Raw genomic sequence first — 119767 nt, forward strand, 5'->3', positions numbered from 1 at the left:
ACGAGAAAAGGCCCAGGAACCAAGGCCAATAAAACAGTCTCCCTATTGATACTCTTTCTCTCTCATGGATGGTTTATTCTTACTACAGCAGACAAAGTGATCCTTTCAAAACCTAAGTTGGATCATGTCACTCTTTTTATTTTGACCCCACCAGTGGCTACAGATATCACCCAAAGTTAAAGCAAAGCTCTTGTTATGCTCTAGAAGAATCTGTGATCTGCTGCTTTTATCAGCATTCTCTTTTCCCCAACCTGCTTTATTTTTTTTCCATAGCACTTAGCACCATACGGAATCCTATACACTTGTTTATTTCTGTCTCCCTGCACTGGAATTTAAGTTCCTTGAGAGCAAAGACTGTGTTTTCCACTGCTCTCTCAGTGCTTAGAACAGTGGCATGAAATCGATGCTCAATAAATATTTATTGAAATATGATTTCCTTTAGAGAGGGGTAGAATATAAGCAGTTTGAGGCTCGAAAAGAAGGTATGAAATAATTATTCTGGAAAAAATAAACTTACGAAAAAATAAATGTATTAGGTATATGTAATACCATTGCCAGGCAATATTGAATGCCTATTTGAGATCCGTGGGCACAATTTTAAGGTCTAATCAATAGACCTAATTGAATGTTCTCGTCAGCAATGTTTAGTTGTTCAGGTGACAGTGTAGAGCAGCATAATGGTTGGGCTTATAATTGTTGGGACATTGCCTAGGCCAGTATGATGAAAGGAGAGTGCACCATATCACCTTACACATCCCACCTGACCCAGTTTCCAACGCCTTCCCACCTTCCCAAACCATTCCACTGGGTCCTTTGGAACCATGATCTATCATCTGTAATCTCTATGTTCTTCAATGTCTTCTCTAAACAGTCCCTTTACCCTCTTTGATGGAACAAAAGCTGACTATCTGTTGATGACCTCACTTTTGCTATGCTTCATGGCCTCTATAGATTTCATGGAGCTTCCTCAGGAGCAGCCCCTAGTTTGAGGGTAAGAGGAGCTCAGTGAGCATTCCAGTCCTCAAGCAGAGCAGCCCACCTTGCCCTCCTTTCATGATTAGAATTCCACAGAAGATTATTTTCAGGTTTCCCCTAGGGGAAAAAATAGTTTGGAAACCACTGTTTTGTTACATTTTACAGTGGGCTAATGTGTGCTGTGTGTCTCCAGTCCCCATTTCCTAGGTTATCCTGACCGTGTTCCATCACTGTGCATTGGTATACGAGGAGAGAGAGCTTAGCCTTTCAGCTCATAGGTCTCTGGATCTGAAGGAGCCACATTTGAACCTGTTGTAGAAACTATCCCACACACTACCCAAAAATTCTAGACTTTGAACTTTATACTGTGACATGATCAGAGTTTTGGGTTGTCTCCCTTGGAAGAGGGTTATTACCGCAGTAAAACCTAGTCACCCAAATACATCTTTGCTGGTTTCTGAGGTTATCCTGATTCCAGACTTTGAGATTCTAGACTGAGTTTTATACTATGACATGGTCAGACTTTTGGGTTGTCTCCCTTGGAAGTGGTTTATTATCACCACAGCAAAACCTAGTCACCCAAATATATAGTTCTTTGTTGATTTCCTCTCTGCTATTTTCTCTGGTTCACTCTTTTGGACCTTTTTTTTATTTGGATGTTAAATCTTTTTTCTTTTTTTTTGGAGATAGGGTCTCATTCTGTTGCCCAGGCTGGAGTGCAGTGGCAAAATCATAGCTCACAGTAGCCATGAACTCCTGAGCTCAAGGGATCCTCGGCCTTCTAAGTAGCTGGAACTACAGACACATGCCACCATGCCCAGCTAAAATTTTTGTGTTTATTTTTTGTAGAGATGGGGTCTGACTATGTTGCCCAGGCCAGTCTCGAATTCCTGGCCTCAAGCAATCCTCCTACCTCTGCCTTCCAAAGTGCTGGAATTATAGGTGTGAGCCACCAGGCCCAGCCAGATGTTAAACCTTATAGTGGAGATTGCTCAACTTCCTCCAACATCCATTCTCTTCTTCCTTTTAATGATAGAACTCCTGAGATTTAGCTGAACATGGCAAGACTACATGCTCCAACCTCCCTTGCAGCTAAGTGTGAACTGAAGTGCATATATCTTACTAGTCATATCTTTAAGTCATGAATTGTATCCGCCCTCTTCCTGTTAGTTAGGAAATGTTTTTGTTTTGTTTTGTTTTGTTTTGTTTTGTTTTGTTTTGTTTTTTGAGATACAGTCTTGCTCTGTCACCCAGGCTGGAGTGTAGTGGTGCAATCTCAGCTCACTACAACCTCTGACCCCTGGGTTCAAGCAATTCTCCTGCCTCAGCCTCCCGAGTAGCTGGGATTACAGGCGCGTGCCACTGTGCCTGGCTAATTTTTGTATTTTTAGTAGAGACAGGGTTTTGCCATGTTTGCCAAACTGGTCTCAAGCTGCTGACCTCAGGTGATCCACCCGCCTCAGCCTCCCAAAGTCCTGGGATTACAGGTGTGAGCCACTGTGCCTGGACAGGAAATGTTAATAACTGAAACATCAGGCCTGGATACAGAGATGGATATGGATGCGACATGTTTAGCATGACGGAGCCAGCTGGTCATAAAGCAGAGTCATCTACCTACTCTAGGCCACAGAGAAAAGAACTTCTGTGCTATTAATACCACTCTATTTTGGTGTCTCTATTACAGCAACTTAAGCTGATCCTAATGCAGTCCTCCTAGATGGTTACTTAAGTTTTCTCAACTTCTATGTCCTATTTTTTCATCTCTTTGTATATTTTTATTGTACTTCCTAGAAATTTCGTTAACTTTGTTCTTCAATGCTTCTACTGAGTTTCTTCATTTCTGCTATATTTGTAATTCCCAAAATTTCTTGTTTTGTAGATGCTATATCTTTTTTTTTTTTTTTGGGGGACAGTGTCTCACTCTGTCGCCCAGGCTAGAGTGCAGTGACACGATCTTGGCTCACTGTAAACTCTGCTTCCCAGGTTCAAGTGATTCTCCTGCCTCAGCTTCCTGAATAGCTGGGATTACAGGTGCACACCACCACGCCCAGCTAATTTTTGTATTTTTAATAGAGACAGGGTTTTGCCATGTTGGTCAGGCTGGCCTCAAACTCCTGACCTCAGGTGATCCGCCCTCCTCGGCCTCCCAAAATGCTGGGATTATGTAGATGTTACATCATTTTAAAGTTTTTTTCTTCCTCCTAGCCTGTTTCCTCCAAGTTACTTTTATTTATTTATTTTATTTTATTTTTTGAAATGGAGTCTTGATCTGTCACCCAGGCTGGCATGCAGAGGCACGATCTTGGCTCACTGCAACCTCCGCCTCCCGGGTTCAAGCAATTCTCCTGTCTCAGCCTCCCAAATAGCTGAGACTACAGGCGCCCGCCGCCACACCCAGCTAATTTTTGTATTTTTAGTAGAGACAGGGTTTCATCATATTGGTCAGTCTGGTCTGGAACTCCTGACCTCAGGTGATCTGCCCACCTCGGCCTCCCAAAGTGCTGGGATTACAGACATGAGCCACCACACCCGGCCAAGTTACTTTTATTCCTGTTTGTTTTTATCTATACTTTTAAATGTCTAGTGAACCTTGGCTTTCTGCTTACATTTAAGAGAGAGGCACTACAAAACTGAATGGAAACTCTGTGTTCATGGATAGTTCTTTTTGACTGTGAGTTTCAGTATAGGCCGATGGTTCTCAGTGGGGACAGTTTTGCTCCCCACCCTTGTGGTATATTTAGCAATGTGTGGAAACATTTTTGGTTGTCAAAACTGGGAGAAGGGTATGCTACTAGCATCTAATGAATAGAGACCAAGAACACTGCAAAACATCTTAAAATGCACAGGCTGGTCACCCAAAACAAAGCATTGAAAACATCAGTATTTTAAATCGTTTCTCTTGGGCAGATTATCCTCTTCAGAGAAGACTCTGCCAGCATGCTACCTTGCTGCCAGTAATCTCTGATCCTGGCAGTGGAAAAAGGCTGGCAACTCAACTTCAGTGAATGAACATTTCCTTAATCTCCCTGCTTTAGCAAAATGTCCCTGCCCTCAAATATGCTTATGTCTCTTGGTCCAGACTCCCTTTGCTTCGCTTTCTCCAGATATCAGGATTTTAGTGGTATTCTGTTGGAGTTGGGATGGGACATAGAATAGTAGGGAGAGTATTGTAAACAGCCTTTCAATCATCTTGTTTTGGTTCTTCTTTTATCTACATTTCCAGAGGTACCTGATGTCTTTCCACTTCTTGGGCTCTTTGAGGGTTCTATAATATAATTCAGTTGCCTTTTTTTCCTACTACGGGCATACAAATTAGCTTTTCTGCTTAGGTTCTGTTAAGTCAGTTTTTATTAGTCCACCTGCTTTCCAGCTTCCAATATATTTTTTAAGAGATGTGGTCTTGCTATGATGTCCAGGCTGAACTTAAACTCCTGTGCTCGGCCGGGCGCGATGGCTCATGCCTGTAATCCCAGCACTTTGGGAGGCCGAGGCAGGCGGATCACAAAGTCAGGAGATCGAGACCATCCTGGCTAACATGATGAAACCCCATCTCTATTAAAAAATACAAAAAATTTGCCAGGCATGGTGGCGAGTGCCTGTAGTCCCAGTTAATTGGGAGGTTGAGGCAGAAGAATGGCGTGAACCCAGGAGGCGGAGCTTGCAGTGAGCCGAGATTGCGCCACTGCACTCCAGCCTGGGCGACAAAGCAAGACTCCGTCTCAAAAAAAAAAAAAAAAAAAAACTGCTCAAGTTATCCTCCTGCCTCAGCCTCCCAAGTAGCTGGGATTACAGGCATGCACCACCATCCCAAGCACCAATATTTTTACTTTTTCTTTTCTCCTGTTCTCTGTGTTCTTATGTGTCTTTTTAAAAGTCCTTTTGCAAATGTTGTGGGATTTCAGGAAGGAACAGATCTAATCATGTGTTCAACTTCCTGTCTTAAATGGCAATCTTTTCTGTGTTTTACCTCACTCTTTATTAAAGTCAGCATGTGTATCTTATGTCACCTCCAGCCATGAGATGATCTTATGGAGAATGTGGACTGTGTCCTATTTATATTTGTATACTTAGAAGCACCTAGCCTGATGTCTTGTACAGAGAAGGCACTCAATGCATTTGTTACATTGAATTTATGTAATACAAATGCACATCTGCTTTAAGTGCTTTTCAGATTGATGCATCAATGGAAACATATTTTTATTTTTGTAATTCTTTAGTGGGCAAAACAATGCTGTAAGTAAATGCCCATAAGCTTTGCATGCCTGAGTGGAATGACCTGAACACATGGGACATGTAAATCATGTTGTTCATTCATGATACTTTGCAAATAGTCTAATCTACTCCCTCCAGTGGCCAATCTCATTTCCAGATCTCTCACCTGAAGATAGATTTTTTTTTTCACCTGAAGATAGATTATCTTATAGCTTCGGCATTAGGCGATATTTTTGAAATCACATTTACTTGACAGACTCTCTGGTTGTAAATGTATATTTCTAATAGATGAATGGTATTAGAACTTTGAGTTTGTATCAACATAATTTTAATAAATATTTGTTCAATTTACAAATGAAAATATACATAAAAAATATGTGTGCTTCAGTAGATATATATTATCAGTGACCAAATTCTGATCACTGAACCCATTTCCTAATATAACAGAAACTCTCTTGTTAATTAGATACCTAATATGTGGTACTATTTCTTGGAGAGCCAGCATTCATAAGTAGAAATGAGAATCGCGCCACTCACTATTACTCCTAGTGACCCACTAGCAAAATTTTTGCTTCTTTTTCTAATGACTTTATGCCCTGCTGGGCTAGAGGTCTTAGTCCCACAAGGAGTGCATCCACTAGGAGATATGAGAGTGAGTGAATTGGAATTTAAGATTGCCACCTGGCCACTTTGGGCTCCCTCTAAATCAATGGTTAAAGAAGAGAGTTACTGTGCTGGCTAGGTTGATTGATCCTAACTACCAAGGGGAAATTGGACTACTACTCCACAATGGAAGTAAGGAAGAGTATGTCTGAAATACAGGAGATCTCTTAGGGTATTTCTTAGTATTATTATGCCCTATTATTAAGATTGATGGAAAACTACAACAAGTTAATCTAGGCAGGATTGTGAATGGCCCAGGCCTTTCAGGAATGGAGGTTTGGATTACCCTACAGGTAAAGGATCATCACCAGCTGAGGTGCTTGCTGAGATCAAAGATAATACAGAATGAGCGGTAGAAGGTAGTTATAAATATGAGCTATGACCATGTGACCAGTTGTAGAAATTAGGAATATAATTATTATGAATATTTCTCCATATTTTGTTATGAATATGTGTGTGTGTGTATATATATATACATACACATATATATACACATACACACACACACACACACATATATATACACACACACACACACACACCCCAAATATCTTTACTTTCTTCTCTTTTATTCTCTTATAAGATATATTGACTTTAGGCTGGATGCAGTGGCTCATGCCTGTAATCCCAGCACTTTGTGAGGCTTAGGTGGGTGGATCACCTGAGGTCAGAAGGTCAAGACCAGCCTGACCAACATGGCGAAACCCCATCTCTACTAAAAATACAAAAAAATTAGCCAGGCGTGGTGGTGTGTGCCTGTAATCCCAGCTACTCCAGAGGCTGAGGCATGAGAATCGCTTGAACCCAGGAGGCAGAGGTTGCAGTGAGTGAGCCGAGATCGCGCTATTGCACTCCAGCCTGGGCAACAAGAGCGAAACTCCATCTCAAAAAAAAAAAAAAAAGATATATTGACTTCATATTATCATACTATAATATAATATGTAAGTATTGTTAATTTTATGTCATAATATTTAAGTTATAAAATATCAATGAGAAGAGTTAAACATCACTCAAGGACTTTATCTCCTCTTCTGGAATAGGGGGTTAGTGCGTGTTCAGTTGTATGAAGATAGTTGTATCATACTAGGTATAATTATGATCTTGTTATTGTCTTTATTTGGAGATACATATAGATGCCAGGTTAACAAGGAATGGATTTATGATGGTTAATTTATTTGATCAAATGTCATTCTGGGTGCATCTGTGAGAGCATTTGTGGATGAAATTAACATTTGAATTGGTAGACTGAGTAAAGCAGATTGCTTTTCCTAGTGTGGGTGGGCTTCATTCATTCAGTCCATTGAAGACCTGAAGAGAATAAAAATGCTGAATAAGAGGGAACTCCTCCTTCCTGACTGTTGAGCTGGTACATTAATTTTTTCTGCCTTAGGACTCAAACTGAAACATTGACTCTTTTTGAATCTCCAGCCTGCTGGCTTTCAGACTGGAACTACACATTAACTCTCCTGGGTCTCCAGCTTGCAGAATGCAGATATTGGGACTTCTCAGCGTCCATAGTCATGCGGGCCATTTGTTGTAATTAATCTCATTGTCTACCCATATCTAGATACATATGTTTCCTATTGGTTCCGCTGTGACTCATAAAGATACATTAATTATATGTAGAAAAGTGATTGCACTATTAAAAAATCTTGTTGTTCAGGCTGGGCACAGTGGCTCAACGCCTGTAATCTCAGCACTTTGGGAGGCCAAGGCAGGTGTATCACCTGAGCTCAGGAGTTCAAGACCAGCCTGGCCAACATGGTGAAACCCCACCTCTACTAAAAATACCAAAAAATACACAAATTGGCTGGGCGTGGTGATGCATGCCTGTAGTCCCAGCTGCTTGGGAGGCTGAGGCAGGAGAATCACTTGAACCCCAAGTAGGCAGAGATTGCAGTGAGCCAGGATCACGCCACTGCACTTCAGCCTGGGCAACAAAGCAAGAGTCTGTCTCAAAAAAAAAAATTGTTGTCCAATGCTTATTAATAACCACATATGGATTTTATGTGTCTCTTGACAGTTTTAAAGTATGTTTTATTACTTGTTGCTTATTATCCATTTAATTTCCTAAGATATATAGATTACTAGAGAAATTAACAAGATGTTATTTCTGTGCAGCATGTCTTTAAAAATATATCAACATTTAAATATTCTTTGTAACTAAGTTATATTTCATATTCACTGTGTACATAACAACAGAAGCATAGGAAGCAAATGTTACAGTCAAGATGAAGTGTACGAATGTTCATGTCTCACAGAAGTGGATGTTCCTGAATTTACCTATGGCAACATTTGGAACAAGTACCACTTGTTACCATCCTTATGCCATGCTTACTTGAAGACAGGGCCAGTGTTAAAATGTTTGCTTCTTTTATAAGCTATTTTATTTTCCTTTCAATTCTAATTTTGCCCAATTGCTCTATTCAAATAAAGTCATTTAATCTCTGCTCTTCTGATTGATATTTTAATTATTCAGTCCTTTCCAGCTGTGTCCACCCCAGCTCCTTTGAAGAATGGAGAACTATGCTTTCTGTATTTGAATGATAAAACTATTGAGAGCGTCATTTTTTTCTTCCAAAAAAAAAAAAAAGAAATTACCCACCCAAAAAAAAAAAAAACCATTCTGCTGCTCAGAATACCACAGGGAAGATGGTTGCATATCAGTTCCCTTTTATTGGTCTATTAACATTTTAAAGACTATGACAACTATTTAAACTAATTATTTGGTTTTACAACAAAGAAATATGTATGCATTTATGTATACGTATAAATCTTGGATTAGTCAGATGTAAGCCAAAATCTCATTTTGATTCTCCTGGGGTACCTTGTTAGTATCCCTAGGTCTTCAGAGACTAGATTCTCTGTGCATCTGAGGGTAACTACTGGCTGATCTGGTAGAGGCAATAATGTGACTCCGGGACTGACCAATAGACTTCCATCAAGACAGCCTATCTGTTGGATCTTTATTGGTTTTAAGAAACAGAAACCAACGCAAGTTAACTTCAGCAAAAAGTGAGAAATTCAAAGATGAAACCAAGACCAATGTCTCAGGATGGGACTGGAACTATGCACCAAACACTCTGGAACTATGCACCAAACACTCTGAAACTATGGACCAAACACTCTGGAACTATGCACCAAACACTCTGTCTGTCCTTGTTCTACTCTACATGTCTCTAATTTTCCCCAGGCTTTGTGGTGCAAAATATAGCTACACAAACTCCATTATTATTATATATATATTTTTTGAGGCAGAATTGCACTCTTGTCACCCAGGCTGGAGTGCAATGGTGTGATCTCAGCTCACTGCAACCACTGCCTCCCAGGTTCAAGCAATTCTCCTGCCTCAGCCTTCCGAGTAGCTGGGATTACAGGCGCACACCACCACACCCAGCAAAGTTTTGTGTTTTTAGTAGAGACAGGGTTTCACCATGTTGGCCAGGCTGGTCTTGAACTCCTGACCTCAGGTGATCCACCCACCTCAGCCTCCCAAAGTGCTGGGATTACAGGTGCGAGCCACCTTGCCCAGCCCAAACTCCAGTTTTTATATGTCTTGCATTAAAGATTTCAACCCAGACAAAGACCAGACCTCTTATTCCCAATCCCAAATTTTCCAAGGAATCTCTATTCAGCCCAGATTGTAGCCAACACGATGGTTACGGGCCATAATATATGTCTCAGGTGAGCAGCAACTATCTGGGCTGGTGGTGAGGAGTGGGATTTGCGGGGGATAAGAATTTACCAAGACAGTTGTAGGTAAAGAAAGGCAGATTTATTAAAGAAAATATGAGAATATGTTGTCAGGGAGCAGTGGACAGAACCAGAAAAAGAGGAGCTGACTACAAGGAAACAAAGGCTTGCTGGAGGTTTTACTGGATGGTTCTTGGGCTGATTGACAATGCAAAGGTAGTAGAAAGCCAACTTATATTCTTCTGTCAGCCAACGTGTTTGATGATGAATTGAAGCATTTGGTGATAAGCAGAAAGTTTGTGAGTTGTGTATGTTATTTGCTCAGGGGGACTATATGTCCTGGGCCATAAAGAAAGACAGACTTATAGCTTATCTGCTTCCTCTTTTTATTTATATGTCCTGGACCATGAAGAAAGGCAGACCTATAGCTTATTTGCTTTATCTCTTTGCTTTCCCTTCATCCTGCCAGTCTGACTCCTTTTCCCTAATTAGAACTCCACAATATATAACCATGGCTGCTTGGAAGCCAACCTGTGACCATGTGGATGAGCAGAGAAGAGAGAAGTTTGTAGAAGAGGGGAACTGGGTGCCAAACCTAATAGGTGTCCAGTGCAAGGCCCTCTCTTCCCTCTTAATGGAAAATGGATCTTAAACAGTGCCCTTCTGGAGACCACACTGGGGAAAAGGAGGTAGATGGCATTAAGTAGGTTTGGTAAAGGGAGGAATTTTGAGGCAACTGGACCTTTCTGGGCCCCTTTGATTCATACCATATGTATGGTTCATTAAAAAAATATAAAGCTCATTATTTGGGCCATTCTTTTTTTTTTTTTTGAGACGGAGTCTTGCTCTGTCGCCCAGGCTGGAGTGCAGTGGCGCAATCTCGACTCACTGCAAGCTCCGCCTCCCGGGTTCACGCCATTCTCCTGCCTCAGCCTCTCCGAGTAGCTGGGACTACAGGCGCCCGCCACCACGCCTGGCTAAATTTTTGTATGTTTTAGTAGAGACGGGGTTTCACTGTGGTCTCGATCTCCTGACCTCGTGATCCGCCTGCCTCGGCCTCCCAAAGTGCTGGGATTACAAGCGTGAGCCACCGTGCCCGGCCACGGGCCATTCTTTTTTAAACTTATATTTTGTGTTTTTTTTTTAAATTTTTATCATTTACCTATTTTGAGACCAGGTTATGAGACTGGCTAATTTTTGTATTTTTGGTAGAGACAGGGTTTCACCATTTTGCCCAGCTTGGCTCAAATTCCTGGGCTCAAGCGATCCACCTGCCTTGGCCTCCCAAAGTGCTAAGATTACAGGGATGAGCCACCACGTCCAGCCGCATATTTGGGACATTTTTATACGAAAGATTTAATTGATTGTGGCAAAGTTATTCTTGGATTATGATCCATCTTCAAATGCAAATATATATTGATTATCTGGATAATCTTTGCAGAGATTCAACTCAGTTACCATAGTGCCTGAAATGACCATAATGTACCAGCAGTGACTCCGTTGTTTCCATTCTATAAACCAATGGGTTTCAGTCTCAAATCCCAGGACATCTAAGTATCTACAAGGAAAAAACTGAAGACTCATAAGGTATTTCCAGTATTTCATAAATTCTAAAGCAAATAATACACTTACCTGGCACAAAGCTATGATGGACTAACTAAAACATCAAAACCATCAAATTTCTCTTCTTTAGAATGAAATGATATCAACTCAGGACAGCAAGTCTGTTATTCCATGCTGGTCTTAAGTTCTGTTTTAGTGTGTGCGTGTGTGTGTGTGTATGTGTATCCTTGGTTATACATTCTGAGCAAATGAATGCCATCATGGGAGAAATGTGATTTAATGTCATCCTGGGAAGCATTATATGTGGCCACTACTATTCAGGTTATATTCTAAAAATTGTAGAAAAAGAAATTTAAGGCTCAAGGTTAATAAAGTCATCTTTCCTGGAGATCTTTAAACATGAGATAATTAGCCACCTCTCTAAAATAATTACCTCTAGAAGATCCTTCTACTTCCTCTCAAAATATATTAAAATATCATCTACCCCATTATTAGAAGTTGTAGTGATTAGGATAGTACATTGTCTTAATGATGGAGACCTGTGGATAATAAATTGTCTCCAGAGATGCTCTGCATTTAGAGCATAAATTCTGGGCCACCCTCTGAATGTCAAGACTTTGAATGTTCTGGATTTCCTGTAATTTCTGGTCTCCATAATGTTTGCAAGCACTTGGTTATTTCTCTGCTTCATCCCATGATTGGGCCCTCTGGACTTGGATGTAAAGAACAAGATGGATAGAAAAGGTTTCTATGATACTAATCTACTTATAGTCCAGGTTATCAGAAACCTTTCAGGCCTTAGGCACTTATAATTTCCAGAAATCCACTTTGGAGCAAAGTCACTCCTCTTTCTTATAGTCAATTGATATCAATAGGCCATTTTCGGCAGCCTCACCAAGGCTCACAGGTCTCCGTTAAATTGATATTCCAACTCACCATTCAGAATAGCAATTAATCTCAATTCAAATGAGAAGCATGTTTAGAGTGGTATGGCTGTAGATGCAAATCACCTTTAAATATACCCTCTGTTTCAGTCTTTGAAATGGTATTTCTAACTTTGAAAAAAAGTTAATGGTATTTCTAAATTTGAAAAAATGTTAGAAGACCCAAATTCTAATAAGTATTAGTTTTTTAAAGCATTGTTTAAAGTTAAATATTTATTAAAAATCAATTCATATGTGATGGACAAATCACTTCCTAAATGTGCATCTTTGTGAGGCTATAAAAAAGTGGGAGAGGACCAGGCGTGGTGACTTATGCCTGTAATCCCAGCACTTTGGGAGGCCAAGGCAGGCGGATCACGAGGTCAGGAGTTCAAGACCAGCCTGACCAACATGGTGAAACCCCGTCTCTACTAAAAATACAAAAATCAGTCAGGCATGGTGGCATGTGCCTGTAATTCCACCTACTCAGGAGGCTGAGACAGAAGAATTGCTTGAATCTGGGAGGCAGAGGTTGCAGTGAGCCAAGATAGCGCCACTGCATTCCAGCCTGGGAGACAGAGAGAGACTCCATCTCAAAAAAAAAAAAAAAAAAAAAAGTGGGAGAAGTAGGTAGGACATGTATTAAGGAGAGTAAAGTCTTCTCCTCACCCTTGAATGCTTGTACCAGATGTTCTTTGTAAAGCACATGTGCTGAAAATTCCCCTTTTCTTCCTTGAAGCATCTGTGAGCCTTTCTTTTTTAGATAAAATGAGTTTTTTTGGTGGACACATGGCAAAGAAGAGGTTCAATGTAACAAGTAATCATGTTATTTTAAAAAGCTCCATCTCAAATTAAGTTTACATATGGTAGCCTTTTAAGGCTGTGGGTTGCAACATGTGAACAATTTTAAAGTGTAACATTTCATTTACAGGTTCAGAGTAGCTTTCAGTTCCCTTACTAGTGTGCTTCTAATTAAATCTTAATTGTACCATTCATTGTGAAATGAAAGAAATGCTGTTATACTGGGTTTTTCCTAAGGGGAAATCAAGATGGCCCTCATAAAAAACTAAATCATCCATGGAAAAGGAATAAAACTATGTGGAAACGAGCCATAAAATTAAAGCCTAACATTTGGATTTGCATAATTAAAAAATTATCACAAGTAGTACCTTTTTCGATAGACCCAAGTGATTTAAATATAGGTGATTAGTTATAAATCATTTGAATGCATGAAGACACTGAGTAAGTGGCAGGCAACATGTAATGAAAATGACATATTCAATAATTTAAGTTGCTACTTTACCATATACTAATTTTAAAATATATCCTTGTGAAATTTTTTTTTTTTTTTTTGAGACAGAGTTTCACTCTTGTTGCTCAGGCTGGAGTGCAGTGGTACGATCTCAGCTCACTGCAACCTCCACCTCCCCGGTTCAAGCGATTCTCCTGCCTCAGCCTCCCGAGTAGCTGGGATTACAGGCATGCGCCACCACGCCCGGCTAATTTTGTATTTTTAGTAGAGACGGGGTTTCTCTGTGTTGGTCAGGCTGGTCTCAAACTCCTGACCTCAGGTGATCCACCCGCCTTGGCCTCCCAAAGTGCTGGGATTACAGGTGTGAGCCACGGCGCCTGGCCAATCATTTTTTTTTTTTGAGACAGGGTCTCACTCTGTTGCCCAGGCTGGAGTTCAGTATATGATCACAGCTCACTGCAACCTCGATCTCCTGGGCTCGTGATCTTCCTGCTTCAGCCTCGTGAGTAGCTGGGACTACAGGCATGTACCAACATGCCTCGCTAATATTTGTGATTTTTAGTTAAGATGAGGTCTCTCTATGTTGCCCAGGCTAGTCTCCAAGCAATCCTCCTATCTCAGCCTCCCAAAGTGGTATGAACCAGCACATGTGACCTTTATTTTATATAATTTTCTATATCTGACCTATTCCAATTTTGTGTAGGCTCTTGTGCCACTCTATCACTGTTTTAATCAACGTCATTAGTGTTATTCACAACTCTCAAACTGAAGCAACCAAGATGTCCTTCAATAGGCACATAAACTGTGGTATATCCACATGATGGCGTATTTTTTGGCAATTAAAAAAAATCAAGCCATAAAAGATATGGATAAACTTTAAATGCATATTGCTAAGTGAAAGAAGCCAGTTTAAAAATACTACATGCTGGCCGGGCGGGGGGCTCAAGCCTGTAAATCCGAGCACTGTGGGCACTTTGGGAGGCCGAGGCGGGCGGATCATGGGGTCAGGAGATTGAGACCATTCTGGCTAACACAGTGAAACCCCGTCTCTAGTAAAAAATAAATTTAAAAAAAAAATTAGCGGGCCATGGAGGTGGGAGCCTGTAGTCCCAGCCACTTGGGAGGCTGAGGCAGGAGAATGGCGTTAACCCGCGAGGCAGAGCCTGCAGTGAGCCGAGATTGCACCACTGCACTCCAGCCTGGGAGACAGAGCGAGATTCCGCCTCAAAAAAAAAAAAAAGAAAAAAAAGAAAAAAAGACTACATGCTATATGATTCTAATTATATGGCATTTCTGAAAAGGTAAAACTACAGAGACAATAAAAAGATTCGTGGTTGTTAGGGGTTTGTGAGGAGCGAGGAGGGCTGAACAAGTGAAGTACAGGGGATTCCGAGGAGTGATGAAACTATTCTGTCTGATAATCTAATGGTGGCTACATGATTACTATGCATTTGTGAAAACTGTAGAAGTTTCTAGCAGAAAGGGTGAACTTTAATATTAGGCAAATGTAAAAAAATAGTCATTTGGGATGTTGGAGGATAACAGGACAGAATGCATACAGTGACAAGAAAATGAAACTCTATTATAAATGTACAAAACAACCTCACTGAGGAGGGTGGGCAGTAGTGGGGGTTCTGATCTAAGTAACTTTGGAAATGAGTAGAATCTGTAAGACTAAATACATCCTAGTCAACATACTACTGGAAGTCCTAGCCAGAGCAATTAGGGAAAAGAAAGAAATAAAAGGCATCCAAATTGGAAAAGAGAAAGTCAAATGATCTCTGTTTATTGATGACATGAAAACCTCAAGACTTCTCCAAAATACTCCTAGACTTGATAAATGATTTCAGTAAAGTTTCAGGATACACAATTAACGTACAAAAGTGAGTAGCATTTCTATACACCAATAATGATCAACTTGAGAACAAAATAAAGAAGTCATTCCAACTTACAATAGCCGCACATAAAAATAAAATACCTAGGGGCCGGGCGCGGTGGCTCACGCCTGTAATCCCAGCACTTTGGGAGACCGAGGCGGGCGGATCACGAGGTCAGGAGATCGAGACCACGGTGAAACCCCCGTCTCTACTAAAAATACAAAAAATTAGCCGGGCGTGGTGGCGGGCACCTGTAGTCAAAGCTACTCTGAGAGGCTGAGGCAGGAGAATGGCGTGAACCCAGGAGGCGGAGATTACAGTGAGCCGAGATCCCGCCACTGCACTCCAGCCTGGGTGACACAGCAAGACTCCGTCTCAAAAATAATAAAATAAAATAACTAGGAATACACTTAACCAAGAAGATGAAATGTCTCTTCAAGAACCATAAAACACTAATGAAAGAAATCACATGACACAAACAAATGGATAAACATGCTCATGGATTGGAAGAATTAGTATCACTAAAATGACCATACTGCCCAAAGCAATCTACAGATTCAATGCATTTCCTATCAAATTACCAATATAACTTTTCACAGAATTAGAAAAACCAGTCCTAAAATTCATATGGAACCACACAAAAGCCTGAATAGCCAAAGCAATCCTAAGCAAAAAAAAAAAACAAAGCTAGTCCAGGTGTGGTGGGCCACACCTGTAATCTCAGCAGTTTGGGAGGCTGAGGCAGGATGATCACTTGAGCTCAGGAGTTTGAGACCAGTCTGGACAACATGGTGAGAACCCATATCTACAAAAATCATAAAAAAACAGCTGGGCTTGGTGGCACTCACCTGTAGTACAAGCTACTTGGGAGTCTGAGATGGGAGGATCACTTGAGCCTGTGAGGTTGAGGCTGCAGTGAGCCAAGATCATGCCACTGCACTCCAGCCTGGATGGCAGAGCAAGACCGTATCTAAAAAAAAAAAAAAAAAAAGAAGAAAGAAGGAAGGAAGGAAGGAAGGAAAGAAAGAAAGAGAAAGAAAGAAAGAAAGAAAGAAAGAAAGAAAGAAAGAAAAAAAAAGAAAAGGAAAAATTAACAAATAACAAAGCTGGAGGCATGACATTACTTGACTTCAAATTATTCTACAGGGATATAGTAACCAAAACAGCATGGTACTGGTACAAAAATAGACACATAGATCAATGGAACAGAAAGAATCCAGAAATAAAGCCACATACTACAACCAACTGATCTTTGACAAAATCAACAAAAATATACAATAGGGAATAGACACCCTATTCAATAAATGGTGCTGGGAAAATTGGAGCACCATATGCAGAAGAATGTAGCTGGACCCCTATCTCTCACCATAAACAAAATTTTTAACTCAAGATGGATTAAAGACTTAAATGTATGACCTGAAATGGTAAAAATCATAGAAGAAAACCTAGGGAAAACTCTTCTAGACAATGGCCTAGGCAAATAATTTATGACTATGACCTCAAAAGCAAATGCAACAAAATCGAAAAGAGACAAATGGGACTTAATTAAATTAAAAACCTTCTGCCCTGCAAAAGAAATAGTCAACAGAGTAAACAAACAACCTACAGAATGAGAGAAAATATTTGCAAACTATGTGTCCAACAAAGGATGGATATCCAGAATCTATAAGAAACTCAAACAGCTCAACAAGAAAAAAAAATTAAAAAGTGGGCAAAAGACACAAACAGATATTTTTCTAAAGAAGATATACAAGCAGCCAATAAACACAAAAAAAATGCTCAACATTACTAATCATCAGAGAAATGCAAACTAAAACCACAATGACTATGATCTCAACACCAATCAGAATGGCTATTGTTAAGATGTCAAAAAATAACAGATGTTGGTGAGCATGTGGAGAAAAGGGAAAGCTTATACACTGTTGGTAGGAATATAAATTAGTACATCCTCCATGGGAAACTGTATGACAATTTCTCAGAGAACGAAGAATAAAACTAACATTCAACCCAGCAATCTCACTACTGAGTACTTATCCAAAGAAAAAAAAAATGTTATATCAAAAAGATACCTGCAAAAAAAAAAATTGTACAGGATCTGGATTTTATACAAAAAAAAAGACACCTGCATTCATATGTTTATCACAGCACTATTCACAATAGCAAAGTCATGGAATCAACCTAAATATCCATCAACAGATGATTGGATTAAAAATATGTAGTATAGGCTGGGAGCAGTGGCTCATGCCTGTAATCCTAGCACTTTGGGAGGCTGAGGCAGGCGAATCACGAGGTTGGGAGTTTGAGACCAGCCTGGCCAATACAGTGAAACCCCATCTCTACTAAAAATACAAAAATTAGCTGGGTGTGGTGGCAGGTGCCTGTAATCCCAGCTACTCAGGAGGCTGAGGATGGAGAATGGCTTGAACCCAGGAGGTGGAGGCGGAGGTTGCAGTGAGCCGAGATCATGCAGGTGCACTGCAGACTCCAGCTGGGGCAACAGTGCAAGGCTCTGTCTAAAAAAAAAAAAAAAAAAAAAAAAGGGGTGTATACACACCATGGAATACTATGCACCCATAAAAAAGAATGAAATTATGTCTTTTGCAGCAATGTGGATGAAGCCAGCGGCCATTATCCTAAGTGAAATAACTCAGAAACAGAAAATCAGATACCACATGTTTTCACTTTTAAGTGGGAGCTAAACAATGGGTATACATGGACCTGCAGAGAAAAATAATAGACACCGGGGACAGCAAAACGGGGGAGGATAGGAGAGGGGGAGGGTCGAACAATTACCTATTGGGTACAATGCTCACTGTTTAGGTGATGGGTACACTAGAAGCCCAAACCTCATCATTACATAATATATCCATGTAACAAACTTGCACATGTACCCCTTGAATATATAAAAATTAAAAATAAATAAAAATAAATAAATTGCAAAGAAAAAAGACTAAAGACAAAAGGGACTCTACATGAGCGGTATAGTCTGGTTGATGTCGTTTCTCACAGGGGTACAGGTTAGCAATTCTGATACTATTGTACATGTATGCTGCAATTGAACAATTAAGTAAACAAACCCTACATTGGTGGGAATATGTCAAAAGGACACAGGAGCCAACTGAAAGAGCTCCCAATGGTGAGAGGTGGAACAATTTGAGCAATTAATAAAATAGTTCAAGTTGAATATCCCTAATTTGAAATGCTCCAAGTCTGAAACTTTATGAGTGCTGACATGATGCCACAAGTAGAAACTTCCACACCTAAGTACTTAACACAACTTTTTTTCTTGCACAAAATTATTTTTAAATATTGTATAAAATTGCCTTCCGGCTATGTGTATAAGGTGTATATGAAACACCAATGAATTTTGTGTTAGACTTGAGCCCCATCTCCAAGATATCTCATTATGTATATGCAAATATTCCAAAATCCAAAATCTGAAATACTTCTTGTCCCAGGCAGAATACTCAACCCACACTGAATTATCCCATAAATTATAAACATTCAGGAGTTCATACTGATATAAATGATTGAATATATAAATGGGGGAGGAGACAAATCTCCCTTGCAGAAGAATTCCAAATAATTTCTGTAGATGCTCTGTCCTCAAGAAGGTGGAATACAGCTCCCCATTCCTTAAGCGTGGAATATTTATAGTGGCCTCCTTCGAAAGAGTACAGTATGGAAAGGAGGGGGAAAAGAAGAGTAGCTTTATGGTGGAGAAATCTGACAAATACCACCTCAGCCAGGTGATCAAGGCCAACGTCAACAATGGTAGAGCATGTTAATAGTAGGTACCCTTGAAATATTGTGATGAAAATAGCACTTTACCTTTGTGATATCCCTCGTAAAAACCCGTAACTCCAGTCTAATGATGCACAAAACATCAAATAAATCCCAAGAGAGGAACAGCCCACAGAATATTTGAGTCATATTCATCAAAACTGTCAAGGTCATCAAAAATAGGAAAAATCTGAGAAACTCACAGTTAAGAGGAACCTAAGGAGACAAGAAAACCAGATGTAATGTGGCATCTTGGACGGGATCCTGTAACAGAAAAAAAAATTTCATAGAACAAAGGAAACCTGAGTAAACAGTGGGCTTTAATTAATAAGAATATATAAACAGTGGTATATTAATAGTAATAAATTTATTATACTAATGTAAGATGTTAATAACGGGGAAATGGTATGGGGTATATGGGAACTCTGCACTATCTTCTTGGTTTTGTAAAATCTTAAAAAAAAAATAACTGCTCAGAATATTTCCCTCTTTCACTCTTTTATTTGAAAATAACCTTTTGGCCAGGCGCGGTGGCTCACGCTTGTCATCCCAGCACTTTGGGAGGCCGAGGCGGGCGGATCACGAGGTCAGGAGATCGAGACCACGGTGAAACCCCGTCTCTACTAAAAATACAAAAAAATTAGCCGGGCGTGGTGGCGGGCGCCTGTAGTCCCAGCTACTCGGAGAGGCTGAGGCAGGAGAATGGCGTGAACCCGGGAGGCGGAGCTTGCAGTGAGCCGAGATCGCGCCACTGCACTCCAGCCTGGGCGACAGAGCGAGACTCCGTCTCAAAAAAAAAAAAAAAAAAAAAAAGAAAAGAAAATAACCTTTAATATTTTCTCTGAGTTTTTCTTCTGTTAAAATTTTGTTTTGTCAGGTCCCAATCTGGTAAAATTGGGAGTTATTTGGGGCATATAATAAACCTACACAGTAACTTTAGGGAGGGGCGCAATCAGGCATTCTGTATTACCGATTAATAGGAGACCCAGCTGTTCTAGCAACCAGGCATAGGAGAAACCATATGAAAGAGGAAGGCTTTGCAGGCTTAGCCAAAACTTTTCCCAAACACATCTACACCACAAGACAACCATTGAATTATGAGGTCAGGAGTTTCTATATAAACTGCTTCCACTATTCAAAAAAGTTCATATGGTTCATGTAGAATGCTTAAGTTTGAGTACTACAGTTACCCTAAGGATCTTAATAAAGTTCCTCTCTTTAATCGAAATGTTAATCTGATGAGTGGAGTTGTTTAAAATTATTCAACTGAGAATTGTGGTTTTCGAACTGTGATCTGAAAGTCTTCAAATACTATTATGAGTTGAACTGTGTCCCCTCCCAAATTCATATATTGAAGTCCTAACCCCCAGTACCTCAGAATGTGACCTTATTTGGAGATAGCCTTTAAAAATGTAATCAAGTTAAAACGATCTCAGTTAGAGTGGGCTCTAATCCAACATGACTGATGTCTTTATAAAATGGTGATAGTTGGATTCGGGGATACATAGAGGAAAGACAAGGTAAGGAGACACAGGGGAGAAGGTGGCCATGCACAAGCCAAGGAGACAAGCCTGGAACAGACACTTCCCTCACAGCCTGCAGAAGGAACCAGCCCTGCTGACACCTTGATCTCAGGCTTCTACCCCCAGAACTGTAAGACAACACATTTGCTGTGTAAGCCCCCTGCAGTCTGTGCTACTTTGTTATGGCACCCTAGCAGGCTAACACAAATACATTTTAGGCACTTTCTGGAAGAAGGATACAAGTGGAAGCCCAGTTCTCTTTGTTTGTACATTGGATTTCTGAATAAGATTTCTTTATATAAAGAGCTCCAAACTAATGTTTGAAAAACATTGTTGTTCAAAAATGATTTTGATGTAACTAATTTTGAATTCTTTCTAATCAACAGGTCCAATTGCTTCTTGAGGCCAGGGCATTCCCCACACCGCCCCCCCGCCCCACCCCGCCTTTTTTGTTTAAAGAGACAGGGTCTTACTTTGTTGCCCAGGCTGGAGTGCAGTAGCACTATCTAGCTCATTGCAGCCTTGAACTCCTGGCTTCAAGTGATCCTCCTACCTCAGCTTCCTGAGTAGCTGAGAAACTAGGACTACAGGCACGTGTCACCATGCCAGGCTAATTTTTTTTTCTAATTTTGTTTCTTTGTAGAGATAGGGTTTGCTATGTTGCCCAGACTGATCTCAAACTCATAGCCTAAGTGATCCTCCCACCTTGGCCTCCCAAAGTGCTGAGATTAGTGGCGTGAGACATTGCACACAGCCTGAAGCCATTCCTTGATAGTAAATTTCTGTCATTGTCTCAACCTAGATGCTTCCAAAAAACAGAGCTTGAACTAAAAGCTTGTGCTCAGGCAGTTTATTTAGGAGGTGATTCCAGGGAGTTTCAGGTGCTTCTCCAGTGCTATGCATTCATTATTCTCCTTTTGAATAAACCATTGCCACCTGTGATGTATGTTTTTGCTCAATGTTTTTCTTCTTAGATATTAAACAGTTAGATTTCAAAACAGCATGTATCTAAAGAGTTAAAATTCCACACTAATAAAATTCTGAGAGGAAGCCAAACTAATTTGCAATATATACCATACATATGCTCAAAATTATTCTGGTCTATAAAGCAGATTGTATCAGTTACGGTTCTCTGGAGAAACAGAACCAATCGGATACATACTGTATATATTAGATGATCTTTTTATGGAATAAATAAAGGCATTGCCTCACACAATTGTGGCAGCTGGCTAGTCTGAAATTTGTGGGGCAGGCCAGCAGGCCGGAAACTCAGGCAGGAGTTGATGTTACAGTCTTGAGGCAGAATTTCTTCTCAAGAAACCTGTTTTTGCTCTTAAGTCCTTCACTGATTAGATGAGGCCCCCCTACCTATTGAGAGTCATCTCTCTTATGTAAAGTCACCTGATTGTACATGTGAACCACATCTACAAAATACCTTCCTGGCAATATCTAGAGTACTGTTTGATTAAATACCTGGGTACTGCTATATCTCAGCCATGTTAATACTTAAAGCTGGCCATCACGCTGGTCAAGAACTAAAAACCTAGAGGCATGCATCTCCTTCCCTATGTCACTCTGGGAAAGTCCGAAAATCTTCTGGTTCAGTTTCTTTTAAGGGGCAACCACAGTGACACCATCATTTTAACCCACCTAAGTAGCATCATACAAGAAAAGAATAAGGAGATAGTGAAACAAGTGTATTCTTGTAGGGAAAAAATCCTACCTTAGATAGAAATAATGTTTGTGACTATGATAGAACAATTTCTTTCTGCAACATCCCTGAGCTATTCCGATAATGTATGAAAATACAGCCAAATAATCTTTAGGCCTACGGGTTATCAGCTCTTCAAATACTGGTCCATCCTCTTTGTTTACAAGCAAGAGAAAAGGGTCAACACCTCAGGACTGCCACAGGACTAGTTCTAGGAACAACGTGCAACTCTCCCTGGGGCTCTCAGCAGCATAGGGCCTGGAGCTCTCATAAAGTAATGCTAACTGTGACTGTTACTGTGATGAACTTCTTACTACCTGTTTCGAAAAGATGAGTTATGTTTTTCTGACCCTAGACTTAGCCTTCTGCTCATTTCCACATTTTGTAGTTCTGCCTTACTTCTTTTCTTCAGACAATCCTTCCCCACTCAGAGGAGCTAATATTGGTTCTTGTATGGACATTACTTTCCTATTGCACTGGACCTCTTGCCAGCCCCCAGCTGCGATTCTCTTTCCCTGTTGTGTATGAATGTTGAGGCTGTGGGGATGGTGTCTTTTAGTCTGATATGAATATCCTGCAAAGGTCATAGTCAGGCCCCAATCTTGTGAATACACCTCTCAGCTGAAGAGGGAAGTCATTTGGGGAGTCAGTCATGTGAGTAAGTTGTGGGAGATCGGACAGGGAACTGGACTCTAGCCAGAATCTAAAGGGGCATTCCTTCAAAAGATCTCTTTCCCTGGGTTCCCTGAATAATGACATGGGTCTTTAATCATGGAGGATAAGCTGTGTCTGAAAAACTGGATCATTAAATCAAGAAAGAAAAAATTTTTTTAAAGAAAAAAACCAGAAACTGGATTATCTATGAGCTATTTATTTCACTTTTATTATGCCTTTTGCTATTTAGCCTCCAGCAAAGTCTTTGGTTTTTTGTTGTTTGTTTGTTTGTTTTTGGAGATGGAGTCTCACTCTGTCGCCCAGGCTGGAGTGCAGTGGCGTGATTGCAGCTCACTGCAACCTCTGCCACCTGGGTTCAACAGATTCTCCTGACTCAGCCTCCCAAGTAGCTGGGATTACAGGCAGCCACCACCACACCTGGCTAATTTTTGTATTTTTAGTAGAGGTGGGATTTCACCATGTTGTCCAGGCTAGTCTTGAACTCCTGGCCTCAAGTGACCCACCGACCTCAGCCTCCCAAAGTGCTAGGATTACAGGTGTGAGCCATGGTGCTCAGCCCCATTTGTTTAATATTCTAACTAGAACTCTGCTGTGCTACAGGACACAAAAGGACTGATTTCTTACTCTTGGCCCCTGGAAGTGAAGAATCTGAACTTTATTTTTTAATATAAAAAAATTTTTTTTGTAGGGACAAGGTCTCCCTGTGTTGCCCAGGCAGATCTTGAACTCCTAGGATCAAGCGATCGTCACACTTCGGCCTCCCAAAGTGCTGGGACTACAGGCGTGAGCCACCGCATCTGGCCTGAACTTTATTTAAATTAAATAAGAATGACATTATTTTTCCTATCAGCCCTTTATATTTTGAAAAAAAAAAAAAAGTAAGTTAAGGTTAATTTTCCAGAACTATTTAAATTTTAACATTATTGCTAACTATGATGCAGATTTTTTCCACTGTAAGGGGGAGTTTCAGACATTCAAAAATCATATGTGGGAGATACTGAACAGAGGTAGCTAGAAATCCTGCTAAAGTGAAAATCTCTTGATGTCAAGGCTACTTTCTGACTCATGATACCCTGGCTTCTATTTTGTTTTCTGCAAATCTGCCCTGGCCTCTCACTCTCACCGCAACTCCATTCTCATATCATTAATGTCCTCTAATATCCTTAAACCAACATAGAATTGCCAGATGAGTCAAAACCCAACTTTAGGCCAGGTGCAGTGACTCATGCCTATAATCCCAACACTTTGGGAGGCCAAGGTGGGAGGATCACTTGAGCCCAGGAATTCAATACTAGCTTGAGCAACATAGGGAGACCCCCATCGCTACTAAAAAATAAAAATTTTAAAAGTTAGCCAGGTGTGGTGGCACATGCCTGTAGTCCTAGCTACTTGAGAGGCTGAGGTGGGAGGACTGCTTGAACTGGTAGGTCAAGGCTGCAGTGAGCTGAGATTGTGCCACTGCAGTCCAGCATGGGTGACAGAGGGAGACCCTGTCTAAAAACACACACACACACACACACACACACACACACACACACACCTTTATCTACCTTAGTGTCTCAGTTTGTTTGTGCTTCTATAAGAAAATACCTGAGATGGGGTAATTTATAAACAATAGAAATTTATTTTCACATAGTTCTAGAGGCTGGGAAGTCCAAGATCAAGGCACTGGCAGGTTTGGAGGCTGGTGAAGGCATATTCCTCATAGATGATGCCATCTAGGTATCCTTACATGGCAGAAGGAACAGAAGAGCAAAGAGGGGACAAATGCTGTGTACTCACATGGTGGAAGAGCAGTAGAGAGCAAACCCATTTCCTCAAGCCCCTTTATAAGGGCCCTCATCCCATCCATGAGGGCTCTGTCCTCATGACATAGTAAGCTCCTAAAGGCCCCCACCTCTTAATGCTATCACATTGGCAATTAAGCTTCAACATATGAATTTTGAGGAACACAGAACACAGTACTTAGCATGCAAGGTACTCATTTGCTCCTAGAGGTTGGAGCCAATCTTTGTCTGATTGCCATCTGTTTGGTCATTCAAAGTGGTTTATGGACACCCTTATTCCTGTCCATTTGTCCTACAGAATGTATGGCTAGAAATTTATGAAAGTGTAGGAGACAGGATATGTCAGAGGGCAAAGACAGATAACATTGGTGTAGGGGGATACACATTTCACTTAAGTCCAACCCCCTTTTTGGCTCCAATATAGAGGTTTAAAAGCCAAATACTGTTTTCCCAGCCTCTCCAGCAGCTCGGGATGCCACATGAGCCGGTTCTAACCCAAGAGAATTCTGCTAGGGGGACTTCTGATAAAGCACATGTTTTCCTATTAAAAGGGACAGAGGGGGCTGGCACAGCCCTTTCCTGACTTGAAAGCAGACATGGTGGTTGGAGAGGCAGTGGCCATCTTGAGACAAAGTGGACAAAGCTAAGAAATAACATGTGCCCTGTCATCACCAAGCTGCTAAAGCAAAGCCAGCAACTACTAATTTCTGGCCTTCTTGTGTGAGAAAAATAAAATTCACCTTTAAATGATATTGATGTGTGGAATTCACCTTAAAATGCCCTAGCCAAACCAGAAGGGAGGTATGAAACAAGAAAGCAAAATATGGCAGGGTGCGGTGGCTCACGCCTGTAATCCCAACAATTTGGGAGGCCGAGGTGGGTGGATCAGTTGAGTGCAGGAGTTCGAGACCAGCCTGACCAACATGGTAAAACCTCGTCTCTACTAAAAATACAAAATTAGCTGGGCGTGGCAGCGCATGCCTGTAACCCCAGCTACTCAGGAGGCTGAGACAGGAGACTTGCTTGAACCAGGGAGGTGGAGGTTGCAGTGAGTCGAGATCATGCCGTTGTACTCCAGCCTGGGCAAGAAGAGCAAAACTCCATCTTGAAAAAAAAAAAGGCAAAATATGATGGTTATTAAAGCTAGGAGATGGATTTACAGGCAGTTATTATACTCTATTTTTGTGTATAGTGGAAATTTTTCTTTATAAAAGTTATGAAAAAGAAAGATTTCATGTGCTATATAATGCAGCATATTAAGTTTTGATACTTTGCATTGAATACTAATTTGTGTTCATTTTTCTTTTTATCTCAATATAACATGAGTGGATTTTCAGAGTTTGTTACCAAAGGGATGATGGAGTCCCAACAAACCATTCAAAGTACTAAGCTTTTCCTCACGTACTCTGAGAATACCCAAAAAGTTTATCCTAAAGAGCAAGCTTGTATCTGTAGTGAATAAAGCAAAGAAAAATGAGACCATCATTGGGTGACAGAGAGTGTGGGGTACACAATTCAGGTGATTAAGTGTATATTCAGAGCTGAATCATGCACTTTGGCTGTCTCAAAACAAAAAGTGCTTTGGGGCTGGGTGTGGTGGCTCATGCCTGTAATCCCAGCATTTTGGGAGGCTGAGGCAAGAGGATTGCTTGAGCCCAGGAGTTCAAGACCAGCCTGGGCAACATAATGAAACCCTGTGTCTACAAAAATTAGTTGGCTTGGTGACACACACCTGAAGTCCCAGCTACTTGGGAGGCTGAGGTGGGAGGATCTCTTGAGCCTGAGAGGCAGGGGTTGCAGTGAGCCGAGCAGAGATTGAGCCACTGCACTCCAGCCCGGGTGACAGACTGAGACTGTATCCAAAAAAAAAAAAAGAAAAAGAAAAAGAAAAATGCTTTGATAATTGTACACTCTTCTCTCTGCTTTGTACTGTTTAGACTCAGTCCAAAATGGAAAAAAAGAAATCAGGAAATCACCTTTTAAATTAGCCGGAGCCACCATGGGTGTTTTCAGGACAGTGGTTAAAATACTAGGATGAGCTGATGTGTCATGATGCTCTGATGAACAGGAAAGATTGAAAAGGATGCCAGCTAATGAGGGTTCAGGAAAGCCTTAAAGATGAGATAGAGTGGGCTGGGGAGAGTGCCCTGGGCCAAAGTCGGGTCGCCATAGCTCTGCCTCTGGCTCTGATTCATTTGCCAGGGTTCTCTTTGTTGACCTGGTATTTCTCATCTCAAGCCTAAGTCATGTACTCTGCCTGTCTTGCCCTCTTTCCAGCCCCACTCATGTTTGGCACTTACATGAGAGAGACACAAGCACAGCATACAGTTGTCCTTCCTATAATACTCAGACACAACCTCCAACAGCATCCTTGAATCACACCCATCAGCAAGGGCTGTTCTCAGTTGCCAAGGAGTGGCTGTGGTTCACACCAGAGATTACAGAAAAACCAGCCCAAAACCTCCCTGCTTCTAGCCTGGGTTATAAACTCAAACTCTGAATCTTAGAAAATAGTCAACAAGGCTGGGCATGGTGGCCAGGATTACACCTGTGATCCCAGCACTTTGGGAGGCTGACGCAGGTGGAACACTTGAGGCCAGGAGTTCGAGACCAGCCTGGTCAACATGGTGAAACCCCGTCTCTACTTAAAAATACTAAAATTAGCAGGGTGTAGTGGTGCATACCTGTAGTCCCAGTTACTCTGGAGGCTGAGGCAGGGGAATCGTTTGAACCTGGGAGGCAGAGGTTGCAGTGAGCCGAGATCGCGCCACTGCACCCCAGCCTGGGCAACAGAGTGAGACTCTGTCTCAAAAATAAATAAATAAAAAGAAAATGGTCAGTAATTCAACAAACATTTGCTGAGAACTGATGCAGGGCAAGGGCAAAGTCCTAGATTCAGTGCCATGGGCTATACTAGCTGCAAGTACTTACAAACTAGTAGAAAAAATAAAAGATGTATACAATTAACTGCCTTATGAGGTAGTTATGATATAAGAAGAAAATTGAAGGAAAAGTTAGTTATGATATGAGGAGAGTTTAAAGGTGGAAGAAATGGCAAGTAAGTCGTTTTTGGAAGAGTGGCATTTGAGCTTTACCTTAAAGATGGGTAAGCCTCCAATAAATGAATAGATTAGGGTGGTTTCCAAGAAAAGAAAATGCTTGTGGCTTGACATGGATGCAGGAGAAATAGGATGTTTTTGTTTTGTTTTGTTTTGTTTTGTTTTTGTTTTTTTGAGATGGAGTGTCACTCTGTCATGCAGGTTGGAATGCCGTGGCGCACCTCAGCTCACCGCAGCCTCCACTTCCTGGGTTCAAGAGATTCTCCCGCCTCAGCCTCCCAAGTAGCTGAGACGACAGGTGCTTGCAACCACGCCCAGCTAATTTAGCTAATTTTGTGTGTGTGTGTATTTTTAGCAGAGACAGGGTTTCACCATGTTGGCCAGTCTGATCTCAAACTCTTGACCTCAGGTGACCCACCCGCCTTGGCTTCCCAAAGTGTTGGGATTACAGGTGTGAGCCACTGCACCCAGCCCTTCCTTCACTGTTTTGCTTCACTGTCTGAAATTCCTCTATCCCTTGGGCTCCAACCTGTGCCCCAGATGTTCCCTACTAAAATTGAATAACAAATAAATACTAGAGAGGAATGGGGCTTTTATTCTAGCCATTATAGATTGGAGTTTTGTCTTAGTTGCCATCACCTGTAGAAGACTGAGAGGTCAAGATGGGAGGCAGAGGTTTGTTTGGAAAAAAGAGAAGGAAGATTCTGGATGCTCTCTAGGGCAGGCAGACAGTAGCTGCAATGTCCAACAGAAACCTCGATCTGCCCTCTGTAATCACAGAACTTCCAGACTTACACTGGAGAGAAATTGAAAATTAGGTGTCCTTGCCTGACCCCTGACACTGGCCAGGCCACAAGGATTAAGGAAACAAGCTTGATCAAGGCATAAAAGGTCAGTCTCTCTGAGCCTCATTCCTCCCAGCTTTCTCCACCTGAATTCCATCTGCTATATAGCCTCTCCTGTTCTCTGTCTCTTCCAATTTTCCTTTTCATTATTTATCCTTTCCTTCCCCTCTACTCCCTCTTTCTTCCCCACTCTCTCTTTCTTGTACAGACGTTTGAAGCATGTGATTCCCCCAAACCTTATATTCTTAAACTTTCGTTTTCTTCCACCAGGGGTCGGCTTTGTTTCTTTTTTCCGAGACTGATGCGGCTCCCCTACTGCCAGAGATCTTAGTCCAGAAACAGCCTTTTTTGGGAGGTGTGGGAGATGCCGTGGTCAGGCCAAGGGCGAGATGGGCATCGGAGTCGGAGTCGCCCGAGTGGAGACTGGACACTCCACGGGGAAGGCTGGAACCCCCTGTGCCACAAATAAATGCTCGTTCTCCACCACATGTGAGGCATTTGAATAGGAGCAAGTCTCCCGGGTTGGGAATACCAGGAAGTGCTGGGGGACGGGCGAGGTCACGGCCTCCAGGCTGCAATGCAAATGCCTAGGTAGTGCGCACGGCGGCGGTGATCCAGAATCCTCCCAGAGAGGGTCCCGCAATCACCACCGGCTTCCAGGCGGGCTCGGGGAGCCGAGGGACTTCGCCTGCTTGGCGTGGTGGTGGTGGAAGGGCCTGAGGGTCTCAGCCCTGACGGTCTAGGCCAGGTTTGTGCGCTGGGGCCAAGACTCAAAGGCCGAGATCTGTGCCTCCAGCCGTCCCACCAGCCAGCCAGTGTACTAGGCGCAAACAACTAAAGCCCACTCTCCTGCGAACCCAGGATGGGACATTCATCTCCAAAAGCCTTTTCTTCCTCTTCTTCTGTTTCTTCCCATTTGTATCCCTCTGGCTGCAAACCAAGAGAGGCGCCCAAATATAAAAGTCAAGTCGAATTGAAAGCGTATGGCTTGTGCGCTCCCAACGCCCTCCCTTCTTTTTAAAATTGTGTTTCAAAACAACATGGTGACTTTTGGACAAGATTTTCCTATTTCGCCCACACCACAATAGAGATGCAATGAATGCTGCTGGTGAAATGTTTGGCTGTGTCAAATTCAGTCCCGCAGGCTGGCTTGGGCCAGCACTGGGGCTCCGCTTTGTGTTATGTTCACGGAGAAGATATTAATTAAAAGAAATACATGATTAAAAAGTAATGAGTTGAATAAAAATTATCTCAGCTCATTTTCTGATTATGTTAATTGTTAAAAACCCTTCAATCACGCCGTTGCAGTCAATGGGCTTTAATGTGAAATTAGTGGGCTCTTGATAACTTACAGTCCAGAATAATCCTGGCGGTTTAGTCATCATTCCTAATAACAAGGATGTCGCTAAGAACAGAAATTTTACATGATTTTGATACATTCAGCCCTTCCCCCCACATGTCATTTAAAAAAAAAAAAAAAAGGCTTAGCCTGCCTGCGATTTCCAACTTCTCTTTCCACGGATCGACCGCGGCCTTGGCAAGGACTTGAGTCTGCGTTCCAGCCCCTTCCGCTCCCAGCGCGCACGCAGCCTCTCGCCTTTGCGTCGGCGGGTTGCCGGTTGCTGGTACCCGCTCAGCAGCTAGGATCCTTGGGGAACCCTAGCGCGTAGCTTCCCCGCCTGGCGAGGCCAGAGCGCCAAGTTGCTCACTGGGCTGTGCTGAGGGATGAGGGGAGAAAAGAACGGAGTTCGCAGCTACGAGGGCTAGAGGGACGGCGCGGCTGCTTGAGGACGGGTCGCCTAGCGGTGGGCGAGTAGGGCTGTGCGTAAAAGGATCTAGACAGACAGTCGCGCGCCCGCAGGATTGCAGGACAGGGGCAGGCCGAGTTGTGGCGCGTGTGTGTTTGTGTGTGCTCGCCTCCGGGTTGCGCGCTTTTGGGGCTTTGGATGCCAGGGATTTTGAGTACCCATTCAAAGCCCCGAGGGGGCGGAGGCTCAAGCAAGCCAGGGAAAAGGTCCCCTAAGCCTCAGAGCCTGGGCTGCGCCCCCGACAAAGTGCCTAATGCAGAGTAGGCTCTTAATAGGTTTGCATTGGATCTAAACGAAAGCTAGTGAGATTCGTACATGATTCTAATGAGAGATGACGGCCAGGTGTTCTCAGCAGCCCCTGGCCCTCACGGGGCGACCTGAAAGTTCCCACTCTACCCGAGGCGAAACTCAGAGCCGAGGTGGGGGCGAAGGCCGGGTAATGCACTGATCGAGGGTGAGGAGGGATGTTTCATATCCTTTTCCGACATACCTCACGACAAAACACCTTTCACTCTCTATAAGCAAATGAAAGAAGAAATCTCCCACACCCTCTATTTTGACTTCTTGGGAAACACAATGCCTCTCAAATTGGGCCTGCGAGAAAGGTGTGACCCGGGAGGGTTGTGGGGTCCCGGGACCTTGGCCGGGTGTGGGTGACGGGACTGCCCGAGGCCAGAAGATAGGTTCTAGGTCTCAGTTCACCTGGTGCTGGACGTCGAGGAACCCAAAACTGTCCACTGGAGGCGCCCTGACCCTTTGATCAACGAGGGCTGCTTCTGCACACGCGAAGGGACTCAAGCACCATTTTTCTCCCAAGAGAACTATGTGAGGGAAATTGCATTTCCCGAGGTCGGTCTGAAATTACACATACACACAGGAAAGCCCGTAGATACTGGTATGCAGAAAGGGGTGGGGCGGAAGGGGTGTGTGTGTGTGTGAGAGAGAGAGAGAGAGAGAGAGAGAAAGAGAGAGAGAGTTATTCCCAGAACATGAGGCTCTGTGTCTCAAAGTGCCTTTTTCGAGGCTTCCACCTTTAAGACTACCTGGATGGGGTGGGGGCCTGGTGTTTTAAAAATTGTCTTTCTATTTCTCTGGCCCCTTTACAAAAGCAAATTTCTTTTAAATACTTTAAAATATCTTTATTTTTCACCTTTTCAAGCCCCAACAGTAAGGAGTCTTCCCTTGGGATTGGGGGGCAATGGAGTCAGGGGCTGGCTGGGACGAGTCCCAAGGCTAATTCTCCTTGTTCGCCTATTTGCATCCGCTGTTAGGCTGAGGATCATTTTAATAAATAACAATGAACAGGAATGGCATCTAGAGGGCTTGTCGGCAACATTTAAAAGCCAATAGAGTTTATAATTCTACTCTATCATTTCTTATTGATTAGAGTAATCAAGATAAAAAGCTAGCCGGGCTGGGAGAACCTCAGCAGCATATCATTAAAGATAAGAGTCAGTTAATTCTGGAGCTGGGGTAATGTGGCTGAAATGAAGAGTTCATTTGCATGAGATGCTGAGCCCAGTAACAAGGGGACAAAAATCACTAATTAGGATTGCAGAGTGTCGGCCTCTCGGCAAGCACCCTTTCCAGACTGCGGACCAAGCGGAGATTCGCATTAATGTAAATCTGGGGAGGACTAAAAGCTCTCACTGGCTTTGTAGAAGGCGACAATCACTCCCGCCCTTTACGACGTCCTCCCCGGCCCGGGCAGCCCAACTGGGGCGGGGACGGGGGTTACTCGGGTCGGATCCCCTTTTCTTCCCTGTCTATCCTACCTCCACTCCCGCGGCCACGCGAAGGCGTCCCACCCACCCCCTTAGGGGGCACGTGGGCGAGTGTCTGGTGGCCGGGTGAGTGGAACCCGCCGCCCAGTCCTCGCTGCAGGCTCTGGTCTAGTGGGTGAGGATCCCTGGGGGAGGTCCCAACTCCGGTGCAGCGTCCGCGGGGTGAAGGGCGCAAGTGCAGTCAGGCCCCAAGGGAAACTCGGGGACCCAAGGGAAACTCGGGGACATCTGCACAGACAAGAATCCCCAAGGAGGCCCAGGTCCCATGGCCAAAGTCCTCGACCCCCACCAGGCTGTCTCCCTCTAGTCCTCCCCACGCCTGACCTGCCATTCGGGACGGAGCCAGTCCGCGGGCACCCAAGGGCGCAAGCTGGTACAAAAAGCACGCGCAGGGGTGCGCCTGGGTGCGTAGGAGTGTGTGTGTGGTGTGTGTGTATGCGTGTGCAGGTGAGTCCAGCTGTCGTGTAAATGTGACTCTACATAAGCTTGTTGCTGCGTAAATGTGTTTTTTCTTGGTATAGGCACAAACGTGTGAACGTTGGTCTAAATGGTATGTAGTGTGTGTAATAGTACACATGTGATGTGTGTGCGGTGTGTGATGTGCGTATGGTGCGAAGGGGGGAGGTGACAGGCCAGACAGGTTTCCCCAAAGGGAGAGGCACGGAGGGCTTCCGGGATGAGGGTGCCTGGGGGTGAGGGGGGAGCTGGGCACTGCCCCCACCCAGCCCAGTGCCTCGAGAGGCTGAGGCGCGAGGCGGAAGCCGGGCCGCGGAGGGCAGCGGCGTCTCCTGGGCCGGGTGAGGTCGGACAAGGGGAAGAAAGAACCGCCTCCGCGCCTCCCGCGGCCCTGCCCCACCGCCCCGCGGCCGGCCGTTGGAGGCTCTCTCGACCCATCCCCTGGAAAATGAAAGTACCCCAGAAGCACAAGTTGGCCTGCGGAGCGCGACAGCGCGGAAAGGCCGCTGACAGCAGGGACGGCGCGTGCACCTTGCGGCCCCGGACCCTTCTCAGCCCGAGGAGTTTGGGCTTCAGGCCCTCCGCGGCCCTCCCAGACACGGTGCAAGGAGAGGCTCGGGCTGCCGCCCCCGAGTCCATGAGCGCCGGAGCAGTTCCCGCCCTCGAAGTTCCTCTCCGGGAGAGAGGGAGAGAGAGAGGGAGAGAATGAGACAGGGAGGGAGGGAGAGAGGGGCGCGCGGCTTCTGGGGCAACCCCTCCCGGAGATGCCGCGGCCGCGCCCGGAATCCGCCCCGCGACCTTCTCTGCCCGGCCTTCTTAGAGCTAACTTTGGCCCTCACTTGGCTGTAGCAGAAAAAATCGAGGCCCCCGTCCATAATCGCAGGTGTCGGCGTGGAAAGGAGCCACGCGTGCACACTCATGGGTCTCACCGCGCGGGCTTCCGCGGCCCGGCAAGCCGCTGCGCCTGCCTCGCCCGCGGCCCACGGAGCCCGTCCGCGCGTGCCCCGCACACCTGCTCCCGCGCGAGGACCCAGCCGCCGAGGCCGTGCGCCCGCGGGGCTGCGGGGGCCGTGGGCAGGGGGCGAAGGGGGCGGCGGGCGCGGCGGCTGAACCCAGGCGGGCGAGGCCCAGCCGCCTGCGGGGCCCGGAGCGGGAGGTACCGGCTAGGGGCGCGTTTCTTTCGCATCCACACCCCGCCCCCACCCCTCTCTCCAGGGATTTCTTTTTTTTTTTTAATCCAGGCACAGCTGGGGGCTCCCTCACCACCCACCCCTGGCCTCCCCATACAGAATAAAGTCAGTCTGTATTTAATGGTTATGGCGGATGTGAGGGGGATTTGGCAGAGGCAGAAGAGAGGCCTTTCGCTCTCAAATATCGCCCCTTACGTCGTGTGAGTCTACCAACCCACCACGACCTCATATTCTTGTGCGGGTGTCTGACTCGAATGACAAGCGAGCTGATTTTTTCAGTACATAGCTGGGAAATGTAGTGAGTGATAATAGAGATTTCTCTTTCATTTTTTACGCTTGACTTGGTTATTGTTGCTTTTCTTTTCCCGTGATTCCTTCTGAGGATTAGCTCTGACTTCCCCACTATTGGCGGTCAAAGTGGCCCCGACTCGGGATGACAATTGACGGGGATCAAGGGATTGCCCATTCTGTGCCTGTAAGAACCGATTCGTGCCAGAGAAACTCATCAAGTGGAGGCGGAGAATAAAGACCGTTCGGGGGTAAATGTATTCATTGAGAAGGGTTCTCCCAAATTGCTTCTAAGTTTTTTTAATGAAAAGTAACGATTGCGGCAATCAGCGGCTTTTTGGCGGATTACAAATCTGGAGGGAGCTGCGGCGCTGCATTGAAAAGTGCCCCCGCCTTCGCACCGGGCAGCCGGTTCACAGGAGCAGCGCGAGGGGCGGGGGTCCGATCGCGGGACAAAGGCGGGGAGGGGGCGAGCGGAGGAGGGCGGCTCGGGGCGCCCGGGCGCGCATCGGGCAGGAGACGCGGAGGTGCCCACCCCAGCGCAGGCGTGGCAGGGCGCCCCCCACCGAGGAAGGCGAGGGGCAGGGTGCAGGAAGGGGACTGAGGGAGGTCTACCCCAGCACCACCAGCACTGGGGAGATTCTGGGCATCTGGAGCGAGGAAGGTGTGCTATAGGGGTTGAGTCCATCATCGTGGAAGTCTGGGGAATGGGAGGTGCGACTCGGTCTCCCACCTCTACCCCGGGCACGCTGGTGTCTTCTTTTAAAGACGCCTCATTTTGCAATTGGAACCGAAGCGTGGGCCGGTGTCGGGTCTTCCTGGTGTTACAGGCAGGAGGAGGGAAAACCGAGTCCTTCCTGGGATGGGGCAGGACCCTCAAACGCAAGACCCCACTGAGCTGGACTGGCGCGGGGGCGGATCCCTTCTCCCAAATGCTTCCGAATGGCGCGACCTGGTCCCCTCTGCCACACGGACCCTGCGCGCACGCCCTGGCCCTGGCGGCCTCTGGGGACACGGTCTCCAGGCCCGCACGGCGCCCCGGCCTAGGCCGCAACGCCCCCCGCCCAGAGGAGTTGCCTCAGAAGATGGGTAGGGGACACATAGAGGGCAGGGACAAATCGCTGTTCCCACAGAGGCCGAAACCAGCAGCAGCAGCCTCAGGCAGCCGCATTCAGCCTGACTTTTTATACATTTATTTTTAAAATAGTGTATCTTAGCAGGGGGTGGGAGGTATGTTTCTTTGCTCCGACTTCTTTAAGGCTCTCTGAAGTAAATAGGGGGTTGGGGGGGCGCAGAGAGACAAGGGTGGAGAAGAGGAGAAGAAAAAGAAAGACTCTCCCTCTCCTTCCCTCCTCTTCAAGTTTAAGAATAAATCCAGCAGCCAAGTCCGCAGCCCTGAAGGTTTAACTTTTTTTCTTTGCAGCTTGTCAATGCGACCATTGCTTTGATGGGAGGCTCCTCAAGGTGACACATTTCTGAACTTCACCCTCTTTTCAAACTAACTCCCTACCTCCTTGTTAGTGGCCAGCTCTGAACTTCTGCAGAGTGTTTTTGTGTGAGTCAAGGCTCATTCACGGGCGCCTTTGTGGGCCTCTCCTCCTTTCAGGCCTCAGCGTGTTACACCAATTAAAGGGCGACGTGCTGTAAATGTAATGGGCCGCGCAGCGATTGTTTCTGACAAGCAACAAAACACATAGATCCACCCCTTAGATTAGGCCGTTGAAGGGGAGGTTGAGGCCGGTCAGTTTACTGAATAGTTTGTGAACTGTAATTCTGAGGGCTCATGTGAAAAAAAAAAAAAAAGATCTCTTCCCACCTCCCTCGCCTTGCTCCTCCTTCCCAAAAGCTAAAAAAAAAAAAAAAAAAAAGAAGAAGAAAAAGAAAAAAACAAAAACAAGTGACATCCATGGGGCAGAATGGGGTCACTAGAGAAAAAAAACCTATGTGAGGGGCTTGGTCTGTTACTTGGACAGTCCTGAGAGCCCCTTCAGCTCTTTGCCCCCCCACCCCTTACTCTTTGAAAACGTCCAGCCTGGCCCTCAGTTTTACTGGCCACAGCAGCCTTCTCCTCTGATGGCAGGCCTGACCGCCTGCATGAGGACTTGAGATCAGGACCGGAATGAGAGAAAGTCGGGTTGTCCCGGAGAATTCTGCTGGGGTTTGACCTGGTCCTGGTGGGACACTGATGAGTCATGGGCTGTGGACACCCCCACCCATTCCTCCCCTGGAAGGAACTTCACCCTCTGTCTCTCCCTCCAGCCCCCAGTTCTTTCTGCAGCCCCCAGTGCTGCAGAGGCCTGGGCTGTCTCTAGCCTCCTGGGATTTCCTCCTCTTTTCCAGCACCTGGCATCCATCCTGGTTCCTGCAACTCTGTCATCACCTGAGTGTTAAGGAGCACAATTCACCTTGAAAGGAAAGGGTTAGAGATAATCTGCTCCATCATCCTCACAAATTCTGGGGCCCAGAGAAGTGACTGGACCAAGATCACCAAGCCAGGCACTGAGCTGCAACTGGAATTCAGCTCTCTCACCTGCCAGGCCATCCCATCCCACATATCACCACCTTCCCACACCTCACTGTCTGACCCCTGAACTTGCCCAAGGACCTTCCCCCACTGCCCCCGCCCCAACTCAAGGACGGCTGACCTTTCAGCCCCCATCATCTTTGTCCTCCGGCGATTCCAGCTTCTGAGGCTTCACGCAGGTGTTCCTCCCCCAACTCCCCCAGCTCCTGTCCTTCCAGCCTCTGCCCATCTCCAGCCTTCTCAGCCTAGCTCCGTTCAACAAATAGTTATTGACTATCAGTTACGTACAGCGGGTGTTTTGCCTTTTCTATGAAACTTCCCCAGCTACTCTTCCTCAGTATGCCCCTCCCCACTCAGACTCCTCTACCTCCCTTGTCCATCACTTTCTGTTTGGAAACCTATGCATTATTCAAGCCCCTGCTCACATAACACTTCTGTAAAGCCATGTCAGGGTGGAAAGACCCCGAGGGAGGAAAGTGAGCCTGATGGAGGAACTGAACGAAGGCCCGTGTGGCTGGAGCAGAATGAGGCTGGGGAGAGGGGCAAAGGTCAGGTCTCAAACAGCCTTGTGGGCCATACAGGGATTTTGGATTTCACCCTGGAAGCAATGGGAAGCTATTGAACAGGTCGGAGCAGTGAAGCACCCCCTTGTCTTGACTGAACTTCTGGAGAATAGAAACTACATGCTTTTCATCTTTGTGTTCCTCTACTCCTACCAACGTCTGGCACGCGATGCTCAAAAAACTTTTGCTGAACTAATGAACCCATAACTCATTAAGCACATACTACCCAACCCTTCCTTAGCTCTTCATGGTGGCTAACCAGGTTGTAAGTAACCAAGATGGCAGAAACCAAGTTATGGTGTCTCTGAATTCTCAACAGTACCTGATTGATACTGAATTCATGCTAGGAATACAGTACAGTCATTCTTTGGTATCCATGGGGGATTGATTTCAGGACACCACCTCATACCAAAATTTGAGGATGGGCCAGGTGCAGTGGCTCATGACTATAATCCCAGCACTTTGGGAGGCCGAGGCAGGCAGATCACTTGAGGTCAGGAGTTTGAGACCAGCCTGGCTGACATGGTGAAACCCCATCTCTGCTAAAAATACAAAAATTAGCCAGGCATGGTGGTGTGCGCCTATAGTCCCAGCTGCTCGGGAGGTCGAGACAGGAGAATCGCTTGAACCCAGGAGGCAGAGGTTGCAGTGAACCGTGATTGCACCACTGCACTCCAGTCTGGGAGACAGGGTGAGACTTCATCTGAAAAAAAATAATAAGTTGAAGATGCTCAAGTCCCTGATATAAAATGGCATAGTATTTGCATATAACCTATATACGTCTTCCTGTATACTTTAAATCACCTCTAGATTTAATACCTAATGCAATGCCTGCACATCAGTTCCAAGGAATTCAATGTAGTATTATGTAGCCACAGATTCAAGCGTGTTTCCTTTTTTAAAACCTTGTGGAAAAAGTTTCCAAATATTTTGGATCTGCAATTGGTAGAATATACAGATGCAGAACTCACAAATACGGAGGACTGACCGTCCTCTCCTGTCCATTGCCTAAAGGCGTCCAAGGGGAAGAATTCAAAGTCAGGAGGCCAGATTCTGAGGACACTTCTTGTCCTTGCCAGTAACTAATGGCCTCACCTTGGGAACACATTGCCTAACTACTCTGAAGCCTTGGTTTCTTCATTAATAAAATGGGGACAATGCCCCTTAATTCATGGATTGTGAGAATTAAATAGCATTCGTATGTGAATGACTTGATTTTGAAGGAATACATTAATGAATGAAAATTAGTGCATGTCCTGGAGCCAAGGTAAGACCAGTGATGACAGCGCCACTTTAAAATGACAAAAGACAGTCCCGGAGCAAGTGGGATCCTTGGAGAACTGCTCTGTCTCTCATAGCAGGCTTCCCCTCTTTTGCAGTTGGCCCAGGACCCAGCTGGTCCCACATCTTCCCCCAGGGCGTGCCACCCCAGCTGACACCCTTCACACTTGGCTGCCTATGCTCCTGCTCTAAGAAGCCTGTTTCAAAGAAGCCACATTCTCTTGTTGCACGTAGAAGTCTGCAGTTGGAGACGGGACAACTAGGTTCTGGGAAGCCATGGCAGAAATCACGCAGACTCTGATTCCCGCCGAGAACCAGGCTAAAGAACCACTCATGGCAAGACGGGGGCCCACCGGCCTGCTGGCTCCTCACCAAACTCTACTCCTCATTGACTGTGGGCTCTTGTTCTAGAGGTCCCCGCATCCTCAGGATGAAATGTGAGTACAAGAGCAGAGACTGCCGGTGCTGGTGTGTGCGTGTATGTGTGTGTGTGTGTGTGTGTGCACGTGCGTGTCCACAGCAATTAGCCTCTGATAGACATAGTGGGAGAAAAGAATCCCCAAAGAGGAAATAAACAAGTCTTTTTGTTTAAGTTTCTACATCCGAATCAAATTCTTCTTTGAAAACTATCTCTACATTTCCACTCAAGGACAGAAAGGAGAGAGACACAGGCTTCTTACCCTTGTAGCACCTTCATCTGAAGAGATTTTTAAGCTCAAGGAGCAGATGTGGAAGCTAATGTTTGTAAAACCTGATGAACTGTCAGCGAGCCACCACCCTGCCAGGGAGAGCTCCGGAGCACAAGGGGGGCGCCTGCCTGGGGTGGGGATTGTCTGGCAAGCCTGTCCTCCCTGTGGAGCTGGTTTCCTGTCCCCGGGCTGAGCAGATGCCCAGCCAGAGGCCTGAGGTCTCAGAGGCTATCATGGGAATGAGTGCGTCCTTAGAAACCTTTCACTCCAACCTGATGTGGGTACTGCTAAATCCTTTCCTGAGCCCCACACAACAAAAGCTAGGGATTCGCGCTCATGCTTCACGGATCCCTTAGCTACTAGGAATGCATGTTGCTTCAGCTCAGTGGCAGCTAGTGCAATCCTAAGTGATTTCAGTCAAGGGTTCTAGACTTTTTGTTCATATTTTCTCTCACTCAGTTGCTCCCAGAGACTGTCTCTTTCTCAGCAAATGGGGTCACTCATTTTCATAGTAGAGTAAACTTTGGTGATTGGGGTGCAGAGAGGTGGAGTGGGGAGTTGATAAGTAGATGGGGGAGTACAAACAAAGTCTGGAGGAATTTCTCAGGGGTCGGGGGAAAACAGTAGCTGTAGAAGAAAGGACTGAGAGCCTCAGAGATCTCTGGCCAATCCCTGGAGAAGTGGATCCCAACATGGCCTGCAGACTAAACCGTGGGCCCTGTGAGAGCTAAGCCACACTCGTGTTGCCACCGGATGAAAGGTGGAGGAGGCAGAAACCTAAACAAGTGAATTCAATTACATCTGAAAAAGAATAGGCTAAATTAGGATTCATTCCTTGGGCCAGTTCCAGGAAATATTTGTGAAAAGTTGGTTGAAAGAATACCACCATCTAAACCCTAATTTTGCTATTACGTAAAAGCCCCGATTCCTTTGCAGTAAAACATTAGAAAATGTTTTCCTCAATAAACTGTTGTGGGGTGGGGGGAGGGGGGAGGGACAGCATTAGGAGATATACCTAATGCTAAATGATGAGTTAATGGGTGCAGCAAAACAACATGGCACATGGATACATATGTAACAAACCTGCACATTGTGCACATGTACCCTAAAACCTAAAGTATAATAATAATAATAATAATAATAAAGAAAATGTTTTCCTCATTTTGTCTTTGCTACTGGTGTGTGACCTCTTAATTTAATTTTGGTTTTTGCTTATATAAATCAATGGCCATGGAAACTTTTTCCTGTGGTGCAGCAAAGACAGGGGAAAAGTAGAACATCGGTAATTATATTTTAGGCACTTAATTTATTTAATGAGCAGTTATCAAGCACCCTTAATGGTTCCAGCCATAAACTAGGTTTATGTTAGAGGATATCAGCCTGCTTCACAGATCCTTCATGTGTGTCTCCGAGATGCAGAAAGAAGGAGCGTGTTCTTAGGCGAGACATTAGTGGACTGAGGTTAGAATTCATCAGCCTGATGCCCTGATAATTTCCTGCTGCCTTCTGCCTCTGCTGTGCCCCCAGTTGGAGCCCAATCAGTGATGCCACTGCCCAATTTGCCCAAATAGCCAGCCAGTGGGAGTAAAGACCCAAACAGCTCATATTTTTTAAATTAATTTTTTACCTTTCTGTCACCTGCCTGAGCTGGTGAAGAAAATGATTCTCAGGTTTCTTCAATTCCTCTTCTTAAGGAGTGCTGTTAACCCTTTGAGGGAACTCACATATCTATGGGATATGTTATACATTTGGAATGTTTTACACCTGGGGACAGAAACTAAATTAGGCAGATAGCTCAGAATTAGAATACAGTACATGCATTTTTTGGTCATGTGCCATTTCATGGTGGATGGAATTCATGGCTGCAGCTTACAGTTGTACAGGTTCCACACTGCTCTGTGCCGGAGGGAAACATTCACACAGACTATGGGTGGACAGAATTGTGTCTTCTGCTCATGGGGGTAGGAGGTGAGGACAGAGGGGTCACTCTCATCCTTTATTTCAGCAACTTTAGAAAACTGTGATAGATGTTGAAAGTAGTGTACCCACTTGGGATGAAATAACAACTTTTTTTTTTTTTTGAGATGGAGTTTCATTCTCTTTGCCCAGGTTGGACTGCAATGGTACCATCTTGGCTCACTACAACCTCTGCCTCCTGGGTTCAACTCAGCCTCCCAAGTAGCTGGGATTGCAGGTGCCTGCCACCATGCCTGTCTAATTTTTTGTATTTTTGGTAGAGGCGGGGTTTTGCTATGTTGGCCAGGCTGGTCTCAAACTCCTAACCTCAAGTGACCCACCTGCCTTGGCCTCCCAAAGTGCTGGGATTACAGACATGAGCTACCGCACTTGGACTGAAATAACAATTTTTAAAGTTCTAGACTCAGGCAACTTGAGTTCAAACTGCCTCTGCCATATTGCTTAACCTCTCCATTTCTTATCTATAAAATAATAGATAGATAACATTAAATAATAAGAGGAACCACTCATAGGTTTATGAGGATTAAATGAGTTGATACATGTAAAGATCTTAGAATAGTGCCTGGCACATAGTAATTGCTCAATTAATATTAGCTATTGTTATCATTATTCTTTGATGTGTTGGGAAAGATGTGCATTTCCCTCCTATTGTGGGAGGAAATAGGAAAACAAAGTTCCCACTGTTCTTTTTGACTATAGGCCCTGCATGGCTAGGCAGGAAGAGGAAAGGCACTCAAGTAGGACAGAACTGGGTTTATTTCTGTTGTAACCACCTATTGTGATCTTGGCCGCATCCTCTACAAGCTGCAATTTCTTCAAATGCAGATTGAGAATAGTAATAGTATCTACCTTGCAAAGTTGTTATGAGGATTAACGACAAAATATGGAAAGTGCCCAACACAGTGCCTGACCCTTCATAGGCTCTCAAAAATATTTGTTACTGTCAGATTGAAGTCAAACCAAGACATGGCATTTGGATACTGTTAGAAAAAAAAAAAAAAAAAAAGCAGGATCACTGAGAATATTCTAGCCTCAGTGACAAAAGAAGAAAAAACAAGCTTTCCAACTCCCAGCCAAGAACAGTGATCTGAAAATCTCGATGTGGGGTTTGTGTTCAGTCTCCAGCCCTTTTTTGGACTGCCGGACCCTCATGTTTGTCCTGCTTTCCCCACTTCTTTCTAGTTCTGGTCAGAACTGACGTTGGAAGGGACTGAGAAAACCCATGAGGGGGAGGTGAAGCATCGCCCCAGTGCCTTTTTAACGTATGAGGGTGCTTCAATTACCAGATTGTCAGCTCCATGAGGGCAGGGACCATGTTTGTTCCTGTTCAACAACATACTCCTTGGTAAATATTTGTTGAATAAGTTAAAAAAGTAGAATACATTATTAATGACTTTATTGTATAGTAGCAACTCAGTTAAACCTGAACTCAATGAACTGAACCCTCAATTTACTGTTTTTTTTTCTACATCTCACTTTGTGAAAGAAAGTGCTAACAGGACAAGCTCATATGAGGAATTTAGCATCAAGAAAACTAATCACAGTTTTTCAAAGTATGATCTGGGATTTGTACAGATTCAGCCCAATTTCCTAAGCCTTGTGCATGGAGCTCATTAGCACTGCAGAAATCATTCAACAAACATTTATAGAGCTAGTCCTATGTGCCAGTGGTCCCCAACCTTTTTGGCACCATGGACCGATTTCGTAGAAGACAATTTTTCCACAGACAGGTGTGGAGGGATGGTTTTGGTATGAAATTGTTCCACCTCACGTCACCAGACGTTAGATTCTCATAAGGAGTGGGTAACCTAGATCCCTGGCATATGCAGTTCACAATAGGCTTCGCACTTTTATGAGAATCGAATGCTGCCGCTGATGTGACAGGAGGCGGAGCTCAGGTGGTAACGCTCACTCACCTTCTGCTCACCTCCTGCTGTGCGGCCCAGTTCCTAACAGGCCATGGACCAGTACTTGTCCATGGCCTGGGGGTTGGGGACACATGGTATATGCCAAAGACTAAAATAACAACATAACTTTCAATTTACTAATTACTTTCACATATAAACTTAAAATAATTATCTCTGATGAAAAGGACAAGCATGACCACTTTCATTTTCCCTCCCCATAGTAGAAAAGCAGGACTCAAAAAGGTTCAGTGACATGCCTGAGGCTCCTCTGATGTCACCGCTGGGCTGAGGCGTGCTCTGACCCATAAACCCAGTTCTGTTTTAATTTCTTCCTGTGATCCCTTCCGTGGGAACTGCTGTTTAAATTCATGACTCACACATCACCAGGAGAACACAAATATTGTCACTATGTTTGCAAACAGAGGAAAGTAAATATTTCAGAAACACTTTTGGGTACAGTTGTTTTTCTTTTCTTTTTTTAAGAAAAAAGCATTTTCTGGTTAACTTGAAGCTTTCATCAGAAAATAAAATGAATCAGATTACTTCATTCCCCAGTGTACCCATTAATCCAAATTTGAATCTAGTTATTTAGGATTTAAAATAGAAAAAAAAAAAGGTATATTTGGCTGTTTCTAACAATCTGAATAGGAATTTTCAGCATAAATTTCCTCAGTAGATGCTTGGTAACTTAAACCCCTTGCCAGGTCCATCCCTGACTGTTGTGGCTGAGAGAGCTATTGTGTAGAGGGAGTGGGCACATCTGCCCAGGTGGTAAGCTAACACAAGAAGCTACAGGGCCACATAGAGGAAAGAGAGAGAGGGAGAGAGAGAGAAATACCTACAATTTCCCAGAACGCTCTGCTATATTTCCCGTTTCCACTCAATAACCACCATCCCTTATCCCAATACATAAGGAGGTTGGAAGAGGTCTCTTACCCTTTGATACGGTTTGGCAGTGTCTCCACCCAAATCTCATCTTGAATTGTAACTCCCACAATTCCCATGTGCTATGGGAGGAACCTAGTGGGAGGTGATTGAATCATGGGGGCAGGTCTTTCCTGTGCTGTTCTCATGATAGTGAGTGGGTCTCAAGAGATCTGATGGTTTAAAAATGGGAGTTTCTCTGCAAAAGCTCTTTCTTCTCTTGTATGTCGTCACATGAGACATGGCTTTCACCTTCCGCCATGAGAGTGAGGCTTCCCCAGCCACATGGAACTGTAAGTCCATTAACCCTTTTTCTTTTGTAAATAGCCCAGTCTTGGGTATGTCTTTATCAGCAGCAGGAAAACAGACTAATACTCCCTTACAATACAATTTGCTCTGATGAGGACAGTTATGATAAAGGTCACCCGCAGGATGACTTGGATGGGAAAGATGGAGGGTTCGTTTGATCAGAAATCCTGGGGGAAATGGCAATGCAGACCAGGTTTGACTTGCATCCTTCAATCTCCCGTTGCCCTCCCTAACCTGCTTCCTAGCCACTTCTCCCGTGGGTATCCCCTGCCCATGCTGTCCTTCGCTCCTGAAAGTTTGTAACCGCTACACACTTCCTGGGCCTGTCCTTTCTGAAACTGCCTCAGGCTTCAAAATTACTGTCACAACCAGCTTTTTAGTTGAGTATTAAGATTATCTGACCAAGTTAACTCACTCTAACATGAATTATCACCAGAGAAGACACAATTCAAAAGAAGGTCTTCTTAACCTAAAGGAAGCTCTAATTTGTGGATTTCATGGGGGAAATGTTACAGGGGCCCATGGCCAGGGTGGGGGTGAGTTACCTGGGTCAGGTGCTTACCTCTGGTCAATAAACTGAGGGCACCAGGAGCATGTGGCCCACAGGGCAGCCGGACCACTGGGCCAGGATGGGTTATTTTAAAAGGGGACATGGGTTGGGGCAGTGATTGGTATCACCATTGTATGATTCTTATATTAGTCTGCTCAGGCTGCCATAATAAAATACCATAGACTAGGCGAGTTAAACAACAGAAATTCATTTTCTCACAGTTCTGGAGTCTGAGAATTACAAAATAAAAGTGCTGCTTGATTCAGTTTCTGGTGAGGGCCCTCTTCCTGGCTTGCAAGTGGCTGCCTTCTCTGTGTCTTCACATGGCAGAGACAGAGCTCAAGTGTCTCTTCCCTTTTCTTTTAAGGGCACCAGTCCTATTGAATGTGGGCCCCACCCTTATGAGCTAATTTAACCTTTATCACCTTACTGACCCTGTCTCCAAATACAGGCACATGGGGGTTTAGGGCTTTAACAAGTGAGTTTTGAGGGAACACAGATATCCAGTCCATAGCATTCTGCCCCCTGGTCCCCCCAAATTCATATCCTTCTCACATGCAAATACGTGCATTCTACCCCAGTAGCCCCCAAAGTTTTAACTAATTCCAGCATCAACTCAAAGTTTCAGGTCCAAAATCTCATCTAAATATCACCTAAATCAGATATGGGTGAGACTCAAGGTATGATTCATCCTGAAGCAAAATTCCTCTTCAGCTAGCAACCTATGAAACCAGAAAAATCATATGCTTCCAAATTACAATGGTGGGACAGGCATAGGGTTGACATTCCCATTCTAAAAGGGAGAAAGAGCAAAGAAGGAAAGGGTGATAGGTCTCAAGCAAGTCTAAAACCTGGAAAGGCAACTTCCATTAGATGGTAAGGCTTGAGAATAATTCTTCAGCTCAGAGGGTGCCCCACCTCTCCAGCTCTTGAGGAAGGCCCTGCACATATGGCTGTCTTCAAGGGCCCCGCCTTCTGAAACTGAGGAGAAAATAGTCTTGCCTCTGGGCTTGTGGTGGGAGTGACAGCCTTGGTGATCTCTGAACTGGCTTCAGGTCACTCTTCTCTTTCTTAAAGGATAGCACATGTTCACAGCCTTCCTTCATTCTGGCCAGTTTTCTCCCAGCTGGTGATGTTTTGCTGGTATAATCCTACCTCTATTTCTGGCTTCTGCTGAGATGGCTGATTAGATCATGGTTCACATCCACATTAACCTCATTATTAAATAGTCACTCAGCCACACCCTTAGTGTTCTCTTCAGAACATGATTCTTCATTTTTTTGCAATATGAATAGGCTAAGAATTTTCCACATCTTCAAGTTCTGATGCCTTTTTGTTTAACAATTCCTTCTTCAATTTATCGCTGCCCTCTTGCATTTTACTATAAGCAGTAAGGCAGACCCACGCCTCACTTTCAATACCTTGCTTGGAAATCTTCTCTGCTAAATATCCAATTTTATTGCTCACAAATTCTACCTTCCACAAAACACTAGAACACAGCCCAGCGAAGTTCGTTTTCCCTTGACAACAAAGAGCACCTTTCCTCTAGTTTCCAATAACTGTTCATCATTTCTGTCTGAGACCTTACCAGAATGGTGAGGTCTACGTTTCTACCAACATTCTGTTCATTGTTATTTATGTGTATTCTCTAAGAAAATGAAGGCTTTCTCTCCAACTCTCTTCTCTTTCTGAGTCCTCACCAGAACTGTCTTTAAAGTCCATATTTCGGCCAGCCATAGTGGCTCACGCCTGTAATCCCAGCACTTTGGAAGGCCAAGGCAGGCTGATCACTTGAGACCAGGAGTTTGAAACCAGCCTGGGCAACATGGCGAAACCCCATCTCTACCAAAAATACAAAATATAGCTGGGCGGGTGGTGCGCACCTATAGTCCCAGCTACTCGGGAGGCTGAGGCAAGAGAATTGCTTGAACCTGGGAGGCGGAGGTTGCAGTGAGCCGAGATCGTGCCATTGCACTCCAGCCTAGGCAACAGAGCAAGACTCTGTCTCAAAAAAATAAATAAATAAAGTCCACGTTTCCATCAACAACCCCTCCTTAGCAATCTAGACATTTTCCAGCATGAACCTCAAAACTTCTTTAGACTTGGTGGGGCACAGTGGCTCATGCCAGTAATCCCAGCACCTTGGGAGGCTAAGGTGGTGGATCAGTTGAGGGCAGGAGTTGGAGGCAAGCCTAGCCAACATGGTGAAACCCCGTCTCTACTAAAAATACAAAAATTAGCCAGGCACGATGGTGTGTGCCTGTAATCCCAGCTACTCAGGAGGCTGAGATGGGAGGATGGCTTGAACCTGGGAGGCAGAGGTTGCAGTGAGACGAGATCCTCCAGCCTGGGTGATGGAGTGAGACCCTCTCTAAAAAATAAAAAGAAATTAACTAGTATAGTTCTCAACTTCATAAATCTCAACTACATAAATCACCTTAGATTTAGATTTATAAGTGCACATTGGAATCCCCCGAGGAAGCTTTAATAAACATACCATACTCTAGTTTCCCCCACCAGAAATTCTTATGTAATTGGTCTGAGGTGCATCTCAGGTCTTGGGAGTTTTTTAAAGCCCATCAGGTAATTCAGGTAATTCTAATATGCTGTTTAGGGGCAGACATTGTACATCATCAAGCAAAGTTAGGGGGACAGAGGAGCTAGATGGGGCCACTTTATGTAGCTCAGCCCCAGAGCTACACCAATTGACTGCTAACAGTCTCTTAGTTCAACTGGTTGAGGGCCTTTATACTCTTCTAGCTGTACCTGCAAAGGAATATCAAGCAATTTAACAACATAGGTGTGCTAAGTACACATGCAATAAAACTGAAATCAAAGGCGCAGAGCTTTTGGGGGAAATAGAGATTCTTTGGATATGGGAATGGTGGGGTTCTGTTTAAACTATGGTGTTGGTGACAAATAGAGCTCTGGCTTATGTTTCATAATGTATGAGTTGTTTCCATGCACTTATCATCATTTAGCTGATTTTGTTTGTTTGTTTGTTTTCTGTTTTTGAGATGGAGTTTCACTCTTGTTGCCCAAGCTGGAGTGCAATGGCTCTATCTCGGCTTACTGAAACCTCCGCTTCCCAGATTCAAGTGATTCTCCTGCTCAGCCTCCCAAGTAGCTGGGATTACAGGCTAATTTTTGTGTTTCTAGTAGAGACGGGGTTTCACCATGTTGGCCAGGCTGTTTTCGAAGTCCTGACCTCAGGTGATCCACTCCCCTCGGCCTCCCAAAGTGCTAGGATTACAGGCGTGAGCCACTGCACCGAGGCCCAGCCCATTTGGCTGATTTTTGACAATTACTACTTTTTCTTCTGGGAAGTTGGGAGCATACCACCCTCCCTCATTTTCCCTACTTTTCCCAGCTCACGGCCAGGAAAAGAAGGATGGTCCCACTAAAGGGCTGCTGGGTCTAAGTTTGGCCTCCTGCAGAGTGGGGAGCGGATGGGGCTGGGAAGACGACAGGGAGAGAAGCTCCTCTCCATCCTAGCTGAGGAAGCCACTGGGCCTGGGTGTAGGTGGTGTCACCAGATATGATTTTGTCTGTGGTTCTTTCCTCTGTGCTGCTAGGAGCAGACAGTGACACTTCCCTCTTTGCTGAGGGGCAGCACCTCTTATCCACTCTGCCATGAGGGAAGTAAAGCAAACCAAAATGACAATTTACCGTCGAGGCGAGGTTTCGTACAATATTCATTCAATATCAATCTGGTGAGAGGCCAAAAGTACACTGACATTTTTTGCATGGTAAACAAGGGCCATGTGACATTGTTCCAGCTTTTGCCATAGAGAACTACGCAAAAACTCCAATCCATTAAAAGATGCTAATTCCTTAAAGAGAACCCATTGATGATAACTTGAAAAAGATGGAACCAACTCTGCCATGTAGTTTCAAAAATAAGTTCCACCGTGCATACAGAGTTGCCATTTGGGAAGATGAAAAAATTCTGGAGAGGACTATGGTGATGGTTGCACAACAATACGAACGTACTTAGTGCCACTGAACTGTACACTTTCAAATGGTTAACATAATAAGAAGGAAAAAAATCCACATTGAAAACTAAAGGCATCCCATACTCAGAGTTAACACCATCTTTAGATACGTGATATTCAAACCGAAACCCTTTAAATACATGATATTCACACTGAAAGATACAGTCTTGTATGTGCAGGAGAGAAGGCCAGCGAGGGCATGATAGGCAGGGCGTGTCTGTGCTACCACCACCACCAGACTTTCCATTCGCAAACAGCTTGTCAGACTGGAGCTCTTCCTTCGTTCAGCTGGTGTTTCGGTGCCAGACAATCAAAGGAAAAGGAGAGAGAAACCAGGGAAGCCCTAGAGAGACAGGGAGAAAGCCTCAAAGCAACGGAGACAGAGCCAGGCCCCACCGCACGGCTGGAGGGCCGCCCCCACACGGAGCTGCCCCAGCCCAGGACCTGCGGGGCCGAGTCGCCTCCCGGCAGCTGAGTGGCAGCCTCGGCTGCGGACCCAGGAGCAGCTTCCCCTAGAGGCCGGCGCTATTAACTCCCGGGGCCTCCTGCGGCGGCGAGGCGGTGGCACGGCTCCTCCCGCTCCCTCCCGCTCCCTCGGCCTCCAGGTTCAATAAGGATTACATCATGGAGCAAGTATGCGGGGCAGCCTGAGAATCAAAGCCGTCAGCACCGGCGGCTGGTTAACTGTACTGTTGCTGAAACACATCCTTCCCACCCCCTCCCCGCGCCCCTCTCCCTGCCCCGGCCCTCTGCTTTTCGTACCATTAAGGATAGCATTATTGGGGAGAGGAAAATCTGATCAAAACTGTCGACCGCCAACGACAGATTTTCTATGTATTCTATAAAGGCCACCTTAACGATTTCCCTAATTAATGGATGACATATTTGGCTGAAGGAGAGGCGATGGATTCGACTCTGTCTTCGTCTTTGTTAACCTTCTAATTAACTTTCGTAGGTCACCCAGGTCTCCTAAACCTGAAAAGTGAAGAGGCCCATTGTGCGAGGAGCAGTAAACTTACTTTTTCTGCTGGGGTACTTAAAAGGGAGAGCGGCTATAGGCCGAGAAAAATAACTCCATTTAAAAGCTTTGTGGCTGCAGAGAATACATAGGTCCCTCCCTTAGAAAATAATTGAAACACCTTTTATACCAATATTTCTATGCATAATAAAAACAAATTAGCAAAATGCATCTAAATTCAGCAGCACTTTCAAATTACCTTTTTTGGAATGTAAGCCTCTGCAAGTCAACAAAAGGAGTTGGGTTTAGAGAGAAAATTGCAACTGCAACAGCTATCAGCCTTTATGCTGAGAGAGCAAGGAACTCGGATCCCTCCGAGTCAGGGCCAGGAACTCGTATACCTCGGAGTCACCTCCCTGAGGAAATGCTCCAAAATACCCTGCCCTTGCAGAAGCTGAGCTATAAACTGCCTGAGGGACCTAAAGACTCTTCACAAATGAAAAGGACTTTTTCTGGATAGAGTGATCTTTTGGGGTTCAGAAATATTTTAATGGTGTCAGTGAAAAACAAACTGCAGTGGAAAAGCCAGAAAACGAGATAAAGCTCCACTGTGATCCTAATATTGATAGAGCAGAGCAATTTATTTTAAAAAGTTAAAAGAGTTGAGTTTTATTTTTGGTAGATTTGCCAAACTATGCAGATGAGTTGTGGACACTGCTCTAGTTCCTTGGCATCTTTGAGGGCAATGTAAAGGAGATACTGAGGGAACAAACAGCAGGTGCCCAGCCTAAAGTGGAACCAAATGGAGAATCCTTTAAATAATTTTGTTAAAGGAGCACTCCTCTGAGATAACTTGCAAGGGAATGAGATTCCTAGCCCAAGGACAACAGCATCTATTTGATCATTGTTTTCTGGTTATAAACAAAATCAGAGCTAATTACCAAAAAGCACAAACCTTTAAATACTGTCAATATTGTAATTTTATAAATTAAATCATAATTTTATAAATTTAATTGCTATTAATATTTAATATTTTAATGCAATATTTTAATTGTGTCTATTCATTTTTCTATGTCCCCTCAAATTTTTACATAGTTCAGATTATATTCTACTTTTTGTTACTTTAATACCTTAATACCATATCATTAGCATTTTTCTTTCTTTCTTTCTTTCTTTCTTTTTTTTTTTTTTGAGAAGGAGTCTTACTCTGTCACCCAGGCTGGAGTGTAGTGGCACGATCTTGGCTCACTGCAACCTCCGCCCCTCAAGTTCTAGCGATTCTCCTGCCTCAGCCTCCTGAGTAGCTGGGGTTACAGGTGCAAGCCACCACACTCAGCTAATTTTTTGTATTTTTAGTAGAGATGGTGTTTTACCATGTTGGCCAGGCTGATCTCAAACTCCTGTCCTTAAATGATCCACCCGCCTCAGCCTCCCAAAGTGCTGGGATTACAGCCATGAGCCACCGCACCCAGCCTGTTTTTCTTTTTCTCTTTTTAACATTAAAAAAAATTGTTTTTCAATTTAGAGATAGGATCTACCTGGTTATGTTGACCAGTCTGGTCTCAAACTCCTGGCCTCAAGCAATCCTTCAGCTGCAATCCTCCTGCCTCAGCCTTCCAAAGCCCTGGGATTACAGGTGTGGGCCACCATGCTTGTCCATCATTAGCATCTTCTGTTCCCTTTTTTTGTAAAAATGGGAACAAGATCCCTTTTGGGTCCACATACCCAGATTAAAGGTGGGGGCAACTTGATATCTATTTCTAGAAAGCTCTCTGTCAGTTGTGGGGAAATAAGTGCTCTAATGCACTGCTGCAGGCATTTAAATTGCTACAATCTCTCTGGGCAATTTGGCATTATCTATCTTGGTAATTTTTGTAAATTTTGTAATCTTGCTTTGATGTGGCAATTCCTCTCTGGGAATTTTCCCTAGAAGCATATACTTGCACATGTAGAAAATATTATATGTAGAAGGTTATTCTTTGCAGCACTGTTATAATAGTGAAAGACTGAAAACAATCTAACTGTTCAACAGTAGGGAACTGGTTAAAGAAATATACTACCTCCTAGACAGGACTATTATGCTGCCATAAAAAATAGATGAGGGTGCTCATTTTGTACCAATTTGGAATAGTCTCCAAAATAGCCTGTTAGGTAACAAAACGAGCAAACAAACAACAGCAACAAGGAGCAGAACATTGTGTAAAGTATGTCACTACCGGTGGGGAAAGGTGGGATTTGACATAGAAATTTTCTAGTAGTAGTTGTTTTCAAGAAGAGAATGGAGTGGCTGAGGAATAGCTGTGGGAGGGACACTTCACTATAACTTTCATATCTTTTGAATTTCGTACTGTGTCAATACTGGTTAATCATCCCTAATCCAAAAACCTTAAATCTGAAATGTTCCAATGAGCATTTATTTTTTGAGGATCATGTCAGTGCTCAGAAAGTTTTGGATTTTGGAGCATTTCAGATTTTGGATTTTCAGATCAGAAATATTTAATGTGTTATTACCTATTCAAAAAATAAGTTAACTCTTGAGCCCAGGAGTTTGACACCAGCCTGGGCAACATAGCGAGACCCCATCTCTAGAAAACAAAACAAACAAAAAAATAAGTTAAAACATACACCTGCATTTTTAAAAGAGAATGGGTTGCCATTTTCCAATGTGCTCTCTGCATAGCTCCGTACAATTCAAGGGTGGCCCAGTCTTAAAAGTGTCTTTGTTCATTTCTGTATACTAAATAGCTCATTTTAGACTTCCCGAAGTCTACCTGGGTTAAAAGACCCCTAAAATGGAAGGTACACAGTCACTCTCTCTTTGAAATTTTTAAATGTTTTATAACAAAAACAGAATAATGCATTCTGTGATTTAATTGTTCAAAATTAAAATTCAACAAACTGTTAATTCTGTATAAATAAAACATTCACAGGCTTCATCAGCACGTGCATCGGGACAAATGCTTTGGGCCTTGGAATTGTGAAAATATTTCCTAACATTTGAGATGTGCCAAGAAAGAGATAAAGAAATCAAATAAGATCTTGTATTATGCAAATTCTTCTTGCTCACAGGAGTCTGATTTACTTGTATCAATCAATGTAAGTGATTCACACTTCATGAGCTATATTAAGTGATTGAACTAAAACCTAGGGCCAATATTATTCTCTCCCCACCCCTCAACCCAGGCTGTCTGTTTAAATAGGATTGGAAATTACTAGGTTGAAGATATGAAATTAGTGCTGTGTCAGTGGTTCAATACCAGCACTTTTTTTTCTTAGAGAGAGGGTCTTGCTTCGTCAGGCTGGAATGCAGTGGTGTGATTATAGGTCCCTGTAACCTCAAACTCCCAGGCTCAAAAGATCTTCCCCTCTTAGCCTCCCTAGTAGCTAGGACTACAGGCACATGCCCCCATGCCTGGCTAATTGTTTTACTTTTCTTTTCTTTTTTCTTTTTTTTTTTTGAGATGGAGTCTCGCTCTGTTGCCAGGCTGGAGTGCAGTGGCGCAATCTCGGCTCACTGCAACCTCCGCCTCCTGGGTTCAAGTGATTCTCATGCCTCAGCCTCCCGAGTAGCTGGGATTACAGGCGCATGCCACCACACCCAGCTAATTTTTGTATTTTTAGTAGAGACAGGGTTTCACTATGTTGGCCAGGATGGTCTCGATCTACTGACCTCGTGATCCGCCTGCCTTGGCCTCCCAAAGTGCTGAGATTACAGGCGTGAGGCACTGGGCCTGGTCTACTTTTTTTAAAAGATGGAGTATTGCTATGTTGCCCAGGCTGGTCTTGAATTCCTGGCCTCAAGCAATCCTCTCCCTTCAGCTCCCAAACAGCTGGGATTACAGGTGTGAGCCACTAGGCCCAGCCCCAACAGCAGCAATTTTAAGATTCAACCTAATATTTCACATCATCATGATGTTGTAGCCTGTAGCAGAGACACTGTTAGTTGCCTGTCCAACATCCATTTTTCCCTGTTAGTACTCCCATTTAGTTCCCATTTAGGAAGGTAGTAAATCTCACTTCAGCTAAATCACAGAAATGGAATTCCGACTTCTTTTGCCTGTGATGGGTTTAGATTTGGGCATGTGATAAAGTTCTAGGCCCTTGGGGTGTCGTAAAAGACAGCCAGAGGTTTCTGGGAAAGGTTTTTCTTCCACTGGATATTTTCAGGTCTAGAATTCCAGCGGCCACCTTACCACTGCAAAGGCAGTAAGCATACAGACAAAACGAGCATGCTAAGGAGACACAGAAGAAAGGAAGGAAGTTGGGTCGCAATGATAGTACTGGGCCATTATATTAAACAACTATGTAATCCCCCAAACTTGCACTTTTGCTGTGTGAAATAATAATTTTCCTTATAATTTAAGCCATTTTGAGTGGGTGTTCCATTACACATCTTCACCACATAAAGTAGTGTAAGGCTCAGGTAGTATTTTGTAAAAGCTCTTCAAGTGATTCTATTGTGCTCCTCTGGTTGAGATTATTGTATTATTTTATTTTATTTTGAGACAGAGTCTTGCTCTGTCACCCAGGCTAGAGTGTAGTGGCGTCATCATGGCTCACTGCAGGCTCAATCTCCCTGGCTCAAGCCATCCTCCCACCTCAGCCTCCTGAAGAGCTGGGACCACAGGGGTGCACCACCACGCCCAGCTAACTTTTTAATTTTTTTGTAGAGACAGGGCTTCTCTATGTTGTCCAGGCTAGTCTCAAACTCCTGAGCTCAAGTGATCCTCCTGCCTTAGCCTCCCAAATTGCTGGGATTACAGATGTGAGTCAACACCTCCAGCCAAAATTATTTTAAATCGTAAAAATAAATGCCTCCTCAACATCATTAGCCATTAGGAAAATGCAAATGAAAACCACAATGAGATACCACTTTACAACCACTAGGATAACTATAATAAAAAGGATGGACGATAGCAAATGTTGTCAATAATGTAGAGAAATCAGAACCTTCATATGTTGTTGGTGGGAATGTAAAATGGTGCAGCCACATTGGAAAATAGTTTGGCAGTTCCTCAAGAAGTTAAACATAGAGTTACTGTATGATCCAGTGGTTCTGCTCCTAGATATGTACCCTAGAGAACTGAAGACATACATCCATATGAAAACTTACACACAAATGTCATATTAGCATTACCCATAATAGCCAAAGAGTAGAAACAACTCAAATATCTATCAACTTATGAAGAGATCAACAAAATGTGGCATATTCACACAACAGAATATTATTTGACCAAAAAAAAAAAAAAGAAATGAAGTTCGGACACATGCTACAAGATAAACTTTGAAACATTATCCTAAGTGAAACAAGTCAGAGGCAAAAGGCTATATAGTGTATAGTTTTATTTATATGAAATGTCCAAAATAGGTGAATCCACAGAGATAGGAAGTAAATTAGGCTGGGTGCAGTGGCTCATACCTGTAATCCCAGCACTTTGAGAGGCCAAGGTGAGTGGATTGCTTGAGCCCTGGAGTTTGAGACCAGCCTGGGCAACATGGGAAAAGGCCTGTCTCTACAAAAAATCTTTTTAAAAATTAGCCAGGCATGGTGGTGTGCACCTGTAGTCCCAGCTACTCAGGAGGCTGAGGTGGGAGGATTGCTGAAGCCTGGGAGGTGGAGGTTGCAGTGAACCAAGATGGCGCCACTGCACTCCAGCCTGGGAGACAGAGTGAGACCCTTTGTCACAAAATAAATAAATAAAATAAAATAAAAAAGGAAGTAAATTAGTAGTAGTTGCCAGGGGCTGGTATGGGGAAATGGGAAGTGACTGCTAATGAGTATGGAGTTTCTGTTTTGAGTGAAGAAAATTCTGGAATTTGAGAGTAGTGATGGATATACAACCCTGAATGTATGAAAAACCACAGAATTGTACACTTTATAGGATGAACTTTATAGTATGTGAATTATATCTCAATAAAGCTGTTATAAGCCGGGCGCGGTGGCTCACGTCTGTAATCCCAGCACTTTGGGAGGCTGAGGTGGGCAGATCACGAGGTCAGGAGTTTGAGACCAGCCTGGCCAACATGGCGAAACCCCATCTCTACTAAAAATACAAAAAATAGCCAGGCATAGTGGCACATTCCTGTAATCCCAACTACCCAGGAGGCTGAGGCAGGAGAATTGCTTGAACCCGGGAGGCAGAGGCTGCAGTGAGCCAAGATCACTCCACTGCACTCTAGTGACAGAGCAAGACTCCGTTTCAAACAACAACAACAACAACAACAACAAACTGTTATAAAAAATTAAGAAAATAAATGCCTCTTATAATTATTTAAAAGATCCCGGCCGGGTGCGGTGGCTCACGCCTGTAATCCCAGCACTTTGGGAGGCCGAGGCGAGCAGATCATGAGGTCAGGAGATCGAGACCATCCTGGCTAACACTGTGAAACCCCGTCTCTACTAAAAATACAAAAGAAATTAGCCGGGCGTGGTGGCGGGCGCCTGTAGTCCCAGCTACTCGGGAGGCTGAGGCAGGAGAATGGCGTGAACCTGGGAGGCGGAGCTTGCAGGGAGCCGAGATCGCACCACTGCACTCCAGCCTGGGTGACAGATGGAGACTCTGTCTCAAAATAAATAAATAAATAAATAAATAAATAAATAAATAAATAATAAAATAAATAAAAATAAATAAAGATCCCAAAATTACAACTAAGAGCCAACTTTCAAAATTAAATATAACCAGTTTAATAGAAAGACTACTTTTTCTCTAATTAGATTTGGATTTTTGTAGTCCTTTAAGCAAAATGAGTGAAGATTCTATCTCCCAGCAGACTATAAGCTTCATGAAGACAGGATCCACCTATGTGTCTTTGTGCCAGCATGTCCAAATGGATTACACATACAAGTGAATGGATCTTGGTGTATCTTCTTAATGAGCACTTGTGGGCTTAGCCTCTAAAATTTAGGCCTCTGTTTATTTATCTGTAAAATGGGGTTAAAGCAGTAACTACCTTACAGGATGGATGTGAGAATTAAATAAGATAATGGAGCTAAAGCTTTACATAGTTCCTGGCGTATAGTAAGAGTCAGTAAGAGGTAGTTATTGCCATTTTATTATGCAGTTATTATGATGATTGTATTTTGGGACTTTGTGTCAACTCATCACAAGAGATAAGAAATTTCCTACCAGCTGGCATGAACAAATCTTGAGTGATTATTTTTAGAATATATAGTCATTATTATTACAAAATGGAAGAAAAAGGAATTAGCAATTTTCAGATTTTGAAACAAAAAATTGGAAATTGGAATTCAACAATCGTAAGATTTTACAAGTCTATGAGTATGTGAAAAAAATTAAAATATAGATTTGAATTCCTATAAATGATTTAGTCTGAAACAGCTTTCTAAATTTCTACTGTTTTTTTCAGTTACTCCATGAAGTTTAAATACCAAAGGCCTTTTTGTTAAATAGTGAGCTTTCGGCCTGTGCTGCTTACAAGTGTTTGAGGGATGTCCTTCCTTCTCCCCAACCCTTGTATCCCTCATTCGTCAGGCTATAAGATGTGCCTTATTTGAGTGCAATGCTTTTCACTTTGCATGAAGTTTAACACATACTGATAGGACAGAAATTGAGTTGACAACTGTTTGGGGTAGGTAGGGGTGTGCTAGAGGCCAGACTTTGGTCCTTTCATCTCACACAGAGAAAAGCAAGCGTAGGTAAGTGATTTACCCAAAATCATATAACTTGGTAAAGAGACTTTGAAAGGAAAACTCAGGACAAGCCACTTTTTTTTCCTGTTACTACAACACATAAATCTCCTCTATCATATAACACACAGACAAACAAGGGACAACAAGCACCCCCCGCAAACCATCTCCCAGCAGCCACGATGGCAAGTATTAGGAGAAGGGACAAGCACAATGGGGAAAAGTGCAAGATTTTCAAGGAAACTCTTCCAAGTTTCAATGCAGGTTTTGATCATTTATCTGGTCACAAGTTTTCATTAGATCAATATGCTTCAATTAGCCTTCTTGTTTGCTTTTGTGAGGAAAATACAATGACTAGGGAAAAGCAGGGGAATGATGAGCGGGGAAGTGTTTTGCTGGAGATATTAGATAATCTCTGCTAGAATCAATTCCATGTATTCACACCATGGCCACCCACCTGGCAAAAATAGAGACAGCAGAGGGCAGGATAGAAAGAAGAGTCTTCTCACCTGAGGTCAGGAGTTAGAGACCACCATGGCTAATATGGCGAAATCCCATCTCTACTGCAAAAAAAAAAAAAGAAAAAAAAAGAGTCTTCTAATCCCAGGCATGAACGGGGCAAGATATCACCAAACTGGGCTGGAAATAATGGATGGCAACCCCACCATTGCACAGCATCCCTGGTATCTGTTCCTTTTTCTTTGTTCTCAATATCAGTAAGACCCACCCACAAGGGGCAAGATTTCCTCCCAGTGTGAAAAAACTTTCTAACAACTGAGAAAGTTGGATGTTTTCTCTGCTGAAAGGTTACATCTTGTTTATGGGTTGGAGTCTCTATTTTAAAAGTTCATGGGAAGAAGGACCCTGTGGAGAAGTATTATTCCCCATTCCCCCCAATTTAATCCTTTCATTCAATTCACATTTTTTCTTCCTCCTTTACCCTTTCTGGTTTCTCTCTTCTTTTCTCCCCTCCTTCCTCCTATTTTGCACCTCTATTTTTATTTCTCTTATCCATTCTTCCCTTCTCTTTCATCACATCAATCTTTAGTCATATATTTAATGTTTCTCACCAAAGTGAGAAAGTCCTGCTTCTGAAACCCTAACTGCTCTGCTGGATAAAAGATGGGTTTAACATTAAGAACTGCAAGTGGTCCAGCATTCCCTCTCATATCAGCCACCAAACAAGGAAGCCCTATGTCTATCTAGAGATATTTTGTGGAGCTTAATTCAGAATACATGTAATTTACGTGTATATACATATTAAAGAATTTTCTGGATGTGGTAGAAACCTTTGAAGTCTCTTCTGCATGTTAATTTCTCTGCTAATCCAGATGCCTCTACCCTTTGTGACATTAGAGAGGTCACTGAGCACCATCCCGATAACCCTCCAGAAAACAATGGCATGCCAGTGCAGAACCCTTTTTTTTTTTTAACTAATCATTTAGTATTCTTTTTTCTTTTCAAGAAAAGCCAGTCAAGTCCTAGGAGGTCTTATCACTAATACTAATTTCTCCCCAGCTCAGTCGATAGTCACCCTCCGCAGAGAAACTTACAAGTGTATCTGTTCACAGATTTACACATTTCCTGTCTACGTAATTACTCTCCAGAAGGAACTACCTTGAGCTTCTGTGCCCCTAAACTGATCTTTCTGGCCTTCCCATAATTATGTAGTCCAAAGAATCATAGCTTTTACAGATGAATTTGCCTCCTGATGTGGACTTCTAAGAGCTCTAACTAGAGCTAAACTGTGTATAGACGATAGGAGTTTGAAAGAAGACTGCAGCCTTTTAAGCTACATCGTCAACAAGCAAAATACCAGCTTGAATTGAAAGCTGTGTGTGTGTGTGTGTGTGTGTGTGTGTGTGTGGAGAGGTGAGAGAGAGAGAGAGAGAGAGAGAGAGAAAGGCCTCTCACTCTGTTGCCCAGGCTGGAGTGCAGTGGTATGATCTTGGCTCACTGTAGCATTGACCTCCCAGGCTCAAGCGACCCTCCCACCTCAGCCTCCCAAGTAGCTGGGATCACAGGTGTGCACCATATCCAGCTAATTTTTTTTTTTTTTGGTAGAGACTGGGTCTTTCTCTGTCGCCCAGGCTGGTCTCAAACTCCTGGGCTCAAGTAGTCCTCCTACCCCAGCCTCCCAAAATGCTGGGATTACAGGCATGAACCACCATGCCCATCTGGAAAAAATATTTTTGTTTTAGCAAAAATGTAAATGTAAAATTAATAAATTCTGGAGAAGAGCTAAAATATTAAAACTTTCTATAAGTTTATCAAATTATGTTAATTTGTTACTATTTGGTAAGTTTTAATTTTGCTGGCACGAAAATAAGTTTTTTGAAACTCAAATATCTTATTTGGATATGATTTTACAGCATATAAAAGCTTAGTTTTATATACTGTGCATCTGGCCAGGTGTGGTGGCTCACTCTTGTAGTCCCAACACTTTGGGAGGCCAAAGTGGGAGGATCGAGTGAGGCCAGGAGTTCAAGACCAGCCTGAGCAACATAGTGAGACCCCTGTCTCTACAAAAAATATTTTAAATTAAATTAGCCAGGCCTTGTGCCACTGCACTCAGCCTTGGCGACAGAGCAAGACACCGTGTCTCTAAAAATGAAAAACAAAAACAAATAAAAAAAAATTATACTGTGCATGAGAAAAACCCTTTTTTTGTTTGTTTGTTTTTTTGAGATGGAGTCTTCCTCTGTTTCCCCAGCTGGAGTGCAGTGGCATGATCTCAGCTCACTACAACCTCCATCTCCCGGATTCAAGCAATTCTTCTGCCTCAGCGTCCCAAGTAGCTGGGATTATAGGCATGTGCCACCACGCCCAACTAATTTTTGTATTTTTAGTAGAGACGGGGTTTTGCCATGCCACCCAAGCTGGTCTCAAACTCGTGACCTCAGGTGATCCTCCCGCCTCGGCCTCCCAAAGTGTTGGAATTACAGCATGAGCCACTGCACCTGGCCTGGAATTTTTAAACACAAATGGGGCTGGGCACAGTGGCTCACAACTGTAATCCCAGCACTTTGGGAGGCCTGGACGGGTAAGTCACAAGGTCAGGAGTTCAAGACCAGCCTGGCCAAGATGGTAAAACGCTGTCTCTACTAAAAATACAAAAATTAGCCAGGCATGGTGGCAGACGTGGTGGCAGGTGCCTGTAATCCCATCTACTTGGAAGGCTGAGGCAGAGAATTGCTTGAACCTGGGAGGCAGAGGTTGCAGTGAGTCGAGATCGCACCACTACACTCCAGCCTGGGCAGCAGGGCAAGACTCCGTCTCAAAATAAACAAAAAACAAAAAACAAAAGAAGAAGAACATCATGGATAATTCTACCATCCAGATAACTACTGCTCGTATTTTCTCCCAGTCCTTTGGCTATGCATATATTTTGAAATTCCTTTTAAAGATTTTCACTGCCCTGTTTTAAAGCAATCAATAATGTTTCATGCTGAGGCATGGCTCAATTTTCATAATAAAGGAGGAGACAGAGAGTGAGAGAGATCAAGAGCGAGGAAGATTCAAATGTCTCGGAGGAATGGTAAAAGAAAGAAAGAAGAAGAGGCAGGCAGCCAGATCCTCTCGCCTCCTTTCCCCTTGACTGCTGACACTGCCCCCCTACACCTTCTTCCCCTGGAGGCATTCCCCAAACCTTCAAATAGAACAAAAAAGCTGTTCCAGATCCAAAAAGCATCACAAGCCAGTCTACTATGATTCCTTGTGAGGAAAATTTCAATGTATATGATAGCTAGGTAATTTCTGGATGTTTGCATTTCTATCACGACGTGTTTTTAGGCTTCTAAGAAATCATGAATATCTTTTTTCCCCAAAGGATTTTTTTCAATCCCCTGAAAACATATCTTATATTCTAACACGAAGATGACCATTATTCTGACCTCCTGGCCATCCAGTTATCCCTCTGCATTAAGCCTTCTTCATACTTTCAGGATTTTTGCAAGTTTGAGTAAATAACCCAGTTTCCAGAGTAGCTTGCATCACTATGGCCTAGAACGTGAGACAATTACATGTATCCTCCTTTTCCTGTAATTCTGCAGAGGAAGAACACATAACCTATAGTACCTATAGGGAGCACTAGGCTACGCAAACAGAACAGTCTGTCAGCCTCCTAAGAGGATGCTCAGTATCTCCTTGGGCCTCTTTTTACTGAAGTCTCTAAGCATGGCAGTACTGGGCTTCTTGATCATACTAACCCTTTATCATGAGGTAATTATAGCTCTGCCTTCTGTTTCCAGTGTTCTGGTGGATTAGGTACTATGATGGTTAATTTTATGTGTCAATTTGGCTAGTTTATGGTGCCAGTTGTTTGGCCAAACACCAGTCTAGATATTGTTGTGAAGGTATTTTTTAGAAGTGGTTAACATTTATTTTTATTTTTAGAGTCATGATCTCAGTCTGTCACCCAGGCTGGAGTGCAGTGGTGCAATCATGACTCACTGCAGCCTAAACTCCTGGGCTCAAGTGATCCTCCCACCTTAGCCTCCCAAGTAGCTGGGACCACAAGCTCACACCACCATCCTGGCTTATTTTATTTATTTATTTATTTATTTATTTATTTATTTATTTATGTATTTTACAGACAGGGTCTCAATATATTGCCCAGACTGATCTCAAACACCGGGGTTCAAGTGATCTTCTCACCTCAGCCTCCCGAGTTGTTGGGATTACATGCATGAGCCACTGTGCTTGGCTGCATATGGTTAACACTTAAAGTAGACTTTGAATAGAGCAGATTGCTCTCCACAATGTGGGTGGGCCTCATCCACACAGTTGAAGGCCTTAAAAGACTGAGGTCCCTAGAAGAGGAAGGAATTCTGCCTCCAGACTCAAACTGCAATATTAGCTTCCTGTGAAATTTCCATCCTTCCAGCCTGCTCTATAAATTTTGGACTTGCCAGCCTCCATAATTTCATGGGTCAATTCCTTAAAATAAATGTCTCTGTCTCTTAAAATAAATGTCTACACACACACACGTACATACACAAACACACATACATATATGTGATAAATAGAAGATATACATATATCTTACATATGTATCTATCCTCTTTATCCTATATATTCTATAGGTTCTGTTTCTTTGGAGAACCCTAACTAATACAGACATACTGAATGACAATCTCAATGGACATAACTAAAATGCTAGGTAAAACATTTTTAAGATATCTTTTAAAATGCATCACTGAGCTGGCACAAAAAGGAGGGATTTTCGTATCCCAAAAAATAAATGAAAGCAGGAACCATGGTAGATAAGCATTTTTCAAATGCATTTTCCAAAAAGCACGTCCAGCTTTCACCCTGAAAGTTTCTGTCAGATTCTGGAGACCTTGAATCTCAACTCTGAGATGATGTTTAGGTATTGCCCAAGGTGGGGAACCTGTCAGGAGAATCCTTGCATAAAGCTGAAACCACAAAGGGTTATATCCTCAGTATAAAGATAAATAAGCCAGGCACGGTGGCTCACGCCTGTAATCCCAGCACTTTGGGAGGCCAAGGCAGCCGGATCACCTGAGGTCAGGAGTTTGAGACCAGCCTGATCAATATGATGAAACCCCATCTCTACTAAAAATACAACAACAACAAAAAATTAGCTGGGCATGGTGGCATGCACCTGTAATCCCAGCTACTCGGGAGGCTGATACAGGAAAATTGCTTGAACCCAGGAGGAGGAGGTTGCAGTAAGCCGAGATTGTGCCATTGTACTACAGCCTGGGCAACAAGAGCAAAACTCCATTTAAAAGAAAATAAATTAAATAAATAAATGAATAAATAAATAAATAAACCCTGCCCCAAAGAAGAGTGCCATTAGCCAGGACATTTGTCTATCTTGTTGACAGGAAAGGAAGGACACGAAGAAAGATCTCCTCTAAGAATTTGAAACTATTAATACAAGGCGGTCTCACACAGATTTTCTATCTAGATGTACCATTTATGTGGTCCAAAAAAACTGAACCCTAATAATACAGTATTTCAATATAAAAGGAGTCTCCATTAGTAGTACAACCAGGTGACTTGACTAGAAAGAGCAAATGCAAATCTTCACACAAGTTCATCTTTAACCTTAACCTCCGAGAATCCCCAGATAGAGTGCCAAGGCAAAACCTAGGAGAAAACACGGCACCAGGAAGTGAAATAGAAGAGGCAAGCAGCAGACAACAAAAGTAGTCCCTCCAGGACATCAAATATTGGCATTTTTAGTTACCAGATACAAATATTACATGTAAATTAAATAACAGAGGAGCTTAAATATTAACAAGGAACTGAGACTATAAAGAAAATCCAAAAAGATCTGAAGCAGAAACAAACAATACTTTAGAAAGTGAAAAATGCAATGATTCAGTTTTGGCTTTTTTTGAGACAGAGTCTCACTCTGTCACCCAGGCTGGAGTGCATTGGTACAATCTCTGCTCACTGCAGCCTCAACTTCCCACGCTCCAGCAATCTTCCTACCTCACCCTTCCGAGTAGCTGGGACCACAGGTGTATGCCACCATGCCCGGCTAATTTTTGTATTTTTAGTAGAAATAGGGTTTCACTATGTTGGCCAAGCTGGTATCAAACTCCTGGCCTCAAGTGATATGCCTGCCTCTGCCTCCCAAAGTGCTGAGATTACAGGTGTGAGCCACTGTGCCCAGCCAATGATCCATTTTTTAAATTAGGGAGGAGGGCCTTAAACAGCTGGTTAGACCCAGCAGAAGAGAGAATTAGCGAACTGGAAAACTGGCACAGACATTTTCCAGAATACATCCAGAATCAAAGAGATGGAAAATATGAAAGAGATGAGAGTTATAATTCATAATCAGGATTCGTGAAGGAAATAATAGAGTAGGGAAGAGAAAATTTCCAGAGATAATAACTGAGAATTTTCCAAAATTGTAAACAACACCAACCTTCAGATTCAAGAAGCCAAGTGCATCTCCAGCAGAATAAATAAAAAGAAATCCACATGTAGAACTATGATTGTAAAAATGCAGCACTCCAAGCCGGGCATGGTGGCGCATGCCTGTGGTCACAGCTATTTGGGAAGCTGAGGCAGGAGGATCACTTGAGCCACAAAGTTCCAGGCTGCAATGAGCTGTGATCATATCACTACACTCTAGCCTGGGCAACAGAGCAAGACTGTGTCTCTTACAAAAATTAAAACTTAAAAAGGCAGAACTCCAAAGGGGAGATAAAACCATAAAGGTAGACAAAGGGGGAAAAGTCACTTTTTTTTTTCCTTGAGACAGGGTCTAGAGCTCTGTGGCCCAGGCTGTAGTGCAGTGGTGTGATCACGGCTTATTACAGCCTCAGCCTCCTGGGCTCAAGTGGTCCTCCTGCCTCAGCCTCCTGTGTAGCTGAGACTACAGGCACATGCCACCAAGCCCAGCTGATTTTTTTTAATTTTTTTGTAGAGATGGGGTCCTACTGTGTTGCCCAGGCTGGTCTCAAACTCCTGGGCTCAAGCGATCCTTCTGCCTCAGCCTCCCAAAGTGCTGGATTACAGGTACCATGCTCTGTCTGACAGGTTACTTTTGAAGATGCAGCCTTAGACTGAATACTGACTTTCCAACAGCAACAATAGCAACAATAAAACCAAAAGATAGTGAAATCACATCATCAATGTGCTGAAAGAAAATAACCATGAATCTAAAATTATATCCCACCTGTAGTCCCAGATACTCAGGAGGCTGAGGCAGGGGGATCACTTGAGCCCAGGAGTTGAAGCCTGCAGTGAGCTGTGATCAAACCACTGCACTCCAACCTGGGTGACAGAGTGAGACCTTATCTCTAAAAATAAAAAATAGTAAGATAATATTCCCAGTGAAATATCTTTCCAGAATGAAGGTAAAATATAGATATTTTCACTTAACCAAAAATTGAGAGACTTTCCCACTGGCAGACCCTCGCCAAAGAAAATTATAAGGGATACGCTTCGTAAAGAAGCAATGGGCTGGGCACAGTGGCTCACACCTGTAATACCAGCAGTTTGGGAGGCTAAGGCGGGCAGATCACCTGAGGACAGGAGTTCGAGACCAGACTAGCTAACATAGCAAAACCTCTTTTCTACTAAAAATACAAAATTTAGCTGGGTGTGGTGGCATGCACCTGCAATCCCAGCTACTCAGGAGGCTGAGGTAGGAGAATTGCTTGAATCCGGCAGGCACAGGTTGTAGTGAGCTGAGATCACGCCCTGCACTCCAGCCTGGGCGACAGAGCAAAACTCTGTCTAAAAAAAACCCCCAAAGGGCTGGGATTACAGATGTGAGCCACCATGCCCGGCCAAATTTTGTTAAATAAAAAAAAAAGGCAATAGAAACCTTCCCAGATGGAAGGTTTGAGAAGAAGAAATAATCAGCAAAGATATAGGTAAATATGTAGGCAACCCTATATAAATCTATATGATTATATGAACAATAATAATATCTAATTTGTGGGGGGAAAGATTAAGCTAGAACTGGATCCCAGTACTAGAAACAGATGATAATATATTAAGATTTCTAAGGTTTTCATATTGTTCAAGAGGCAGAAAGATATTAACTTTGTTAACTGAAAATATTAAAATAGGTAACCACTGAAGGAATAGATGCACAAAGAATATAACTTCCAAACAAGAATGGGAAAAACTGGACAGAGAGGGGAAAAAAATTCTCAGTCAATGCAAAAGAAGGCAAAAAGGAAGAGGTAAAACATAGAAATATAAATCACCAAAAAGATGGTAGTAACAAATTGAATGTATCAGTACTCACAATAATATAAATGTAATAAAGACTCCACTTAAATGATGAAGATTGTCAGCTAGGTTTTTGAAAATCAGCAATATACTGTTTGCATGAGATTTTTAAAACAAAGTCATAGAAATGTTGAAAGTCAAAGGACAAGAAAACAAATATTAATAGAATAAATCTGATGGGGCTATCCATATTAATATAAAAAAGAGACTATGGCCAAAGCATTACTAGAAATGAAAAGGATTGCTACCTAATTCACAAAGAACATAGACCAATTAATTCTACATTCATATGCACCAAAAATCATGTACTCTTTTTTTTTTTTGAGACAGTCTTCCTCTGTCACCTAGGATGGAGTGAAGTGGCAGAATCATAGCTCACTGCAGCCTCGACCTCCTGAGCTCAAGTAATCCTCCCATCTTAGCCTCCTAAGTAGGGGACTACAGATGCAAACCACCACATCCAGCTAATCTGTCTTATTTTTTGTAGAGATAGGGTCTCCCTATGTAGCCCAGGCTGGTTTCAACTCCTGGGTTCAAGCAATCCTCCCACCTTGGCCTCCTAAAGTGATGGGAATACAGGTGTGAGCCACTGTACTAGGCTGAAAAGACATTTTTAAATTACTTAAATAAATGGAAACATAGCAAGTTGTTAGTAGAAAGCTTTATCAATAGCGTGAAGATGTTAATTCTTCCCAAACTGATTAAATCCAATTCCAGTGAAAATATCAACAATACTTTTCACCAAACTTGAAAAGCTAATTCAAAAATTTAAAGGGAACAGCAAAAGGCCAAAAATAGCTAAGTGTCCCTAAGAAAAAGAATAAGGTAAGGGGACTTGCCCTCCCAGATATCAATACTTACTATACAAGCTAAGTAAATAAAACAATGTGATATTAGCAGAGGTTTCCCACAGAAGGGCCGATGGAAGATGATAGGTAACCTGGAAACAAACCAATGCATATATGGAGACTTGATTTTATCATAGAGTGGGCTCCAGAGATGAGTAGAGTCAATCAATGTGCCAGGCGCGGCGACTCATGCCTGTAATCCCAGCACTTTGGGAGGCCGAGGTGGGTGGATCACGAGGTCAGGAGATCGAGACCATCCTGGCTAATACGGTGAAACCCCGTCTCTACTAAAAATACAAAAAATTAGCTGGGCATGGTGGCAGGCGCCTGTAGTTCCAGTTACTCGGGAGGCTGAGGCAGGAGAATTGCTTGAACCCGGGAGGTGGAGATTGCAGTGAGCCAAGATCGCACCACTGCACTCCTGCACTCCAGCCTGGGAGATACAGTGAGACTCCCATCTCAAAAAAAAAAAAAAAAAAAAAAAAAAAGTCAATCAATAGTACTAGGAAGTTTGATTTTTTATTTATTTTTTATTTTTTGAGACAGGGTCTCACTCTGTCACCCAGGCTGGAGTACAATGGCACCATCTTGGCTCACTGCAACCTGTGCCTCCTGGGTTCAAGAGATTTTCCTGCCTCAGCCTCCTGAGTAGCTGGGATTACAGGCATGCCACCACGCCCGGCTAATTTTTGTATTTTTAGTAGTCATGGGTTTTGCCATGTTGGCTAGGCTGGTCTCGAACTCCTGACCTCATGTGATCCACCTGCCTCAGCCTCCCAAAGTGCTGGGATTACAGGCGTGAGCTACTGCCCCCGGCCAGGAAAATTTATTAAACAACTGCAAAAAATTAAATTGGAACCCTACTGAAACCATACACAAAAATCAATTTTAGTTGTATTAAGGACTTAGATGCGGCAAGTAAAGCTATAAAACTTTTAGAAAACAGTTTAAGAGAATACCATTACAATCCAATAAAGGGTAAGTTTTTCTAAAACAGGAGACAAAAATATCAGTGCATGAAGGAAAATGTTGATAAATTCTACCGCGTAAAATTAAAGCTTTGCTTCACCAAAAGACATTTAAAAGACAGGAAAAGATAACCACTAAATGAATGGGGGGTGGGGGTGGTTGGGGAATGGTTTGGAATGGAATTTGTCAAATATATAATTGAGACAAAGGATTAATATCCAAAATATATGTTTTAAAGCTCCTATGAATCAAAGGGAGAAAGAAAAAACAAGCCTGCTAACATAGCAGGACCCCATCTCTCTCTCTCTCTCTTTTTTTTTTTTTTTTTGAGACAGAATCTCACTCTGTCACTCAGGCCAGGGTGCAGTGACATGATCTTGGCTCACTGCAACCTCTGCCTCCTGGATTCAAGTGATTCTCATGCCTCAGCCTTCTGAGTAGCTGAGATTACAAGCATGCGCCATCTTGCCCAGCTAATTTTTGTATTTTTAGTAGAGAGGGGGTTTCGCTATGTTGGCCAGGCTGGACTCGAACTCCTGGCCTCAAGTGATCCAACCACCTTGGCCTCCCAAAGTGTTGGGATTACAGGCGTGAGCCACTGCACCTGGCCAAGACCCCGTCTCTTAAGTAAATAAATAAGCTAATTGTGGTGTCAGGTGCCCGTGTTCTAGCTATTTGTGAAGCTAAGGCCAGAGGTTCACATGAACTCAGGCATTTGAGGCTGCAGTGAGCTATGATTGTGCCACTGCACTCCAGCCTGGGTAACAGAGCAAAACCCTGACTCTCAGAAAACAAAAAAGAAAATGAAAAGAAAAAAGAAAAAGATAAACAATACAATGGAAAAATGGGCAAAAGTCACAAACAAGTATTTTACAAAAGAGAAAACACAAATGGCTCATAGATACCTGAAAAATGTTTGATCTTATTAGTAATCAGAGAAATGCAAATTAAAACCACAGAGATATTTTTTCCCATCTGAATAAGAAAAATTTAAAAGTAAGTCAATAATAAGTGTTGACAAGGATAGGGAGCAATAATAACTCTTACTACCTTCTGGTGGGAGTATAAATTAATACAACCATGTAGAGAAACAGATTGATAGTAAAATTCAGTAGGAAAGTCAATTCTGCTCCTGGATTTACATACTAGAAAAATTCTTGCATATGTACACCAGGAGGCATGCATTACAGATTCTCATAGCAGCATTGTTCAGAATTACTAAAAAGAGAGAGACAGAGAAAGGGAGAACACAAATGTGCATTCATAGTAGTAAGGAGTAGTCACTAGTGGCGTATTCACACAGTGGAATACTATACAACAATGAGAATGAAGAAACCCCACTGTGCAAATATAACACAATTAATTTAATATCAACATTAAACAGAGTGTTGGGGAAAAACCCAAATCACTGAAGCTATATAATGTATGCTTCTGTTTATGTAACATTAAAAAAAAAAAAGAGCAAAACTTCACATGATTTTAGGGATGTATATGTAGAAGTTGTAAAATTATAAAGAAAGCAAGCAAATGAATAAAACACAGCTCGGAGTGATGATTATCTCTGGTGTGTGTTGGTGGGGAGGGGAGACACCATCTAAGAGGGCATGAAGAGGTTCCTATGGATACTAAGATTCTATTTTTTTAATGTAGCTGCTAGGATATAAACATTCATTTTATTTCATTCTTTTAATTGCACAAATACATTCCTACTGTATTTTATATGTATGGTACATTTCACAATCAAATGGTCAATGTGGCTGAGCACGGTGGCTCACACCTGTAATCCCAGCACTTTGGGAGGCCAAGGCTGGTGGATTGCTTGAGGTCAGGAGTTGGAGACCAGCCTGGCCATCATGGTGAAACCCCGTTTCTACTAAAAATACAAAAATTAGCCAGATGTGGTGGCATGTGCCTGTAATCCCAGCTACTCAGAAGGCTGAGACAGGAGAATTGCTTGAACCTGGGAGGTGGAGGTTGCAGTGAGCCAAGATTGTGCCACTGCACTCCAGCCTGAGACAGAGCAAGACTCTGTCTCAAAAAACAAACAAACAAACAAGTGGCCATGTGTGTTATTTCTGGGATCTTGACTAAACACATTGAGGTTGGGCTATGTCTCCTCTGTTTCCCTCTCCAAGAATGAGTTAGAAAATTCCATCTGGCCAGGCGCGGTGGCTCATGCCTGTAATCCCAGAACTTTGGGAGGCCGAGGAGGGTGGGTCACCTAAAGTCAGGAGTTCGAGACCAGCCTGGCCATCATGGTGAAACCCAGTCTCTACTAAAAATACAAAAATTAGTCGGGCATGGTGGTGCATTCCTGTAATCTCAGCTACTTAGGAGGCTGAGACAGGAGGATCACTTGAACCTGGAAGGCAGAGGTTGCAGTGAGCAGAGATTGCACCACTGCACTGCAGCCTGGGCAAGAGAGCAAGACTCCGTCTCAAAAAATAATAAATAAATAATAAATTTTAAAAATGAAAATTCCATTCTCTTATTGATTTAAATCTAGTCGACCTCTGGATAAGCCCTTCCCTTTGGCTTATTACTACCATATTCCAAATCTAGTGCTGTACTTGTCCCTGCTCTGCAATTATCAGCAGTCAGATTTTTGTACTTTTCTGGCAACCTAAGCTTAGGGGTACCAAGATCATCCTTCTGCCTTTCCAACAGTGTTTGCTCAGCCTGCAAGTGTAAGAGGAAAAAAAAAGAGGTTTAATTATAATCACTTCTCCAGGAACTGCTTTCCTGTAATGATGTCCACATCAAGTGACTCCAAAATAATTCTTCATTCTAAAAGAGAGTAATTCTGGCCGGGTGTGGTGGCTCACATACTTTGGGAGGCCGAGGCGGGTGGATTGCCTGAGCTCAGGAGTTCGAGACCAGCCTGGGCAACATGGAGAAACTCCGTCTTTACTAAAATTACAAAAAATTAGCCAAACGTGGTGGTGCGTGCCTGTAATCCCAGCTACTTGGGAGGCTGAGGCACGAGAATGGCTTAAATCCTGGAGGCAGAGGTTGCAGTTAGCCGAGATCGTTTCACTACACTCCAGCCTGGGTGACAGAGGAAGACTCTGTCTCAAAAATAAATAAATAAATAAATAGATAAATAAATAAGAGTAATTCAAGGCCTTGAATATCAACCAGAGTGAGTGATAGAAAGGCTTGATACCAGTATGTCACTCATGCCTTTCATGGGTAGACCTTTTCAAAATCACCCAGTGTCCCCCTCTCTGAAGACCTTCATCTGTAAAACAGAAATAATAAGCAACTGTGCTGAATGTTCTTAGAAGGTGTGGTCATAAACTTTCTATTAATAGACAGTAGAGCCTGTTGTTAACTCTGTCTAAATCTACACATTAATTTGGAAGTTTCATCAGTCTGACTCATATTTTCTTTTTTCTTTCTAATAATTCAGTATCCCAGCCTTTACACCCTCACTCAACTTCTTCTGGCATGGACATGCTCAGCATTGCCACACTTGCTAATAAAGGTAAAAACTATATTTTTTTGGCAGGCTTTAATAACTTTCATAATGAGCTACCATTCCTGTCATTTATTTGATTTGACCTTGCAAAGGCATCAGTAAATTAAAAGAAAGCATACTGAGATTTGGTGGAAGAAAAAAATGTCAATTCCCAAATTCGTCTTACGGGAATTCAAAATACACAATAGAGCAACAGCTGTTCTAGATTTCCATCAGAGATTAGCAGATAAGTTATTATTGAAATTCAAAGTTGTGACATCTTTAGATAAATATTTGCCCTTGATTTTCACAGCCTCTGATTCAACAGAAATCTGGAAGTGTTCACAGCTTGGCCCAGAGAAGATCGTTTTAAATCTACAGCTTTAAAATGTGGTTGAAAAGGAGCCCAGGTTGGATCCTGCCAGCAGGTCCGCTGGCCGCTGTTACCTCCCCACTGTCAATGCCCAGGTCTCTGCCTCCAGCCCTGTTTCAGCCTGTCCTGGAGGATTTGCTTCACCTCATTTACTGAGCCTGCCACAGATTCATTACCTGGCATCAGAGCTCCCCTCTCACTGCGCCTGCCCAGAGGGGTGCCAGCATACCAGCCAGATGCTGCTGGAGGGACTCCACAATAAAGCCTGGCTATTAAAGACTTCAACAGTCTCATAAAGTCACTTTGCCAGCTGTAGAGCACACAAGTGCCCGCAGATCCAAGCCTCCTTCCTTCCCCAAAGAAACACCTTGGATAAAGCCTTGGGATATCATCCATTAGCACACAGCTCCAGGCACCACATGAATTCCCTTACACCAGCACATGGTCTCTATTTCCTGTTCATTCACTTTGGAAGACAGTCCTTGAAATGACAAGGCCTGGAGTGTCTTGTACAACCACCGCCAATCCGGTTTCCAGCAGAGGCTTGTGGGCTAGGGAGTGTATCGACTTGTATTGTTAAAGGAATTTCTGCTCCTCTCAGTGTCAGCTGAAGAGCCCTCTGCAGTCATTCTCCTATTTTGAGAGAAGAGAAATAAGAAGAGACGAACTCCTGGTTCCTTCCTACGGGGTGTTTAGACCAGTGACAATGTTAGTCCTACAATTTGGATTTATTTGTTTATTTTTTAATCACCGCCACTTCTCCAAGTACAAAGTCTGTGTCTATAAAGTAATTAGATATCTTCCATATGTGACACCGGCAAGTCCATCTCATCATTTTACAGAGAGTTGGTGACTTCCTTTAGCCCCCCATACTGACCGCGGTCCCTCACCTACTGACTGATTGACTTATAAATCTGCCCCCCACCCACTTGTCTGTCCATTGAAGGCAAATTCGCCATCGGGAACACAGTAGTTTCTCAATGACTATCTAATGCATGGCCACCCTTCCCAAGATTTAGAATCTCAAAGGAGCGTGTTCTTTCCTCCGAAATCACCTGCCTGCGCTTCCCCCAGCCGGGTGTCCCCAGCCTTCACCTCGGTCCGGCCACCACCTCATCCCGCTTCTTCGCGGCTTCCAGGCCTGGGGCTGGGATCTCAGCCCCTGCCTGTAGGTGCGGCCCAGAGGGTGCGACACGCGTCGGAGCGGGGCAGCGGAGGCGGGGACAGGGACGCGGCAGCCACACCCGCATCTAGAGATCCCCTCTCGGGCATCCCCGAGGGCCCTTCTGCCTCCAGTTCCTTAAGCCCCCGAAGACCCCCGTGCGGCAAGAGCGAGTCGCAGGAACAAGTGGGGAATCTTGGCCGCGGCCCCCTCCCCCGCCTTATAAAAAAGAAATTGACTTTTGTTTGGAGTTTGTGAAAAGTGGGGCTCGGGGCCCAGTCAATGGGGCGCCCCGCGGCGCGGGCTGAGTGGAGCTAGCGCGAACCGCTCAGCCGCGGCCCCAATTAATCCGCCCTTTGTGCGGCCCGCCCGGCCGCCCCCGCCGCAGCCGCACCAGCGGCCCATTGTTCGGCCTCGCCGGGCCGCGGGATTTACCCTTTTCAAACAGCCGGTTTTGTCCAGGGCAGTTCGAGCGGAAGTTTCTCACTGACAATTTGCCCCAAATAGATAGATTTGTCAGAAGCGACCTTCAGGAAGGAAGCAAAAAGCCACCGGCCCGAAGGTTGGGCCCGAAACAGGGACTCTGCGTCCCACCCGCGGCCGCGCCGCCCCCCCGCGCCCCCGGCCCTCGGCCCTCGGCCCTGCGGTCCCAAAGCCCCGCGGGAGTCCACACCACGGCACCTGCTGAGCCAGACACTCCGCGGACCTGACCTGCGTTTTACCCATCTGTAAAATGGGGCAGCTGGGCGCTGGCAAGCCGTAAGTCCAAGAGCTTTGGCTCCACCAGCGTGTACGACGCTCATTTCCTTTCTCTCTCCCCACACCCTTTCCAAAAACTGTAAGCCAGAAAACCTGGCCAGGCCTCCACGACGGCGAGAAACGGTCTTGAAGGTCGGTCGCGGTAACGCGGTCCGGATCGTGCACGTGCTGTTTCGCCGCTGCCCTCCGGCTCTTCCTTAACAAAGATGTCAACCGTGCTAAATCACAGGTGGTGCCTTTGTAAGACCAGCTATTGTTCCCTCATAAGTCAAGATATAAAACGCTTTGTACTGAATGGCCCATGATCTGGAGCTCTCAACTTGGGAGTCGAGCTGTTAGATTTTTTTTCCCCCACCCACCAGAGCCACTCTTCTCCCAAATGACCTCACTTAATAAGCAAAATTTAAATGGGGGAGGGGGGACTCAACACGCTGTGGATGAAAAGAATAGTTACTGATTTCTTCACACTTAATGGCATGTAGGAGTCTTTTAAAATGCAGTCTCATACCAAACAGATCTGTGAATTTTAAGCAGAACTGAATTGTATTAATCAGTTGATGGGTTTGTTCATCTTCTATCACTAGATGAGAAATACAAAGATTGGGAATCCACAGCGTCTAATTCTACTGTACTTAAGCAATCTCTCCCTTTAGTCCAGAAAATTTCCTGCTAGTTGCACATGAGAGAAAAATTGAAGCAAAAAAAAAAATCTGTTTTTTGTTTATCCATCAGGTGAATACACACTTCAGCATCATACAGAGGAAACCCTAGGTGGTCTTTAGCAAGATTTCAGTGGTTAAGAGCTACAATTTAGAAAAGATGACAATACATACACAGTGTCAATAGTATTTAAACAAACATCCCAGACAACAGAATAATGGTTATTAACTATGATGCTTTGGGCTTCTGACTAATTTCCCATGTCTGTCTGCAGCCAAACAGCTGCAGAATTTTTCCCCCTTTAAAAACTGTTTGTGCATCATTTTAAAAATTGCATTTAACAGCCATATTCTCCAGAGCAGTCCCTCTGTGTGGAACTGAAGTGAATGGTTTAGCAATAGCGATGAAGCCAGTAAGTAGTAAGAATGTCTTTCATGCCAAAAGAACTCTAACCACTCTGCTAGAAATGGGCTACTTTAAAAGATTTTGCTCTCTGAAATGTAGACAGCTGTCTGCTACTGTATGACCTTCAGTATGGTTTACATGTCTAAATAAATGGAATTATTTAACCCTGCTCACACTTGCACTAGTGTTTTCAAAATTGATTAAGTTGTGCAACTGTACTAAATTGTACCTTTCTTGGGGTTTGAAAATATTAAAGAAATCAAAAGAGAGGGTAAGATTCTTTTGCAAAATTGCTTTCTCGCTCTTCCAGATAAATATTACATTTTAAAAATTACTTGGTGATCCAAAGATTAAAATGAATGCATTTCTGAACACCCCAAATATGCAATTCCAATGATTATTTAGCTACTGCAACTGGAAATACATATATTTAGGGATACAGATATGTACAATTATGAATACTTGGGTAATTACACATTGTAACTAACTATTAATGCATGGACTAAAGTCAAATTACCTCCACTATTTTCATTGTTATTTAGTACTTAATAAGTATCCACTTGGCACTAAAAGATGGTCAAAATATATCAAACAATGTCAGCCTTCCAAAAAGGCATCGAAATACTTATATCCTAGATAGATACACATATGTTGTATGTAGTGCATGTTGGTGTTTCAAATATCATCTCATTATTTAATGTCCTGATCTGATAGAAATGTTAGATTTCAAATCACTGTTTCATCTACCCCAACAGTTACACCTGAAATTTCAGAGGCTGGGGAGAAATGTCTGCAACCTACCTCCTCAGTTGTGAACTCCTATACCTGAAAGGCCAAATCCTCCTCCTCCCAGCAGGCAATCATCTTATGCCCTGAAGCATGAGATCTGATTACCCCTATCATCATCTTAGCTTGCATAGATACAGATGTTATTAACGGCTGTAGTTTATCCAACCCTTTTTTAAAACGCAGCTGCAGCATTTGACTTGGGGACCTCCTGTGAATCCCACTGGTTGACTCCGTCTTGCACAAAGCACGTGGGGTTTGGGGGAGGAAGAAGAGAGAGGGAGGTTTGTTTTGTTTTGGAAGGGTTTTTTTTTTTTTCTTTTTTTTTGAATCAGAGTTCCCTAAATAGCCACTCGGCATCTTTGTAAGTGATGTGAATTCTGAAATTACTTACTAGAATAGGACAACAGAGTACTGTGTGAACTAGATCTGTTGGAAACAAAGCATAGTAGAATGTATGATGCTATTTACTTCATTGGCAGAGATCAAATATGTGGTCCTGATATACTCATCCACATAATAAAGAATTGTAGCTTATTCTCAAATATATTGGCCACATTCAAACTGGAGTACCTGGTTTTACATAACAATTGTTTCTGCAAGTGTTGAAACAGTGATCTGGATAAAGTAGGTCCTAAAGCTGATGTGAAGGGAAGACAGGGACGTTTTTAAAATCTGAAAGGCCTGATTGGCAATCCAGGCAGATCAAATTCAGCGATTAACTGCTCAACCTAATCACTGACTTTTTCTCAGCATCTATGATTTGTGTCCCTAAGTATTGCTCCTGTAGGTCACATCATCCCTTCTATAAAACAGAGAGGACACCTCACAGGTTTTCTATACCTTGGAACACAGCAAATTTTAAGTACTGGCAGAAAGGGAATTCAGAAAAAAACCCTGTGAAGTAAAGGAGGCTGACGTTGCACAAATACTGAACTATAGTTTCAAGATGCACAAGACACTGTTCTTAATTCTGATTACTTCACTAGTAAGTAAGTGAAATTGCTTTAATTGGAGCTTCTAGAAGCCCTTCTGGGAAATAAGAGGTAGCTGGATGCAGTGGAATGCAGTGGAATGAGTATTTCGAAGAGCACTGGACTCAGCATTAGGAAATCGGGGTTCTGGGGATGATCTCTGTCTCTCAGTGAGTAAGCAAGGACAAGTTGTCTCTAAGGTTCTCACTTTCCTCATCTATAAAATGACTACATTAGAGGAGTGCCTTGTAACTTATGTGTTCTGTGATTCCAGGCTAAATGGCAGCCAAGTTACACTGTGTAATTCACAGGAAATTAGGAGGCTGAAGAAAGCTTGGCAGCCAGTATCTCCCTGGATTGTAGTCTGTGTTCTGCTTTCTTGTTTCTCTAGTCATTCTTTTGTTTTCAGAAAGCCAAAAAGACCTGCACTGCTTCCCAAGGTTTGGAGATCCAGAGGACCTGTCCCTGTTCCCTTCCTACCCCATTGCTGGGGCTGAGCAAAAATGAGCCCTTCACCTCAAGCTTCAGTAGCTTTCATTGAGTATCATCAGGCAGGTTCACTCATACGTTCCACATTTACAAAGCACCACTATATGCCAGGGTGCAAGGGACTAGAAAGATGTTTCTACTTGATTATTCTTGGAGCCAGAGAATGTCAAGATGCAGCGGGACTCTAGAAGCCTCGGAGTCTCAGCCTGACCTTAGAACTGAATTTTTGCCCAACCAAGGGTGTGAATAAATGCAAAGACATGACTTGTTATTTGTTAAGGTTGTGGGGTGAGGGGGGTGGTCACACAGAGCATTGTCTTCTTGTTGCTGTTAGCAGCGTTCATCTTCCTACTCGTGGGGAGTAACAGACTACTTTTGGCAACACAGTGCTCAAAAGTGTCAAGAAAAAACCCTGCAACTCAGGACCCTCTGGATTCTAGAGAACAAGGGTCCCTTTTCTGGATTGTTCTTGTTTATTTGGGGGGTAAATTTGGATAGGAATCAAACGACTTGTAGAGAGATCCACAGCAGAATCAAGAGCAAGCCCGCAAACACTGTTTCTTTCATTTGGCACTTAGCAAGCACCTACTATGTGCCAGACACTGCTCCATGACCCACCTCCTCTCTCACCATCCACCGGGCAAACAACAGCCATAGGTTGAATTATGATGTGGAAGCAAATGCAAATCAACTTCCTCCTTCATATAAACAAACAAACAAAAACTTGTGTCAGAGTGTTTTTGGATACTAAACATCAAAACTCAGCCAAGCTCAGCTGGTAGGTTTTCCCAGCCATTTCCTGGGTCTGAGCATCTCTTAACTCTGCATGTCAGTAAGGGGAATGGTATTTTAAAGGAGTGACTCTCTAGAGGTTGAATGGCCTCTGTGAGGGGGTTGATCACAGGGGATTGGGGAAGGGGTCTCTTTAACACCAATTCCATCAGCTCTGCTAGCTGATGGGAAAGCTTGTCCTTTCACCTTTGATATTTTAATTTAGAAGAATGTGTATGTGTGGAGGGAGTGTTAATGGAAAAAATGTCACCGTTTTTAGAGAAGCTAGTGAGTGGCAGAACTAGCAGTCAACCTCAGATAGTCTGAAACTTAGAGAGGTGCTCTGTACCCCTGCCTCTCTCATACAACCTAGTTAATAGGATTCTCTTTAACAGGGCATTAGCAGAGGAATGAGCTATAATACAATACAGTCCTCAGAGGACTATAGAATCAGTAGATTCTCCTAACACAAGGCCAGCTTTCCAGGGCAATTCTGGACAGCCTATCTCACCGCACACTGGTTTAGGGCTCCTTCTATATATCTCCAGTGTCCTGTGTTTCATCCCAATCTAAAACATTTATCACCTTTTATGTGTCTGCTCCCTGCTACACTGAGAAAGGAGTCATGTCATTAATCTCCTATATCCCCAGGGTCTGGCATATAGTGGGTGCTCAGTATTTGATGAGTGGGTAGATTGATGGATGGGCAGAAATACCCCTTGGTCCATGGTCCTCTCATGGTCTTATTTCCTATCTCTGGGACCAAAATGTAAACATCCTTTGATAAAAGATACCTTCCCTGCGTTTTAGGCTTCAGTTTTGGTTGAGAGCTCCATACTCACAAGCTCCTACAGAGGAAACTAGGGGCTATGTCTGAACCTGTTTAGAAGGGTTTCAGAACCTCTGAGGGTGTGGCTGTCCCCACCACCTTCCAAAGCAATAAACTTATCCTTGTAACTTAAGGTCTTGTCTCTGTTAAAAGATAATCCTGAGACAGATGGCATTTGCCCCTTATCAATCATTTCCTTTAATGGACTCACAGGAAAAATCTTTGAAAGCTGACTGAACAGGGTGAGAATCCTTTTACAAAAAGTATCTGGAACCCAGAGAGGTCTAGTCACTTGCCTAAGGTCACACAGCTTGTTGGCACAGCCCTGAATCCCTAACTCGTGGTTTCCAGCGTTTAGCCTGGCTGTGCCTCCCGTGGCCCCTCAGGGCATCTGCAGGTGACTTCCCTTCATTTGCCCAACATTTATGCAGCACCTACTATGAATCAGGCAGCATGCTGGGGCCTGTGGATAGAAAGATGAAGAGCCATAGTCTTTGTCCTTCAGAGGCTTTCTTCTCTGAGCTGTACCCGTGGTAGCCCCAAGTTTCTACGCCTTAAATCCGAGGTCCCCCGTGGCCTGCAGCAGCTTTGCCTGAGTAGAAGGCAGCCGGCACTAAGGCTCCAGGCTTATGTGGGACCTGGTGGGCGACGGGGCCTCAGCCCCTCCCGCCTACCCTGGAGCTTGTTGCCGCCATTACCACTGAACCAATCATGCCAGAAAGTCATCACGATGATTTCAGAACTGTATTGTGATTTATGCAAAGCGCGCCGATAATTACAGCCGGGCGCACAGAACACAGGATGCATATGCTGCGGGTGTGTGCGCGCAATGTTGTGCCTTTTGCCAGGGCTGAATGGGATGTGTGTGTATTCCGTAGGCATCTTATTGACACCCTGCTTGATTAGGGACTGGTGACAGGAAAAAGAGGGAAGATACCCATTTTGATTGTGAGACAATTTGATGAGCCTTGGGAGTATTTTCCAGAAGTTTTGGTGCCCACAAATGAGCCAGCCTGGCAGGAGTGTTCGAGAGTAGGGGAAGAGGTGGTTTGGAGCCCAGGAAAGCCATCGTCCAGCCCCCGCACAGGCAAAGCAATTCGTAGTTCTCCTTCTCGAAATAGACCCCTAAATGCTTCCCCTGGAGACAGGCCTGAGTCTAGTCACTATCCCCCACACTGTCCTTATCTTCGCCCCAGATAAATTAGTTCCACCCTGAAGTTCTTTGTCCTGAACCAAGCACCCTCTTTCGCGTCCGCCTTATGGGGGTGGTGGTGGTATGTGGCTGAAGCAAGTGGATTTCTGGCGTGAACCAGAACCTGAGGATTCCAAACGGAGCCTGGCATCTTACTGTGTTTCTCAAATCCTGCCCGAAATTCCTCCCCTCTCTGGGCGCCGAGTTCGAGAAAGTGCTACGCCGCCGGTCGGGCTAGCTCCACAAGCGGCTGTACAAGTTGGCTGTCAAAAAAGGCTGATTTCTCCTCCTGTCACCTAATAAAACCCTGCGCAATTATGGCCTCATCCCACAATTCCCCAATCTCGTCCCAATTCGAAAAACCGAGGAGGAGGGAATAACTTGAGAGATAAAGATCCCTCATCTTGCTCTTTCCCCGGGACCCTAGCCTTGGTCGCGGCGCTCCACTAGGGAGGACACAGGCTCTGGTGTGTGTGGTGTGCGCGACCCCGAGATCGAGGCCGAGCCAAGTCTGGGCAGAAAGTTGCAATCACGTGCTGTCGGAGCCCACTGGAGCGCACAGCCCGCTCCCCATGGGACGCCCGGGCGGAGGACCTGCTGCGCCCTCCCAGGGCTCGGGGGACTCCAGCATTCACTTGCACGCACAGGCAAACTCTGATTGAAAGCCCGGGATGACACCGAGTCTGGAGAAAGAGGGACCGGGGGTGGGCTGGCGGAATTGCAGAGCGCCGGCCACAGCTCCCCTCCCCGCGAACGTCGAGCGGAGGGCTGGAGGTGTAACCTCTGACCTCTGGCCGGGCCCACGCCCTGAGGAGGGACTGGCAAGCTCTTGTTCGACAAGTTCAAGCTGCCGAGAGAGCTTAAATAGAATTAATCTCTTAGAGATCGGGGATCATCGCTCCCTCGGCATGCGCTCTCCCAGCGCACAGAGCAAGGCGCGAGAGAGCTCAGGAATCGCGGGAAGGCAAGCGGAATGGGGAGGGGGTAGGGGATGAGGGCCGCTCTTCACTATCCCTCCGCCCGGAGGGCGGGAGACCGCATCGCCCGCCGAGGACGAGCCGCGGGAGGGAACGCTCTGCCCTCCAGCCGCCCCGGTGCAGATAATGGAGGCGACAAGAGATTCGCTCAGCGTCGGATGGGCCAGCTCTGCTTGGGGAAGCTGGCGGCATCCTCCCCTCGGCTGGTGCCCAAACCCACCGCGCGAAGGCCGAAGGAACGCGGAACCTCCAGAAGACCCCATCCTCAGCCCTGACTTGCCGTAGATATGTGCAAAATGAGTAAATTACTCACCTCGGGCCAGATCCAAGTTTTACCCAACAGAAGGGGCACCGGACCAAGAATGAACCAACTCATATGGCCATGTCCGGCGCTCACAATCACACGCCAGCACACAGCCACCCAATTTCTTCCGCGAATCTATCTGGCACTCTGGAGAGAGGGGGAAAAGCGTTTTGAGAAAGCCCCGTCACCCCTCCCCTTCCTTCTTGCCGTGAAATACACGAATTCATTTTTATTACGAGCCGCACCGTCCTCACCATCACGCACGCACAGAGCCACACTCCCATATTCACACTTTCTAACTCGTAAGCTCCGACAGCGCCTGCATTTTCTTTGGGAGCCGCTTGGAGGTTCATTAATATCATTAGCATTTAACCCCCTCCCTCTTCCCATCCCCTCCCCGCACATGGCTGACGTCAGACCCCGCCAGGAGTTGGGGGAAAAGCTAAGTGGGCCAGGGACGCCCTATTCCCCTCCCCGCGGCTGCCTGTCAGAGCGCTTCTGGAGATATTACAGGGGACCCAGCCAGCAGCGACAGGCACAAAGTCACGGGGTAATGAACTTCGGGGACCCTTCGCTGCTGCGTGCGCGGCTCTCCCCGGAAACCCGGACCTGGCCGCCTCTTCCCTCGGAAGATTTCCCAGCAATCTAGTTTTCCCACTCTGCGCTCGGGTTCCGGCCGCGCGGAGCCCGTCTGCCTCTGAGACTGCACTTGTGTTTTCCTTCTTTCCTTGGGAGACCAGCGGTCGGCAGAGATTGCCCACACTCTGCATGCCTATGTAGAGGGAGAGATTGAAGACTGAGTGACAGGAATGGGGAAAAAGAGGGATTTCGCTCCGTAGGAAGGCCATTTTCGTGTCTCCATCTCTGTCTTTCAGCATCCCTCTCTTGCTGTTCTTCCTTCTTCCTCAGTCTTCCTGTCCATCTCTCCATCTGTCTGTCCATGTGTGTGTCCATATCAAGCAGCATTCCCAGCAGCTGCGGTTTTGCAAGAGCCGGGAAGAAACTTAAGGATGCTTAAATTTCCACTGTGGAACGAATTCTGAGCGCCCAGGGAGCAGCGCAGCGCGCGACTGACACCCACCTGTCCCGCCCAGGAGCCTTGCAGGCTGGAGGGCGGCTGGAGAGCGGCGGCGCCCGGCGGCGAGGCGGGCGCTGCCAGCCGGGACTCGGGCAGCGCCCACCAACCGCTCCGCCCCGGGACAGCCAGCATGAGCAAGCCAGCCGGATCAACAAGTGGGTACCTCTCGGGCCGCCGTGGGGCCTAGGCGCGCAGCCTGGGGCGGGCGAGCGGGGAGGCTGGGAAGGTCCTGCCTGGAGCGCTGCGACTCTGAGCCCCTGAGAGGGACTCCAGTGGGCGTGTGCGTTCGGCCCAGCCCTGTAGACCGTGAGTTGGAGCATTTCGTGGTGAGGGGAGAGCTGTTTCGTTGCCTCTGGATTGCTTGATCCCCACTGTCTGGTGCGGTGAGAAGGTTACGACCCGCGCAGCCCACCAGTCGGATGAGTTGTCTCTATTTAGCCGCCAGGTGATGGGGGGGGGGCATGGGGGCGGGAACTGGGCCGCAGCTCCAGGCGGTAGCACAATAACACACTCGCTCAAAACTCCGAGCTCCAGCGCGCAAAAGCAACTCTGTGCAAAGCGGATTTTGAATGGAATGCTTTGCACCCCGTTTCTAGCTATTTCAAATAATCCTGCAAACTGGGAAGCAGAAACAATTTAAAAGTCACATTTTCCTTAATCCTAAATCCGCGTAGGTCATAACTGGGGAATTTAAAGTATGGCGAACCACTCTAGCAAAGAGAGGACCAAATCCCTAATCCCAAGGACTTTTCGAGCCGGAGACCAGCAGAGGCAGGAGTGCGCGGCCTGCTCCCTCCGTGCGCTTCTCTCCTTCCTCGAACTTCCTTAGCTGCCGGCTCTCCGAACGCCAGGCCGCAGCTGACCTCTCACCAACCCGAGACTCAGGAGCGCAGGGCTAAGTGTGTGTGTGAGGGCATTTACTCGCACCCTGCCTGCGGAACCCAAGAATGTGCAGGCCCGAGCCAGCGTTGAGCAGGCGCGACTACGGTGCTCAGATCTCCCGGGGGCATTTCAGTTCCCGCCATCCCGTGGCCCACGGCTGCGGGCTCCAGGGTCTGAGGCTGGGGACGACCGTTGCCGCCGCAGTCCCCATATCCCGAAGTTGCCTTGCTGCCCGTGTTGTTTTCGCAGATAGCATTTTTGGCGCTCTATGCGTTCCTTCCCGCCCCCTCCCCCTTTCACTCGCCCTCATTGTCCTGAGTCTTTGAAAGTTGGGAGAATCGGAGATACTTCTGAGCACTGGTAATGAAGTCTCACTTAAGTGGGATGCAATTCCCGCCCTCCTACCCCCCTCCAAGAAGGAGGTTGTGTTTTCATTTTGTTTTGCTTTGGGTGCTGACCTTTTAAAAATTAGAGCAAAATGAACATGAACAAAAAGAAAAGGAGAAATGTTTCGAGCTGGGGCAGATGGAGCAGAGAAGGAGCCCTCACCGCGGCCGGAATGCAGAGCGGACCCTGGCGCAGGACTGGGTTTCTGTTTAGGCTCGGGCCTACCCTGGCCCTCGCTGTTGGAATCTCCAGGAGGCAAAGCGACCTCGATTTTTGTTGCCCGCATTCCCGGGCGTGAGTGTCCTTCCCAGGAGGCTCAGGAGGCCGTTTCTGTTGCATTCTGCGCCTCCATTGCAAAAACTGAAGCCCGCGGGTCTCGGCAGGCCTCCTAGCTCGCTCGCCCCGGGACAGGCCCTCGCCTACACCCTGGAAGTTAGGAGCCCCGGGCTCTTAAGTCTTTTTCGGGGTGTGGAGCCCCTGGGGCCCTTGAAAGGTGAGGCCTCAGAGGCGAGGGAGGGGTGAGCGGGGAGCTCTGCCCGCCTGCGGCTGCGCCCCCGCTGTGGACTAGGAGGCAGGCCAACCCTCCGGACTTTGGGGGAAAAACCACAGCGGGCTCCTTGCGGAAACTTTGGCCGTTCTAACTTCCCAAGAGCCTGAGTGAGGCCTTGGAAGCCTCCAGCCCCGGCTCAGGTCGGGACGCGGCTGCTGAGCTTTCTCAGGCCCGCAGGACAGCGGCCCCCGCCCGTGGCGCCGCTGCATCTAGGCCCTTTCCAGACCGGTGGCGGCAGCCAACCCAAGACCTGCGTCCCTCGGTCCCGGGGCAGCGAGGAGGTCGGCGCGCAGCGGGCCGGGTCAGGACTGGGTCGAGCAGCCAGAGCTGCAGCCCCCGCCTTGCCCGGCTTCTCGCGGCTGGAGAGCAGAGCGATGTCACCCGGAGCCCCGCCTGGGTGGTAACGAGACCCTGGCCAGTCACCCCTGCAGCCCAGACTAACTTCTTTCAACAGCCTCTGATGATAATTACAGTAATCGAAGCTGCCATATATCTTTAGGCAATTATGACACACAAAAAGCCCCGAGGGGACCCCCTGGCGAGGGAAGTTAAGAACGGTTTTCCAGCTTCAGGAAACTCCGGCTCGCCTCACGTCGGAGCTCGCTCGGCTTGCTAAATGAGAGGAGCTTTGCAACGGGGTCAACCAGCTTGTCTCGTGACCCCAAGTCACCTTAACGTGGCTGGGTGGCGGAGTCTGAGGCACAGATCCGCTATGCCCCGGAATTTTCGCGTCCCTCCCTCCTGGGCTCCGCCCCAGCCCGGTTGCCTGTTTCTAATCTGCCCCAGGAGCCGCGGCTTGGAGGTCTGCTCAGAGGCAGGACTCGCACTGGTGGTGGCCTAGGGGGCAACAGTCCGGAAGCTCGGGCGGGGGAGTCCGAGGAGGGGCCCCCACCCTGCACTGGTCTTTCGTGCACCCTCATCGGGTTCTCCAGAGATGCTGTCATGGGCCTCCTGTCCAGATGGGAAGTGGGGAAAAAGAGACCCCACCACTGCCCCTCCCACTCACTCATCTTGGCATCTTCAACAGTGCCACGGGGAAGAGGACAGCTGGGGTGACAGTACTGCTGGGCCCCAAACGTGGACCCTGGAGCGGTCAGAGGGCACGTGTTAAGCAGAGGATGGTTGTAAGATATGGAAACCAAGTTTACTGCTTCCACAGTGAGTGCCGTGCAGTGGAGCTCCATACCCGGTTCCTGAGCGACCAGGAACTCCCTTGGGCGCAGTGACAGGCCCAAAGGAGTAGAGGACAAGACCCGCTGTGCCCTCGCCTGGCCCTCTCCAGCCCCTCCCTCCCACAGCACAATCTCCCCTCCCGCCCTGTGGGAGGGGGGCGCCGAGCCGGTGGCCGCCGCGCCGCGCGCCTCCCCTGCCCGCCTTTGTCGCCGTCTGAATTCCCATGCTACTCTTTTTGACGGGTCACTGGTGGCTCTATAGGCAGGTGCTGCCGCGGGGTTGTAATTACCCGGCCTAGCCTGGTCGTTACCGAACACCCCCCACCCCCAAGCACGGTCCCCCGCGCTCTCCCTCCCCCACCCTCTCCACCTGAGACGAGGCTGGGACCCAGGGTGTAAGCTCGCCCGGACGCCTCGGGTTCCAGGAGCAAGTTTACACCTCCGGTGCCTCGAGGCCCTCCCCGCGCCACGCCCTCACCTCCCCTGCTCCCCTCTCCCAGACGTTTCACTGCCGCCCCTCCCCACCTCAATCTCATCGTAGTCCCCAATCCAAGGGCTTTCGGCAGCAGCTGTAGAATTTCAGGGAGGCCTGAGGCCGCTGGGGCCCAAACTGGAGGCCTTCGGATAGGTAGAAGAAGAGAAAAGCAAGTGTTAATAAGTCGATTATTATCGACTATTGTTATTTGTAAAATTAAAGTGTTAATTAAGTTAACAGCTTAATACTCCCTTTGTTTTGCGGGAGGAAGCATTTCTAAGTCCCTATAAACCGCTTCGGGCACTTGTTGGACTCTTGAACCTTAGAGGAAAAGAATCCCTCCCTTTCTAAACGGCCAACTGTTACCCTCTCCCTGACACTCCTCCAGGGTCGGTGGCCACCCCAGGCTTGAGGGGATTCCAGGGAAAGTTCTCTTGAGGTGGGGTCCATGGGGGGTGGGGGGATACAGCCTAGAGAAATCAGTCAGATTCTTAATTAAAAAAAAAAAAAATCAGGCTCAAAGAGCACTGGAAAAACCGGGAGGAAGAGACCCACACAGGACCAAGTGTGTGGACGCCAGTCTTCTAGGGAGAAAGGGCTTAGGAAATGGAGGGAGAAGGATGCCTGTCCCAAGCTAACCCGACAGGGAACCGACAACTTGCGTCGCTCCCCTCTCCCTTGCCTAGTCCCGAACCACTTTGCGGAGAAAATAATTTTTTCCTAAAAGAAATAATTTCTCTAAAGCGACTCACCAAGCATTTTTTAAATAGGTAAAGCGAAAGTTGGCCAATTACCACTACCCTTATTATCATTAATAATCCAAGTATTAGCATTACAATAATAATCCTAATAATAACACCGCCCGGCGGAGCTCAGAGAAAACTCGATTGCCTTCCAGCTGCCATCCCTGGTTCCAGCCGTGTTTGTTTTTCTTCTTTTCCCTTTTACATTTCAAGTTCGTCTCCTCGCGCGCTCACTAACAACTTTCTCTGTTAAATGCAAAAGCGAAGGAGGGAGGCGGCCAAACTTTCCGCGGAGCAGAAAGGCAGTGGAGGGCCGCACTGCCGCCTGGGCCTGCTGTCATCTTTTATTCCAAAATGGGTCTCGGCGATTAGAGGAGACCCAAATACATGTAGCGGTGCATGAATAATTCTCATTGTAGGAAACTGACACTTGCTCAAGGAAAAAAAGTTTGGCTATAAAATCACTTCATTATTTGCTTTTACCGCAGCTTCGGTGCTAATCCCTTCAGAGGTCAGATTGCTTAGCATCTCTCTCTCCCTCTCCCCTTTTCTCCCTCTTCTCCGCCCTCCTTTCCCTCTCGCCCCTTCCCCCCTTCCCCGTCTTTCCTGCGATTTCAGGCCGCATTTTAGATATCCCCTGCAAAGTGTGTGGCGACCGCAGCTCGGGGAAGCACTACGGGGTCTACGCCTGCGACGGCTGCTCAGGTTTTTTCAAACGGAGCATCCGAAGGAATAGGACCTATGTCTGCAAATCTGGAAACCAGGTACCTTAGCCAGGGCTGCACTGCTCGGCTCCGCTTTGCTGCCTCCTCACTCTTTTGTTTGTGCCAAGGCCTTCTCTGAGTTTCCACGCAATTGAGGAGAGACCCGGCCCTGACCTCTCCCTTCCTCTCCCCTCCTTCTTGCCTCAACTCTTGGATGCCCTTTGGCTGGGGAAAGGCGGGAAGAGGTAAGGGAAGATATGAGTTTACAGGAGGAAGTCTGAAGTCCTAGAGCCTCCCTACACTTTTTAAAATTATTATTATTCTGACAGATTTTGACACTGGGTAAGGCCCACACCCAGTGGCTCTAAAGCCGGCCCAAGGGACCTAAAGAATTTAGCATCTAAACCACAAGTAGCAAGCAGGAGAAAGAGCTTTGTTATTGTGCCTGCTCACCCCACACTCACTCCTAGCAGCGTCAAGCTCAGTCCCCTGATCACTTGCCTGGGATGCAGAAGTAAGTGGCACACAGACATCTGAGTCAAGGTCACCACCACCTTTAGCTGAGACCACCAAGTGAGTGCTAGCCACTTGGAAGAGAGGCAGTGCTGTCTGAAGGGTTGTGCCTTTTCAACTCCGGAGAAGCAGGGCTGCTCTGGAAGTGGGCAGTGGGAATTCAGCACCCATGTGACCTTAGCTATGCCTTGTCAGAAAAGGGCAGGGTGAGGAAGAAGAGAAGATTCAAAAGGAAGGTGCAACTGGGACCCTCCTCAAGCTTCCATATCCCTGTCCTCCTTCTCTGCTTAGAATTTGGGCCCAGTCGGTTGTTTTGGTCTTGAGTAGGCAGAAATGTCTCAAAGAGACAGAGGAATCTGGCATGGGCTGAGTATGAGCCAAAGCTTCTAGAAAGAGGGAGCAGAACCTCTTGACTCAGTTTCCAGCTCAGTAATAGGCTGATTTTAACTAAGGAGATCAACCTTCTGGTCCCACACTTTGCCCTTTCCTTATCAGCGACTCAGACCCTCAGTATAGAGGCCTCCATTTCACTCGTGGAAAGATCCCTGAGGGTGCATTTGTCAGGAGTCATCCTTTGGTAACAAAATAGTAAAACATTTTTCACTGATTAATAAATATAGGGTACATGTATACACATGCATATATTGTCTGCTGCTAGTGAATTGTTCTGACGCCTTTTTCTGAAGTCATGTCTGCTCATATCGTTTTCTAATAGTTTTGGATTAACCACAAAAACAGAAGATATTTGCATTGAGATAAATTTTAGCTCTCTAGCTTTGTTACCTGTTTAATTGGATACTGTATCAGTTTCTAGCTTCACCATATGGACATATCACATTTTATACGCATAGGACTGTATCCCAATAACTCCACAAGATTGTGCGATTACTGGGGGTTGTCAGATTTGAACCAACTTCTACTTAGATTGTCTTTTGCTTTTATGCAGTGAACAGAATTGGAAAATCAAGATCTCTGATGTTGTGCTTGATCTTTTAAAAGGGGATGGCTATCAATTCAAGCATATTGATATCAGTCCAAGTGCTTGTAAAGGACTGATAATAGACTCATCAGGCCTGGTGTTCTTGCAAGGAGAGTAAATGATCAGAGCTGAGGCGTTTATCCTTCTCTCTGGCGCTAGCTATTTATATACATTTGATCTGATTTGAAGACACACTTAAGAACTTATGAAGGTTTCCGTTTTGCATTTGCATGTTTGTAAGAATACTGGAAAGATACCATCTGAGGATAGATATATGATTACATTTAATAAGTTTTAAAAAACCTATTTACAATGAACTATTACATTGGCCAGCAAAGATGCCCTAAATAATTTACTTTGGACCCAAAAATTATTTCCTTTCTCTCTTATTCTAGGATTAAATTATATTCCAATTTATTATTAACAGTAATGAGGACATTTAGAAATGGATGTGAACATCTGTCCCACCTTTATTTTAAATAAATCATCATATTTTAAATTGGAGAAGTGTGAACTCATAAAACTGCATTCTAATGTGTAATTTTCCCCTAAAGGGCTTCAGGGGGAAGAAAAACATACTTACTCCAACTCCAGAGTATATGAATTTTTGAGATTATGAAGCAAAGTTAAAATACATTTATTATCTTTCTTCTCACTACAAATGTAACAGTAGCAACTTCTATAAATATAGGAGAGCACACAATGTCTTAAATATTTTCTGTGTATAAAACTCATGCACATGACTCTTTATGTATCTATGCATATGTCCCCTCAGTAATGACATCTAACACTGAATAAATTCCAAAGGAATCTTTATCTGTAGATTTCCTCTTTCAATGGCTAATTTTTTTTCAGAAAATTGCATTAGGTAGAACATCTATTTTCTCATGCATCTCAGATAAATATTTCTAAAGAAGTGACTACCTTTATTTTTTCAGTTACCATGCTAACAGTCTCAGCCCACATTATCATTTAGTCTGACAGTCCGTCACATTACCTTCCTGGTCCTGTTTACATGGTGAGCATTTCTATACTTTGCTCAAGCCTTGAGCTCTTCCTTTTTCACCCTCACCTTCTCTAGGCCTTGTGCTCCTAACCTCTCACCTTCCAGGAAGGGCTGTGTTTCTATGCACCTGGGCCGAGGCTAGTCTTTAAGGCAACTCTCAACTTGCTGATAATAAGGTTGGCTTCATGCAAAAGCAAAAGTGAGGTAATAGGAGAGTGAAGAATAAATGGGAGAGATTTATCTGATAGATAAATGGGCTCTCCCAGAAAGTGGCAGAAAGAGGTAGACTCAAGTACTGAAGGCAGAAAGAATCGTTGGTGGGAGTGCAGTATGGCGTGAATCCTGACCCAAAAGCCAGCTCTTAACGGAACTCAGAGGCCTCCTTCTCTGGGGCCAAGTCGCTGTCTTCGGTCCTGAAGTCTCGTGCCTGTTCCACCACTCCGCGACTGGCGGAAGTTCCCCTAGCGAGAGCCCCGCAGGCCTGCGGGGTCTGCCAAACCCGGCTCTCTAACCTTCACCTGCTTGGAGAAGGACGTTTCCCCCTTGTCCGCTTTCTTGGGGTCCGGGACCGGCCCTCTTGAAGTAGCCTGGGACGGCCCAGCCCCTTCTCGATCTGGCCCTGCTCATGCCCAAGGCCCTCGCGTTTTGCAGGCCCAGGCTCGGGGCTCCAGGGCCTGCGGCCGGGCAAGGTCGCGCCTCCACGCTGTTTCCCCGCCCGGGTGCCGGCTCCGGGTCTCCAGCCTGAAGGCCCGGGGGACCGCTGACCCCCTGCGCTCTGTTCCAGGGAGGCTGCCCAGTGGACAAGACGCACAGAAACCAGTGCAGGGCGTGTCGGCTGAAGAAGTGTTTGGAAGTCAACATGAATAAAGACGGTAATCAGTGCATCCCTTTATTCCAATGTTGATTGAGTAGTAAGTAAATTATATGTACAGAAAATACATGGCACTCCTATGCATGTAAATCAACCCCGGAGCTCTTCTTTCCAGATGCTGGGAATTGGCCTCGGGCTTTCAGTCGTATCCTTCCCGTCTTTCAGCAGGAGCCGCTGGCGACCCCTAGAATTCCCCAGGGCAAGACCCATGCCCACATCAGGAACTTGCGCCCCACAATCATCTCCACACAGGCAGCGCTTGGGGGGACCCCACTCTCCAGGGGACCGGCGCGCATTTTCTGCCTCCGGTCCTAATCCCTCTTTGCAGCCCTTCGTGGCCACCCTTAAGCCGGCTAGCCTCCCCCAGGATCTTAAAGTCTGGATAGTCTCAAGGGGAGGAGATCATACAGGCTGGAAGATCGCGGTGTGTTGAAAAAGGGAGGGCAGAGACGCGAAAACGCGGAATTTCCAGCCCCTGTTTGCAAATTCTCCAAGATGCCAAAATCAGTATGGCCACTGGGCCGATGTGAGTCCAGGGCCTTCTCTCTGTTCTACAGAAAAGAGGGAAAGGGGGCTGGAGAGGCAGGGTGACGCCCGTGGGTGACTCGGACACCCAGCTCTCCCAAGGCTCTTAAGCGCGCAACAGCAAGAACCAGAACGTCAGAGTGCTTCCTGGGCCTGGGGCACGGTCCAAGCTGCGTCCCCCGCTGCAGCCTGTCGAGGGCGCCCCAGGCCCAGGCAGGGGGCGAGGGTAATGGGCTGGAGGACACCGTGGGGCCTGGGAACAGCGTGCGAGTGGGTTTTGCTGTGAGGCGGCCCGGGCCTGGTGGCAGCTCCAGGAGGAGAGAGCCCCTTCCTCTGCGGCGCAGGAAGCCGGAGGGAGCGTCCAACCTGTTGAACTTGTGTATTGACAAGTTGTCAAGCTCGGCGGGCGGAAGATTGCCCTGAATTAATTTGTTTGTTTAAACTGTTGGTGGTAATTGTCACATCTCCCCTGCCTTTCTCCAGCATACTCGGAGACGGGTTCTCCCTCGTTCCATCCCCTAGCAATCCCGGGGCTCGGGTCCCTTTCTCCTGCGGCCCTCGGAGGCCAAAAGCTATTTCTGTGGGGGCGGGGCCTGGGGGTAGGGAGGATTGTTCTTGGACGGAGCTGGAAAATTCTGTGCAGAGACGAGGTGTCTGGCGTGCGCGACGCTCCCTCTCTTTTGGATGGGGGCGAGGATACCTGGCTACTCCAGCCCAGAGGGTCTCTGGTTTCCCTGCGAACCCCCTTCCCTGGTGGGGAGGAGCCCTGGACCGAAGGAGAACACACCTAGTCTTGCCTGAGGCTCTGCCTTTATCGTGGCACTTTGAGCACGGGCCCCTCTTCTAAGCCTCAGCTTCCGAATCTATTCAGTGTAGCGGTTAGACGATCTCAGAATCCCTTCCTCGCTCAGATTCCCTCTCCCTTCTTCTTTTCACCTCTTGGGCGATTTTGCCTGCCCAGACTTGACATTGGGGCGGGGCTGGGGGGAGCGCCGCAGCGGCTGTGTTGCGACGTCTCTAATTGCCGGCATGCGCTTCCCTGTTTGCCTCTGCAGCCGTGCAGCACGAGCGGGGGCCTCGGACGTCCACCATCCGCAAGCAAGTGGCCCTCTACTTCCGTGGACACAAGGAGGAGAACGGGGCGGCCGCGCACTTTCCCTCGGCGGCGCTCCCTGCGCCGGCCTTCTTCACCGCGGTCACGCAGCTGGAGCCGCACGGCCTGGAGCTGGCCGCGGTGTCCACCACTCCTGAGCGGCAGACCCTCGTGAGCCTGGCTCAGCCCACGCCCAAGGTCAGCGGCCTTGCTGGGTCCAGAGAGACTCGTGCCAGCGAATGGAGGAGGGGGACGCACCCAGTTCTTCTGAGCTGTGATTGGGGTCAGGCAAACTGGGGAGAGAACTCCAGGGTGCTTGGCTGGTCTCTGCATGGAGCTCCAGCCCTCCTGCTCTCCCTTGTTCAGCCAGGGGTGTTCAAACTTGAGTGTACAGTAGAGTCAACCTCCGAGTGGCTACAAGTGTGTGCTCCCGATCTTATCCCCCCAGAAATTCCGTTTCAGCAAGTTTGGGGTGGAGTCCAGGAACCTGCACCTTTAGGAAACACCCACTAGTAATGGGTGGTGGGTGGAGACCTCGTCTAAACCCAGAGGGCAGCTTCAGGCGTTCCTAAAGGCCAGAAGAACCAACGTTCATTTTTAGAGGAGAGGAATTGGCTACAGCTGGAGGAAGGGCTCCAGAATTCCACATCTTGGCATGTATGATCTTGGGCAAAGCCATGAGTTTCTAACCCAAGAGCGAAATGTGGAGATCACACTGTTAGAACAGTTTGAGGAATCTGAGTTCATTTCCCATGCTCCCCTCACCTGCTTCTGAGGCAGGTGGATTTACAGCAGGGTTGATTCCATAGGAGCAGGGCCACAGCCTGAACCACCTGGAAAGGCTGCCACCTAAGGCCTACCCTCCAGGCCTCCAGCTGATACCTACTAAGACCCCCACTCCAGGCGGATGAGGGCCTAGGATCTCCCTCAGAGGAGGGCCAGCTGCAGCCCCACACTGCAGGGAAGCCAGACACCTGGGCACATGCACACGCACAATATTTAATATTGCTTTCTTACCCTTGATGTGTATAATAAGCTCGGGAAAGTAGTGTTATGAATATGTTGTCAGTTATGAATGGGAATGCTCTGTGAATGATTAAGATGTCTAATTGAAATATTTCCATAATATACTAATCCTTTCTAAAAATACTCATATGCATATTTGTGTTTGGGATGCCTATTAATTTATACTTTTTCACATCTATTTTTATTTACACAAATGCAAGCAGCTCTTGTCTAAATTGGGAGCCAGGCTTGGACTTGGCTCAGCCCAACGAAAATTTGCTGCAGGGGATAGAAAAGCCAGAGGACCCTCTGGAAGGGAGAGGCTCCCAAAGAGTGGAAATGGACCTCCCCCAATCAGTATTACTTTTCAAACTCTATAGATAGAGATGTTTGATTTTTTTACCCACCAATGTCAACTGCATGTTTAAGCAAAACATCCAAATTCCTTTTTATCCCCTTCCTTGCTTTAATTAGAAATTAAAAGTTTGGTTCTTCTTGCAAAGCTGTGGTTTCCTCACTTCCAGGTGTCTTTCTTTCTTCCCCACCCAGTACCCCCATGAAGTGAATGGGACCCCAATGTATCTCTATGAAGTGGCCACGGAGTCAGTGTGTGAATCAGCTGCCAGACTTCTCTTCATGAGCATCAAGTGGGCTAAGAGTGTGCCAGCCTTCTCCACGCTGTCTTTGCAGGACCAGGTATGACCACATTGAGGCCTTGGGAGAAAGAGAGCTGGGAAAGAAACAGTAGCACTCAGACTTATAAAACTCCCTCCATCCCTGGGTAAACCACCCAAGGCAAGCATCCATTCTTAATAGCAATGAGGAAACTACTTGTTTTTACTTGCTTCTTCCCATGGGTTCAAAATATCTGCCTATATGATCCTTAGTAAGAAACGTAATTACATTATTTCAGAAAAGCTGGGTCCAGTCTATGAAAAACACACATACAAGAACATTACCTCTTTTTGTTTGATTGAAACAGCAAATATAATCTCAAATTTTAAAATTGTAATGATTTTCTAAAACTGTTGATGAAACAATGTTTTACCAAGAACACTGGAACTGAGAGAAGTAGAAGGTGGTAAGAGTATGCCCTCATGAGATTTTCCAGAACTGATGTTATTATTTTATATTCCCAGCTTTATGTTCTCCATTGTGATGCTCCCAGTTTTGGTCATTAATTGATCAGCATGTAAGACCAAGGGGCACAGTGCACACCTCCTGCAGTCTAGGATCTTCCTTGATTCTTCATGTGCCTTTAGACATTTTGTAAACAAATAGGCATTTTGCATAATTCCGTGGTTGTAAATGACATTCAGAGGAAGAAAAAGCGTGTGCAGCAAAACATTGTATTGTACTGAGACCCAGAAATTTTGTTGTTAGGAATATCACAAATGCTAACATTTTTCTAACCTTAAAGGAAAGAAAGAAAATAAAGTATTCCCAACCATTGGCTGTTACCAGTGCATTCACAGGAATTAATGACAAATTTTCCAAAAGGCTAATAAGTAGTTCTAAAAGCAAAGGATTTATTTCTTCAATTCATTTCATACCTAATTAAAGCATGATAGTGCCCCTTTATATGAAGTATGTTTCCTATGGAAAGATCGGGCAATGTGCTAAAAGCATTTCATTTTCTAGCATGAGATGTTCTTTTTTTCATGGCCTGCCCTTTCAAATATGGCCAGAATTAGATATTGTTTACCTTGCATTTTACAATTATTTCCTATACTTGATGCAATAAAACTAAAAATAAAACATTAAAAAAATTAAACCCTTTGGTCTAATTGTGATTTTGGTTACAAGCCTTCATGATTCAGCTCTTAGCTCCCAAAAGAAATCCTTTTACATAAATCATTTAGAGTTGACTGGCTTTTGAGTTTTGAGATTTTTTAAGGTAGTTAGGTCCTATCTTTGACCAGGTTTACTGGTTAGCTCTAACCATTTGCTGTGTGTGTGTGTGTGTGTGTGTGTGTGTGTGTGTGTGTGTGTGTAGATTGGCTATTTTTTTTTTTCAAAATAAGTATTTGTATACTCTCACCCAAACAAAATTTACTTACTGTCTGCCACTTAGCCCTTTGGTAGAAATCCTTCGACAACAAGCAACCTGCAGTGAAGTGGAATCTGGTATATTGATTTGGAAAAAGAGACAGATTTTCATTTTAAATATTCAGAAGCACATTTTATTGGAATAAAAATGACAAGCACCTTGATGCTGTCCATTTATGGGTCTCAGAAAAATCAAGCAGTGAGATGAGGAAAACTCAGCAAAACCCGATTAACATAATTACACCCTGATTTCCCCCAATGCCTCTTGGGAAGTAGTGATCTCTGTCTCTCTCCCAGCCCAGCCCCCTCAACCCTCCAGGAAGATGGGGACCCAGCTCTGCAAGCGTCTGAGGAATCCTCAACCCTGCTAATAGCAGCATTCTCTGTGAGGGGAATCCACCTGCTGAGCTGCTGGCATTTCATAAAGCCTCGCTCTCTAGAGGAGCTTCTAGGTGGTCAGGAATGGGTGGATACAAGGACAAGAGGGGCAAATCCTTTTCTGAGAGAAGGAAACTTTGGAGAATTGGAATGGCTGACTCTCAAATCCATGTGCATATCTATAGGCACCTTTTCAAAAGGAAAATATGGGAAAATAAGGGAAAGCTAGAATATTCAGAAAAAATTACCAAGACAGGCATTTAAAACCCACTTTAAAATAATGGAAATTTACATAGTGAAATTGTTTATAAATTTATAAATTACACACTATATTATATTATACATCTATTGTATGACAGCTGATGCTTTTGGAAGATGCTTGGAGAGAACTGTTTGTTCTAGGAATAGCACAATGGGCCATTCCGGTTGATGCTAACACTCTACTGGCTGTATCTGGTAAGAATTGCACAATTTAATGACTTTGTTGTAGAAATTACCATAAAAATACATTACTGAAAAAAGAACAACATGTAAAGAATAACAAATTCCTGCTGAACAATAGAGTATACCTGTCATTTATAAATCTATATTTAAATGCAAATAATGTTGTTTTGTTGTATTCATGACTGCTTGCATTGTTATTTAAATGCAAATTACTGTGTTTGTTATCATCCAAGAGAAGATTTTATATTAACTTTCATACAATATAGCCGGTTTACATGGAATCAGATATCTTAGAGTGACAATTGAATAGATACTGATATGCAGGATTTTGTCAAAAATCAATATTAAATCATGAAAATGCCTTCATATTAGAGTATTTATCCCGTATTTTTATTCTAGGCATGAATGGTGACAACACAGATTCCCAGAAGCTGAACAAGATCATATCTGAAATACAGGCTTTACAAGAGGTGGTGGCTCGATTTAGACAACTCCGGTTAGATGCTACTGAATTTGCCTGTCTAAAATGCATCGTCACTTTCAAAGCCGGTAAGCAGACACAGAACCCTGCTTCTTCTCCTTCCCCAGTTTTGCCACCTCGCTAATTCAGCCACCTCAAAGTCTGAACTGACCTTTGCAAAAAGAGGTGATGGTTTTCAAGGGAGCTGATACTCTTAATCTGGCCCCATTTTTTATTGCTATGGGAACCTGCATGTTCTGCTGGGCAGCCACTTCCAGAGAGGTGCATTCCCAGACCCAATTTCTTTTTTTCTTTTTTTTATTTAAAAAAATTTTTTTTTGAGATGGTGTCTTGCTCTTGTCACCCAGGCTGGAGTCCAATGGTGCCATCTTGGCTCACTGCAACCTCTGCCTCCTGGGTTTAAGCAATTCTCCCGCCTCAGCCTCCTGAGTAGCTGGGATTACAGACACATGCCACCATGCCCAGCTAATTTTTGTATTTTTAGTAGAAACAGGGTTTCACCATGTTGGCCAGGTTGGTCTCGAACTTCTGACCTCAAGTGATCCGCCTGCCTCGGCCTCCCAAAGTGCTGGGATTACAGGCGTGAGCCACTGCGCTTGGCTCCCAGATACAATTTCTATGCTGTCTATCACAGTTTCCTGGTCTTCATTTCTAGTTCCTACACATAGTGGTTCTGAACTGAGAAGTTTCCGGAATGCTGCCGCCATTGCAGCCCTTCAAGATGAGGCTCAGCTAACGCTCAACAGCTACATCCATACCAGGTGACCCTTGTTTGCCTTGAACATGTACTTAAGAAAATTGCCTCCATTGCGAATGCCTGAGCAGGCAGTAATAAGCCAGTTCAAACATTGTGACTAATTATCTTGTTGCCAGCCAGTTAATTTAGGGAGAATCCATGTCTTTACCTATCTCTCAGGGTGGGTGAGAGGAGCAAATCTAATTAGAAGATCAAAGTGAAAGCACTGTCAGACATATTATAGTTGTCCTGGCGGAACAAATTGATCCATCAAAATAATGGAACAACATTTGTGTGAATGGGTATGGAGGAGTCAAAAATGAAGCCTAGGCCAGGCACAGTGGCTCACGCCTGTAATCCCAGCACTTTGGGAGGCCGAGGTGGGCGGATCACGAGGTCAGGAGATCGAGACCATCCTGGCTAACACGGTGAAACCCCATCTCTACTGAAAATACAAAAATTAGCCGGGCGTGGTGGCACGTGTCTGTAATCCCAGCTACTCAGGAGGCTGAGGCAGGAGAATGTTGTGAACCCGGGAGGTGGAGCTTGCAGTGAGCCGATATTGTGCCACTGCACTCCAGCCTGGGCAACAGAGCGAGACTCCGTCTCAAAAAAAAAAAAAAATGAAGCTCAAAGTGTAATGGTTGGTATGTGAGAGAGTGGCCACATCATCCTTGAGAAAACACAGGTGCCTTTCTTCAGGTGCCAATCTCAAATAAAAGGATGAGAGAACTCTCCAGAGAGGCTATCTTTTTTTTGAGACAGGGTCTTGCTCTGTTGCCCAGGCTGGAAGGCTGAAGTGCAGTGGCATGTGAGCATGGCTCACTGCAGCTGTGAACTCATGGGCTCATGTGATCCTCCCACCTCAACCTATTGAGTAGCTGAGACTACAGGTGCATGCCACCACACCCAGCTAATTTTTTTTTTTTTTCACTCTTTCACCCAGGCTGGAGTGTAGTGGTGCAATCTCGGCTCACTGCAACCTCTGCCTTCCGGGTTCAAGCGATTCTCCTGCCTCAGCCTCCCAAGTAGCTGGGATTACAGGCGCCTGCCACCATGCCTGGCTAATTTTTGTATTTTCAGTAGAGACAGGGTTTCATCATGTTGGCCAAGCAGGTCTCGAACTCCTGACCTTGTGATCTGCCTGCCTTGACCTCCCAAAGTGCTGGGATTACAGGTGTGAGCCACCATGCCCGGCACACCCAGCTAATTTTTAAAGTTTTTGTAGAGACAAAGTCTTGCTATGTTGCCCAGGCTGGTCTCAAACTCCTGGCCTCAAGTGATCCTCCCACCTAAGTCTCCCAAAGTGCTGGGATTATAGGCCTGGGCCACGATGCCCAGCCTAAAGAAGGCATCTTTTCACCTATCATAACTGTTGTTTGGCCTTGGTGACTGGTATCTGTTATTTTGAGTCATAACATCTACCAGGTTACTTCTGGCCATGCAGGGCCCACAGGCAGAGGCTGTTTTTGGCTGTTTGTAGGAACTCTCGGACATGGGGGCTCCAACAAAGCTCCTCCTGGCCCAGCACTGGGCAAGCCCATTAAGAAGTATAGATGTCGGCTAAGGTGGCTCCACACCTGTAACCCCAGCACTTTGGGAGGCCAAGGCAGGCAGTTCACTTGAGCTCAGGAGTTCGAGACCAGCCTGGGCACAACATGGCAAGACCCCATCTCCACCAAAAATTAAAAAAAAAAAAAAGAAGTATAGATTTTATTATGCCATTAAAAAAAAAAAAAAAAGCCAGGCTTTTAAAAAGAAATGGAGCCTTTCTAGTTTCCTGAGTTAGGACTGGTAGACTTGAAGTTAGAATAGAGTTACTGTTCTCTAGGCTGATTTGAAAGGAACCTGCGAAAACTCAGCTCCATAATCTCCACATCAGCTATAGACACTGTGGGGGGAATAAATACATCAAATGGGTAGAGGCTGTTAATGCCTCCCTCAACTAATGGGTCAGAGAAATCCCAAGTCAACTCTGTCCGTTTGGGATGATACCACTTCTGCTAGAGTCTCCCTATTTCTATCATAAACCCTCTTTTGAATACTAAATGAATAAAACTGTTCCCTGTCCATGGAATATCACTGAAACTATGTTGACAGATAGTGCACCTGTATATGTTTTTTCAAATTGAAATGCCAGGATTTGAATTTTAAATGCATATTGAATTACAGAATATATATAGTAGGCAGTTAATATTTGTTCAAAATTATTAAATGGAGCAGTACATAATCTGGGTACTTCTACTAACTTGTAGGCCGGGCACAGTGGCTCACACCTGTAATCCCAAGCACTTTGGGAGTTCAAGGAGGGCGGATTACCTGAGGTCAGGAGTTCAACACCAGCCTGGCCAACATGGTGAAACCCGTCTCTACTAAAAATATGAAAGTTAGCTGGGCGTCATGGCATGCACCTGTAGTCCCAGCTACTCGAGAGGCTGAGGCAGGAGAACTGCTTGAAGCTGGGAAGTGGAGGTTGCAGTGAGCTGAGATTGTGCCACTGCACTCCAGCCCCAGGTAACAGAGTGAGTGAGACTCCGTCTAAAAAACAAACAAAAAAAATTAAAAAGAGAAAAAAACAAAAACTAACTAACTTGTATGTCCTAACTGACCTTTGACATTTAGAGCCATTATGGTATTAAGAACTTAAAAATGAGAAGGACGTGGTATCCAGTTATTGATCCAGTCAAGCCTTTGCCGAGTACTGGCCACATGCAGGGCTGCAGGTGGGCGTTATGGGATACCAGAGGGAGCAAGACACTGCCCCTTATCATTGCAAGAAGTGGGCAGCAGTGTCACTCCAATCCAAACTAGAGAAGAGAGGAAAGCAATGTGGGGAGTGTGAGAGATGAATCCTAGTCAGAGGGAGTGAGGGACAATCGGAAAGGTTGAAAGTCTGATGGGTGGAGGAAAGAACATGTGAGTTGGTCATTCAATGGGAGGAGGAATTCAGCAGGGGAGAAGGTGTGTCCTGAGAGTGGTGGAGGAGCTGGTAGGGGTCCTGTGGGAAGTGCCAGGGAGGTGAGTGAGGAGGGGAGCCTGATGTGCCAGGAGCTGCTGATAGGGTGGCCCGAGAGAACTCAACCATGGGTTAACAACAGCCTATTTTAGAGAAATGGCAAGTAAATTACATCTCCCCAACACCCCAAAAGAAGAAAATTATGTGTAGAAAAAACACATCCGCTTTGCCATGGAATTCTTATTATTTCTATTAAATATTAGAATAGTAAATATTAAATAAGTATCTTATTTCTTATTAAATAATGGAATTATGGAATTTATTTCATGGAATTCTTATTTCATTCTGATATCAGCTACAGCTGTAATTTAATGTTTATATCTAGGGTCATACATGTGACAAAAATGACTATGCCTTATTTCTTAGCCCTTCAAATCAGTGAACACTTTTTCCTCCAGCATTTTCCTGTCTAGAAAAATAAAACCTGAAATTGAAACGAAAAGTTAACATGCAAACTGAAACTGAGCCTAATTGTATATTACAGCTCTCTAAGCTATTTCTCTAATTATCCAGGATGTAAGGAGAAGGCTAGGAATTGACATTCCACACAAACTATATTCTATAACTGAAGATCAAATATGCAAACCTGTAATAGACCTAAAACACTTAAACCTGAAAGAAAATCCAATTATTGATGCTAATGGATGAAGACAAGGGCATAGATACTCTAAAAAATAATTTTGATTAGTCAGACTCTCTCTCTCTCTAACACACACACACACACACACACACATGCGCACACACACACACACACACACACTGTTTTTGTTTTTGTTTTGGATGCCCAGGCTGCATTGCAGTGGTGCAGTCATGGCTCACTGCAACCTCTGCCTCCAAGGCTCAAGCAATTCTCCCACCTCTGCCTTCTGAGTATCTGGGACTACAGGTGCCCAGAGAATTTTTGTAGAGATGAACCTTGATATGTTGCCCAGGTTCATCTTGAACTCCTGGGCTCAAGCGATGTTCTTGCCTCAGCCTCCCAAAGTGCTGGGATTACAGGTATGAGCCACCACACCTGACCTCATACATTGCTATTGTTTCTGGCAGTACAGTATGCTACATGTAATAGACAATTTTTGTTGACTGACTAACCAACCCTTTCTCAACTAGAGAATAAAGTAAGTGGGAGAGTAGATGAGTGGGTAATCTATTTGCAGAAAATCAGGAGTTGGTTTTCTATGGATTCCCCCAAATTCATCCTTTTTGGAGGTGATTATTTCTCACAGTGGTTTCTCACCGTGGGAAACGTTCAGCACGTTGGGTGGATGCTGCAGATGGCAGAGGTCATCCAGGCAGCCACTGCCTCCGACTTGCTGCAGAATTATCTCTACTATGCCTGGTCCTGGGAAGGGAAATAGAGCTGTTGAAAAGAAGTGGCCAAGGTGAAAGGGAGACATGGATTTGGGGATTACTTTTCAAGAAACATTAGAAATACATTCAACAAGGAGAACAAGTGGTAGGATTTAAGTATTTTTTTTAATGTGGATAAGCTTCACCATTTCCACACCACACTACTAGATGTGGTCTGGTGGCCCCTGTCCACAGGGGGTCATGAAGCTGGTCAGTGAAAGAGCCAGCTGAGGTCCTGAGAGGCCCAGAATGAACTATAAGCCTTGAATTCTGTGGAAGAGAAGGACTCTTATGTGCCCAGAGCTAAATAGACAAGCATGAAAGTTGCTCCCCTGAACTTTATTTGCAGGGTGGAGTTATCAGGCAGTTAAACACAGCCACCTGACTCCTTCGAAGGAATTTTGATATCCCTTAGTTTCTAGCACCTGGTGGCCTGGGTTGAACCCAGCTTAGTCACAGATGTGTACCCCGGAAGTTCAGTTTTTTGGGTGTTTCATTTCAGTGGAGGGAGCCCTCCTTATGTATATTGATATCTAACTATTGGCTGAAGAAGTATCGGGTCTGCAGTGAGGAGGTGGATTGCAGGCATCTAAAGGCAGCAGAAGATTGAACTTGCACATCTGAACACAGATATATGTTGGACATCAAGAGAGGAAATTGTTAAGAAATTTCTCACATCTTTAATTACATGCCAATTTCATTGACATGAGGGTTGGGTGGCACTGCCACCCAACAGAACTTAGTCTTTAATTTGCAGTGTAATAAGGATGGAATTATTCCTGAGAGAGACTAAGTATAATGCCTGAATAATAATTTGGAGAATTGCTTAGAAAAAGAAGCCATTTTATTTGAGGGAAATAGCCTTGTGAAGGAGTCCTGAGAATTAGCAAACATGGATTCTGTTGCTAGCTTTATCCCCAACTCCCTGATTGTTTTCTATAATGGAAATCTTAAATTTATTATTTGGCTTAAAATTAGTATTATGTTTCTTAAATTTCTTTTTTTTCCCAAATAAAATGCAATCCTTTTGTTAATGTAGAAAGAGTGTCTGTGTGATTTTGGCAGCATCATTTATGGTCTCCCTGCCTCAAGTAGTCTACCTGCAAAACAGGGACAACAGTGCCTGTCCAGAACTTTGCTGCAGGGGTACTGTGTTATTCAAGAGACCTAGATGAGCAATGCTGGAGATGATGTGTGTTCAGGTATAAGACATTAGTTTCCGTGAGTAATGGCCTCTGACCTTGTGTTCATGGCTTCTCTCATTCCAGATATCCCACTCAACCCTGTCGCTTTGGAAAACTTCTGTTGCTTTTGCCAGCTTTACGTTCTATTAGCCCATCAACTATAGAAGAAGTGTTTTTCAAAAAAACCATCGGCAACGTGCCAATTACAAGACTGCTTTCAGATATGTACAAATCCAGTGATATCTAAGCTCACAAGGTACCCACTTTTCAGGATGGGACAATATCAGATGAACTTCGATCCATGGAGAACAAGCCTCAACTAACAAACCCTTCAGGAAGCATATACCGGGGAATGTGTAGCCTTCAGGAAAAAAATGCCAATTGACACAAAGCATTCCAGGAGCGATGACCTGCCGCCCTCACCAGGGTAGGGCGTCTGGGAAGGAGAGGGGTGCAACAGGACCGCCTGCGCTGAAAACTCACTGCTGCCATGCCCTGGGAGGGGACAAACTGGGGGTTGCCACAGGCCGTGCCATTCTGCCTCTTACCTGGAAGATCAGGCTGAACGATCAAAAGCTGAAACATAAGTAGTGCTTTCTCTTCCTTTTTAGCATATAAAGTTTGGTAACCAAATATAGCTCTGTGTATAACATCGTACTGTGGCCTTCAAAACTACACTATGTTGGAGCATTTATTTTAAAAATAATGGTAGGTTTTAAATTAAAAGTGTTATCAAAAGTTTCCCCTCTATTGTAATACATTATTAAGTGGCCTTCAGAACTGAGTTAATAAGTGAAAAGTAGCTTATGCCATGTGATTTGCTTTTTCTCTATTTTCTTTTTTCTTTTCTTTCTCTTTCTTTTGTTCTTTCTTCTTCTTTTTTAATACCATAGGCCAGGCAACCTTGTCAAAGGAATTGGTGGACAAAATGAGATTCTCACCAGGACTTCAGGTTGGATAACATCTCAAAAAGAGAAGAGCTTTACTAAAAGAACATAAGTCAAGGGAGGATGAATAAAAACAGCAAAACCAAATAAAGTGGAGATGAGTGATTGAGTGAGGTAGATTGCTGTCCCGTTAACATAGTGCTGAAACCAAAGGCAGTGGGGGTCCAAACTTGTGGTGCAGCAAGTCACACCAGACAGGAAATGAATATGGACATAATTGCAGAAGGAACTTCAAGGAGATGAATGCTAAAAGGGTTCTTGATTGATCCATTGCTAACAGCCTGAGACTCTTCAATGCCTTTCCGAAAACTGGTTTCTAGTAAAGCCTTGAATGAACACACACACACGCGCGCGCGCACACACACACACACACACACACACACATCGTCCTACACTTTAAGCTGCTCCTTTGGTATGACTCTATACTTATGGAAATGTAGAAACAAACATTTTTAAATAGCTGCTGTACTTTTCACATTTTGATTTATTAGGTACTAGCACTGAGGAAAAAATTCAGCACTTGGACTATCATAGGATGAGTAAAACTTTTCTTGTACAAAGTGAATTAACTGATTTGTGAAGTTAAAAGGTTGTACTCATTGTATTTACAAAGAATAAAAATATATTGAATTTAAATGAACTCTTTCTGATTTCTTACTCTCCCTCCCTGGCTGGTTCTCACCCACCAGAAACAAGGTAGGGGCAGCAGCTGGTGTTAAAACTGAAGCTCGGAGCACTCCAGCACAGAGCCTGCAGAACTGAATTACAAAGGCAATTTCCTTCTTACAGTGAATACCATTTGGAAAATGATGAATAAAGAAATAAAACATAAGATTCTGTTCTCTACAGCTCTCAAATGTAATTGCATCTGTTAGAAAAATTGCTGTGTGAGGAGGAAGGAGGCCGATTAACAGAGTCTTCATTCCTTCCTCTGTTTCTAACTCTCTTGCCAACATTTCAATCCTGACCAGACACTTGAAATCATTTAATGATCAAAAAGATAAAGTATGATAAAGTTCATATGGTGAGTAAGATGTGGAGGGAGCAGTAGAAAGGTCATCCAGATGTTCCCAGCAAGTCTTAAGGCACCGGTCCCACAAGCAAAGGCCAGAGATGGAAATCAGAGGCGCCCAAGGCCACAGGCACTGTGGACTCCTTTTGGGTGGCAGCTCCAGCAAGAGATTCTCGTGCCTCTGCTCTTGCTAAAATGGCCTTGCAGACTGTATATGTGAAATTTCAATCAGCCATGCACTTCTTGTCTGCTTATTCTACAAAGAATAAGAATTGGTCTTAAAGAAAAGCACAGTACTCAAAGACTGTGCAAGAATGTCCCTTGCAACACTGTTCATATTTAACAACTTTAATATCCATTGACAGAGAATAGGTACATTGTAGTGAATACAGACAATGTTACCGCAGGCAAAGTGAATGGCTAGAGCTAATGTATCAACATGGGTAAATCTGAAATACAGTGTGTTTTTGTGTGTTATGGGGAAAGCAAATTGCAGAGGACACATACAGCTTGGTATCATTTATATAAAGTTTTACAACCTACAGAACAATACCAGACAATGCTTATGGGTATATAAATGTATAGGAAACATTTAAAACAGGCATGAGTATTATGAACACTAACTGCATGATAGTGGCTACTTCCAAAAAGAAATGCGATGGGTGAAGGGTACTTAGAGGACCCTCAAATGTTTCTGTAATGGTTAATTTCATAAGAAAAAAATCTCAAACAAATATGAGATCAATGACAAGATTTAGTAAAGCTGAGTGATGGGTCCAAGGCTGTTCATCTGCATATCAGTCAAGTTTTCCTTCAATAATACTGAATAACAAACATCCCTCAAAGCTTACAGCAACAAACTCTTATAACTTGCTCACAGGACTGCCAGTCTTGTGTGGCTGTGCAGGGCTTGGCTGGGCTCAGCTGGAGCTGACTCCAGGCTATAGTTTGGGTTTGAATATGCTCCAGGGAGTCTGGGGGAGGTGACTCACACCTATAATCCCAGCACTTTGGGAGGCTGAGACAGGTAGATCACAAGTCCAGGAGTTCGAGACTAGCCTGTGCAACAAGGTGGAACTCAGTCTCTACTAAAAATACAAAAAATTAGCCAGGTGTGGTCATGTGCACCTGTGGTCCTAGTTATTTGGGAGGCCAAGGTGAGAGGATCACTTGAGCCCAGGAAGTCGAGGCTGCAGTGAGCTGTGATCGTTCTTCTGCACTCCAGTCTAGTGACAGAGTGAGACCCTGTCTCAATAATAAATAAATAAATAAGCTTCAGGGTTTCCTCATCCTGGACTAGCAGCTTTCCTAGGATAGCTTCTTTTCATGGCAACGTGCAGGAGTGCAAGAGGCTGATGCAAACACATTTACAGCTGCTACTCACTTCACATTGCTTACTTTCCCCCGGCCACGGCTAGACCGATGGCCAACCTTCCCAACCTTAAGTGGGCAGAGAAGTGCACTCCTCTCATGGAGGTGGTGTGAGGACAGAAGATTCACTGAACTATAACAAAATCTAGCACAATCACAACCTACTTTAGTCTACTATAAATATTCTCAGGAAAATTAAAAGGGAGTAAGATTCTTGGGAAAAGCCACAGAATACTGATTGATTCCTACTGGGATTGCTTTTCCTTTGGGCATCTCTGTCATTATTAAAAAAAAAAAAAAGCAAGCCTGGCATTTCAACATTTGAAAAGGCCCCGAATTTAAAGCTCAGTAGCAGTCTTTTCTGGGATTTGGGGTTTTCTGCTGGATGTAGCCTGAGGATGGGCTCCTTTGCATCCTTGAAGAACATTACTACTTGCATGGACTTAAGCAGATACTCTCTATGGCTGGTGTTGTGGGGGAGGCTCAACAGTGGTCCGTGAATACACAAGTTCAAGATAGACAATCCAAGTGGACAAATAAGAGATGTATTCAGCCAAGTGATTATTCCAGTAAAAAAGAAAAAATTGTCTTCAGTGTTTCTCCCTTTTTTTTTTTTTTTTTTTTTGACAGAGTCTCACTGTGTCTCCCAGGGTAGAGTGCAATGGCCCGATCTCGGCTCACTGCAACCTCCGCCTCCGGGGTTCCCGGGTTCTAAGTGATTCTCGTGTCTCAGCCTCTGGAGTAGCTGGGATTGCAGGTGTGTGTCACCACGCCCGGCTAATTTTGTGTTTTTAGTAGAGACGGGGTTTCCCCATGCTGGCCAGGCTGGTCTCAAACTCCTGACCTCAGGTGATCCACCCTCCTCAGCCTCCCAAAGTGCTGAGATTACAGGTGTGAGCCGCCATGCCCAGCCTAGTGCTTCTCCTTTGATAAATGTTTTTTCCAAATCCTGGAGGGTCACTTTCCAAAAGTGTTATTTACATACCATGGCTATTAAGTATGATGTCTTACATTTGTGTTTAACTTACTTTTAGTTATCCTTTGATACAAGAGAAGAGTGAGTTCAGTCTCCGAATTGAGACTCCTAAATTATTTTACATATAGCTCAAGGTTTTCAATCCAGTGTAGGAGCCCAAGCACTGAATCCATTGGCCAGAGATTACTCATGGCTGCCTTCCTTTAACATTTTTATAAAAATGGAAACTACTTTTCTGCAAGTTTCTTTTTTTGCCTAAGGCTATCTCTCCTGATGAATACATATGGCTCTACTTTATTTAATTTAACATCTATCTAGTATTCCATTTTAAGGATGGACCACTGTTTACCCAACTAATTCCTTGTTCAGGAACTTGGGTTGCTTGCAGTGTTTCACTATAATAAATTAAACTGCAAAGAACTCACCTCCCATATACACTTTTGTGGGTTTGTGGGGGTGTTTCTGTAGGATAAACTCTTAGAAGTGGCATTTCTGGGTCAAAGATGATATGCATTTTTAATTTTGATAGATGCAGCCAAATGGCTCTCCAAATGGTTGTATCAATTTGCACTCCTGCCAAGAGGGTATGAGAGGGCCCATTTCATTGCTCAGAATTTAAAAGTGCTTAATCAGACACAGGCTTGATGAACACTTCAGAAGCTGTTAGAAAAATACAGAGAATGCATATGTTTCTATTGTGAATATGCCTCTGCTACAATGCTTACTGGACTCATTAAGTAGGTCTCACCCTGTACTGATAGAGCTTGGTTCCACTAAATTTTTAGTGCAGGCCACTTCTAAGAACTTTTGGGAGTGCCCATGCTACAATGAAGGTTGAGAGAAAGGGTAAATGAAAATGTGAAAATGTAGAACCATGTTGGCTGAGGCTTTTTATTTTATTTTAAAATTTTAATTTAAAAAATTTTTTTGAGATAGTATCTCACTCTGTCACCCAGGCTGGAGTGCAGTGGCACCATATAGGCTCACTGCAACCTCCGCCTCCTGGACTTAAGTGATCTTCCCACCTCAGCTCCCCAGTAACTGGTACTACAGGCATGCGCCACCATGCTCGGCTAATTTTTTCTATTTTTTTGTAGAGATGGGGGTCTCGCCACGTTGCCCATGATGGTCTCGAGCTCCTGGACTCAAGTGATCTGCCCATCTCAGCCTCCCAAAGTTTTGTGATTATAGATGTGATAATTTTTTTTTTTTTTTGAAATAGAGTCTTGCTTTGTCACCCAGGCTGGAGTGCGGTGGTATCATCACATCTCACTGCAGCCTCCAACTCCTGGGCTCAAGGGATCCTCCCATCTCAGCCTACTGAGTAGGCTAGGAGTAAATGTGCATGCCACCATGCTCAGCTGAATTTTTTACTAAATTTTTTTTTTTGGTAGAGACAGGGTCTAAGCTATGTTGGCAAGACTGGTCTCAGATCCTGGCCTCGAGCGATTCTCCTACCTCAGCCTCCCAAAGCACTGGAATTACAGGTGTGAGTCACTGCACTTGACTGGCTCATGCTTTCTACTACTAAGATGCTGCTCTAAGGATCCTGTACTATGCATTTTACAATACCTTTTTAAAAACAATCACTTACGGAAATTGAAGAATAATAACTCTCTTTAACTGAATAACTCCAGTACCTTTACCACAAATTACAAATGGCTTCTTTTCAATGTAGTCTTCATTTTAATAATGTTTTTAGATTTTTGAAACTCATTTTGTAACATTGCTGAATATTGAATATTGCTGACTTCAGTATAGACTGTCAGGGAGTCTCATCAGAGCTTTCACCACACACCGTTAGGCAGGCTCGTCAGCAATGTAGCAGAGGGAAGACTCTCAGATGAAGAAACAAGGATGTTGCCACATATCCTGGGCATCTTCATGATATGCCAAGATGTTGCAATGCTCTGCTGGGAAACCATGCGTGGAGTCAATGTATTGAGGAGACTAAGGTCATAGGTTGGATTTTCAGGTGAACCAGGTGGCCTTATTCTGTCCACGGAACTGGTATCTCTAATATCTGTCAATTACCATGTCCCAGGAAACTGAGCAAGAGTCAGGAGAGACCTGGACTGTTCTGCCATGCAGGCTAGAAAATAGCTCACAGCTCCCGACCCCCGACAGTCAGAGCAGAGCATCTTGTTTGACATAGCAATGGGCCTAGTAGAAGGAGCATTGGCCAGGAGGAAGAGACTGAGGTTCCAACTGCGACCAGTGTGACCTCTGGCAGGTCAGCTAACCCGTTTGCACCTCTGGGTTTTCATCTGTGAAAGGAGTATTAGGCTCAGTGATGCTTAATTTTCCTCCTTCTGTTCTAAAATCTCATTATCATCTTTAATTGGTGTGGTGCCAGGAGAACCCAGAAGAAATTCTCTTTTGTGGGAAGAAGTAACCAGAGTGCCCAGGTGCAGTGACTCATACCTGTAATCCCAGCACTTTGGGAGGCCAAAATGGGAGGACTGCTTGAGGCCAGGAGTTTGAGACCAGCTTGGGCAACATAGTGAGAAAAAGAAAGAAAAGAAAGATGGGAAGGGAAAGGGAAAGAAAGGAATGGAAGAGAAATAAAGGAAGAAAAGAGAGAGGAAGGCAAAGAAAGGAAAGGAAAGGAAAGGAAAGAATAAAAGAACAAATTGGATGAAGCACATTTGCAAATGTGTTCAACCTTGGCCATTTGCTTCTTTTAGACTGGTCCTTCTCAATCTTTGTTGCACATGGAATCACCTGGGGAGTGTTAAAAATGCTCGGTGCCCAAGCTGTACCCCAGATAGATTACACTAGCATTTCTGGGGCAGGGCCCAGGCATCACTGTTTTTTTGTTTGTTTGTTTTTTGAGATAGAGTCTCACTCTGTTGCCCAGGCTGGAGTGTAGTGGCACTATTTCGGCTCACTGCAACTTCCGCCTCCTGGGTTCATGCCATTTTCCTGCCTCAGCCTCCTGAGTAGCTGGGACTACAGGCACCCACTACTGCACCCGGCTAATTTTTTTTATTTTTTTGTATTTTTAGTAGAGACGGGGTTTCACCATGTTAGCCAGGATGGTCTCGATCTCCTGACCTCATGATCCATGTGCCTCGGCCTCCCAAAGTGCTGGGATTACAGGCTTGAGCCACCGCGCCTGGCTGGCATCAGTGTTTTTAAAGCAATTCCAGTGTGCAGCTAAGGATGAGAAGCACCAATGCTGGCCTTTGATCAAGAACCCTGGAAAAGGGGCTCATCTTCAGGCTCCAGAGTCATCTGTGCCCTCATCCGTCATGCCTGGTTGCTGTCCCCCTACTCTCTGGTGACCTTTTAAAAAGTTAATTCTTCCCCTCTTTTTTGCTCTGGCTTGTCATTGAGCTCACCCAGCTGATTGTGGGCTTATGATTGAGAACCTCTTCTGACCGCTTCCCTTTCCCCAGAAATTAACATGATCATTAAGGCTTATAATTTTACTCACCAGTGCTATCAATCAAGGGGCTGCAAAAAGGAGTTAAGAGTCCTTTTGTAATTGGCAGCAGCCTGTGATTTGGAGCAGAGCATCCAGGGTCTGTGGGAGGCTGGAGGTGGGGAGGGCCTGGGGTGCAGGGAGGGGCTCTGCCCCCTTGAGCTGACTCCCAGAGCTTTCCCCAGGGGCTAGCAAGCTTCAGTCTTCCTCTTCCCTGAATATCAAAATAAGGAAGCCAGTTCTTGCCAACGGGACTCCAGGCTCACCCCAAGCTCTGCAATAGGAAGGAAGGTCTCTCACAGCATCCCTGGGATAAGGAAGATCAGGGAATTCTGTATACACTAGGCAACCCAGGTCTGGCTGGGGAGGAGCAGTGGGCCGAGATTATCTGTAGTTCAGAAGTGGGGTTGAGACTGTCAGACCCAAGGAGGTGATCCATCCTTCCCTAGTCCCCTTGGAACCTTGTTTAGGGCAATAAAAATAACAGCTGAGCCTGATGCAATGCACCCTCTGCCGCTCCCCGCAGCCTAGGTAACTCCATGCTCCTTCCACATGCAGCGAGCTGCAGAATCACAGTGCCCCGGGACAAGGGCTGACCTTCCCTTCTGGGAGGGCTAGGCTGTTGGAAGACATTTCTGATCCATGCAGTGCCTTGTGGAATATTTTATAGATACATGGTAAGTGGTATGTATGCCAGAGGTGATTCGGTAGTTATTCTCTCTTTCTGTCTTTTTTTTTTCTGTTTTTGAGACAGCGTCTCACTCTGTCACCTAGCCTGGAGTGCAGTGGTGCGATCTCCACTCACTGCAACCTCCGCCTCCCAGGTTCGAGTGGTTCTCCTGCCTCAGCCTCCCAAATAGCTGGGATTAAGGGTACCTGCCACCATGCCTGGCTAATTTTTGTATTTTTTAGTAGAGATGGGGTTTCACCATATTGGCCAGGCTGGTCTCGAACTCCTGGCCTCAAGTGATCTGCCCACCTCAGTCTCCCAAAGGGCTGGGATTACAGTCATGAGCCACCACGCCCAGCCCTATTTTATTTCGAATACAGCATTGTAACAACATGAAAGTGATTTATTTTTATTTTCATTATTTATTTATTTAAGATGGAGTATCACTCTGTCGCCCAGGCTGGGGTGCAGTGGCACAATCACAGCTCACTGCAACCTCCGTCTCCTTGGTTCAACAATTCTTCTGCCTCAGCCTCCTGAGTAGCTGGGATTACAGACGCCCACCACCACGCCCAGCTAATTTTTGTATTTTTAGTTTTGTATTTTAGTTTCACCATGTTGGCCAGGCTGGTCTCGAACTCCTGACCTCAAGTGATCAGCCCGCCTCTGCCTCCCAAAGCGCTGGGATTACTCCCAAACTGGCATTTAGCCTTTTTTTTTTTTTTTTTGATAACACTATAGGAAAATCTGGAGAGGGATAAATCACCTATAATTCTACTTCTCTAATACAACTATTTTATTTTTGCCTTTTTTTCCTATTTCCTGCACATGTACCTATGTATTTTAACATAACTGTAATTAGAGTAAACATGTTTTGCATTCTGATAGCCCTCTTAACATTCGATCACTGACATTGTTAGTAGTGGTTATGAAGTCTAGAATTCCTTTTGGTGTTTGCATAGTAATTCTGTTACTTGGTGTGTGCCATCATTTTACCTGCCACTCATTGTTTTGGCTAATTAGGCCCAACAAAAATGTTTAAGAAAATCAGTTCACAATATATGAAACAGCATGACTATGACTTACCCATGGAGATTAGATTCTCAGTTCTTACCTCCTGAGAGTGGGACTCAGCAAGTGTGAGGTAGGGCCTTGGCACCTGCATTTCACAACCCTGATGCCATTGGTCCTCACTCTGTACTTCCTGAAACACTGCCCTGAGGCTTGCTGAGTTTCTTCAGGGACCATCAATGATAGGGGCTTGGTTACAGCCACCACAGAAACACCAAGATCGGTTGCTTTCATCTTCCCTTCCAATTAACGCCAAGGTTGGGCAGAAGATTGAAGTTAATATCTCTTCAAAAATCGTGTGTAGGGGCTGGGCGCAGTGGCTCATGCCTGTAACTCAGCACTTTAGGAGGCAGAGGCGGGTGGATCACCTGAAGCCAGGAGTTCAAGACCAGCCTGGGCAACATGGTGAAACCCTGTCTCTACTAAAAATACAAAAAATATAAATAGCTGGGCGTGTTCGTGCAAACCTGTAATCCCAGCTACTAGGGAGGCTGAGGCAGGAGAATCGGTTGAACCTGGGAGTCGGAAATTGCAGCGAGCGGCGATCACGCCACTGCACTCCAGCCTGTGTGACAGAACGAGACTCTGTCTCAAAAAAAAAAAAAAATATATATATATATATATATGAAATACGTATACACACACACATATATATGGTGTGTGTGTGTGTGTGTATCTCACATGTGGGTGGACCGGGTGTGGTGGCTTATTCCTATAATCCTAGCTGCTGGGGAGGCTGAGGCAGAAGGATGGCTAGAGCCCAGGAGTTCAAGGCTGCAGTAAGTTTTGTTTGTGCCGCTGCACTCCAGCCCAGGCAAAAGAGTGAGATCCTGACCCTGGGAAAAAAAAAAGAAGAAAAGAAAAAAAAAAATCAACAACGGTGGGTCACACTGGAGCTTCTTCTCCATGGGGCTGTTCTCCCCCACCTGTGCACTGGCTTTCCTGGAAGGCGGTGCCGCAGGACATGTCAGCACCTTGTGGCCCTAGGTCACATCTGCTCCAGGTACCTTTGTTCCAGTAACTCAATACTCAGATGATGGGGTAGTGGGAGGGGCCCACATTTTTCAGCTGGTGGAGACCTGTGCAGTCAGCATAGGGAAGGGGTCAATGAGGGATGGCTTGGCTCATGCTGGGCCTTGCTCCCGGCAGCCCGGGCCTCTCTCTCTGCATACACAGGCTGCACTTGCCAGCATCTCTTCTCTCCCAAGCCGAAACCAACTGGCAGTGTCTTCAACCTGTTCTCTTTTCTCCTCTTTGGTGTCTTGGTGGTCCAGAATTATCTGCAGAAAGGAAAATGCCTGCCTTACCTTCCTTTATTTGCCTTAAACCTCCCAAATCTGGGTCTAGCCCAGCTATAAGCAGAGGCTGAGCAAGTAGGCCCCGGGAGTGAGGCTGGGCCCAGAAAATGGCTCCAGAAACCATCAGATGACCACGAGTAGACTATGGTGAACACTTGGAGTAACTGCCATGTGATTCCACCCAAAATCTGGTTGCGGCTCAACTTCTTTCAGAAAGGGAGAGGGAGCTGCCCCCTCTGAAAAATCAAGTCAGTGACCAGCCCAGCCACCTGCCATGTCCTAGCCTGAGTTTTGTTTCAAGGCCACAGTCATGAGCTTATTCTTTGCTTTGTTATGGGATCTCTGGGGTGTTGATTTTTCTGGCTAGAAACCTCTGTGGCCTGAGTTCCTGTCCTGCGTCCAGGAAGAATGAGGTACACAGACAAGTGAAGGGTGAAGAAGATGAAGAGTTTTATTTAGTGTTAAAACAGCTCGGAGGAGCCCCACAGTGGGTAGCTCCTCTTTGCAGGCAGATCATCCCGTGGAGTGTTCAGCTCTCAGCAGAGAGGAGGCCCTGGAGAGGTTGGCTCCTCTCTGCAGGCAGGTCATTTGGATGTCTCTGCAGGTCTCTGAAGCTCTCAGCAGAGAAGGTCGTCTTGTCTTCCCACTGTCTCTCTGCCCTCTTCTCCTCTGGCCATCCTCTGCCCTGCTCTGGCTGAGCCCAGCTTTCATGGACCTCAGAGGGGAGGAAGTGGGTGCCGATTGGTCCATGGGCGGCCATGGGTGCTGTGAAGAGGCACCACCAGTCCCCACTCCAGTCTGTGGGACTGGCAGCCTGGCTTCAGCCTTCAAGCCCTCTCTGGCCTGAAAGTGGGGCCTTGCTGGGGACCTGCCCCCTTCAGGCCAGGACTCTGTCTGCCACTGCCATTCAAGTCCCCGGGGGCTCAGCCCCAACCCCACTCCAGGATAGGAGCAGGCGCCAGGAGTGGAGAGAGGCCAGGCAGTGGGAACAGACACCTTTGAGCCTGTAGGGATGTGGAGGGGGTGGGGAGTGTCCTTCCTGGGGCCCCTGAAGGTGCAGGCTGCAGCAACGCAGAGGTCCTGCACCTAGGAGGGCCAGGCAGTGGGAGCAGACACCCCCGAGCCTGCAGGGATTGGGGCAGGGAGTTTCCTCCCTGGGGCCCCCCCGAGGGTACAGGCTGCAGAGACGCCGGGTCCTGTGCCTAGGAGGGTGGCTGCAGTCTCAGCAGATCCTGCCTGCACCGGGCCATCCTCCAAGAGCATAAGAGGTTCGAATCCACAGCTGCAGTTTGGGTAGCTGTAGCCCGCCCAGGAGTTGGGGGACTCCTGCCTGCTCCATAGAGCAGGAGGCCTGGGTCTGCAGCTCTGGTTTGGGAGGCTGCGGCAGCTCCCAGAGTTCCCATCCCAACTCAGAAAGGGCAGAGCTTCCGACGGGGCTCCCACTGGCTCCACGGAGTGTGCAGCCCCAGCCGTGCCTCCCTGCTGCAGTTGGCGTGATGGCAGCATTTAAGTACAAGCCATAAGAATCATTACAAATGACCAATAAAATAACTAGGACGATAATTTAAATATATATATTGCCTGGTTTCTGAGGGGATAAAAACCAACTTACATTTTCTCATCAGCTTCATATCCCTCATATTGTCTTAATTTTAGTTTTGTTTCTTAATTATTTTATTTTATTTTACTTTTTTTTTGAGAGCCGGTCTTGCTTCGTTGCCCAGGATGGAGTGCAGTGGCATGATCTCATCTCACTGCAGCCTGCATCTCTTGGGCTCAAGCGATCCTACCACTTCGGCCTCCTGAGTAGCTAGGACTACAGGTGAGCACCACCAAGTCCAGCTAATTTTTGTATTTTTTGTAGAGACAAGGTCTTCCTATGTTGCCCAGGCTGGTCTCAAACTCCCGGGCCCAAGCAATTCACTCACCCCAGCCTCCCAAAGTGCTGGGATTACAGGCATGGGCCACTGAGGCTGGCCTTAATTGCCTTATTAATGCAGATTCATGGCATGAAAGGAAGGGTGCAATGGTAAAACCTACCAAAAAAATTGAAGCTGTGTAACTAGATACATCAGCTCTGAAAAATCAACAAATTATTCCCTAGGACTGTAGTCCTTTATTTCAAAAAGGATTCTCAAATGCATATTTCAGTGGAATTGGCAAATTTACTAAAATTTCCATTTGCTTTGAATTTTTATGTGGTGCACACATTCACTCTAGGAGGTGCTGCCCATCTCTGGAGAGAGAATCAGAGAAGAGGAAGTTTTATGACCTGACCCCCGGGGCCCGGCAGGCTGGACCTCACACTGTCAGTGCCTTCTTCCTCCAGAGAGGTGCAGTCATGGAGGTCAGCAGGCCTGCTAGACAAGGTCTGGACAGTTTGAATTTTTTTGGCAGTGGGTGGTGGGGGACAGAATTTTGCTCTTGTCGCCCAGGCTGGAGTGCAGTGGTGTGATCTTGGCTCACTGCAACCTCCGCCTCCCAGGTTCAAGCGATTCTTCTGCCTGGAGACAGGGTAGAATCCCAGACTGGTCTCAAACTCTTGGCCTCAACGGATCCTCCCACCTGGGCCTTTAAGTTATCTTTTCATCTACATTTTCCAAAAAATCTATCATGTGGTTTTTAATTTGCATTATTTTATTTATTTATTTAGAGACATGGTTTCGCTCTGTCACCCAGGCTGGATGGAGTGCAGTGGTGCACAGCTCACTGCAGCCTTGACCCCCTGGGCTCAAGCCACCCACCCACTTCGGCCTCTTGTGTAGCTGGGACCATAGGCACACACCACCACGACCGGCTAATTTCCCCTGCTTCTTTTATGTATGTATGTATGTATGTATGTATGTATATATGTATGTATGTATGTATGTATGTATGTATGTATGTATTTATTTTTTGAGACAGAGTCTCGCTCTGTCGCCCAGGCTGGAGTGCAGTGGTGCTATCTCGGCTCACTCCAAGTTCCGCCTCCTGGGTTCATGCCATTCTCCTGCCTCAGCCTCCCGAGTAGCTGGGACAACAGGCGCCCTCCACCAAGCCCGGCTAATTTTTTGTATTTTTAGTAGAGACGGGGTTGCACTGTGTTAGCCAGGATGGTCTCGATCTCCTGACCTCGTGATCTGCTCGCCTCGGCCTCCCAAAGTGCTGGGATTACAGGCGTGAGCCACCGCGCCTGGCCTCCCCTGCTTCTTTCTTAATATGGAGGTACTGACTCAGTGTTTACATTTGAGGCGTTCTTCTGATTCCCCCTGCCCGAGGGCTTTGTCTCACAGTGCTCTTGCCAATTGCTTCCCTGCAGGCCCTCCGCAGCAGCAGTGCCCAGGCTGAGGACAAAGTGCACCAAGCAAGCTTCTGTTTGGTGCTGACATGTGCGGGAATGTCTATAGGAAGGTTAGAGAGTGGTCAGTGGTGTCGCATTTCTGCTCAAGTACAGATCCAGGATAGAGAAACATACTTCCTTTTTTCAGTAAATTCTTAGAAATCAGGAATACTTTTTCAAGAAACTATTTTTAATTTTTTTTGGTCTTTTAAGCAAATCACTGATATGTGTGCAACATGGATGACTCTTAAAACATTATGTGGAGCGAAAGAAGCCAGTCCGAATAGAAGTGTAGCGACCTGGCCCAAGTCTGGGTGACTTCAAAGCCTGTGTTCTTTCAACCACTCCCCAAGGGCCCCCCAGCTCCCTGAATCCCAGGCCCCTCCCCTTGGTTTCTAGTCTGAACCCCAGTTCTGCTGTTAGGGGAGGCCCTTGGACAAGTCCCTTCCCATAATGAGAGGCTTAGATGAGATTGCTTCCAAGATTTGTTACAGTTCTAACATCCTAGCACTTTCCAAGTCTATTTCTTTTAAAAAATTTACTTGTTTTTGGCTGGGTGCGATGGCTCACACCTGTCATCCCAGCACTTTGGAAGGCCGAGGCGGGCAGATCACGAGGTCAGGAGTTCGAGACCAGCCTGATCAACATGGTGAAACCCCGTCTCTACTAAAAATACAAAAATTAGCCGGGCATGGTGGCACGTGCCTGTAATCCCAGCTACTCAGGCTGAGGCAGAGGTCATAATGAGCTGAGATGGTGCCACTGCACTCCAGCCTAGGCAACAATAGTGAGACTCCACCAAAAAATAAATAAATAAATAAAAATAAAAAATAAATGAATATATTTACTTGTTTTTGAATAGTTAAGTCACATGATACAAAGTTCAAAAGGATATACGTGTCACAGACCAGGAAACTAAAGAGACAGGAGGACTAAGTGAAATATGGTTTCCTGGATTAGATACTGGAACAGAAAAAGGATATATATATATATTTTTTTGTGAGACAGAGTCTCGCTCTGTCGCCTAGGCTGGAGTGCAGTGGTGCGATCTCCGCTCGCTGCAAGCTCCGCCTCCCTGGTTCACTCCATTCTCCTGCCTCAGCCTCCCAAGTAGCTGAGACTACAGGCGCCCACCACCACGCCGGGCTAATTTTTTGTATTTTTAGTAGAAACGGGGTTTCACTGTGTTAGCCAGGATGATCTCAATCTCCTGACCTCGTGATCTGCCCGACTCGGCCTCCCAAAGTGCTGGGATTACAGGCGTGAGCTACCGCGCCCAGCTGGAAAAAAGATATTCTTTAAAAACTAGTGAAAGTGGCCCAGCACTGTGGCCCACACCTGTAATCCCAGCACTTTGGGAGGCCAAGGTGAGTGGATCACTTGAGCCCAGGAGTTGGAGACCAGCCTGGGCAACACAGTGAGACCCACACCCCCATCTCTAAAAAATTTGAAAAAAAAAAAAAAAAAAAAAAAAAACACTAGGGAAAGTCAAAGTTTGGAATTTGGTTAGTAACAATGTACCAATGCTAGTTTCTTTCTTTTTTTTCTTTTTTCTTTTTTTTTTTATGAGACAGAGTCTCACTTTGTTGCCCAGGCTGGAGTCCAGTGGCATGATCTCGGCTCACTACAACCTCTGCCTCCTGGGTTCAAGCGATTCTCTGGCCTCAGCCTCCTGAGTAGCTGGGATTACAGGTGCGTACCATCACGCTCGGCTAATTTTTGTGTTTTTGGTAGAGATGGGGTTTCACTATGTTGACCAAGTTGGTCTCGAACTCCTGGTCTCAAGTGATCTCCCGCCTTGGCCTCCCAAAGTGTTGGGATTACAGGTGTGAGCCACCACACCTGGCCCAGTACTAGGTTCTTAGTTTTGACAAATATGCCATGGTCCTGTAAGATGTCAGCATGAAGGGGTATATAACTCTTTGTACTCTTACAACTTTTCTGTAAATCTAAAATTATTCCAAAATAGGCCAGGCGCAGTGGCTTACACCTATAATCCCAGTACTTTGGGAGGCCAAGTCGGGCGGATCACATGAGGTCATGAGTTTGAGACCAGCCTGGTCAAGATGGTGAAACCCTGTCTCTACTAAAAACACAAAAATTAACCAGGTGTGGTGGCAAGTGCCTGTAATCTCAGCTACTTGGGAGGCTGAGGCATAAGAATCGCTCGAACCTGGGAGGTGGAGGTTGCAGTGAGCTGAGATTGTGCCACTGCACTCCAGCCTGGGTGACAAGAGCAAGACTGTCTCAAAGAAAAAAAAAAGTTATTCCAAAATAAAAAGGGTTTGTGTGTTCTTTGTTTTTAAAGTAATGCTTTCCTTTTGCCCCTGTCCTTGAGCCACCCAGTCCCCAAGCCAGACAACCAATGTTCAGTGTTATCTGTTTCTTATATAATCTTTCAGATATATTCAATTAATATTCAAAGAAAATCTATATTCTACAAATCTATCTCCAAATAGAAAGTGTGTCTCTGAGATAAATTCCTAGAAGTGGGATTCCTGGGCATATAGTTCTATATTCCTGGGCATATAGCTCTATATTCCCGGGCATATAGTTTTCATAGTTATTGCCAAATTGCCTTCCATAGAAGTTGTACCAATTTATTCTCCCACCAGACAATGTTTGTGAGGACCTGTTGTCTCATCAACTCAGACTGTAGTCTGAGAGTGAACTGGTATTCACTTACTTCAGTTTAAGTCAGACTGTCAACTCTCAAAGTGCTCTTGAACAAAACTTCTCTAGAAAGCTGCCACAAAATGGCGGCTCCATTCTCAAGGAGGGAGTAGAGGCAAGCGGGGAGCTGGCTGCAGTGGCAAAGGGCAGCAAGGCCATGAAGAAGCACTTGCCAAATGATTAACATTCCTGTTGCCAATTACTACTGTCCTCAAGAGGAGAAGACATTCACAGAAGGGCATTGTCTCTGCTCCACAGCACACAAAGGGTCAAGCCTCACAAATTTGCTCCTAGTTGGGGGAAAA

General features: G+C 45.1%; 1 protein-coding gene and 1 long non-coding RNA gene across 2 annotated transcripts; both read left to right on the forward strand.

The window, feature by feature from the left end:
- The first annotated feature begins 38714 nt into the window (after positions 1-38714).
- LOC115832384 lies at positions 38715-72354 on the forward strand. The gene is made up of 3 exons (XR_004027874.1): positions 38715-38872; positions 71349-71423; positions 71710-72354. It is a non-coding gene; the product is annotated as an uncharacterized LOC115832384 (long non-coding RNA).
- Positions 72355-81520: 9166 nt separating this feature from the next.
- Positions 81521-104285, forward strand: NR2E1 (nuclear receptor subfamily 2 group E member 1). The gene is made up of 9 exons (XM_003278925.3): positions 81521-82310; positions 86983-87128; positions 90351-90438; positions 92018-92253; positions 93610-93756; positions 95847-95943; positions 96331-96480; positions 97068-97173; positions 102783-104285. The coding sequence occupies exons 1-9, from the start codon at positions 82286-82288 to the stop codon at positions 102943-102945; spliced, it is 1158 nt and encodes a 385-aa protein (XP_003278973.1). The 5' UTR covers positions 81521-82285; the 3' UTR covers positions 102946-104285.
- The last annotated feature ends 15482 nt before the right edge of the window (positions 104286-119767 follow it).

Source organism: Nomascus leucogenys, chromosome 3, assembly GCF_006542625.1.
Source record: "Nomascus leucogenys isolate Asia chromosome 3, Asia_NLE_v1, whole genome shotgun sequence".
Classification (NCBI taxonomy): Eukaryota; Metazoa; Chordata; class Mammalia; order Primates; family Hylobatidae; genus Nomascus; species Nomascus leucogenys.

Bases quoted from the DNA above. Each gene is read 5' to 3' on its own strand.
- NR2E1 (XM_003278925.3), top strand. From the start codon at position 82,286: ATGAGCAAGCCAGCCGGATCAACAA. The intron at 93,757-95,846 runs GTATGACCACAT...ATTGTATGACAG, and splicing joins CGCTGTCTTTGCAGGACCAG to CTGATGCTTTTGGAAGATGC. The intron at 95,944-96,330 runs GTAAGAATTGCA...TTTTTATTCTAG, and splicing joins CACTCTACTGGCTGTATCTG to GCATGAATGGTGACAACACA.